The following is a 144,179-nucleotide window of genomic DNA, read 5'->3' as shown; positions in this document are numbered from 1 at the left end:
ACAAGACAGCAGTACCCCACCACTCAGATCCTGCTGACAAACACCGCCAGGGCAAACTGTAGTCAGAGCGGGGGTACTTCCCGAGCTCCCTTATCCAGTGGTTTTAGGGCACGATTGTGCCCAACTTAAAACCCTGTGGAGTCAGCTGATAGGCAGTCAAGCCAGATTAGAACAGTGGGTGCTTCACGAACCCTGGAGCAGTGTCCCAAATGACATGGGGAGGGAGAAACTTTAAACGAGTTAAGTAACCCCAGCATAGGGAGGGGATTGAAGAGACAAACAGGACTGTTCTTAGGTGTGAGGGCAAGCACTCAACCTAAGAAGTTTGAGCTGAGGGGGAGGATATGCGAAGGGGCATACACAACAGATCCAGAGATCTGGCCCGGTCCACCATAAGCCTTAGGTAACAGAATCCTGGTTTGGGTGGAGGCCCATGGGAAGGCCAGGAGAGAAGGAAGCCTAGAGAAAGAAGACACTACTGAACTGTAAATTGTGATATTGTGTTTTTTGTTGCTGAACTGCAATGAAGAAAGGGGGGGGGGGGGGGGGGGGAAAGGCTGATGTGCACGGAGCAGGAGCGAGACCTTGGGGTGATGGTGTCTAATGATATGAAGTGTGCGAAACAATGCGACAAGGCGATAGCAAAAGCCAGAAGAATGCTGGGCTGCATAGAGAGAGGAATATCGAGTAAGAAAAGGGAAGTGATTATCCCCTTGTACAGATCCTTGGTGAGGCCACACCTGGAGTACTGTGTTCAGTTCTGGAGACCATATTTCCGAAGGGACAGAGCCAGGATGAGGGCGGTCCAGAGAAGGGCGACCAGGAAGGTGGAGGGTCTTCATAGGATGACGTACGAGGAGAGATTGAAGAATCTAAATATGTACTCCCTGGAGGAAAGGAGGAGCAGGGGTGATATGATTCAGACTTTCAGATACTTGAAAAACTTTAATGATCCAAAGACAATGACAAACTTTTCCGTCAGAAAAAAATCAGCAGAACCAGAAGTCATGAGCTGAGGCTCCAGGGAGGAAGACTAAGAACCAATGTCAGGAAATATTTCTTCACGGAAAGGGTGGTGGATGCCTGGAATGCCCTTCCGGAGGAAGTGGTGAAGTCTAAAACTGTGAACGACTTCAAAGGGGCGTGGGATAAACACTGTGGATCCATCAAGTCTAGAGGGCGTGAATAAAGTGGAGGCAGCAAAACACTGCACGGAGCGGCAGTAGCCACAGAGGCATTCACGGAGCGGGATGCCAGTGGCCAGTAGTTGGTGTTCCACCTTCACGGAGCGGAAGGATGGAGGGCTGCTATTTCCAAAAAAAAATAAAACAAAACAAAAAATAAAAACAGGGGTGGGTAAGAGTATGGGGCAAGGGGATGGCCTGCTTGTTACAGCGGTTGCTACCCCTAATTGAGCTGAATGTCACTTGGATGCAGATACGGCGCTGCTCTCTAAATTGGGTGGAGGGGAATTAGGGTGGAGGGTACTGGAAGCAAATAGTAACAGGTGGGAGAGAGAAAAAGGGAAAAAAAAATGGATAAAGTGCGTAGCTTGCTGGGCAGACTTGATGGGCCGTTTGGTGGTCTTCTGCCGTCATTTCTATGTTTCTATGAGTAGAACTGCTTTTTTGTTTATATTTGTTACTAATAAAAGTGTTGATACAAAGAATTCTACCGGATTCCAGACTGAATCTGGCCTCTGGTTACTCAGAGACCACTGATGGTGCCACAGGGTGGAATACGTTGAAGTGAATTTCTTGAGTCCCCATACCCTAGATCAGCAGAACGGGCTCTCTTGGAAGAGAATTCACCCTAATTGTGACCAGCGGGGAAGCCCAGTCATGAACATTTTGGCTACAGAAAGGAACACCAGGGTCAACAGGTTCTTCAGCCACAGAAGAGAGATTGGTTCAGAGGGTCTGGATGCATTGATGCAGTTAGGACCAGCTTTAGCTATCTTGTATGGTTTTTCTTATATTGTTTCTTGGGAGATGAAAACCTTTAGATGATAACCGGAACGTGGTGATCAGGATGGAGCGGAATTGACTCGGGCACCCCTGGTTTGTGGGTCTGCTGAGAATCAAGATGCGAGAGTTCCCTGTATGTACCCAGATCAGTCCAAACTCCTGGGTTTATTCATCCCTGCCAGCAGATGGAGGCAGAGAAAAACCTTGCTGACACTGCTTGATAAGCTCTGGTGCCACCCGCAGTTGTTCAGTATTTCTCTGTCTCCAGCAGATGGCTGGCGCATAAACCTGCAGTTCTTCTTTTTCCCATTTTTTTCTAGCCTTTTCTTTTTTGGGGTGAGCTTTTCTCCCAGGGGACTGGTTCCTTTTGTGAGCCATTCTCTGTTCAGTTGAGGTGGACCATTTGAGGTCCAAATTGTTATGTAGGGTGTAAATCTGGTGGTCCAGATCCCTCCCCTTATGAGGCCGGTTTTGCGGCTTTCAGCCCTTTTTTCCTCTTCAGGGGTTTCTCTCCTTTTTGCTTAGTGGCTGATCTGAGCTGGACAGCTCCTTTCAGCTCTAGGAGAGAAACTTCCCTACTATTATTTTTTTGTTAAAGTTAAAAAAAAAAAGAAGAAGAAGAGGAAGAAGACAGGCTGAGCGGTAAGGCTTGGGGTCGACTCCCCCCTCCCATTGTTCGTGCCGGTTCATTTGCTTTTTCTTAGATTTTTTTTGTTGTTGTTGTTTTCTCTGCATGGTTTGCGGCTCGGCTTGCTGCGCATGTGGGGCAGTCCCGGCGTGTCTTGGTCGGGCCGGCCTCTGTTCTGGATGCGTTTCGGGGGGGGGGGGAGGGGGAAGAAGGGCAGGGCCCACCCTCCTCCCGGGAGTCTCTAAATATCGGTGCTTTCATAAGCACGTGGCTGCCGCGGTTGGGGCGATTTTAAATGCCCCAGCTGACTCCGGGTCTGCCGGCTCCCTCTTGGCGGGAGCAGTGGCCATTTTGGCGCTGGATTCGCGTGCGCCGCCATTTTTGGAGGGGGAGGGGGATCTTCCTCCACAGTTCGCCCCGGTCCATCCCGGCCCCCTCGAGGGGCAGGGGCTCTCCGGAGGCGCTAGTCAGCAGGTCCCTTTTCCTCAGGGGCCTGGGGGGGAGACCAGGTCCCGTTTTTACCTCCAGGTTCACGACCCTTCTCTCCTGACTTTATTCTCCTGGTTCACCAGGAGAATATCTGGCACAGCAGGAAGGTTTAGGGTGTCCACAGTTGCCCCTGGCACCTCAAGTCCGTGCCTGCAGCCTCCGGGGGCCGAGTCAGGGTCCACGCGGTCACGTGACTCGAGGGTCCCGCTTTTGCCCAGTCCAGGGGGGGGGCAATGGGGGGCTTAGAGGTTCCGGTCCTTCCGGCAGGGGCAGCAACAGTGTTGACAGCACACGAACTGCCATTCCCTGGACTTGGATCAAGGAGATGACCTTCTGTGGCAGAGGGTGATGATCCCAAGATTCTCCGTTTGTTCCAGAGGGAGGAGTTGGACCCCCTGCTTCCTCAAGTTCTTGAGAAGCTTGGTTTGAAAGCTCCTCCGGAGGTTCCGGAGATGGATGGGGCGGTCCCTGTCCTAGATAGCCTTAGGGCTCCTCCTTCCGCCTTTCCTTATCATAGGTCAGTGCGGCAGTTAGTTGAACGTGAGTGGGATTCCCCAGACTCAGGCTTGAGGGTGGGTAGAGCGATGTCCAAACTCTACCCCTTGCCAGAACAAACCTTGGAGCTTTTTGCGCTTCCGCAGGTGGATGCGGCAGTTTCCACGGTCACTAAGAAAACTACTATTCCGGTGGCAGGGGCCACGGCACTTAAGGATGTTCAGGATCGGAAGTTGGAGCTTCATCTCAAGAGGATATTTGAGGCGGCGGCTTTGGGGCTACAGGACGCTATTTGCTCCGGCTTTATGCAAAGAGCATGTTTGCGCTGGGTTCAGAATTTTCAGGATGGGCAAACGCTCCCGGGATCCGACACGTCTAATGCGGATCGCGTGGAGGCGATGGTCGCATATGTGGCTGATGCTCTTTATGATTTGGTGCGTTCGCTGTCTCGAGTTATGAGTTCTGTGGTGGCGGCCTGATGTTTGCTGTGGCTTCGTCACTGGTCTGCGGGTGTCTTCTAAGGCCCAGTTAGGCTCCTTGCCCTTTAAGGGTCATCTGTTTGGGGAACAGCTGGAGCAGCTGATAAAACAGTTGAGTGAAACGAAGGTACATAAGTTGCCGGAGGACAAGCTTAGGAATCGTCAGGCTTTTCAGTCCCAGTTGCGTTTTAGGGAAGGCAGACGATCTCGTCCTTCTAGGGGTCCCGAGGGGTTGCAATCCCAGACACCCTTTCAACCTCTGGTTTCGAATTGGGATCAGTCCTTTCGCGACGGCCGAAAACCTTTCAGGGCCCCCACAGCTGGGGGACCCGCTAGGGTCAAGTCTTCCCAATGAAGCGAGGCTGGTTCACTCCACCATTCCCTATATAGGGGCCATCTGGCAGAGTTTTACTGGGAGTGGACAAAGGTTACGCAGGATCAGTGGGTCCTCTTGGTGATCAGAGACGATTACATGTTAGAGTTTGCACGTCCCGTTCGCGACCTATTCTTAGTCTCCCCTTGCGGGTTCTCGGCGAAGCGTTGCGTGGTTCGGGAGACTTTGCGCAGGTTGCGCGAGTTGGGGGTGGTGATCCAGGTGCTGTCACACGATCGGGGCAGGGGTCGTTACTCCATCTACTTTGTGGTGCTGAAAAAGGAGGGTACATTTCGACCCATCCTGGACCTCAAGTTGGGCAACGCGTCCTTAAAGATACCGCACTTCCGAGTGGAGACTTTACATTCAGTGATTGTAGTGGTACGCTCTTGGGAGTTTTTGGCTTTCCTGGATCCTGACGGAGGCGTATCTACATATTCCCATTCGTCTGGATCATCAGCGGTTTCTGAGGTTCTCAGTGCTGGGTCAGCATTTCCAATTTCAGGCTCTCCCCTTCAGACTGGCCATGGATTCTCGCACATTCAACCAATGTAATAGTGGTGGGTGGCGGCAGCTCTTCGGTGCGAGGGGGTGTTGGTGCACCCTTATCTTGATGATTGGCTAATTCGGGAGAAATCGTTGGACGGATGCCGTTCTTCGGTTCAGAAAGTTATTCGTCTGCTAGAATCTCTCGGCTGGGTGGTGAATTGGGTGAAGAGTCATTTGGAGCCATCCCAGACATTAGACTATCTCGGGGCTCGTTTCGACACGAGGCAAGGCAGTGTTTCTCACAGAGGAGAGAATGATCAAGCTACAGTCACAAGTTCGCCGCTTATTGGTGTTGAAGCTGCCCCGAGCCTGGGATTTTTTGCAGGTTCTGGGATCGATGGCCTCAACACTGGAATTGGTGCCATGGGCCTTTGCGCATATGCGCCCACTTCAGAGGGCCCTGTTGGAGAGGTGGAATCCTCTGTTGCAGGCTTTTCATTTACCGGTCTTGCTGGATGCGTCGGCATGGAGCAGCCTCTTGTGGTGGCTACAGTCGTCCAGTCTGCAGCCTGGTGTCAGTCTCGAGGTTCCGGATTGGGTGGTTCTCACTACCGATGCCAGTCTCTCTGTTTGGGGGGCGGTCTGCGAGCAGCAGTCGGCCCAGGGCACTTGGTCGGCGGTAGAAGCCTCATGATCTTCGAGCCTTCCTCCCCCTCATTCACGGTCGTTCGGTCAGGGTTCTGTCGGACAATACCACGACGGTAGCTTACATCAATCGTCAGGGCAGCACCAAGAGCCAGGGGGTGGCCCTGGAAGCTCAGGAACTGTTTCTCTGGGTGGAACTGTACTTGGTTCAGTTAGCTGTGTCTCATATCGTGGGCGTCGACAACATCCAGGCCGATTTTCTCAGTCGTCAGAACTTAGATCCAGGCAAATGGGAATTGGCAGATTCTGCAATGCGGCTCATCCGGAAGAGGTGGGGTTGTCCTCACTTCGATTTGATGGCGACTCTGCTCAATGTGAAAGCTCCTCGGTTTTTTAGCCGAAGGAGGGGAGTACGGGACCGAATGGGGTTGACGCTCTGGTAGTGCCTTTTATCTCTGTGGCCTCTAGTGGGCAAGGTGTTGCGTCGCATAGAGAAACACCCCGGGAAGGTGATCCTAGTAGCTCCGGAATGGCCGCATCTACCGTGGTTCGCAGATCTCGTCAATCTAGCGGTGGATGGTCCACTGCGCCTCAGCCATCTTCTCTGTCAGGGTCCCGTATTTTCCGGCCAGGCAGATTGGTTTTGTCTAGCGGCTTGGCTTTTGAGAGGCGTCGCTTGAGGCGGAGAGGATATCCAGAGCCGATGATCACTACGCTTTTGCAGGCTAGGCGGTTAAAACAAGTGCTGTAGTGTACTGACCGAGGGATACAGGCAGTTTGTACCTCGATTTCTCACTTCTTATCTTTCCTACAAGAGGGTTTAGCTAAAGGCCTTGCTTTTAATTCCCTTAGGGTACAGGTAGCGGCTCTAGCCTGCTTGCAAGGGAAGATTGAGGGTTACTCTTTATCTTCTCATGTACAGAGGTTTCTTCGGGGGGTTAAGAATTTGCGTCCTCCGGTGCAGAAGGAACCTTAATCTAGTTCTGCGAGTATTTTGTGATGCTCCATTTGAGCCAATTTAGAGAGCGACCCTTAAGGATTTGACTCTCAAGATTGTGTTCTTGGTGGCCATCTGTTCCGCCTGGATAATTTCTGAATTGCAGGCCTTATCGTGCAGGGACCCCCGTTCCTTCAAATATCTGATTCTGGAGTCACGTTGCATACGGTTCCTTCCTTTGTCCCGAAGGTGGTCTCTGCCTTTCATGTTAGTCAGACTATCGAGCTCCCAGCGTTTACAGAGTTGGTTGATTCTATGCAGCATGCTCGGGAGGTTAAGCTGTTGGATGCCTGCAGGGCCTTGCTTCACTATCTCAAGGTTACGAATGATTTCAGGAGGTCTGATCATCTTTTTGTTTTATGGAGCGGATCAAAGAAGGGTACCCATGCCTCCAAAGCAACTATAACCAGGTGGCTTAAGGAGGCTATTGGGTCGGTGTATCCCTCAAGGGCCGTCCTGAGGGATTGCGAACCCTCTCGACCTGGGCTCAGGCTGCTTCATGGACGGAGGCTGAGTTGGTGTCTCCGCAGGAAATTTGCAGAGCGGCAACTTGGAAATCGCTGCATACCTTTGCAAGCATTACCGATTGGATTTGGGAATTTCTGAATCACGGTCTTTTGGTGAAGGTGTCTTGCGAGCGGGACTATCCAGGTCCCACCCTCTCTAGGAAGCTTTGGTACATCCCAGGAATCTGGACTGATCTGGGTACGTACAGGGAAAAGAAAATTGGTTCTTACCTGCTAATTTTCGTTCCGTAGTTCCAACGGATCAGTCCAGAACCCACCTGGGTTAGAGGGGGAGTGTCTTCCACTCTCTGTTCTTCGTTTGTTCATAACTTACCGAACGTTTACAAGTTTTTTGCATGTTTTTATTCAGTTTCTTGCACATAATGTTTTCAGCTTGGGTACAGATTAATACTGAACTACTGCATGTGGTACCAGGCCTTATCAAGCAGTGTCAGCAAGGCTTTTTTCTGTCTCCATCTGCTGGCAGGGATGAATAAACTCAGGAGTCGGGACTGATCCGTTGGTACTACAGGAACAAAAATTAGCAGGTAAGAACCAATTTTCTTTCCCTCAGGCTTCTTCAGAGCAGGAGTCTCCTAGTGGCTCAGTGGTATGTGAGGAGCTGGCTCTATTTTGTTTTATGGCTCCTCCTTTGAGAGGACATGTTTAATTAGGAAAAGTTTTTCCAACAAGGTGATTTTCATGCTTTTACGGGCCCACAAAGGTCCACCTCCCTAGCTTAAGCTTTTGGTGTGGAGGAATTTTGAGACATGGTAGTTCTATAGGAAAAGTTCCCTATGGAAGGCTTATGGTTTAGACATTTTTTTTTTAAATGGCCTTGAGGTTCAGGTTGTGGCTGTTGCCTACTTATAATGGTTGCCGTCACAATTCGCTTCTAGAGACTCATTCAGACATTTTGCACTTCTTTGAATAGGTGAAGCTTGTTCAGCCTCCGAATGGTTGCTTCGTGAAGTTGGTTCTAAAGATCTTGGTTGATGCTCTCTTTGAGCCTGTCAAAGAAGCGCTGCTAAGAGTTCAGACTTTGAAGAAGGTGTTTCTGGTAGGACTTTGTTTGGTGAGGTGAATTTTGAAACTGTAGGCTCCTTCCTGTAGGGGAGACCTTTCAGAAGTGCTTAAGGTCCTTTCTTTTGCCTAGGGCAGTTTCTCAGTTATCTAAACCAGACAGTTTTCCTTCCTGCTTTCAAGACGAGTTCCTTGGAAGGAGGATCTGAAATGTATCATCAGTTGGATGTCTGCAGGATTCTTCAGTTGTTCGTGACCAATTTCTTAAGCTGCGCATGCTCCGCAAGTTAAAAACTTTCTGGTTTTCACACAGTGCTGCAAGCATTGATTCTCACTGGCGTTGATTATTATAACATCATTTATATAGGAATTTCATCAAGTTTGCCTGCTTTATAGGTTATTCAAAATTCTACAGCACTTGTTTTAACCAGGACATCTCATTCTGACCACATTACATGCATTTGGTTCTTCATTGGTTCCCAGTTTAAGCGAGAATTTCTTACAAAGTGTTGTCATTGGCTCACCAGACAGTGAGCAGTGAGACCCCGCAGCCCATAAGCTCTTTGTTGAAAATTTGTAAGCAGCAAAGAGCTTTGTGTTCTGAGGGATATTGTTTATTAGAGATCCCTACAGTTCATCAGGTTCGGCTTGAGGACTCTCATAAAAAAGCTATTTGCCGTATTGGCTCCCATCAATTGAGGAAGATGTCCTGTATTAAAACTTTTTAAAAAAGGAATTAAAGACCTTCCTATTTAGGAGATCATTTTTTCAGTATGTGCCTTAACATCTAGGGAGTCTATTTTATTTTTTGGATTTTTTTTAAGTCTGTTTTATTGCATGTTGGATGTGAGTTGTCAGTGTGCTTTTATGAATGAACCTTTACAAATCTCTTAGAATTTTAGATAACATGGTATATAAATGAGACCTTTATACAGCCTCTTTTTGGGGAGATGGAGAAAGAGGGGGAGGCAGCCTTCGTAGCTTTGCTCAGTGGACCAAAGGTTATCAGCTTGGCGTACATTTCTAAAGGTCTGCTTCCCGGCGACCTTGGAAGTCCATTTGTTTAGGGCTGTGTTCCCTTCGTGGGCAGTGCTTCATCTAGTTTCGCCATTGAAGATATGAATGTAGGTTTCTTAGTCATCCTTTCATTCATTCATGAAGCATTAGCGTTTGGATGTGCGTGTCAGAGGATGTTGGGTTTGGCTTGAGAATGATGAGAGCAGACTTGGCAGTACCCCCACCCAGTCTGAGGGATGACTTTGGTGTGGCCCACTGGTTTAATGGGTCAATAAGGAAAGTGAAATTGGCTTGCTTCCTAATTTCCTTGCTTTGAGTCCTGCCAGACCAGTTCAGGACCTGCCTAGACTGCTGTTTGGTCCTTGCTCTCTCGCCTTTCTGTTGGTGGGATTGTAAGGTGCGACTGAAAGTGCCTGTGCCTATTTAATTATAGACTACAATTAAGAGGCCTTGTTGATTTTTAGTTTGCCTCTTCCCCAAGGTTTGGGGAGATCGCTGCTCAGTTGTTCTCATCTCTGCAAAGCCTCCTAGTTATAGGTGGAGTGTAGGAAGAAGTTATGTTAACTTATTACAGAAAATACTGGCAGACTAAGGTCAGCACGGATCCCTATATAGGGCAACATGATCAAACCAGTTGATCTCTGCCTCCACCTGCTGGTAGGGGAGCATGGAATGCCCTCCCGGAAGAGGTGGTGAAGACAAGAATGGTCATAGAATTCAAAAGGGTGTGGAGATAAACACAGAAGATCCCTAATGGCTAAAGGATGGAGATGAAGAAAAGGGGTAACCTGTGTTAACTGAAGTAATCTGCACCGAGCTGCAGTTACTACCTTAACAGAGGGTCCAGAGTAACCTGCACAGAGTGGCAGTTACTAGCATAAAACCATAAATCTTGCAGGGCATATTGGATGGACCACGGGTATTTTTCTGCTGTCAATTACTATATCTGGAGGTTATTTGTAAACCATTGGACTGTTGTAACCTCAGACAGCTAGGGCCTCTGGACCTTTTTGTTCCCTGATTAAAAACAGTAGCAGGATATTTTACGACTTTGGAGATTGAGTGTTAGAGGCCAGGTTAATGGATTAGGGTTAGAACTTGTATGACATGGGCTGTTCTCTCTGTCTGTGGTAGGTTTGACTATTATACTCCTTTGGTCATCTGTTTAAGTCTGAGAAGGTGATATATACATTTTCCTGTTCAAATCATTTTCTTTAATGAATATAGAAACATGGAAATACAAAAATACAATCCAGAACTTAAAAAAAAAAGCACAATGCAACCAATTTGAGACAACCCTTATATTTCAGGGGAAAACAAAATACACAAAAAAAGTAAAAAGGGAGAGGACCTGCTGTGAGTGCAATGACACAGATAGAATAATCACAGATTAGGCTAAGACTCTGATGGTCTCCACATAGCTATGCACATAGCAACTCTATTATACTTGGTTGCTGCTACTTTCTCATATTTGTAATATAAACAAACATAATTCCACCAAAAAGTGAGCATTCAATAAAGCACTGTTTTTCTAGTTAACCATAATAAGCTTAATAGCTACCAACAATAGGAAATCTAACAGCTGCTTACTTGGAGCAGGCAAATAAGAATGCAGTGTTGCAGATTTGAGAGTGACAGTATGATGTGAGAGTGGAATAGTGAAGTGCAGAATCTCTGAAATTCTGTCCCAAATATCAATCCAAAAATCATGAACATTAGAACAAAAAAAAAAAAAAAAAGCATATGAGGGTTGTTTTGCTTTTGGCACAGGACCAGCACTGATGAGAAGAGGATAACCCAGCTTTAAACAGTTTCCAAAGGGACCATACTGCCTGATGAGCCACAAAAAATCATAGATTGAGTAATTTTAGAGGTTAATGAAACCCTAACAGAAGTGAGCCAAAAATAGTCCCAAGAGATCGCTTTCTTAGAACATTGCAAATGAGATTCCCAACTTGTCTCTAAGCCCACACATTTAGGGGATTTGCAGATTTTAAGAAGCTTATAAAATCCAGATACCATGTGCCCACTTGAGTCCAAGGTAAGAAAACAAGAAAAAAAATACCTAGCTTGGACAACGCTTCAGCCATTGAGATCCAAAGAGATCTACAATAGTGAATCTGGGGTAGAGCGGAATTAGACATCAAATAAGCCAAAAGTAACAATTTAGCATCCTTAACCACTGATTAAAGGTCCAAATACTACACTGCTACCAAACTCTCCAGCTGATGCTATGTTTATCAAAGAGAGGGGATTATACCAGAAAGGTGATACTTCAGAATAACTTCGGTATATACATTTTTAAATAAAGGAAGGTTACAAATGATGCCTGTTGGGAATCCCTCCAAACTGCCTACCCAAAGGGCACTCTCGCTTACTACTAGGACCGGCTCAGGTTTTTACATCTCCATCTTGCAGGCCAGAGCAGTCTCACCATGAGTGAGTGAGTGAGGATTTTACTTCAGGTTTTTCTTGGTTCCCAGAAAGCTAGGAGGATTCTTGCCTGTCCTTGATCTGAATGCCTTGAAAAAGTTCAAGATGGTTATCTTAAGCTCTGTAATTCTTTTAAACAAAATAGATTGGCTGTGTTCTCTGGATCTTAAAGGGGCACACACTTACATCTCAGTCACAGGAAGTCTCTCAGTGTATCTGGGATTTGTAGTACGGAAACAGCTCCAGAACCATGAAGTGCCTTCTAGTCTCAGCCCTGTGGGTATTCACAAACAAGTACATTTTAAAAGGTGCATGCGTGCACCCATAAACACGGGTATTGGGCATGCAAGCAAAAGTATGCTCAATTTTATAGTGTGAGTGCCATTTAAAATGTCCCTACTATTGTTGGCGCATTTATGTGTGTACTCACAAATATATCCTACTTAAAAGGGGTATTTTAAACTCGGGGTGGGTTTTCGGGGGGTGGGCAGTGTTACAAGGTTCTATGGACCCTCGTGCCCTAGGCGGGCTGATTTTGCGTGAGCAACGCTTTGAAAATATACCTGAAAATGTTGTACAGTCATTGTGGCATTTCTATGCAAACTTGCTGTTCGTGTTTCCCTACTTGGATGATTGTCTGGTCAAGAACAAATCTCAAACAGGAGCAGACAAATCCATGTAGAGCATCATCCGGGGACTGCAGTCGCTAAGGCTTATCAACTGCTCCAAATCCAGTCTGAACCCAACACCTCAGTTGGAATGTATAGAAGCTGTGCTAATTAGGACCTAAGTCATGATCTATTTATTTATTTATTTTATTGTTTTTTGTATACCGTCATTCGGTGTAGCCATCACAACAGTTAACAAAGCATGAGAAAAGCAGTTTCTAACACACATAAGCATGGTAAAATAATAATAAAAAAAAGAGCAATATTATTCATGATAAGAACAGGTTACATTTAAACATTAAAAGAGAATAAATATTAAAAGCGCAATTAAAAGAAGTTAAAATGGTGGGATGCTTGTGAAGTATAGGCAGTGGAGGGTGAGTGGATTATTAAGAATCTTGGTATGCCTTTGTGAATAGCCATGTCTTTAAGTCCTTCTTGAATGTTTTTAGACTCGTTTGTAGTCGTAATTCAGTGGGGAGTGCATTCCATAATTTTGGGCTAGCAAGCGAGATTGCACGTTTGCGGACTTGCAAGAGTTGTGCAGATCGTACTGATGGGATTGTTAATAGACCTTTGTTAGCTGATCATAGGTTTTGTTGGGGAACGTGAAGTTTGATTGCTGCGTTTAACCAGTCTGTCTGTTCTTCATATATAATTTTATGTAAGATGGTAAGTACCTTATATCCAATTTGGAATTTTATTGGTAGCCAATGTAATGTTGTCAAAATTGGGGTGATGTGCTCGTACTTCTTGGTGCCAGTTAAGATTCTAGCTGCTGAGTTTTGAAGAATTTGTAAGGGAAGAATGGTAGAAAGAGGGTAGACCAAGCAAGTAAGAGTGAGTTACAATAGTCAAGACTGGCAAATATGAGAAATTGTAGTACAGTCCTGAAGTCATCTGGGTTTAGAAAGGGCTTTAGTCATCTTAGTGTTAGTAATTTATGATATCCGTCTTTTATTTTTGCAGCAATGTGTGTTTTGAAACATAATTCATTGTCTATGATAATTCAAGGTCACGTGCGTGTGTAACGGGTGATTTCAGATTTTTGGTCCTCAAGTTTTAAAGGAGATAGTGGTGTTGGGCTAGTTTTTCTCTTTAGGACTATGATTTCTGTTTTATCGATGTTTAGTATAAGTCTCTCTATAATCAAGTAACTGCTTGATTATAGAGAGATACATGGCAGTTTTCTTGTAGGTTGAGTCTAATGTGTTTAGGATTGAAATTAATATCTGTATGTCATCAGCGTAGAGATAGTGAGTCAGGCCGAGACCTGCAAGTAAATGACAGAGGGGGAGCAAATAGATGTTAAACAATATAGCGGATACGGATGAACCTTGGGGGACACCAGTTTTAAGTTGAATTTTGTTAGAAAGGGAATTATTAATTTTCACTTGATAGTTCCTATTTGATAGGTAGGATATGAGCCACTGATTTGTTTTCTCTGACTGCCCGATTTCTGTTAGACGATCGAGAAGTATGGAATGATTTACAGTGTTGAAGGCAGCTGATAGATCTAAGCAGGATTAGTAAATAGCAATGGCTATTGTCAAAGCCTCTTAAAACTGTATCATTAAGAGAGAAGAGAAGAGTTTCGGTACTGAGGTGTTTCCTAAAGCTGAACTGCGAGGGCCAGCAATGTAGGGACTATGGTGGAAGGAGTAATTCAGCATCGGCAAACATCAGAGTTGGGTCTTATGACTTCCATAGTTCTGTAATTCCCATAACATGTCTCCATATATGACCAGCCCAATGAGCCCTAAAGTTCCAATGGAACTAGGCCATGCAGGGATTGCAGGAAAGATCTGTGCTGCAAAGGAACTCTGAGACTTTCTGCCTGGGTGGTTCTCCCATTACAATTTCCAAATCCCTCCTCAGCAATGTCTTAACTATAGATGCTTCCAACCTGGGTAAGGGACCTCGCCTCCAAGGCTTCACACCCAGGTCCCCTGTTCTTTCCAGCACATCAATCTGCTGGAACAATGTGCAATTCTAAAGCATTTCAGAAATCAGTTGGCCGACAAAATTGCCTAGTCCAAATAGCCAGATTTTAATTTCTGTTGTAAACAAGCAGAAAGAAAAAAGCGCCACCCTCCTCTGTCAGGAAACTGTCAAGGTCTGGAACTAGGCCATCTAGGATTGTAGACACATTTCGGAGAAATTGAGATTTTTGCATTACATCCCCGTCAGCATGCAGAATGTGAGGGCCATCTACTCATGTTGCAGCTCGTCCATTTTTTGTTCACCTCTTTGAATGGCCTTTTGACCAGGAAAGTAGCACACAAATGTACTAAATAAATAAATAAATCTGTCACAAGACGACCCTAACAGCCATGTACCTGACAGGAAGAGACTACCTCACTTTGACATTCGTGTCTCCACAAGTGCTCCCTGGATCTCAGGATGTGCCAAACAGAATCCTCCTTGAATGGAGCACACCCAAGGTAGATCTGTTTGTGGCAATCCATAAAAGAAAGTTTTTTCAAATTGTCTGCTCCAGAGGTTTTCACACCCTTGAACCATTTTTTTCTCATTGTGTTGTGTCTGTGTGTCAGACTTGTATGCATTTAAATGAGGAGGGTTTTCCCATTCACCAGTTTGCCATACCGCACACTTTTCAAGGCCAAAAATGTTTTATTGGGGAGAAAAGCATATACATATCCAAAAAACAAAACTGAAATCTAATTGGTTACGTTTTCAGCCCCAAACCCTCCCTCCATCAAGTCAATACTTGGGGGAAGCACCTTTATCAGCAGTTACAGCTGTGAGTCTGTTGGGGTAAGTCTCCAGTAACTTTGCACATCTAGATTTGTCCATATTAGACCATTCTTTACAGAACTGTTCAAGCTCTGTCAAGTTCCCTTGGGGAGCCACAGATTTTCGATTGGGTTAAGGCCGGGGCTCTGACTGGGCCACTCCAGGATATTTACCTCCTCTGAGGAATAGTATGATGGCAGTCCTCTCACACAAGTGATGACATCAGATGGAGCCCAGCATGGAACTTTGACATCAAAGCTTCTGGAAGCTTGAGCATGCCCCACTGGGCCTGTGCAGTTCTAACCATGCCCCCTGCATACCATGCAAGACCCCTCACTCATTTTTCTTTTCCCCAAGGAACCTGCAAATTGTGGTTCATCTCTCTCTCTCCTACAGCTGCTGCAGTGAAAGTTTTCTGGAGTTGTAGGAGCTGTTTCTCACAGGGCTATATTTTTACCCTTTAGTCTTCTAGGTAGGTTTTTTCATCTGGTTTTAAGCCCCTTATTTTTCTGTCAGCCACATAGTACGCTGGGTTTGGTGCTCCAAGGTGGCATCGGTGGGCTTTTTGTACAATCATAGAGTAGTTACTCAACTTGCTTAAGTTTGTTTGATGCCTCGCCGGTCGATTAGGTAAGTGCCTCCTGTGCATTCAGGTTAGACCAGTCACACCTCATGACTGGTGGGTGCTTTACCTGAGGGCTGCTCCCTCGGTGAGGCTATAAACCTTAGAAGACCTTGTTCCCTGTGAGAGCTCCTAGAAGCTTTTCAGGAGACTTTAGCCGGCCAATGTGCATTGGAGGCATAAATATCAAGGGACTCGGGAGCAGCATCAGCCATTATCAGTTGGTTAAAGGCACCAGGATGTACTGAGGCATTGACACAGTGCCAGGAAAGGGATATGATGACTGCAGCATTGCATGAGGAGGAGATCTCGTCCTCCTGGTGCCCAGGAAGATGTGGTCTCCCCTCCTGCTTTCCAGTCTGTGCTGGCATTGGCAGTTTTTGCAGAAGAAGTGGGCAGTAAGCTTCAGGAGACCCTGGAGCACAGGAGCAGAAAGTCTGTGCATGGGCATCAACATTGTTGTTGATGCTGACTGATTTATTTTTTATTTATTCCATCTTATTTTCTGCTGTTTTCCACATTGTTCAACGCGGAGTATAGAACAACATTCATAATAAATACAATTAAAACATACACAAAATTAAGATTGGATAAATCAAAAGCTAACATTTCACTAGCAACACTGCTCCTAAATTACTGCTGTTTCACTTTACTTTTAATAATACTGCCTTAATCTTTTCCCTGAAATTCACAAGATCTGGTTCATTTCACAACTCCAATGGTAACAAGTTCCATAAGATTGGTGCTGCTGTAGAGTAGTTTTTCTCTCTGGTCTTATTTAAATAAAACATTGAAGGTGGAGGAACTTGGGAGGAGCTTCTGAGATTCTGACCTCAAAGCTCATGATGAACAATACCAATGTATTCTTTCTGATAGACAGAAATTATATAAATATACTGATTTATGTACCAAGATGAGTATTTTAAATACTATTCTCTGATGGACTGGCAGCCAGTGCAACTACTTCATATAAGATGAAGTACTCGTTCCCCAGCACAAACCACAAATAACTTTAACTGCCACATTCTGTGCTAATTGTAGCACCTTTATTAAATACTTGGATGCACCCAGGTACAAGGAGTTACAATAGTCCAGACTGCTGAGCACAATTGTCTGAACTACCATTCTAAAATCCTGAGGAGAGAGCAGCAGGCAAAGAGGTCTTAATAAATGTAACTTAAAAAATACCATTTTAGCTGCACTCTACCTGAGACTTAAGGGAAAACTCGGAATCAAGCCAAACGCCCAACTTCCGTGCTTCTGATTTCAGATCCACTAACAAAACATCCTATGTAGTCCCTTTAGGGATCAAAGGGGAGGGGTATTTTCCTTAACTTAAAGCACTGTGGTTTTATTAAAATTTAGAAATAGACCACTATTGGCCATCCACTTTTTAATGCCATTCATGATCTGACCGTATTCATCGGTAGGAAATTCCCCTGCCTTGGGACTAGATAATATGACCTGTCCCTTCTGGCAGCGCTGCCCTGGTGGGAATGGGCATTGGTTGCCCGTGCTTCAGTCTTTCCAGCAAAACGGCAGGGGAAGCTCCCCTCCCACTGCACAGATGTTCAGGCTGGCCCCTATAAGCAACAGAGGTCCTCTCTCTCGGGGCACTGCTAACCAGGCGAGATCCCGATTCATGCCCTGTCGTGCCCATGGGGGATCAGACAAGATAGTCCTGGGAACATGAAGAGAATGATTGAGTTGCAGGAGGAGGAGAATCCAGGACCAGTCTGTGGATCCCTCTGAGGATATCCCGGTAGTGCCAGGATCCTACAGGAGCAGCAGCTACCACATCATCTGCTCTCAAGAAGGCCAAGAGGTTCAGGATTCACTCTAGTACCCCTGGGCACTCGTGGGAGGAAAGTATGAGGGGAGCTAAGTTCAGTGCATGCGAAGTCACCTGTCAGTTCTCAGTATATGCCAGATCTGATACAAACCACGAAGTTGTCAAAGCAACTCCTTCAAAGACCCGTGACTCTCTAAAGTTACTAGTGGATGAGGTGCTGGAGTATGGGAAATGGATGGTCAGTTTGACCTTTGATGTTTTTAATGCCATGTAATGAAAAGAGCCTCTTTGGCAAATAGGGTCAAGGAAACTGTGATTCGGTGATAAGGCTGCTGTGTGCCCTCTCCACTGCCGCTCCAGGCCCACCATCCACAGCCAGGGGGCTCGCGAATGGGATGCTGAAGAGGGAGGAGATGCTTCCAACCACCCCCTCGCTCTCTTCAGCAGCAGTGCTCTCGCTCTTGCCCTAGGCCTAAAAGCTGCAGCCCAGCCACGACCTGGCCTTGGGGCTTTGCAAGGATCAGGGAGAGCATAACCAGATTCCATTGTTGGTATGTGAGAACCTTCTAGTCCGGGGGGGGGGGGGGGGGGGGGGGGGGGAGAGCTGAGGTTTTAAGTAAGCCTAGACGGGTTTTCAGAATAATCAGAAGAGAAGAGCACACCTATTGGATGTTCCTCCAAATCGCCCACCAAGAAGTGCTTGATCAGCCTCTCTGCATCAGAAAGTGCCACAAGGAGCTTTCCTTTCTTTTGGAGACCCATGGGATCAAACCCAGTTCACCAGGGGAATGAGCACAGGCTTCCACTACAGGTATTTCCTGATCCCCAGCAGTACAGAGGGACTTGGTCCCATCTTAGACCTGAAGATGTTAAACAAGTACCCGGTAAGGGAAACTCATAATGGCTTCCTTAAACACTCAATTTCCTTTTCCAGGAAAAGGGCCCTGGATATGCTCCTTAGACTTGAGGCATGCTTGCACCCACATAGAGATCTTTCCAGCTCTCAGAAAGTGTCTCACGTTGCAGTAGGGAATCATTGTTTCCAATATTGCATGCTGCCCTTCAGCTCTGTGACAGCACCTTATGTGTTTACAAAATGCTTTGCGGTGGTGCCTGCACCCCTGTTCAAATTAGGGCACAGTTGTGCTTATTTCAAGGAGGTGCTATAGAATTAATGAGAAAAACCATCTGGGTTTTTGGATTTCTAGAAATGTCAAGGTTATTGGTCCTTATGGCTTCGACTGTACAAATTACTGCTTTGGTGTCAGAGTCCAAATGACATGGCTTTAGTGGCCGTCATAGAGACATGGTACATGGAAGACTATAAGAACGTGCCATGCTGGGTCAGACCAAGGGTCCATCAAGCCCAGCATCCTGTTTCCAACAGAGGCCAAAACCAGGCCACAAGAACCTGGCAAGTACCCAAAAACTAAGTCTATCCCATGTTACTGTTGCTAGTAATAGCAGTGGCTATTTTCTAAGTCAACTTAATTAATAGCAGGTAATGGACTTCTCCTCCAAGAACTTATCCAATCCTTTTTTAAACACAGCTACACTAACTGCATTAACCACATCCTTTGGCAACAAATTCCAGAGCTTTATTGTGCGTTGAGTGAAAAAGAACTTTCTCCGATTCGTTTTAAATGTGCCACATGCTAACTTCATGGAGTGCCCCCTAGTCTTTCTACTATCCGAAAGAGTAAAAAAAAGATTCCCATCTACCCGTTCTAGACCTCTCATGATTTTAAACACCTCTATCATATCCCCCCTCAGCCGTCTCTTCTCCAAGCTGAGAACAGCCCTAACCTCTTTAGTCTTTCCTCATAGGGGAGATGTTCCATCCCCTTTATCAATTTGGTCGCCCTTCTCTGTACCTTCCCCATCATAACTATATCTGGGATATAGTCATACCAAGCTACAAAGGTAGGAAGGGAAATAGGAGGCTGTGGCATTATATGCATATACAAAATAATATTAAAGCAATGAAAGTGCAGGGCTTATGCGGTAAGGATGAATCACTGGGATAATCTAGAAAGAAGGAATGGAACATCTGTTTATATTGGTGTAATATACAGACCTCCATCACAGATAGAAGAAATGAATAGCGATGTAATGGCAAATATTCACAAAATTGCTATGAAAGGGAAGGTGCTAATTCTAAAGGGTTTCAATCTGCTAGATGTTGTTTGGGACATACTGGCTGCGGTGTCTTCTAGAAGCAGGGAGATCCTGGATTCTGTGCAAGGAGAACTGTTCTATCAACTGGTAATGGTACCCACACGGGCAGGGGCGATACTGGACCTTGTGCTTACCAATGGGGGTAGTGTTTCTGATGTCGTGGTGGACAATCATCTGGGATGCAATGATCACTGGGTGGTGTGGTTCATTATTAGTGCTGAAAGTTCATTCAAAGGCAAGGGTTCTAGATTTCAGGAAAACTTAACTTTTCTTAAAATGGGGGGACTACCTAAAGGAGTCATTAGCTGGCTGGAAAATCTAGGGGAAGCAGATGAGCTGCAAGCAAAACTAAAAGGTGATAAAAGGACAGCTAACCTTTTTGTTAGAAAAGTAAATAAAGGAAGGCGGAAATAGAGGCTGTTATGGTCTTCTAAAGACGTACCTGAAAAGGCAAGGGAGAAAAAAGATTAGCGTTCATAAACTACAACAGATGGCAGAAAGAGGAAGACAGGCGAAAACAGCTGAAAAAGCTAAGAGAAGCTGGGGAATATAAAATAGCAAATACGATAAAACGGAGATGACTTTTAGTTACGTTGGTGATAGAAGGAAGTTCAAAAGTGACATAGTGAGACAAGGTAAAGGGAAGAAATATGTAAGGGCCAATGAGGAGAAAGCAAAATTGCTTAACTAATATTTGTTTGGTGTTCACCGTGAAAAGGGTCAGGAGCAGGATCACATAAAACGAACATAACTAGGATTATAAGTGAGGTAAACCTCAATCGGTTTTCAGAAAATTGTGTTCATTAAGGCGCTAAGGAAACTAAAGCAGATAAACCCAGGGTATTAAGGGAGCAGGGAGGTTCTGGCAGCTCTGCTGGTTGACCTTCTCCATGCTGCTTTAGGGTTGGGAGTAGTTTCAGAGGACTTGGAGACAGGTGGATAAGGTTCCTATTCATAAAAGTGGAAGTGAGGAGGAGGCAGGGATCTCCAGACCAATTAGTCTGACCTCTGTGGTGAGCAAATTAATGGAATCACTGCTAAAACAAAGGATAGTGGAGTTTCTGGAATCCAATGGATTGCAAAATCTGAGGCAGCATGGTTTTTCCAGAGGGTAGGTCAAGTCAGATGAAGCTCATACATTTCTTTGTTGGTAAGACAGAGAATTGGTTTGGGGAGAGCACTAGATGTCGTGTACTTGGATTTCAGTAAGGCCTTTGACATGGTTCCACACAGGCAACTTATAAGTAAATTGAGCACCCTTGCTATGGGTCCTAGAGTGACTGACTTGGGTAGAAACTGGTTGAGAGGGAGGCAACAAAGGGTAGTGATAAATGGCGTTCACTGGGGGGAGGGGGGGTGTTCCAGTGATGTGCCTTAGGGATTGCTCCTTGGGCCGATTCCTTTCAATATTTTCCTGAGCAACATGCAGAAGGAATGTTGGGAAAGGTTTTTTGTTTTGCCAACGATACCAAAATCTGTAATAGGGTAGACAGGAAGTTGTGCAAAACAGGAGGGATCCAGCAAAGCTTGAGCAATGGTCTATGGTTTGGCAGCTAAGAGTACAGGGGCTCAAAAGCAGCTTTTGTCAACTGGATGATACCACACCGAGGTCCCATAGCAGGAGGCTGGATGGGAGGCTTCAACTAAATCAAGCCCCCATATAAAAAGGACAATTATATCCATCTGCATTATCTTCTTTGTAGTAGTGATAAGTATCAGTTGTGTTGAGGTGAACCAACTCTGGGTTGAAGCCTCCCATTCAGCCTCCTGCTATGTTATGGGACCTCAGTGTGGTATCATCCAGTTGACAAAGCTGCTTTTGAGCCTCTGCACTCTTTTGAGCAGAGGTACCTACCTGGAAGGTCATGTTTTTTGGGGCTGTCACTTCAGCACATGGAGTCAATGAGCTCCAAGCCCTAGTGATTTTATCCACCTTATACAAAGATTTTCACAGTATGGCTGTTCTATGTATGCATGCTAAGTCTCTGCTTACGGTTGTGTCAGAATCCACGAAAGTGAATGAACCTTGCAGTTTAGATTGCAAGGCAACCATAATTTTCTGTCTGGAACAAGCTGAAGCCCTCAGATAGGCACCTAGACTTTGGTTGACACTAATAAACCTGGAATTGCTATAGCCAAGCATTCTATTTCTATTTGGCTAGCAGACGACTACTGTTATGCATAGGCAGGTCTGGATCTGGTGAGGCATGTCAAGGTTCACAGTGTTAGAGCCCTGACAGGATCAGTAGCCCACCTGAGATCTGCCTTCATAGAGGAGATCTCTAAAGCTGCGACATGAGTTCTCTCAACGTATTCATATCTCACTACTGTTTCGATAGGGGATTCTGACATAATAGGAGTTTTGACCAGCCGGTTCTACAGAGTGTCTTTGAGATATTGAACTCTATTCCATCTAGCCGAAGATCCATTACTTTGATTGCAGACTAGTATAAGAAAAAGAAAACCCCAAAAATGTTAAAAAGGCCTGTCTCCACCAAAAGTAGACTTGCCCTTTGGCGCTCTTCTGAGAGTTGGATTTTCCCTTTTTTGCTCGTGGCAGCCAGTGACATGGGATTCCCCATGTGTGAGGATTGGCATTTTGCTTGTCCTCCAAGAAAGTGGCGCTACTTACCTGTAACGGGTTTTCTGAAGATAGCAGCATGTCAATCCTCACAAACCCCTCCTGCTTTCTCTTGGAGTTGGAGAAACAAAGTCTCAGCTTTATCATGGACTGAGGGTCTTGCATGGGATGTAGGGAAGTGGTCAGGGCTGCACATGCTCAGTAGGGCATGTTCAAAGCTTCTAGAAGCTTTGATGTCAGAATTCTATGCTGGGCTTCATCTGATGATGTCATCCATGTGTGTGAGGACTGACATCCTGGTTTGTAACTCCACTTTCTTGTTCCTTAGTCACTGAAGCATAGCTTGGGTTCTTTGCTTCAGGTCATCATGCTGAAAGGTGGACTTCCGTCCTAGGTTCAACTTTTTGCAGAGGGCAGGATGTTTTTCTCAATTACTTTTTTCTCTATTTCCTCTATTCCATTGTCCATTCTATCCTGACAAGTTCCTCACTTCCTGCCAATGAGAAACATCCCCATAATGAGATGCTGCCACCACCATGTTTCACATTAGGGATGGTGTTCTCTTAGTGATGTGCTATGTTGCCTGAATGTAAAGCCAAACTATGCTTTGCAATCAGAAAAAAAGTTCTGTTTTAGTTTCATCATATCACAAAACTCTACCACATGGCTTTGGTATCCTTTGAGTATTTCTTTTGCATACTTCAGCTGGGTTTCAAGGTGGGCTTTTTTGACTTATGGCTTCTTTCCATCCTAACATATAAACCAGATTTATGGCGTGCTTGGGATATAGTTGTCACATGCACACTTTAACAAGCCTTGTGCATGAAGCCTGTAGCGCTTTCAGAGTTGCCATTGGCCTCTTGTTTGCCTCCCTGATCAGTGCCCCTCCTTGCTTGGTCATCCAGTTTGGATGGATGGCCTGATTTAGACCGTTTTGGCAGTACCATTCACCTTCCACTTTTTAATAATTGTCTTGACTGCTCCAAATGATATTCAAGGACTTTGCGATTCTTTTATACCCATCCCCCAGATCTGTGCCTGTCTACAACCTTGTCCCTTTCACACCGGCTTCATGCTCATGATTGAGTCTTTGCATTCAGAGAGAGCAAGAGTAGCTGCTGAATTTATCCTGTCATGTAAATTTAACAGTGGTGGGACCAGTTCACTTGGTGTGTGCTTTTGAAGGTGATTAGTTACTCCAGAGCTTTAAGTATTCAAGGTTGCTACAGAAACGGGGATGGACACTTCTCCAGTCAAGCTAGTCCATGTTTTTATTTCTGCATCATTTTCTACGGTATTCTGGAATAGATTTATCATTCGACAGTCGTGAGGTAGGATGTGTGGATACATGGAACAAGCACTGATTTAAAGCATTAGGCAACAAAAGGTAAACATTTTGGGAGGGCACATAGACTTTTTCTGTAGCTACTGAATCCCCCTCTCCCTGCTTTTATTTAGATCCTTAAGTTTAATTTCTTATGGCTTTTGGGCAGACTCTGCACCATTTTGGTAGTCCTTTTCTGTACTGCCTCTACTCTGTCTCTATTCTTGTGGAGGTGCAGCCTCCAAATTGGACACAATACTCCAGATGAGGACTCGCCAAAAACTTATAAAGAGGCATTATATCACTTTTTCTGCTGGAAATGCCTCTCCATGTGCATCTTAGCCTTCCTCTGGTTGTCACCAGTGCCTTGTCCCACTGATTTGCAACCTCCAGATCATCAGATATGATCATCTCACGAGCACATTAGCTTCTCCCCCCATCGTGTACGTCTCTCTTAAGAGTTTTGTGCCCCAAATGCATGACCCTGCGCTTCTTTTGCATTAAAATTTGGTTGTCAAACATTTGATCACGCCTCATCTTTTCTATCCCATCTAGAGTAGTCAGCTTGTTGTGGATCTTAGCTTTGTCTTTTTTGCAGATGACACTTCTTACTAACCCCTCTGCAGTATCGCTTATGAAAACTTTGAAGAACCCTGGGGTCCCTGAGGGGCACTCCACTGATCACCTCCCTTCCTTAGAATGAACTGCATTTACCCCTACTCTCTGCTGGCTATCACTTCAGCCATTTTCTAACACATTTTACTACCTTAGTACCTACTCAAAGTCTCCTCTGCTTATTTTAGAGCCTTGCATGAGGAACAGTGTGAAGAGCCTTACTGAAATCTTATACCACGCCTAGTGTTCACCCTTCATCACCTGGTTAAAGAGATGGGTCAAGTTTGTTAGACATACTGTAACATTTGGCCGGCCGCCATGGTCCATACTTGTGTAATGTTTGGTGGTCCTGCGACCGGCCTCACTCACCCCGACACTGCCAAACACCACCCCTGGGTCTCCTTAGGCCAAGCGCTGTGCACCTGTTCTTAAAGGGCTCACAGCGGGAAAGCTACGCGGCTCCCTTGGACGATGACGTCAACTCCTGCCTATGTAAAGCCCAGTCAGGCTGCCCAGTGGGTCCTCCTGCGTTGCAGTGCATGTTGCTACTTTCTCTGTGCTGTTTGCCTTGTTTCGCCTTGTTGCTTTCTTGCCCTGCCCTTCCTCTCTTGTTACCTTGCCCTGTCCTTTCTAGCCTGTCTCTTGGTCCCCCTGTCTTCTCATGTCCGCCTGTCTCTGCCTGATTCCTGTTACTGACCTCTGCTATGGCCTCTGACTACTCTTCTGCCCCGACCTCAGCCTGGACCCCGGATACTGATAGCTTGCCGCCTGCCCCGACCTTGGCCTGGATGCGGATACCGTGGCTCACTGGCAGCCCTGACCTTTGCTCGAGTCTTGACTTCGCCTGACCGTTTCTTATGGGATTCTCGCCCTAAACCCTGCTGACCCCTGGAACCCAAGGGCGCAACCTGCGGGGAACGGAGCTGGTATAGGTGAAGCCCCAGCGCGGGTCCCAGTGTGAGAGCGAGTCCATAAATGTCGGCATGGGCCTCTGGTAGGTTCACCTGCTAGGCCGTGTCGAGCACTCCACAGCCCAAGGGCTCACGTCTGAGACACATGGTCTCTTAGTAGTAAAACCGTGCCGCCTTGGATCCTGTAACCCTCTGCCGTCCTTTAGTAGTGACTCCCACCGCAGGGGTGAAACAGCCTGGCCTGTGGTTAACAGCTTCCTTCCTAGTACTTTTATGAAGAGGGTCAATGGCCGCCCTTCTCTAGTCTCTGCAAACTGTTTTGTTGGCAAAAAGTCATTGAACAGAACTGTCAGTGGAGCTGCCAGAAAACCTCCCTGATCGCCTTTAATAACCTGGGATGTCTCCCGTTTGGGCCCCATTGTTCCTAGTTTTCTCAGAATGTTATTTTGTGTAAGTGGAGTGGTCTGTGGCTGTCTGTCCGTGGTCCTTCGCCAATCCCTTCTTCAGTTAACGGTGCGCAGCAGTATTTATTTAGCATTTCTGCTTTTTTCTGTCAACCCTGTACACGTGCCTCCGTTTTATCCGTCTTTCAGGCCCACTTCTGCACGCACTCCTTTTGCCGACATGCTTGATGAAGTTTTTTGGTTTTACCGTCAGGTGTTTTATCCTTCTTTTGCACCTACGCTAGCCTAACTTTCCTGTTTTCCCCTCAGGTTCTCCAGATATTCTTCCCTGGCTTCCTCTTTCTGGACCTGATGTGTGTAATGAGCTGCACTCAGCAGAGTGCACGGTTTCTGTGCGCTGAATTTACTACCGACGCATAAAACTGCGCGTTGCTTAGCGCCCTCGCGTGGAAATTCCATGCTAATAAAGGCAATGCAGAGAGGAGCGTAGACTTAATCCTTCTTTTGTTAATGCTCAAAATTTAATTCCCGATCAGAGGTGGAATAAAGTTCCTGAGACCAGTGTCAGTCTATGGGGTTTGTGGTGCAGGGATTTCTGAGCAGAGAAATGATGCTTTGTGCACAAATTGGGTCTTCGGCACATAAATCAGTGGAAGCCACAATGAAAGGCATACTCTGCACCTTCTGCAAAATCCGCTCCAATGTCTTGGCTGTCACTGTTGGGCTCAGCCCCCTTTCCTCCTTCTGCTTTCCAAGTAACATAGGAATTGCTCCTGGGAATTCTGCACAAAAAAATTTAAAATTCTGTGCACATGAATTTCAAATTCTGCAAAATTCTGCATAATCTATATTAGTTAAAATAACACAATACACATCAAAGTCTTTAATTTAAAATGCAATACAGAAAAGTTATTACTCAAAGATACAGAGTTTTAAATATTTTGAGCAGAATTCCCCTAGAAGTTCACTGTAAGAGTGTCCCTTCCATCTCTCTCCCTATTCCCCTGGCCAGACCTCTTTCACTCTGCCCATTTAGGTCCCAACTGCTCCGCTCTCCACTCTCTCACCCGTCCCCTTCCATGCTCAAGTCCTTCCATTCTATTTCCACCTCCCAGCCCTCTAATCCCACAGTTTGACCCCTTTCTCATTCAGGCCCTCACACAGGCTCCCTCTCTCTCACACACAAACACCCTATCACGCAGGCTCCTCTCTCCTGCACATACACGTGCCCTCTCTCTGTTGCATACACACACTCACACAGGCTCCCCCCCCCCCCCCCCCCCCCCCGCTATAGACCTACAATCCCTCGCTCACACATAAAGGATCCCAATCTCTCATTCACGCTTACATAGGCACCCTCACAAGCACACTGCCTCTATCAAACAGGCTCATGAGCTCTCTTGCCTTTTATGCTGGACCTTCTCTGCTGCTGGGCCTGCTGATCTTCGCCGCTTTGCTCGCGGCCAGCTGACCGTGTGGTGTGTGCTTTGCCATGAGCAGGGTGGACTCCGCTCACAGCAGGCTATGGACTGATGTTTGCCGCAGCGGGACGGGCTCCGATCGCAGCCAGCTGACCCTCTGGCCTTCACCGCAGCGGGATGGGCTCCTCTCACAGCCAGCTGATCCTCTGGCCTGATATCAGCCACAGTGGGACAGGCTCAGCTCGCAGCCAGCTGATCCTCTGGCCTGATAGCCACAGCGGGACGGGCTCTGCTTGCAGCCAGCTGTTCCTCTGGCATGATAGCCACAGCGGGACGGGCTCTGCTTGCAGCCAGCTGTTCCTCTGGCATGATAGCCACAGCGGGACGGGCTCCTCTCACAGCCAGCTGATCCTCTGGCATGATAGCCACAGCGGGATGGGCTCTGCTCGCAGCCAGCTGATCCTCTGGCATGATAGCCACAGCGGGACGGGCTCTGCTTGCAGCCAGCTGTTCCTCTGGCATGATAGCCACAGCGGGACGGGCTCTGCTTGCAGCCAGCTGATCCTCTGGCATGATAGCCACAGCGGGTCGGGCTCTGCTCACAGCCAGCTGATTCTCTGGCATGATAGCCACAGCGGGACGGGCTCTGCTCGCAGCCAGCTGATCCTCTGGCATGATAGCCACAGCGGGACGGGCTCTGCTCGCAGCCAGCTGATCCTCTGGCATGATAGCCACAGCGGGACGGGCTCTGCTCGCAGCCAGCTGATCCTCTGGCATGATAGCCACAGCGGGACGGGCTCTGCTCGCAGCCAGCTGATCCTCTGGCATGATAGCCACAGTGGGTCGGGCTCTGCTCGCAGCCAGCTGATTCTCTGCCTGATAGCCACAGCGGGACGGGCTCCTCTCACAGCCAGCTGATCTTCTGGCCTGATAGCCACAGCGGGACGGGCTCCTCTCACAGCCAGCTGATCCTCTGGCCTGATCTTCACTGCAGCGGGGCGGGCTCCTCTCACAGCCAGCTGACCCTCTGGCCTGATATTAACCACAGTGGGACGGGCTCTGCTCGCAGCCAACTACTGCCCCGGACCTGATCTTTGCCACAAGTGGGAAAGACTCCACCTGCTCACGGCCCACAAAGCCTTTCTCTTAAATTTTGTGCAAAAAACTGAATTCTGTGCAAATTCTGCACTCCACAGTAGCGCAGAATTCCCCCAGGGCTAAATAATGACAGTAGAAAGGGACCAGATGAGCCAGCCAGGCTGCCCAGCAAGCTTCTTATGGTAGTATCTGCTGCTCCGTGCAGGGTAGTCTCTAACATAAAGCCCCAAGACCTGCCGACTTAATTTACTACAACCCCCCACCCTCCTGACTCCCCCAAGACCTGCCGACTTAATTTACTACAACCCCCCACGCTCCTGACCCCCCCAAGACCTGCCGACTTAATTTACTGCAACCCCCCACCCTCCTGACTCCCCCAAGACCTGCCGACTTAATTTACTACAACCCCCCACCCTCCTGACTCCCCCAAGACCTGCCGACTTAATTTACTACAACCCCCCACACTCCTGACCCCCCAAGACCTGCCAACGTAATTTACTGCAACCCCCCACCCTCCTGACCCCCCCAAGACCTGCCGACTTAATTTACTGCAAACCCCCCCCTCCTGACCCCCCCCCCAAGACCTGCCAAACGTCCCTGGTGGTCCAGCGGGGGTCCAGGAGCGGTCCGGGAACGATCTCCTGGGTGTGGGCCGTCGGCTGCCAGTAATCAAAATGGCGCCGACGGCCCTTTGCCCTCACTATGTCACTGGGACCGACCGCTGCTATTGGTCAGTCTCAGTGACATAGTGAGGGCAAAGGGCCGTCGGCGCCATTTTGTTTACTGGCAGCCGACGGCCGAAGCCCAGGAGATCGTTCCCGGACCCCCGCTGGACCACCAGGGACGTTTGGCAGGTCTTGGGGGGTCAGGAGGGTGGGGGGTTGCAGTAAATTGTCGGCAGGTCTTGGGGGGGGTTGCAGTAAATTAAGTCGGCAGGTCTTGGGGGAGTCAGCAGGGGGGGGGGGTTTGTTAGATTTTGTTTGTTTTTTTTTTATATTCGCTCCATAAGACGCACATACATTTTCCCCCCACTTTTGGGGGAAAAAAGTGCGTCTTATGGAGCGAAAAACACTGTAAGTTCCACCACGGCTCACCGATCTTCATGCTGTGTGTCTCCGGCACACAGCCCAGCCCTGCGAAACTTCACTGCTCAGCCGCCAGTGGGATGAGGTCCACCGGCGGCTGCATTGGTTCCCACTTGCCGGTGTGTCACATGCACCGGGCTTGCGCGACACACCGGCACACCTCAGGCGACACAGTAAAGTGTCGCGACACACACTTTGGAAAGCTCTGCTCTAGGATATACATTATTAGATCTTTAAGTCGTCCCCCTATGTGTTAGAACAAAGACCATTGCTTATTTTAGTAGCCACCCTCTAGAGCAAATCCATCCGGTTTACATCCTTTTGAAGGTGGTTTTCAGAACTGTATACAATATTTCAAATGAGGTCTCACCAGGAACTTATACAGGGCCATTATCACCTCCTTTTTTTTTATGCTGACCATTCCTCTCCCTATGCACCCAAACATCTTTCTGGCATTTGCTGATGCCTTATCCACCTGTTTGGCCACCTTAGGATCATCACATATGAACACCCCCAGGTCCTGCTCTTCTGTGCAACAAGACTTTCATCTCTTTATACGGTACCATTTCTTTGGATTTTTACAGCCTCTTCAGGGACAAAATTAGGAAAATAGTTGCCCAAATTAAAAAAAAAAATTAAACAAAACTAGCATGCAACCATACTGACCCTCTCCACAGCTGCCAAGCAACCATCTGGTTTCAGACACCAATACTTCTCTTTCAGACATACCCTTTCTGATCTTTTCAGTGTTTTCAAGCCCTGACCCGCTTTATCACAACTACTACTCTCAGCATGAGGATGCCAAACGAAAGGTGGCAACCAAGCTCAAGCAAAGCTGATCCAGAATGTTTGATGGGCATCGACCTTTGCACTACAGCTCCAGTGGGGGAAGGGACAATTTGGCTATTCTTCAAGCAATAGAAGAAAGTCACCAAGGACTCCCAGGTCCTCAAAATTGTGGAATCTGGCTACCAATTGAGTTTTACCCATTCTCTAATATCTCCTTTATTTTTCAGCCTTCAATTCAGATGCAGCTCAGCTTCGTCTTGAAGTGGAGTCTCTTCTCAGTCAGCAGGTGATAGAGCCTGTTTCGGCTGAGGAATGTGGCAAGGGGTTCTAGTTTTGCCATTTCCTTATCCCCCAAAAAATCAAATGGTCAGATTTTAAAATCTGAACAGGAATCTACTACAGGAGAGGTTCAAGATCATTGCACTGTTCTCCTCTTTATCCAGCCAGGGGACTAGATGTGTGGTTTGGATTGAAAGAATGTATATGTTCATATTCCCATCCATCTTTTTCAATGAAAATTTCTCAAGTTCCCGGTGGATGATACACCTTCCAACACAAAGTCCTGTCTCCAAGCTTTGGTCCCAGGCCCCTTTGGGGCAAAGTTAGACCCCAGCTCGAGCCATCCTGATGGTTCTTGGCCATATGGCAGTGGTGGCAAACATTTATTTATGTATTTAAAATGTTTACACTGCAAATCATAATTGTGAAGCAGCTAACAACAAAAGCATTCATAAAATCTGTAATACAAATTGTAAATACCATAAACATAAAATAAAAATGACATGAACAGTAAGATATATATCAACAATTCAAGAACTCGAGAACTACTTTCTTTCTCAAATCATTGTCCCAACACCTTACGTTCTCATTATCCTTACATCATTCTATTTTCCACTGTAGTCTACTATAAGTTAGGATATGTTATCCTCTGATCTATTACCTTATTTATTCTTTTAGCCCACTAGGCAAAGAATTCCAAAGTTCTGGGCCTTGAACATAAAATAATCTCTCATGGGATTCATCCAATCTCATCAGTTTGAAAGATGGAACTTCAAAAAAATGTTGATTCGCGGATCTCAAAGGACTAACTGGGCGATAAAACTTTAATGCATCATTGAAGCTTGTTAGTACTAGACTATTCAATCCCTTGTAAACCGAAATTAAAATCTTAAGAGATTCTCCATTTAATGGGTAACCAATGACATTTCTTCAAAAAAGGAATAATATGCTCTTGGGTCGAAATCCCTGCTACAATACATACAGCAGAATTTTGGACGGATTGCAAAGCTTTAATAGATTTCTGCAGAAGACCAAAATAAAGTGCATTACAATAATCTAAGGATGTTAATACTAACAAGTGTCTCACAATTCTCAGATCAGACTCACTTACGTAAGGGCATAATCTCCTCAACATGTATAATTTAAAATGAGCCCCTTTTACCACCTTAGTGATATGTGACTTCAAGGATAGAGAGGCGTCCATAACCACCACAAGATGCATGGTGCCTGTGATCCATTTCAACATGAGATTCTTTCAGTGGAATCTTCATTTGCAGTGGGTCCAACTGACTCAGCCCTTGTGTCACTCTGACAGTCACCAGGGAAATAAAAGCTTCAATGGTGATTCAATCTTGCTGTCCTGAAAATTGGATCTCCCTTGTGAGCTTTGTCACATCACGTGACCTTGGTCACCAGTGTATTCTCCAAGGAGTGGGTGTGCGTAAAGGTCTCTCCAGACTGAAGGAACATGGACCCAGCAGTGTTATCTCTAAATCATCCTTCTAGAGCTGCGTGCCGTGTGGAACATGCTAAGAGTGCTTATCTACCTTCTTCAAGGGCTGAGAATTCTGATCCAAACCGACTATCAAGTCATTCTCTGTGAATGAAAGGAGGCATGGGATTCTGGACACTTTGCCAGGAATCTCAGAGGATTTGGAAATAGGTAATCAAGTACAGAAGCCTCACTGCGAGCAGTCTACCTGCCTGGAATCGCCAATGCATTAGCAGACTGCCTCAGCAGAATCTTCCTTCCTCACGAGTGGTCACTGAATCAAATAGTGGCAGATAGACTATTCGACTTCTGAGATCTTCTGTCCATCGATCTATTCACTTCGGGGAAAACAACAGGCAAGTCAAAGTGTTTTGTTCTGTGTTTCACAGTGAGTACAGGCTAGCGCTGGATGTAGATCTACTCTATGCGTTTACGCCATGAAATAGGATGCAGATCTACTTTGTATTTACGCCACTTCCGTTAGTGGTAAGGACTGTTCAGAAGTGCTCAAAGATAGGGCACATCTGATCCTCATTTCTCCAGCTTGGCCCAGACAAGTGTAGTTCTGATATCCACCCTCCAATTCCTCTGGGATTCGATCCACTACTCTTAAAGCAGAAAGGAAATCAGCCTATTACATCCGAACCTCTCCTCACTTTGCCTGACAGTGTGGGTGTTGAGCACTCAGTAGTTTCCTTACTAGCTGTCCAAACAGATTGAGGATATTGTGATCTCTGCTTAAAACCCATCTATCAAGAGGTTGTACGTGTTTAAATGGAAATGTTTTTCTCTTGATGTCAGACAGGATCCTTGGACCTGCTTGCCTATGGTCCTATAGATCTGCTTCAGTACTTGTACTGCGTGTCATCCTTGGGCCTCAGCAGTAAACGTGCATCTTGGTGCTATAGCGGCATATGGCCCTCAGGTGGAGGGTAAGTCTCCCTCAGCTCATTCCTTTGTATACAAGTTCACGAAAGGTTTGTGGCATATCAAACCTTGGGACCTGTGCCTTGGGACTTCGAGGTCACCTTGGTTCCAACTGAGGAAACCTCCTTACAAACTGTTGGAGTCAGTATCACTGAAGTTTCCTTTATGGAAAGTAATGCTTCTCCTGGCTATCACTTCAGCCAGGAGAGTCAACGAACTTCAGTGTTTTGGTCTTGTACTCGCCATTTCTTCGGTTCTTTCACAACAAAGTGGTGCTTCGCTCCCATCGAAATTTCTTCCCAAAGTGGTTTCTGCTTTTCATCTGAATCAAGCGATTGTTTTGCCCGCATTTTTTTTCCAAAATCTCATGTGCATAAATGAGAAAAATCCCTTCACGCTTTGGACTGTAAAAGAGCTCTGGCTTATTACTTGAAAAGAACTTGGGCTCATCGTCAGGCTTCTCGGCTTTTTGCTTCCTATGATCCCAACAGAATGGGTGTAGCAGTTATCAAACACACTCTATCAGAGTGGCTAGCGGACTGTAACGCACACTGTTATGTCATGGCTGGCTTGCGGATTACAGACTCTGTCGAGACTCATCAGGTCGGAGCCAGGCCTACTTCCGCTGCTTATGTGAGAGTTGCAACTTGGTTGTCAGTTCATACCATCCAGTCCCACTACTGTCTAGACAATCTTTCAAGACATGGCAGTAACTTTGGACAAGCAGTTTTTTGTGCAGTGTTCACCCAGTAGCCCACTCTCCACGGGGGAGCCAGGTTGCTTATTCAGAAAATGCTCCGTAGTGCAAACCTCAGTTTGGGACTCCTCACATGTTATGGATAATTCAGCCCTGCTTGTTGATGCTCTTCCTGCTAACACTAACATATCTTTAAAAAAAAAAAAAAAAAAGAAAGTCTCATCTCTCCCAAATTTTCCGCCAACCTCCTTTTTACCATATTAGTTATTTTTTTCTTCCATTTGCATATTCGCTTTCCTGACTACTTTTCCAGCTTATCTTAGCTTTTCCAGATATTGTTGCCTGTCTCTCCTCCTGCAGTCTTACTTTGAGTGCTAACCTTTTTAGCTGCTTCTTTAGAAAACCATAGCAGCCTCTTTTTTTTCTCTTACCGTTATTTACTTTCCTAACAAAAAATTTTAGTTGCCCTGAAAATATCGCTTTATTTTTTAGCTCTGCACTTCTGCTTCCCGTAGATGTTCCCATCCAGCTAGCAATTCCTTGGGGTACTCCTTCATTTTAACAGATAGTTTTTCTGAAATCTAGGACCCTTGCCTTTGAATAAACCTTCACCACCTGCACTGTAATACTGAGCCACACCATCCAATGATCATTGAATCCCAAAAGATCGTCCACTACAACATAGAAACACGGTCTCTGTTGGTGAGCACCAGGTCCAATGTCGCACCCACCCTTGCGGGTTCCGTTACCAGTTGACGGGACAGTTCTCCCTGCAGAGAATCCAGAATCTCCCTGCTTCTAGAAGACACCGCAGCCAGGATGTCTCAAACATCCAGCAGATTGAAATCCCTTAGCACTAGCACCGCCCCTTTCATAGCAATTTTGTGCATATTCTCCAATAAATTTCTCTCCATTTCTTCTTTCTGTGATGGAGATCTGTATTTTACACCATTCCCTTTTTCCAGATTAGCCCACCGTGCGCTCCTCCTTACCGTGTAAGTCCTGCAGCTCTGTCACATTAAGATATATATAGTGCTGCTGCTTCTCACTTTCTTTCTACCTTCTCCTTCCCGAATAGATTGTAGCCAGGTATAACTGTATCCCAATTGTGATTTTCCGTGTACCATGTCTCTGATAGACACTACATCCAAGTTCAGCCTCTTCCATGACTGCCTCTAGATCTGAGAGCTTTTCACGATTTAGAGGCATTTATATAGTTTTCTGGATATTGCCATTTTTTTTCTCATTTCTGTATAAGTGTTTAATGTTTATATTGCCTGAGGGCTATACTTATGTAAAGGCTTTTTTTCACCTATACCCAATGATCCTAGTTTAAAGCCTTCCTCAGTAGGTTTGCTAGTCTGATTTTTTTCATAGGTGGACACCATCTTCGCTCAGTAGTCATCGGAATGCCATCCCATGACCAAGGAAGCCGACATGTTCTCGTCAGCATCATATATGCAACCATTGGTTTGCCTCTAGAAACTGTGCTTTTCTACCTCTGCCTTTATCCTCAATTCCACCTGGGCACCTCTCTCTTTCATCCTCTCTCCCAAAGCCATGAATTCACCTTCGATATGTTCCAGGGGATATCTAGCAGTATCATTCTTGCCAACATGGCTAAGTAGCTTCAGATAATAGTTGGCTGGATGATTCTCAGCAGTCTCTCCCTAATGTCTCAGATTTTGACACCTGGCAGACAACACACTTCCCGGGACAGCTGTCTAGTCAGTAGATGGATGCCTCCATGCCCCTCAGAAGAGAGTTGCCAAGCACTACTACCCATTGTTTCCTAGACAGGGTGCTTGCTAATCCTGCAGCTTTGGGACTCAGTCATGGTTCTTCCTCATCAGGGCTGGTGGAAGCACTAGGCGCCCTAGGCCTGGGCCTAGCTCGCCTGACCATTAGGGGGAGCGAGCGGCGGCGGCAACAAAGAGGAGTGGGGATTTTTGAATGTCCACCCTTCTTTGCCGCTGCCATTCGCGAGAGGTAGGGGTCGGGGCTGTGACCGGGGTGGGGATGGAGGTCTGGTGCAAGGCTCGGGTGAAGGTGGAATCGGGCTGAGGATTCTGCTGTGGCTTTGGTAATCTGTGCCCAGGGAGCATTTTACGGTCCAGTTTCTCCCTCCCCCTGCCCACCTGCAGTTTTGCATCATAGAGGCTTCAAGAAGCATTTTGTCAATGTGTTTCTCTTTGTGGCGTCTGTTTCTAAGCCTCACCTCAGTTCAGAGAGGCAGAAGTAGAAACTGTGGTGAAACAGAATTGTCCTTTAGGGTGGGTCTCCACCTCTAAGCCTCCCTCCGCTACTGAGGGACTTTCTGTACTGCTAAGTGCTGTGAAGAAATTTATTTTTTTTTTAATTCTAAAAGATTTGTTACCTGCATATTCTTCCAAGTATAATGGCATCATTTAGGTGATGTGTCTCTGACATACTGTATAGCTGAATACCTCGTAATCCAACAACTCATTTTTGGAATCAAAGGGGGCAGGCTTTAGATATATGGGGTAGGCTTCTTTAATTTTGGTTAATTCTTCCATGAGCTCAGCTATCTCCATCCAGACAGTTGGGAAAAAAATTAGCTCAGCACTGCAGCCTCCAGAAGGTTTGGGACTCTAGGAACGAGACTTTTTTTTTGCTACTGTTTTTCCTGTCCTCTTTCTCCCCATATCTGGATATTGGGTGACCATGGCCCTACCACGGTGCCTAAGACATTTCCTTGGCCAGGGGTACTGCAGAAATTAGCCATTGCGTTCTGCAGCTCACAGCACCCGGTTCTTCCCCAGTGGTCTCCCATCTCGGTTCTAACCAAGCCTGATCTTACTTAACTTCTGAGGTCCTACTGCATTAGTGGACTAGAAACCTCTGAGCCAGCCACCCTCCCCTCCCCACAACACCGACCTCTCTGCTTCTTTCATTCTCTCTGGTTTTCCTCGCTTGTTTCTCACTGGTGCTTTCTGTCTCCCAGACATGCGAGGCCGCCTTTGCTACAAAGGACCGTCTGCGAGCCCATATGGTGCGCCACGAGGAGAAGGTGCCCTGCCATGTCTGTGGCAAACTGCTGAGCGCCGCCTACATCACTGACCACATGAAGGTGCATAGCCAGGGGCCCAACCACGTCTGTGAGCTGTGCAGCAAAGGTAGGTGGAATACTCCGGGGAACCATGCTGCACAGATAGCTGGCCAGGAATAGGTTTGGGGATACTCTAGGAGCCGGCGGGAGGGGTTAGGGAGTGGATGGGGGGGAACTGTGAAAGGCAGCACTGGGCATGAAGGAAATTATTCTGTGAAGTCTGATCTTTTCAATCTGGGAAATGCTGAGGCAGGAAACTGAATTAAAGTGAATGTTTCAGGCCAGCTTATAGATTAGAAGCTGGAGGGAATTACTTCAGGGAACCAGTTACCTTTTTTTGCCTGTTAAATTGGAAGCAGACTTTCCTTCTGCTCCTTCAGACTCACAACTCAATGGGAACTGGCCTCTCCTGGGGCAACAGCTCCTTGAGTCTTCATTCACAACTCCCCAGGGCTTTTCTCCACATTTTTAATCGCCACCTTTTTAGCCCAGTATAGGTATCACTGTTGTGCGATGGTGGGGGACAGTGAAATCTGCCTCCGCAGCATCCCCCGGCCCTGGCTGGCACAAGGAGCAACAGCTTGACTGGAGAATTGAATCAGGATCTCTCAAACAGCAGTGCTCACCACCACCACGGAGCCATTGAGCTGAGCCCTGGGAATGGTGGCCAGCTATGCCCCCTTTACCAATAACTTCTCCCTCTCCTGCCTGTCCTCTCTCCTTCCGCAGTTTCCTAAGTTAATATTTCCCTGGGTGCTGAGTACTGATCGTTTGAAAATGTACGATGGCATAGACCCACCCCCCTTTCCTGTTTCTGTTTTATGAAGCTTGATAATTAGCTAAGGAAGGGGAGCCCAGAATGACCCCCATTTCCGTATTTTAAAGAGTTCCACTGCGCTGTGCCTTTTTGGGGAGAGAGAGAGTCTTGCCTCTGTTTGTATGTAATCCTAGAGAACATTGCATTGTAGTCCTGTTTTGGGCACCCAAATAACCAAAATGCAGAGATTTATATAGGGAGAGAGCATTTTTAATTTGATTTACTTTGCTCCAATTGGTTAGTCTATGAGGTGCCACTCGACACCCGTCATTTTTTGCTACACCAGACTTAACACGGCTATCCCTCTGAAGGTTTGGTCCGTTTGATACATTCTGCCTATTGTCCCAGGGGACAGCTCTTGAAGGTGAGGCATGAGGCACCTTGATCTCACCAACACCTTTCCCCATATGAAGATATTCTTATTAAATCAGGATTGTCTGTGTGTGGGTGTGTGTCTGTCTGTCTGTCTCTCTCTTTCTCCCATATCTCTTCTTTCTGTCTCAGAGAGTGTCCTAAATAATGAATTCCTCTCTCTAGCAGCCTGCCATGGCAGCAGCTTTCTCCTCGCTGATCCTTGGTTCAGTTCTAAACTTTGATTGGTTTTGAGCCCAGAACCTTTTGTTGACTTGTGATTTTTCCCTCTGCTGGCTGAGGTGACAAGTGTCCCTCCAGAGCAGTGGGAAGCACAGGAGAAGGACGGCTTTGAGGCCTGCATGGATTACCACAGCTTAGCAAATGGTATTCCTACTAGAGCAGCCTTCTCCGTTAACCGTATCCCTCCGGATAAGCGGGCACGCTGGGCACCATCTCCTACCCTGTAAGGAATGCACTGATTAGGGAAGTGTGTCCCCCGTAAAGCCACACAGGCTGTTCACCGTATAGGCTGCAGCTGCATAGTATTGTCATGCATGCATGATCCAGTCGAGTCTTTCCCGCAGTCACAGGCTCCCTGCCAGTGATGCTATAGCTATGCAGTGTTGAATGTATCTTGGGGTGTATACTCCTTGTACCTCCGCAAGGTCCACAGTGTTACCGCGTTGATAGAACAGAAAGATGGGGTTCTTTGAGGTGGGGGGGGGGGTGTCGTCGTCGTCTTTTATTTTTTTTTGTGGGAAGGGCTGCTGTGCCAGAGCATTCACAGGTGCCTGGCAGGATGTTTTCATTTGCTGTAATTTTAAGAGCTGTTTGGGGAGTGGGCTATGCATGCTGCAGTCAAGGACTATGATTTTAGAAGGTTTTTGTGGTGAGGAGCCGGGGGTGGGGGGAGTTGGGAGGAGGTCAGCTTCAGGCAAAAGAGGGAAGGAGAGAATCCTTCACTGGGGGGAGATAGGAAGAAGGGCCCACAAGTTGATCTGCCATCTTAGCTTTCTTACCTAGTAATGGGAAAAAAATGTATTCATAAGTTTCATAAGTTGCTGCCAAAAAAAAAGTGAACAGTTTTAATGTGACTGCTGGCAGCAGGTTATCGACTGGCACCTGTACCCTACTGAATGCCAGCTGCAGGCTGCCGTGCCATAGCTCAGGGAAAGGCAGTGGGGAGTTGAGGGGGGGAGGGGGGTGTAAGTTGGGAGGGAGGGGGGGACAGTGAACATGCGTAGCTAAAGCCATCGCTGTTTCCCTCCCGCCCCCCTCCCCCCGTAGGGTTCACCACAGCGGCATACCTGCGCGCCCACGCGGTGAAGCACCATGGGCTGGCTGCCCCTCGTCCGGACCACTTCCTGTGCAGGCTGTGTGGCGTCCACTGCAAGACCCCAGCCCAGCTGAGCGGCCACATGCAGACCCACTGCGGCAGCGAGGTCAGGACCCCCAGCGCCGTCCCCGGAGGGGCCCCTGAGGCTGCACCGCTCAGGTGAAGCTCGACAAGGCAAGGCCCCCTCCCTCCCTCCCCCGCCCCCCCCTCCCACCCCCTTTTCCTCCCATTCACCTGGGGCAAGTTACTGGAAGGGAGATGGACACAGGGACAGAGAAAGGGCAATAAATTTGGACAGAAATGAAGTACTTCTATGGCCACATATATGGCTTACCCCATAACTAGGTGTGCCACTGTCCCCTCCCCCCCCCCCCTTCCTGTCAGGTTAAGCATCAGGATGAAGAACGATAGGCAGAGAACCATGGACTTGAAAAGCGATAACGCTTTTTCAGAGCCTTGTGTGTGCCGTTTTCCCCACACGCTAAACTGTTCCTGGGGTTTACCTTTCCTCCCCCCCCACCCATCCCCTCTCCCTCCCAAGAAAAGTGGCCGAGGCTAACAATGGTGTATCGAGTTCCAGGGATGTGGATTTCATTGCAGGCCCTGCTGCTTGATGGGGAACAAGGGGGGTGGGGAGGGGGGGGGGGGAGGGGAGTGCATGCCTGTTCCTAATACTGAGGTCAAAAGCTTAGGGGAATGTACATCCCCCCGAAAAATGTTTATAATTCTAAACAGAAAAATATTCCTATCTTAAAAAAAAAAAAAATGTCTCCCTGCGCTGCTGTTTGAGGTTATCCCTGTTGCAAAGACAGATGTTTAGATTTTGGGGAAGGGATGGCCACAGAGGCCACTTCAAAGTCTGAAATTCTGAGGTGTTTCGTACCCTTCCCCTAAATTAGGCTCTCTTACTACATAGCAAATTCCAGAATCTTCTTTTGTATTACTGGAGGAGACTGTGGGTGTGTAGGGGAGGGGGGGGTGTTAGGCTGTATGAGAAACTTTCTGCTGTGTGGAGGGGGGGGGGTTCTCTGAGGGGACCGCAAGAGAGCCAGGTGTACAAGAGGGCTCCTACATGAAGGCGGCTGCTCCTGCTGCTACTTCATGGGGGAGAATGGGGTGTATGGAGGGCTGCTGCCACTGTGTGGGGGGAGAGGAGGCTGCTATTGCTGTTATATGGGGTTAGAGAGCTGTGGTGGTGGTGGAGGGGAGGGGGCACTGTATGAGGGACTGTTTTTGATGTTGTATTGAGGGGGGAGAGAGATCTATGAGAAGCGTCTGCTGTGGGGGTGGGGGGTGGGCGTGATTTGGAGGGAGGGGGAGTGGGGACTGTATGAGGAAATACTTGTTTTGTAAAAAGGACCGTGACAGACGAGAATAACGGCAGTAGGGAAGGGTTCTCTCTAATGCTGTGGTTTTCTTCTCTTTTGTCTTCCAGGCACCGGTGAACTGTGTCCCCTGGCAGTTCCCGCCACCTCTGTGGCCGTGACAGTGGTCCCAATGGAGGGGGCCCCGGTGGTCACGCAGCCCCTCCCCTTGCCCTCGCAGCCTTGGTGATGACCTGCCACATCCCTGGGACGTGGAGAGAGAAAAAAAAAAAAAAGGAGGAGGGAAGTGATTAAAATATTCATCTACATTTGGTGCCCAATTAATGACTGCCGCGAGGAATCAAATCAAGGGGAGAGGCACACATTGATTTTGGCGAGGGGAGCGTGAGAGACCTCCCTTCTCCCCCACAAAAAAAAAAAACAAAAAAAACCCCACAAAAAAAGAAAACTAAAGCGACAAAAGTTATTTAAAATTAAAAAAAATATATATATAGTAAAATTCAGAAGAGAAAGAGGGGGGTGAAAAAAAGACACTGTTTCCTGAATAGTTTTGCAGTTTCTGGACTTTTTCTCCCCGTGGTTCTTGACAGCATCCCCTGCTTACAGAAGGGCCCCCACCATCGTCATCATCATCCCCTGCCCTGTCTTCCCTGGTGTGGCCATAGCACCAGCAGGAGGATGGGAGGAACCAGGGAAGGAGAGAGGAGGAGTGGGCTGCTGTATATTTAATAAGCAGGATGACAATTGTATTCTATATTTTTTTGTGAAAGGACTGTACAGAGCAGCAGGGGCTTAACCTTCCCCTTAGAACAGTGTTTCTCAAATATGGCTCACCAATGGATTTTTTTTGTGTGTGGGGGGGGGGCCACTGCAGATGAAGGAGTCGGCCAACGTTAACTGAGTATTTTAGGAAAAGTCGCCAATGTGGCCAGCAGCAGGATTTGATGGCCACGCTCTGAGGCCACCAGAAAATGTGTTGTGGGATCCCGTGCCGCACCCTCTCCCCCCTCCCCCCTCCCCCCCCCCCTTTCTTTATAATCTGTGTTGTAATATATCCTGAGGAGGAAGAGGGGAGCCTTCTTAGAAACGGTTGTCTGCTCCGGGAATGCTCAGCCCTTCTCCAGAGCCCCTTGCTCCTGTTTTATGGTAGCTGTGTTAGAGGAGCGCTGGACCCTTTTACACAGCCCCCGGCTGCTGTTTCACGGTAGATGTGTTAGCACTACATGACTGAGGTACATTGCTAGAGCTGAGAGCTGTGGGTGTGTGTGTGTGTGTGTGTGCGTGCGCGTGCTCGGGTCTCAGGACTGGAATAACTGCAGGACAAGGAGGCCCGAGAACGGGAACGTCTCCCTGGTAACCAGCAGGAGGCACTCTCGCCAGACTGAATGGTGGCACTGAAAACGCAGAGAAACAGGCGAGTCTTCTAGATACCAGGCTCGGGGGGGGGGGGGGGGGGCATGGACAGCACCGCGGAGGAGGAGTCCCCAGGACTCGAGAGAGAGAGAGAGCAGAAAATGAAACTATCTCCCTGGTACCAGCAGGAGGCACTCGGCCCCAGGCTTGGGAGCTGGGGAGAGTGGGAATGCCGGTGCAGAGGATGCAGATGGCACCCTGCTTTTTACCAACAGGAGGCAATCTCACCGGTCTCAGTTTTGAATTTATTTTCAGTCCTCATATCTTGGTAGTTTCAAAAGGTTTCCTTCCTTCAGGAAGAAAAAAAAAAAAAAGGAAAAAAATAATTAAAAATCTCACAAATGTTTTGTCTGATATTTTTCCTTTAGAGGTTTTTAAACCCTTTTTGTCTCCTGCTTTTAATTAAGTTTTGATATTCTTATTGTATTTTGTTCTCTGTAAATGTAATGGAAATGATAGTCTGAAACTTCCCCCTTCACTCCTCTCAGTCCTGTATAAAAAACAAAATAAAACCCTTCTATTGTACAGAAATATACATTTCTTCCAGGTCCTGTAGTTTGCATGAGTATAAATATGAAGAAAAAAAACAAACAAACCAGAAAAGCAAAGAATGTTGTTTTGGTATCCGTAAAAAGAGGAGATTTTTCCTCTGTCTTTCTGTCTTTTAACTTTCTCTCTCTCGTTTCTCTCTATTGACACTGTGTGACCCTCATGTCAGATTTTAGTAAAACTTTTAAACATAATGCTTTCCGTCTCTGGTTTTCATTGATTTCTGGTGAGGGGGGGAAAAAAAAAGCTGCTTAAGAAATGGGCTTTAACAGTAGCTCAGAACAGAGTTGCACCCTCAGTCTGGTATCCATGTGTGGAGCTGCCGGCAGGAATAGTTAATCCGCACATCTAATGTCCTACCAGTGGTAGCACTGCAGCTTTCCCTTGTGTGTGTGTGACATCACAGCAGGGAAACAGTCTTAATGAAGAACGATGATGTCACAGCATCGTTCCCAGAGCCTCCGCTTAACCGGGATTGATGGTCTTCAGGGTGAGAGAAGCAGAGCCATTGGCAATAACACAGTTCATGCCACATGTCATGAATCCAAGGTTACAGGCACTGAAACCCCCTTTCACAGCAGCAGCTGCAATCCAGTCTGTCCCTGTATCGTTCCAGATGTTGCAGGTGTTATTGCCAGCCATTAGCATCCATTTTCAGGTGTCGTGTTTATGCCTCTATAGTGCAATAAGAAATGTGGCCATTGTCAGAATTCTAGGAATGGCTATCATACTATTGCATTGTAACTCCAGATGCGCTATAATACACTTCTCGTATACATTCGTGTATGATTATCATATCCTTGCAATTAATCCACATGTTGCTATTGTATCCCTGGGTGTTGGGTGTATATGAAGAAACACTGTGTAATGCTAGCAGAAATTAAAAGCAAATAAATGTGGCAAGAGTAATAGTGGAAGATTTCAATTCCCCAGTATTGAATGGGTCAATATCTGATAGAAATATCACATAACCTGTGAGTAAACCGGGTGTCAGCAAGCCAAATTAAGGGTCCATAATGGACTTCTGTATCGATCACCCAAAAGAGTCATATTTTTTAGCAATTAAAAAAATAAAATAAAATAAAGTCCAAAGACGTAGTTTCTGTTAACTAACAAATGTCTCTCAAAGCAAAACCGTGAACCAACAGCACAATCGCCCAACATCAGCTGACGTTTCGTAGGTAACTACATCTTCAGGGGTAAGAGGTAAACTGAAATACTTAGCTCAGAGCGGAAACCACTTTCGGGTGAACAATAGAGAAGCTCAACGGGAACCCTTGCTGGTTTCACGAGTTTGGTTTACTCACAGGTTGTGTGATATTTCAGTGTAACATGGGATGCTCTTTTGTGACTTACCAAGTCTCGTAAGGACATGTTAAGAGAGGTTACATATCTAGGAGCCATAAATGACTGTTGTCCTAGAACCAACAAGAGGGGCGGCTACTTTAGATCTAGGCCTCATGGAACACACAGGCTATGGTGGGGCAGCTTAGCACTAGCAATTATAATACAATCAAATTTGACATAATCATTGGAGGGAGGACATTAAAAAAAAAAGAAACTACAGCAGCATATAACTTTGAAAAAGGAAACTATGATAGACTGAGGAAATTAAAAAAAAAAAAACCTAAAAGGAGCAGCTGCAAAGGTTACAAGTTTGCATGAGGCATGGACATTATTTAAAGATACCATCCTGAAAGCCCAGATAAAATATATTCCATAGGTTAAAAGAAGACCAAAGGCTGCCAGCATGGTTTATTTGTGAGTTGAAAAAGGTAGTTAAAATCAAAAGGGCATCTTTCAAAAAAAAAACCAGAAAGCAGACCCAAGTGAAGAAAATGGGCAAGAGCATAAGTACTGATAAGTTCCATCTTGTCCTGCTACACCAGTCCAGCCATGGCAAGTGGGTTTTTTGCCCCCCTACCAGCAGATGGCGTTAGACCACACTGATTTCTCCTGTGACATCACAGCCACTGCTTAGGAGGAGGCGGTGCTAGCAGTAAGAATCCAGTATTTTCTGCCTCCAGCAGATGGAATGGCTGGGTAGTGCAGCAGTTCGTCACTGGAACTAGGGATCAGACTCTGGGCCATGCCACTGGTTGCGACCAGCAGCGGCAAGCCCAGAAAATGTTTTCTCTCTCCTCTCCCCCGCAGTTCAACTAAGTCCCTGCAGGAACTGCAGGGGAGAGGAGAGAGAAAACATTTTCAAGCTTTGCTTTGAGAGGAAGGTTTGAGGGTAGGGTTGTCAACTGCACGCATTTTCTCCGAACTGTCCTGATTTAGGCTTTTGTGTCTGGAGGCCAGGAGAAATGCTGAAAAAAACCGGAAATTGTCCGGAATTTAATCCTCCTTGTTGTCCCGCGCTGACTGCAGCATGCGCTTTAACTAATCCCCATGTCTTTTTCTTCCCTCCTGGAATAGCACAGCCAATCACATTGCCACCACAACTATTGCTATGTGGGAAGCAGGGGGCAGATTGGACTAGGGGGATCAGGCATCCCCTGGTGGGCCGTTTGTACTGGTCAGGTGGTCTTCATCTCAGCTCCCGCTGAAAGGGGTTACTTTGAACAAGCTCTTTGGCAGTGTCATGACAGACCCCATCCCAACATGGCCTGAGACAGGTCTTGGTGGGGCCACGATGGAGGTCTTAGTGGGGTTGCAATAGAGCCCAACCCGTTGTGGACCAAGGGAGGTCTCAGCAGGGCCACAATAGAGCTCAACCCAATGCGGCCCGAGAGAGGTCTCTGTTGAACTGTAACAGAGCCCAGCCCAAATCGGCATGAGGGAGGTCTCAGCGGGGGCCGCAATGAAGCCCAACCCACCAGAGCCCAAAGAAAGGCCTATGGGGTCAGCAGAAGGTCGCAGTCGGTGTTTGCAGGGCTGCCTCCTCCCATTTCTAAATAAGGGGCGGTGCGGCCAAGGCCCAGAAGAAAGGAGGACAGTTTAGAGGTGCATGTGTGTATGAGAGTGTGAGAACCTGCATTTGTGTATGAAAGCACCTGCATTTGTTGAGAGCCACATATGTATATGAGAGAGTGAGAGCCTGCATGTCTATGAGAGTCTGCATGTGTGTTTGAAAGAGAGAGAGCTTGCATATATACGAGTGCCTGCATGTGTATGAGAGCCGCACACGTGCATGAGAGAAAGAACCTTTGGCTGTATTTGAGAGAGTGCCTGCATGTATGAGCCTGCATGTGTGTCTGAGAAACAGAATCTGAATGTGTGTGTAAAAACCTGCATGTGTATGAGAGAGAGAGGGTAAAGATTGTTGGTGCCCTTCCCCCAAATCCACAACAATCTCTGGGAAATCAGAAGATGCCAGGTACTTATTTATTTAATGGTATGGAGAGCTGGAGATTTTTTAATTATTATTTTAGATTTTGGGGTGTTATTTCATGTATGCTCTTTTGAAATATTTTATTGGTGTTTGGGAAATATTAGAACAAATGTATGTGACTTTTTAAATTATTAGGGACACAATATTGAAAGATGGCTGTTTAAGTAATTTGGCCGGATATAACTTATCTAGCTAAATTACATGGTACACTCAGCAGCACGGCTATGTCGCTGAATATATGTGTATATGTTCATAGTTAGCCGTATAAGTTATAACCCTCTAACTTGGCCAGTTAACTTATGTGGCCAAGACTGAATATTGCTATTTAGCTGCATAAGTTATGTTGCTAACGTTTTAGCCATATAAGGGACTGCTAAGCACATATTCAGCAGCCACTGCTTAACAGTGAACGTCTGTGAGAGAGCTCATGTGAGCCAGTGAGCATGTACGAGAGAGAATGTGTGATCTAGTGAGCATGTGTGTGAGAGAGAACATAAGGGAGTTTGTATGAGAATGAGCATGTGTGTTAGAGAGAGAATAAAGTTTGTGCAAATCTCCCACCCCTTATTAATCCATGACAATCTCAGGGTGACTGGAATCTATAGTTCCCAGGTACGGAGAGGAGGGGATTTATTTTAGCTTTAATTTTAATTATTGGGTGGTGTTTGCTGTGTCTGATATTTTGAAATATTTAATTGATTTTTGGGAAATGTTTAACGTTTTTATCCTTACTATTTATTAGATGCTCTATTAGTCATCCGTTTTGATGATGATTCTGTTTTTGCATTATTGCACTGCATATGAGTCTGTTGAGAACTGTGAGGGGACTGGGGAGCAAGATTGCTGAGGACTGGGAGGGGAGAGGAATCCCGGGAGCACAACTGCTGGGGACTGGGAGGGTAAGAGAGGGAGACTGCTACTGCTTCTTTTTCTCTGAGATAGAAAGTGGGAAGAATGTGTTTTTCTCTGTCATTTTTGGGAAGTGTGCCTCTGAATATTTCTATATATTTACAGTACAGGAAAACTGTTTTTATTTCTCTGGTGTTATACCGCAGGCAGAGTCTGGCTTTTTCAGGTTTCCAGGTCAGCTTTTATCTCCATGTTTCTCTTTCTGATTTCTGATCAGTTATTCCGTATGTGGTGAGAGGATATTTGTGTTTTATTAGTATGGTTAACTATTATGATGGAATTATATTTCTTGAATTCGCTGAACAGGAAACATTTTCCTCAGTTCTCAGCATGAGACTTCTGTATTTCTTTTAAATTAATCTTAGGCCTCAAGTAGCCTTTTGCAGCGGTTTCCTTAACCCAGGGCTTGATCCAGCTAAAGATGTCTACAGGTTCAGCGCTTTATTTGCATATATATAAAAAAAAAATGTTTAGGACCAATGCTTAAAATATGGACTAAAAGAAGGAAAAGAGAAAAATTATCTTTAGCCATTGAGACATGACAAATAAGCCCTAACGTATGATAGGTCCAAAAATAGTTCAGCATATCTGCATATTTAGTTATTTTTTTGTGGCAAGGCTATATATGAGATATTGTATGTCACAGAAGATTTTATTGACAGTCTTCGTCATGCCAAACTGTTTCCTCTTTACAACGGTGAACCTAACGAAGCCACAAAGGATATTCAAATACTTTTGAGGTTTTCTTTTAGGCAGCAGAATGGGAAAAATAGACAAGGCTGTGCAGACTTTTGTAAATAAATTTTGTAAAAACTTTATTTTCTTCAGAAGATGTTATGTATTTGCACACAGTTTAGAAGTTCAATAAATAGCGAGAGAACACCCATCCATACCGAAGAACATTTTTAAAAAATCGCTACGTTTACACTGAGTTGTTATAAAATGTGTGACCTGATAAATAACTTAATATTTTTTATTCCCCTTAAAAAAAAAAAAATGCATGCTTTCCAAAATGGGGGGCACGGAGAGAATAATAGTCATTTGAGGACGTGGAAGAACGCCATCGTTGAAAATTTTACTCTGCGCGTCCATGTGTTCAGAATTTTCAGGATTGAAGGTTGGCAACCCTACTTGATGGCGATGTCCTCCTCCCACTCCTCTCTCCACCCCTCCCTTCTGTGCTTGCGAGTACAGAGAAAAAAAGAAAAAGATGATGAAAGAAACAGCAGTGATTTGTTTAGGTGCCCTTCTCTCCTCAGCAAGTCAGAGGAGCTGTTCCCCTAAGGCCTCTCGGGGCCGCGTGGTGAGTAACAATTGGCCCTAGAGAAGGGCAGGATTCTGCAATCAGGTGTGTCACATGCAGGTAGGCCGATGAAAAAATCAGAGCATGCTCATTGCTGCAGTTCCTGTCGAGTCCGTGGCGGGGCTGCTCCGGCCTGCATGCGTATGGGGAAGGGGCCGAGCGAGGGCATCTTCATCACTGTAGCTGATGCAGGGGCCCTCCTCTACCATTCGTGAACAGCGGCAGTCACAGGTCGGGCCGGAGGACTTACCATGTGGTCTGGTACAGGCCCTGCGGCTCTGGCAGCCATTTTGCAGTTTCTGCATCGGCAGACTCGTGTGTGGGACTGGATCAGCGGTGGTGTGCAGAGAGGCCTCAGTGCCTTCGATCCTGGTTCTGCTGATGGTTCCCACAAGGGCCTCGATGTTTTCCCTTCCCCCTGGGGAGTTAGGAGACCTTTTGCCAGAGTTCTGTCAATTATTGCATCAGACCTCCTGTGTATTTAAGAGGCCATCGGATAGTGCAGCAGCAGAGGCCTGTGAGGTTCCTGAGCCCTGGCCCTTAATTTGGCACTGCAGGTGTCGCCCGAGAGTGCATATGCAGCCATGGGAGGTCCAGGCGCGCTCAGGGGAGTTACGGAGATGAGGCAAGGTCAGTCTCCTTGGAGGAAAGAGAAGTTCCTTCAGGCCAGAGGCTATTACATCATCCACCTGTTCCATCACATTAGAGTTTTGATAGAGCAGTTGGCTTCCTGCTTGCATATTGAAAACGTGAAGTCTCAGGACACCAATGTGGATCCAATTATTAGGGGAAGTGGAACTCCATTAGGGCTTTTCCCCTGAACGCCAAGGTACAAGAGATGAAACTGGCTGAGGGGGAGTTCCCGGAGTCAGCACTCGGGGTAAAACTGAGGTTGTACCCTCTCTGGCCACCTTGCAGAAATTTTTCCAGGTCCTGACAGTAGACACTTTAGCCACAGTGGTATGGTGGAAGGGGGTACGTTTTTGGTGGAAGGGGGTACATTTTTGAAAGATCCCCTCAGGATTGTAAGTGGGAGTCTCTGCTGAGGACTGGTGTAGCAGAGCTAGTAGAAAGAAAATTTGCAGGTTAAAAAAAAAATTCTCCATCCATCCTTTCAGCCCTGGTGGTCCGAGCCCTTTTGCGATGGAGCCAACAGCTTCCAGAGAGCGAAGACGTGACCAGGATGGAGTCCTCTGCCTCCTTTTTGGAGGACACTCTATATGAAGTTTTACAGAGTTCTTCTCGGTCAGTGGCTTAGTCAGTCATGGTGCATTGGCTCCTGTGGCTGCACATTGGGCGGCTGACTCTTGGTCCAAAATGTGCCTAGGGAAATGGACAACAGCCTCCCCTTAAAAGGCAAAGGCGGATCTAGACTAGTTGGTCAAGACCCTGGAAGATCTTAAGCCTCCGCATTTGCCGGAGGACAAGGGCCACTCTTTTGATAAGTCCAACAGAGGTCAGGGGCATTTTCAAGCCTTGAGGCAGTAGCAGTTGGGGAAGCAGTTCTTTTGTGCCTCTTCTGCTGCCTTTCCAGTCTGAGAGGCTGGGGGACAGTCCTTTCATGGGAGAAGAAGACAGAGGGCTGACACCAGTTCCTCAATGAGGACCTGCAGGTTCACTCTCTCTTGACACCTGTCGGGGGACACTTACAAGACTTCTTCAGGGAGTGGATCCACATAATATTTGATCAGTGGATGTTGGAAATGGTTCACTCAAGTTGCGTTCTGGACCTGCATTGTCCCATATGAGATGGATTTAAGGTTTCTCCCTGTTCTACTCTGGCCAAGTGGCAGGCTGTCCGTAAAACTTTGCTGAAACTGCATCTGTTGTGGGCAGTAGTACCTGTGCCTCCATTATGATGGGGCCATGACCATTAGTCCATTTATGTTGTAGTCCCAAGAAGGACAGTTCCTTTTGTCCAATTCTGGATCTCAAGGACATGAACCACAGTTGGCGGGTGCCACATTTTCGCAGGGAGATGCTGCAGGCTGTGCTCTCCACTGTCCATCAGGGAGCGTACCATGAAGCTTATCTGCATTTGTGTGCTGCAGGAACATTTCCCATTCTGGGTGTTACCATTCGGTTTGGTGACAGTACCAAGTGTATTTACTGATGGTTGAGGTACAGTGTGAAGGAATCACAGTCCACCCTTATCTCGACAATTGGTTAATATGGGTGCCATCTCACAATGAGGCGGAGTGCACGACTCGTTGAGTAGTTCATCCATTAGAATGCTTGAGCTGGTAGTCAATGTTTGCCAAAAGTATGCTACAGCCTACATAGTCCCTGGAGTAGCTGGGGGCTTGGTTTGACACAAGGGTGAGAAAATTTTTTTTCTTTTTTTGTAATTTGCTTTTTATTCGACATTATACAATAGAAACAGCAGCCGGAACTTTAGAACAATACAGTAATTGTATCCTCATCCATTTGACTGACATTAACAGAATATGTGCAATACAGTGAACTGAAAGAAATAAAATAAAATATTTTGCAGGTAACGTGGAGTTGTTTATGATTCATTGACATTTATCTTACGCTGTTAAGTCTTGTTTTTTACTTTACCCTCAAACACCTCCCCCACAGAATATTCCTCCCCCCAGAACCCCCCATTCCTCCATTCCCCTAGTGGCTCAATACTCCTAATGGATTACAACCCTAATTGAAATCATCCTTCACGTCTTTTGGCGCCATGTTGTATAGGGTTGCCACATCTTCTCAAATTTTGACAGTAGTTTCCGTTTGATGGCTGTACGCCTGTTCAGATAATAAATACGAGCTAAGCGCTGAGTGACTTTATGCATGGAGGGGACGAAAGGAGTCTTCCAATAGCAGGCCACCTCACATCGTGCCGCTATTATCACTTGCAAAGCTAAGGTAGTCCCTAAAGAGGCTTCCTCCATCATATTTAATAGGAAAACAGAGGGTCTTTGCTTATGTCTTCCCCCACTATTTCTTTCAGCAAAACTACTATTCCATCCCAAAATTGTGATATTATTGGGCAAAGCCACCAAATATGTAAAAATGTACCACTCTGACCACAATTCCTCCAACAGCCATCATGTATAAAGGGGTAGAACCTGTGCAGTCTAGCTGGCATCAGATACCAATGATAGAGCATTTTGTAACTGTTCTCTATTATGGGGGTTGAAATGGCACACCCTTTGAACACCGTGAAACATTGATCCCAGCATTTATCTTCCAGCTTACTTCCAAGGTCTTTTTCCCACTTCTGTATATGTGGGGATGGGGAGACAAGATCTTTGTTAAGCATGCGGTATATTCTTGAAATCCCTTTAGTGACGGAGCCTGCAATATTGCAAAACCCTTCAAAAAGGGACTTCCCCTGTTGCAGACCATTCTTCAGAGCATTTTGGGATATGAAATGACTAATCTGAAAGTAAAGATAGTAGTCAGAATGTTCAATCTGGAATGTATCTTGTAGTTCTGGAAAGGCTCTAATTTGCGTCCCATTCCAAAGATGTTCCAACCTACTACACCCTTTCTCTTCCCATCTGCTCATCCTATAGGCCAAGCATCCTGATGTGAATTCTCTGTTCATAAATATTGGTGATCTATAAAAATATTTCCGGTCCCCCACCAGCTGCGATTTCTACTTATCCCAGATTTTCAAAGTCAAGGTGACCAAAGGGGATAGCGGCAATTGGGTATATCTAGCATTATTGGGTAGCCACACTAGTTTGTCCGGTGGTATTCCTTTCAAGAGGTCCCTTTCCAGTCCAACCCAACACTTCCCCTCCTTCACTCCATGCTAGTCCAGTATAATTTTCAATCGTGCGGCTGCATAGTACCATGCCAGACAGGGCACTCCCAGCCCTCCTCTCTCTTTGGGTAAATATAGTACTCAACTGCTTACCCTTGAGGGGCATTTTTTTCTAATAAAATGAAAAGTTTCCTTTGCTAAAAGGAAAGTTGGGTATCAGGAATTTCAATGGGTAGAGATTGAAATAGATAGAGGAGTCTCTCCCATTTAAGCAAATCCGCAGTGATTTTTCTCCATACCCCACATGGGAAAAGTTAGCCTGTTCATTCCGTGCTAAGTTTTGGTCACGATGAACATGAGCCTCTCGGGTTGGGGGGGCCTAGGGGAAATGGTCTCTGGAGGTCTCCTGGTCCATCAATAGGTCGAAAACCAGGTCTGTTTGCCAGGTGCTTCTCCAGTTCCTTCCTCTGTTTCAGGGGAGGGCTGTTCAAGTCCTCTTGGACAACGCCATCGCAGTAGCATATAGTTGTGCTTATAAGGATACATACCCCTGGCAGAATTTGTAAGAAGTATTGCATTTTAAGAAAACAAGAGTGATCAGACAAGACACCTGTTACTTTTAATGTTTCAGATTAAACTATTATACATCACAGAACAGCACAATCATTAAACAAACCATAACAATAAAGGAAATGATAAAATGGTCCTGTTCAAACGTTTGCATCCCCTTAGTTCTTAATATTGTGTATTGCCCCCTTTTGTATCAATGATGACTTGCAGTTTTTTGTGATAGTTGTGAATGAGGCCCTTTATTTTCTCATGTGATAAAGCTGCCATTCCTCTTGCAAAAAGCCTCCAGCTCCTGTAAATTCTTTGGTTGTCTAGCATGAACTGCACGTTTGAGTTCTCCCCAAAGTGGCTCAATGATATTGAGAGCAGGAGACTGTGATGGCCACTCCAGAACCTTCACTTTCTTCTGCTGAAGGGTCTTCTTGGCCTTCTGTTTTGAATCATTCTCATGTTGGAAAGTCCAAGTGTGCCCCATGTGCAGCTTCCTGGCTGTTGAATGAAATTCTCCAATATTTTCTGATAAGATGCTGCATTCATTCTGCCATCAATTTTGATTAAATTCCCTGTGCCACTATAGCTCACAAACCCCCAAAAGAGTGGAGCTCCACCTCCATGCTTCATGGTACTAATGGTGTGCTTCTCTTCATAGGCCTTGTTGACTCCTCTCCAAATCTAGGGTTTATGGTTGTGACCATAAAGTTCAGTTTTGGTTTCATAACTCCAAATGATTTTGTTCCAGAAGTTTTGAGGCTTCTCTAGATGCAGTTTGGCGTATTGCAAGCGGGTTATTTTGTGGCATTGGTGCAGCAATGGTTTTTGTTTGGCAACTGTACCAGGCAGCCCATTTTTGTTCCAGTATCTCCTTTTTCCGCACGCTGAAACACCCACACTATTTTGTTTCAGAGAAGTCTGTATTGCAGTAGAAGTTGCTTGTGGGTTTTTCTTTGCATCCTGACAAATTTTCCTGGCAGTTGTCTGAAATCTTTCTTGACCATGGCTTGGTATTAACAGAACCCATAATTTTCACTTCTTGATCAGAGTTTGAACATTGCTGATTGGCATTTTCAAATCTTTGTATATCTTTGTATATCCTTTTCCTGATTTATAAAGTTGAGCTACTTTTGCTCACAGATCCTTTAACAGTTTTTTTGCTTTCCCCATGCTTCCATAATAACCAAAGTCAGTGCAGCCCTGGATAAAAGGCACAAGGGTTTCTCAAGCTAAGAAACTCATTGACTATTTATACACATACTAATTATAATAAAACAAGGCACAAATGTGGATTCCTACCCTTCAATGCCATCTCAACATATGTGTGTCAACTTGAGTGTATATTATCAGCCCAGACATTCAAGGGTATGTAAACTTTTGAACAGGGCGCAAAAGAGGCAGTGTAAACAGCACACACATAAATTGAGTATAGAACAGAGAGATAATGTGTGGCAAACAATTTACTGGTAAATATAATTTATAATGGACTTTTTACAAGTGCATACAATCACAGATGTGTCACAAGGTATTACATTAGATATACGGTACATTCATAAAGAAATGGTACACACAATGACCCCGACACGGCCGTGTTTTGCCTCAGGGGCTGCGTCAGGGGGCCCACAACTTCTAAGAGTCTATGAAAGCAAAAATCAATCAGATATTGAGCAGGTAGGTGAACACAGTCAAAGAACATCAAATATCATTTCAACACAGGGAAGACCAGGGGGGAAAATTACAGAAGGAAAAAGGACAGAAGGGGGGAAGAGGGAGGGGAGGGGGAGAAAGGTTAGTGAGAAAGTCAAATAAAAGATTTAAGAATAATAACCTGGAAATTAAGGGCAGTTCAGTACGAGAAATCGTGGATTGATTGTATGCAGTCTGAGAAAAAATAAATGAACAACGGTAAACATACTAAATTGGTAATGGGACAGAAAAGAAAAAGAACCGATTGTACAGGCAACTGGATAACTTACTGAGAACAAGACCATTTTATTATTTCCCTTATTGCTATAGTTTGTTTAATGATTGTGCTATTCTGTGAGGCATAATTGAAATATTAAAAACACCAGACATGTTTTGTCTGATCACCGTGTGTTTTCTTAAAATGCTGCACATCTTACAAATTCTGCCAGGGGTATAAAAAACTTATGAACACAACTGTAAGTGAGTTGACCGGGGAGAACCAGGAGTCGCAGGGTTTCAGCAGAGACATCGTTATGGTTCCCATGGGCGGAAAAGAACCTCTGGCTTCATTCAGTGGATCACATAGCCATCCAAGACAATATACATGTTAATTTGCTAAGTTGACATCTGCTAGATCCCAGAGAATAGGAGCTGAGCTTGGAGGCCTTTCATAAGATTTGTTGCAGGTGGGTTGTCCCCAGGTGGATTTGATGCCAACCCAACAGAATGCGAAGGCAGACTGTTTCTTCAGTCGTCAACAGGAGCAAGGGTCAGTGGAAATCAACGCCCTAGTACTGCCCTGGCTGGAGGTGGCACTCCTGTTCGTCTTTCCTCCGTGGGTATGCATAGGAAGACTGCTATGATGTGTAGAGCTGGAGAGCAACCAAATCGTTCTGGTTACGCTAGACTAGCTATGCATACCTTGGTATACTGATCTACTGCGGCTTCAAGAGGTCTGGTCCTAGTGACTTCCAAATGTATGGAGTCTCTTAGCCCAGGTGCCCATAGTCATGGAGGATCCAGCTCCATTCTGTTTTATAGCCTGGCTCTTGAGCGGAATTGACTCCATAAGAAAGGATATTTTTAGGTGGTAATTACTACACCGTTGAAGTCTCAGAAATGGTCCACTTCTGTGCTTATATTCAATTCTGGCACCTGTTCAAGCAGCTTTGCCATTCCAGGTCAGTGTCTCCCTGGCGGGCTCATATTTTGTGTATGTTGGCTTTTCTTCAGGGCGGTCTGGATAAAGGGCTGGCCCTGAATTCCTTAAAGATGCAAGTGGCAGCTATTTCTTGCCCATAGTGGGTGTCTCTACAGTGGCTCACTCTGATGTGTCATGCTTCCTGAGGGGCGTAAAATGGTTATGGCCACCTTTCCAGCTCATTGTTCCTCCATAGGACCTCTGTCAGGTGCTGAGATCCCTTATGAGGGCTGCTTTTGAGCCTTTGAAATAGTTCTTTGAAGGGTTTGTCACTGAAGACAGCTTTTCCGGTTGCAGTGTGTTCTGCATGGGGGGGGGGGGGGGGGTGTCTCAGAGCTTTGAGCCTTATCTTGCTGGGATCCCTTCCTAGAGATTTCAGCAGAAGTGGTGGTTTTTCAGCCAGTGACATCCTTTCTCCTGCAGGTGAATTTCACCTTTCATATTAATCAGCCTATTTCACATCCATCCTTCTCTCGGGAAGAAAGTGGACTGGAGTATCGATCCATCAGATATTTGGACATGCAGAAGATTATCTTACAGTACTTGGAGGTCACTAATGCCTTCCACAAATTGGACAGGTTGCTGGTCTTTCATTTATTTTTTTGGGAAGGTTCTCATAAAGGCCATTCTGGCTCACTGAGTAAATGAGTTGATTGATTCTGCTTATTTGCTGAAGAGCAAGAAGCCTCCAGAATTGGTGCATGCGCACTCCACCAGGGCCCAATCCATGTTTTGGGTGGAAGTGCATGCATTTGTGCTGGCCAATATTTGCAAGGCGGCCACTTTTGTGAGGCATTATCAGGTGAACGTGCCGGTGCAAGAGGATGCGGTTTATGGCGTGGGGTCCTTCGGGTGGCTCTCGCTTCCACCCACCCAGGTAGTGAAGCTTTGGTACTTCCCACTTGTTATGGCTAGACTGATCTAGCAAGACAAGATGGAAGGAGACATTTCCTTATCTGTTAATTTCTTTTCCATTAGTCTCAGAGTTTTCTGGCCAGCTTGATTTCATCTCAAAGAGTGAGTTCATAGGAGCCAGAACAGACTCACTTCAGGAGAATGGCATTTCTCCCTGTCAAAACAGTTGCATTGCTGATGGGCCTAGAAAGGTCTTTTCTGTTGCGGGATCAAGCATCAGCAAGATTGGTCCTGGTTTTTCTCAGGCACATAGACACAGCAGTACATATAGTCCCTCTGACTCATCTGCACATATGGAACCTTAAGTGGGCCCTCTGAAGCTCTATCAATCATTATCCCACCACATTTCTGTAACCAAGATGGACCCATAGGTTCTAAAGATGGGTCTCTATCGGAGCATCCCAGCATATCAAGTGACCTTGTCTACCAATGCCTTTATCATGGAATGGGAGACACATGCCGGTGCAGTGTGGACCCAAGTATTGTGGTCCCCAGTGGAAAGTCATCTACAAATCAATCATCTGGAGCTGCAAGCCATCTGTTGTGCTCTAAGGTCTTTTTCTCATTTTCTTTCAGGAAGGATAGTCTTGATCCATATGAACAACCAAGTGGCCATGTTCTATTTAAACAAACAGGGGGCACAGGCTCATAGCCATTTGTAAGGAGGCCCTCAGAATCTGATTGTAAGCCAACCTTCACAATGCACATCTCCAAGTGTCACACTTTCCAGAAATCCAGAATACATTTGTCTACCACTTCAGCAGAGTGCTGGTTCTGCAGGAGTGGTCCTTGTATCAAGGAGTCATGGATGATTTCTTCAGTGTCTGGGGAATGCCAGTGATCAACCTGTTCATCTCGGAGGACAACAGAAAGGTTAAGACGTTCTGCTCCATACATCTGATCAGCTACAGACTGAAGCATCTGTATATTCTACATGCTTGCCAATTCCTCTCATTGACAGCACTTTCAGATAATAGAAGGACTAGGGGCCATTCCATGAAGTTAGCAAGTAGCACATTTAAGACTAATTGGAGAAAATTATTTTTCACACAACGCAAAATCAAGCTTTGGAATTTGTTGCCAGAGGATGTGGTTAGTGCAGTTAGTGTAGCTGGGTTCAAAAAAGGTTTGGATAAGTTCTTGGAGGAGAAGTCCATTAACTGCTATTAATCAAGTTTATTTAGGGAATAGCCACTGCCATTAATTGCATCAGTAGCATGGGATCTTCTTGGTGTTTGGGTACTTGCCAGGTTCTTGGGTCCTGGTTTGGCCTCTGTTGGAAACAGGATGCTGGGCTTGATGGACCCTTGTTCTGATCCAGCATGGCAATTTCTTATGTTCTTATTTTCTTATAACTGCCCAGAAGGTCCTTCAGGACAAGGTGGGGGTAATCTTCATAGCACCAGCCTAGCCACAACAAGTGTGGTATCCATATCTCATCTGTCTGTCAAGTCAATTTCTGATTCTATTGGGGATGTCTCCGACTGTTAACATCTAGGAGGATAGCAGGCCCACCATCGAGACCTACCATCGCTGGCCCTCACTGCATGGACATTAATCACGCAGTAGTCTTCTCCTTATCCCTTACAAAGAAGCAAGAGGATGTGCTGATTTGAGATGGAAAGCCTTCAACCAGAAGATCCTACCTTGACAAGTGGAAGAGGGGTTTTTTTTGTAATTACATTTTATTAGTAGGTCAAACACCGTAACAGGATAACAATCAGCAACATAGTGCAGTCTGCTGTACATATTTGTGGAAGAGTTTTTTGACATGGTGTGGGTACAGCCAGTTGAATACCTTCTCCTGTGGCTTGAGATGTGCTTTGATACCTATTCTTCCTCTCATCCTTAGCCTTTAGCACTTCTTCAATCATGGTCATTTTAATGCCATTGTGACTTTTATCACAAGCAGGTGAAAGGGGTTCCCATTTCTCCTCACCCTTTAATCTCAAAATTCTTGAAAAGTTTGTGGCTTCCAAGCTTCTTTCAGTAAACCTCCAGTGCTTTGGGACTTCAGCGAGGACCCGGCTCAGTGTTTAAAACCTCCCTTTGAACTGTTCAAGCTATGAACTTGAGGTTTCTCCCCTGGAAAGTGTTATTTTTTGTACTGTTACTTCAGCTTAGAGAGTAATGGCTCTGTATCAGTGAAACCGCACCTTGAATACTGTATGCGATGTAATGTAATACTGGTTGCCGCATCTCAAAAAAAATATAATTGCACTGGAGAAATCAGAGAAAATTCTTTTTCACTCAATGCACAATTAAGCTCTGCCATTTATTGCCCGTTGATGTGGTTAAGGCAGCTAGTGTTGCTAGGTTTAAAAAAGGTTTGGATAAGTTCCTGAAGGAGAAGTCCATAAACTGCTATTAATCAATAGAGCCACTGGTTGTTGCAGGCAGTCGTAGCTTGGGATCTTTTTAATGTTTGGGTACTTGCCAGGAACTTGTGACTTGGATTGCCACTATTGGAAATAGGATACTGAGTTTGATTGACCCTTGGTCTGACCCAGTATGGCAATTCTTATGTTCTTATGAACTACAGGCTCTGGTTTCATATTCACCATACCTGCAATTTTTTAACAGGGTGGTTCTGCAAAGTCATCCCAAGTTCCTTCTTAAAGTGGTATCTGTATTTCCTATTAATCAAACTATTGTAACTTAGTAACATAATGATGGCAGAAAAGGACCAAATGGTCTATCCAGTCTGCCCAGCAAGCTTCTTATGGTAGTGTCTGCCTCACCATGCAGGTTACCCCATGATTCTCTTAAGGGTAGCAACTGCTGCTCTGTGTAGTTATTCCCAAGCCTTATGATAACCTATAAACAATTTACTGCTATCAACATTTTTACTGGGTGATGAGCCTTCTTGAAAATTCAGAAAATGCTGCTTGATATACTTTGATTATGGATTTGGCCTTAGAAGCAGTGCTGTGTTTTTTCACTTATATCTGCGTATCAGTACCCCAGACCATAAAAGTCAGGAACCGTGTTGGTTGTCGTCTGAACTCAATTCCTCTTCTAACCCACCACCAATAAAGTGTAGAGTGATGTTGAGGTTGCGTCAAAGGCATCAAGGCTTATTAGTTAAGGATAGTAATCCCCTGCCTTCTGTTAAGGGTAGTAATTGTTGCTCCGTGTAGGTTACCCCCGTGCTTATTTCTCCAGACTGTAAAGGTCTGGGCCCTGTTTGGTTGTTGTCTGAATCCAGCTCCCCTTTTCCCCCTGTCATTGAAGTGGAGAGCAATGTTGCTGCCAACCTTTCCAAGATCACATGCACTTAAAGAAAACCAGGCTCTCCACTCATGAGACTGCAAGTGATCCCTGGCATACTATCTAAAGAGGACTCATCCTTGCCGTCAAGTTTGAGTCCCTTGATTCCAAGAGATTGGGAAGGGTGCTTGGCTAATGAACTCTGTCTACTTGGCTAGCGGACTGTAAGGAGCACTCTTATATGTTGTCTGATTTACAGATTACAGACTCAATCAAGGCTCATCAAGTGAGCGCCATGGGGATTGCAGTAGTTCTGAGGATCAGTTCCATTGAAGACGTATGCAAAGTTTCTATTTGGTCATCAATTCACACCTTTGTGTACTATTTCTTTTTAAACAGCATGTGCTGAAGGGATAGTAACTTTGCATAAGCAGTTCTGCACATCAGGTTCACACAACAGTCCAATCCCCATGGGTAAGGTCAGTGTAGTATTTGTTCTTTTGCAACCCTTAGCTTGGGACTGCCCATGAGTTATTGTTGATTCTTTCCTGCATGTCAATGGAGAAAGGAAATTTTCTTACCTGTAAACAGGGTTCTTGTAGCCAGCAGGATGAATGGGCCATACTTAACACCTGCCTGCCTCCCTGACGCGTCGACCAGGTCACTAAGGTTTAAGGTCTGGGTGAAACTGAGGGGCTCATGAAGCCTTCACTAAGCTCTGAGAGCTGGCTCCATGTCAACGCCATCAGATGATGTCACCTACGCGTTATGGCTGATTCATCCTGCTATCTTTGGAGAACCCTGTTTATAGGTAAGCAAATGTGCTGTCTTGCCTTACAAATTTAATGGTTTGTTTTGTATTTTTTGAAGGTGTAAAACATTAGATAAAGGTGAGCCAGTTGATAATGTGCATGTGGAATTTCAGAAGGCACGTGACCTAAGAAATTCCTCAGGAAATTAAAATGTCATGAGATAGGAGGCAGGGTCCTATTGTGGACTGTAACTGGTTAAAAGGCAGGAAACAGAGGCTAGCACCAAATGGTTTTCAAAATAGAAAAAGGCCATTAGTGAAGTTCCGCAAGCATCTGGTACCGGGAACTGTGCTGTTTAACATATTCATAAATTATCTGAAAAAAGGGAACAGTGAATGATTTGCAGATGACGCACTCAAAAACGATTCAAAGTTGTTAAAACAGCAGTAGATTGTGAGGAACTGAAGAAGGACCTTACAGTACTCCGAGACTGAGCATCCGAACGGCAAGTGAAATTTAATGTGGAAAGTACAGAGTGATGTACATAAGGAAAAGTCATCCCAAGAACAGGTACCCAGTGCTGGGTACTGCATTAGGAGTCAGCATCCAGGAAAAGGACCTTGAAGTCCTTGTGGTTAATACATGAAATCTTCAGTCCAGTGGTCAGAGGTGGTCAACAAAAAGCAAACTGAAAAGGACTAGACCATAAAATGGAAAATATCATAATTGCCTCTGTATTGATCCGTGGTGTAACCATCCCTTGAGGACTGTGTGCAGTTCTGGTTGCTCCATTCAAAAAAAGAAAAAAAAAAGACATAGTGAAACTAAAAAAGATAGAGAGGACGGCAAGAAAAATGATAAAGGGGATGGAATAGCTCGCCTGTGATAAGAGACTATATAGGTTAAGGCTCTTCAGTTTGGAAAAGAGACAGCTGAGAGGGGGACATGATAGAAGCTCATAAAATCACAAGTGGCGTGGTCTGAATAAACAGGCCCAGCACTACTGGGTGTGCAAACCGGGCAATTGCACAGATGGGCCACACTGCGGAGGGCGGCAGACAGAGCCCACCAAGAGCAGCAAAAAACCCATGCAACCATTGGTGGCGGAAGAAGACAGAGACCCTTGCTGCCGCCGGTGGACTCCATTCCACCGGTGGCAGAAGAAGAGAGAGATCTGCCCGCCGGCTGAAGAAGAGGGTCCTCATTTTGTGGCTCCTCCTTGTGTGCCAGCCGGCTGGCTCTGCGGTAAACCCTCGCAGAGCTAGCACTTCCCATATGCTCATCTCGTACATCGCGAGATGAGCATACGGGAAGTTCTAATATCACAAGGGCTGAGTACTGTAGAACCAGCTTTCACATGAGGAGGAGCTGCAGGAAGGACTTCACCAGCAGGACAAGCAATCTTATCCTCTCCCAAGAAGTAAGGCATGGGTGGCAGCAGCAGCAGCAGAAAAGGAATAAGAGACCTGTGGACCCTGCCTGCATAGAGATTGCTTGTATGTGGGAATGGGAGCTTGGGGGGGATGAATGTGTGTGTGGACAGGAGCTTGCCTGGGGGGGGGGGGGGGGATGAGTGTGTGTGTGAATGGAAGCCTGTCTGGTGGGGAGATAGGTGTGTTTGTGGGAATGGGAGCCTTCTTGGGGGGGTGGGGTGGATGTGTATGTGTGAATGGGAGCCTGCCTGGGGGGGATGGGTGTGTATGTGTATGTGTGTGTGTGTGTGTGTGTGTGAATGAATGAATGAATGAATGAATGGGAGTCTATTTGGGGAGGGAGGGATGTGGGTGTGGGTGTGTGTGTGAATGGAAGCCTGCCTGCCTGCCTGGGATGGGAGTGGATGTGTGTGTAAATGAATGGGAGCCTAGCAGGGATGGGTGTTGTGTATGTGTGTGTGAATGGAAGCCTGCCTGAGGAGATGGGTGTGTGTGAAAAAAAATGTATGCCTTCCCCACCAATCCACTACAAGCTCAGGATGACTGAAAATCAAACGTTTGCAGGTTTGCGAAATGGGGGATTTTTCCCTTCTTGTTTTAATTATTGGGTGTTTGATGTGTCTGCTATTTTGAAATATTTTATTACGGTTTGGAAGATTTTAAAACTTTTTTTTATATGAGTTCTTAATTGTTAGGTGTTATTCTGTTTGGCAATATTCTTTTTTTATTAGTATGGTTTATTATGATCAATTTATATTTCTTGATTTTATTGTTTGATGATTTATGAGGACTGATGATGTTTCATGATGTTTTTCCATTACTTCATTGCATACAGAATCTGGCTTGTTGCACTTTCCAGTTCGGTTTCTATCTACACATTTTATTTATACTTTATGGTCTATTTTATATTTGGAGAGGTCAATCTATGCTCGTCATGTGTAAGCAAGGTGAGGTATTCTGCTAGCATGTAGTTTCTATGTAGGAATTTAGAGCAGACTGGTTTGTTCTGCTTTCCTAATAGGAAGGGTTTTAGGGCCTGGTGTAATATTTATCTTTTCATTGATAGGGATTTTTCTTTTTGAGTGCTTGCAGTTAGTACTGTTGTGTTATGGGAATTTTACGATATCGCTGTCATTCAGTTTGTTGCGTTTGGCAGTCCACAGGCTGCTCCCGTGAACCGCCCCACTCACCTCCCCTGGCCAGGCCCGCCTTGTGGCTCCTCAGCGTGGCGGAAAGCCGCCAGCTGCCTTCACAGCAGGACACTGCCAGCCCCGACTCCATCTCGTGGCTCCTCAATGCCACCAGCTACCTATGGCAGGAAAAGCCCCACGGCGCCTCTTGATGACCTCACAGGCTCTGCCCTATATAAAGGGCCCTATCTGTCTTCCCCTCACTGCCTCAGCAACAGATCCAGCTACTCCTTAGTGGTGCGTGTTGCTTCCCAGCATTCAGTCTTCATCCAGCTTGTCTTCTGCCTTCTTCCAGCTTGTCTTCAGTCTGGTCCATCCTCCACTGCCTGCCAGCTCAACTGTTCCTCTCCCTCTCCTTTGGACAGATACCTGGTTTGACCCCTGCCTGGACTTCGGATACTCCTGACAGCCGCCTGCCTCTGACCCCTGCCTAGAGTTCGGATATGCTTGCTTGCCGCCAGCCTACAACCCTAGTTGGCTTCGTACCTTCCCATCTTTCAGCAGCAGAAAGAGACCCCACCTAAGTCCTGCTGGCCCCGGCATTCAAAGGCTCAACGTTAGGTCCTGACTGTTCTCTGCCTCGCCTGGGTCCTAGGGTTGCCAAATGGCTCCAGAATTTTTGGGAGAGGCTGATCCAGTCCTGGTTTTACCCCATCGCATGCAGGGACTTGTAGTTTTGCTTTTCTAAGGAGCATCCACAGGGAAGTCAGAACTACAAGTCCCTGCATGCAATGGGATTAAATTAGGACCAGATCAACCTGTCCTGAAAATCTGGAGCCAGTTGGCAACCCTACTGCGTTCGCCTGCTGGCGTTGAGAACCTGCAGGGCTCCTCCCTGCAGCTAGCCCCAATTTCTCCTCGGCCTAAGGGTCCACAGACACAACACAGTTTACTCAAGGTTGTCTAAAACGCATTACAAAAAGCCTAATACTATATAGGTAACAAGTGCCATTTTTTGCAGGGTTTTCTGGGAGGCACCACATCAGTGCATGTTTTTTTGTCCAACAAAGTGGTGCCAGCTACAGGGCCCAGCCGATACCAACTTAATGTACAGGTACATGGGGCAGGAGCACCTGGGGATCATTCCTGCACAATATAGAAATTTCGGACCTGTAGATGAGGTAAAATAGGTTCATGGGAGTGTGTCAATTTTGACAGTTTGGCTTTTCGGAGGGAGTAGGGCTTTTTTTCAGCAGCGACAGAGGGTCTAGGACAGAGCGTGAGACTGACAGTTTCTATAAGGTGTTGGTTATGGGGGAAGACAGCAAACATTTTGTGTTTAAAAAGAAAAAAAACAAAACAAAAACAGAACCGGAGTGGGGGAGGGGACAGCACAGCACTTTCGCACAGGATATCAAACATGTTAGCAGCGGCCCTGTGAATAAATGATGGTTATTTACCCTTTCAAATACTACTACAGCCAGCAGATTCAAAACAGATCGTGGATAGCATCTTTTTCACTCGGCAACCAGTCGAGCTGTGGAATCTGTGGCTCGACAGAAGATGTGGTGCAAGCAGTTAGGGTAGCTGGGTTTAAAAAGGGTTTTAAACTTGTTCCTGGAGGAAAAGTCCATAAGCCATCATTAGTCATGTACACTGTCCCTGGTCATGAGCAAGGAGGACTGGATTTATTCTCTGGGGATCCTACCAGGTACTTGTGACCTGGATTGACCACCGTCAAAGACCGCATGCTGGGTTTGCTGGACCTTTGGTCTGACCTGGTATGGCATTGCTTATGTTCTTACATTGAAAAGGATAAATATCTATTCCCTATTTGCCTGTTCCATCCCACTCATGATTTTATAAACCTCTGTTATGGCCCCTCTCAGTTGTCTCTCCTCCAAGCTGTGGAATCTGTTGCTGGAGGATGTGGTGACTAGAGTTAAGGTGGCGTTTAAAAGGGATTTGGACAAGTTGCTGCAGGAAAAGTCAATAAACCATTAGCTAGGTAGACTACAGGAAGCCATTGATCTACTGTTTGGAATCTGACAGGTACTTGTGACCCAGACTGGCTACTGCCAGAGACAGGATGTGGACTCGATGGACCTTGGTCTGACCCAGCATGGCATTTCTTACGTTCTCGTGTAATTCCCGATATGGCTATCATACTCAACACTGCCACTCTCAGAGCAGACTAGAGTAGTGCTGCAGGATCTCCAGGGTTAATATCCATTTTTTTTTGCCTCTGCAGCCAGTAGCTTGGCTAGTGTTAAATAATGAATGAGACAGGGATAGGGAGAAATCTATTTACATTATGTACCACTGGGAGGGGGAGGCCTGGCTGGGATGGTAGATTTGTCTGAATGGAGAAGGAATCCTTCAGCCTTCACTGAGTGAGCGCTCCGTGGCAAACACGATAACCCTTATGTTTCTCTCTTGGTGCTGCAGCACAGGATTTGGGTGTGTGGGCAGAGCTCTGTCTGTGTGGATCTCAGTACTGGGAGTGCTAGAGAGCGATGTAGGTGAGGGTCTCACTTCTGGAATAAGAGAGTGTGCTGTAGGGCAGGATCGAAGTGCCATTGGGAAAAAGTTGCGCCCGAGGGTCTCAGAGTATTGGAGTGGTAGAGGGGGCAGCAGGGTTGAGGTGTGCTGGCAGAGATGCTGTTTGGGGTCTCAGCACTGGAATAGCAGGGGGTGCTTCTCCTCCCCCTTTCTTTACTCCTGCCAGAGTGCTGTTGACTGATGCTAGCCTGGCCAGTCTGCAGCAGCTATATCTCCATGTGACACTGGGAGAGATTCCCTGGGCTGTGGGGAGGGAGGGGGGACGGAGGTGGTCCCTCGCTCTGGGTGGGTTGGAGAGGGAGGAAAGGCAGACGGAGATAGCTACACATAATTGCAAGGCATCCTTACAAGGTCTGGAGCTGCCGCTGCTTCAGTTCTTATCTAGTTTATCATCCTTTTCTTTTGAGCAGGGGGTATATTTGGTGGTTGTCTTGCATAAAAGGGAAGGGAGTGCAGGATTGCTGGAGAAAGGGAAAAGGTGGGGTTTATTCCCATCTATTCAGGAGTGAGCATTTCTGGACCTGTCACCTTCCCCCCCACTCTACCCCCCCTCCCCCCTGAAAAAAAGGCAGAACTGAAAGAGGTAAGTGCATGAAAATCTTTGGAATACAATTCTTCTAGGGGAGATGAGGGAGGAAATTGGCACAGCAGGGAGGGAGGAGGGAGTCAAGTGCACTAGGGAGGGGAAGAGAGTAGCAGCGAGGGGGGCATTTGCTGCACTCCCATTTATGCGAATTTAGGATAAGTCATAACATTGGTCACCTCGACGGGACGTTTGTGGGGGAGGGGGTGTCTAAAATAAGGCGTCTCCTAAAGGATGGCTCTTTCCCTTCTCTGCATCCATCCTGCCCTTTTTTTTTTTTTTGCTGGGGGGGGAGTACTACAGTGAGTTTGGGTGGGGGGGGGAGGGGGGAGAGGAGGGTTATTGAAGGGTTCCTCCTCCCCAAAAAATTCTCGCTCAGGGTCTTTTACAGAAGCGGTGCTGTGCTATCTCCCCCCACCTTAACGAGAGATACTCTGGTCCCCTCCCCCTTATTCTTTGTTTTCAGATTTTGAGGTCTCAGATAGCCTTGTGCAAAGCTCCTTTTCTTTGCCTTTTTTTTTTCTTTCCCTTCTGCCCATTGCCACTGCTCCATCCTCAGAGCAGACTGCACCCGCCACCCCCTCCCGCAGGGGTGAATTTCAGCGCCTGGTGCATTGCTTTGCTGGGTTCTTTAAAAGATATCCCAAACCTAACATGTCCGTTTTCTCCCCAAACAAATACGGCTGCTAGAACTGCACTATTGCATTGGAAAGGCGAGAAATCCTCAGGGTCGGACTCGGAGGGAGGGAGAATAGCTGCTGGAACTTAGGGGGCGCAGGCTTCCTTTTCTAGGCGGGTCAGAAGGTCCTGCACACCCCTAGTGCAAAAACAAAAAAAAATTGCTCCAAAGTCCCCTGAGCGGTAGGGAGAGAGAGAGGGGCGTTAAAAGAGGAGTTTTGGAGGCAGTAGCAGCCCCTGCAGGCTTTGCAGTTGGTTACTTCTTGGCAGAGTCGACGTGAGAGCAGAGCTGTGCGTGCAAACTGGGGCTGAATTTCTATGCATAGTGTATTACTACTACTACTACTATTTATCATTTCGAGAGGCTGCTAGACACAGTACCCATGCATGTGCCTGTTGTATGACTGCCTATGGGCGGCGTGCCATAGTGTGTGTGTACATACTGTGTGTGTGTGCCTGGACAGTACAGTACGTACTGGACAGTACAGTACGTGGGTCGGAGAAACGGAATAACACGCCTTCAGATGTAACTTTCCCCCTTGCTGCTTACTAGCACAAGAAGAAGGGTTTTTTTATCCCCTCAGCCAAACAAAAATGTAGCTTTCTTCTGTAACTAAAGGATCACTTCCTTTATATATAGACCTGGGAATTAAGGCTTCTTCTTGATAGAAGAATCTGAAATAAAGGACTCATGTCCAAAAGATTTAGCAGTCTCTGGTAGCCTTACAGGTCCTGCGGAAAACTGGAGCCTTTATAGATTGTGATGCCTTCTATTGCTCAACATAATGATAATTCTTACGCTGTTTCAATGCAAGGTACCAAAGCCTATAAAGAAGACAGTCACCTGGGATAAAGAATTCATCTCCCTATAAGGTTTATCTCAAGATAACTAGAACCATCTATAGAATAAAGGATTCATCTCCTGGTAGAAAAAATCTCTGGGGAGCAGCCTGGTGGCTCAATGGCAGTCGTTTGTGCTGCCGTGAAAGAAAGCAGGGGTTCCATTCCCAGGCCTTGCCTCCGCTCCCCGAGTTAGCCAGGGCCGGGGATACTATGGGGATAGCACTCACAGCACCCGGCGGGGGTCTCAGGTACTGTGGCCAGACTCAGGGCACATGTGTCCTGGCTTCCAGCATGGAGGGAGCTGCAATTTCTGGCTTCTGGTCAATGGCTATCACTGAAATGGCGAACTGGGCGGAGATTATAAAATAGGATAAAATACTCCAGGTTAGGGTGACCAGCTGCCCGGCTTTTGACCGGTCAGCCCGGTTGTGCAGCCTGTTGCGCAGTGTCCGGTTACAAGGGTATCCGGACTCTGTAAAATCCGGTCAGGCGAGGCCAAGGGCCAATCAGCGGTGGCAGCCTGGCACCTGCCTGTTTTCGGGGCTCGGTTTGACTCTCCTCCTCCTCCTCCTCTCCCACAGCTGTGCCGCACTTGTTGGTGCTTCCCACTGTCCTCCTGGGAGTCGCAGAGGAAAAGGAGAGTCGAACCCAAGCCTCAAAGACAGGAAGGCAGAATCTGCCTAAGAAAAAAAAAAAAAATCAATCCTCGATTTGAAGGGGGGGGGGGGGGGACTGCCGCCCCCAACCCCACGTGTCCGGTCCTGCTCCATGGAAAAGTTGGCAGCCCTACTCCAGATAGTTGCAAATGAAGACTCATGGCCCAACAGTAGCCCATTCAAATTGAACTGAAAGCCCAAAGGACCATTAGGAAACTGTCAGGTCAAAACAAAAATTACACTCTCTGATCCAAGGGATTCATCTCCATATAGAATTCATCTCCTCACGGATGCAGCTTATTTTCTCCCCCTTACAACTGGTTATTCATTTTTTTTTTGTTCCTCTGCTCTCAGTTTCAGGACTCACAGTTGGATCCTTCTCCCTTCATCCCTGCCGTTCCTCTCTTTCCCGTTGCCCTGTGAGCTGCCTTCCTCTACCTTGTGGGTGCCATGGCGATCAATGCAGGAGTGGAGTTTGAGGAGGAGGTACAGGATCAGGGTCCTTCCCCCCTGGCGGCCCCCGAGACTGAAGGACCACCTGGAACAGCCACCACAACTACAATCACCGTTGAAGAAGAGCCAAAGCAGCAGCAGCAGCAGCAGAATGGCGACCCCATCCTCCCTAAGTCTGGCTCTACTGACAGCCTTCCAGCGACCCCCATCACGAAGCCCACCTCCCCGAAGGGCCACGCCACCGCCAACGGGGGGCCTCGGTCTCCCAGCCTGGCAGGATCCCTAGGGCACCTGCCCCCAGTCACTCACAATTCCCCCAGGCCCAGCCTGTGCCGGCAGCCGTCCACAGCCACAGCAGAGGGCCACGTGCCAGAGAAGCCCAAGGACTACCTGCTGCTGGCCATCCTGTCCTGTTTTTGCCCTATGTGGCCCGTGAACATCGTGGGATTCGTGTACTCGGTGATGGCAAGTACCAAACGTCTCTGTGGGTGCTCTGCGGGTAGGATAAGGGGGACTAGCGTTGCCAGGAGGACGAGCCCTCGGTCGCAGGCAGTCTGCCGCTTTTACAGGAGACGAGCGACGGAGAAGGCGCTGCGAGGAGACAGACAAGACATTGCAGATAGGCAGCACTGCAGAGACAGGGAGAGGTGGCTGAAATATAAAGTGTGCCGTTGTGAGGAAGGGAGTGAGAGCAGAGCGCTGGCAGTGAAGGAGGGAGGCGTTTGCTGCAGTAATTAGAAAGCGCTCGCTCCGAAGGCTGTGCCTGCTGCTTCCAGTGTGTGTCAGGCTGGCGGGAGCAGGAAGCGCCGGGGCCCCCCAGCCTCAGCGGTGGCAGGTGCTGTTGCACTGGGATGCGCTGTTTTAACAGTAATTAGAGCAAGATGTGGGATGTTCTGTGTGCCTCTTCTAGAGAAACCTGCAGTGCAGTCAGGATGGTAGAGGGGTCCTATGGTAAGGGGCTCCCATACTGTATGTATACAGTTTTCTATCTATCTACACTGTCTCTTTCTAACATAGCAGCAGGGTTAATGATGCCAGAAAAAGGCCAATTGGCCCATTCAGTACTAACTTGTATCCTGTATCTCTCTCCCTACAGTTTCTGTTATGTATCTACTACAGTGATTATTCTTCCACATTATTTATATCAATCGTCCTATCTTATGAATTCAGCTTTGCTTCTAAATGTTAATTCCAGTTCACAGGTGGCAGCCAAGTGTAGTCTAAGCTGAATGCGTACTGTATAATCTGTCTTTGTATCTTGCTGCAGCAGTTCTCAGATTCTGTGCTTGTGTAAGTGGGACAGTGGGATGTGCAGGACTTGACCAGGGCCAGCAACTGGGGTGGGGTGGGCAGCCAGGGAAACTGCACAGGACCCCCAACCATAAGGTGCTCTACCAGGCTGCCACTACCAGCCACAGCTGAACGAAGCATGATCCTGGTGGAAGCCTTCTGGCAGCAGCAATAAGAGAAAAAAAAAAAAAAAATCAGTGCAAGGCCTGCGAGTCAGCAAGCGCTCACAGGCCCTGCAACAACCTCAGTCCTCACATAGGTTCCTTGATAACACGAAGCCTAAGTGGGGCAAGGGATCAGGGCCTGTAAATGCATGCCAGCTCCCCCACCCCACCCCCACGCTGATTATCCTTTTTCTTGTCCTCATCTCCATCACTTGAAGACTCTACTAAGCCAGGACCAGCCACATGAGGGTAGGAGGGAGAAGGACCTGGGAAGGAGCCATGGGAGTGGGGAAGGAAAGAGAGAATCCAGGAAATGGGCCATGGGGGTAACAGAAGGGAAAGGACACAGGAAGGGGCCTGGACGGGAGAGGCAAGAGGGCAACAACTCATAAAAGTCCCACCAGTGGGAAAGGGGCTTCACAAACTGTAAATGGATTGTTATATCAGTGGCTGGAGGTCAAGTGGGAGGGTAGAAGGGAGAGGATCCAGGAAGGCGGAGGAGTGGTTCAAGAGCTGGAAATGGGTGGACTATGAGTTGAAGGAAGGGGGGGAGAGTAGGAAGAAGAAAAGGACTCAAGATAGGGTGTAGCAGTGGGAAAAAAAACAAGGGAGCAGGGGAAAGGGGGATGGGTGAGCATGGACCCAGAATTGAGGGCTCACCGTGCCACATTGTGTCTAACATCCGTACCTGGGAACCTTTGAGTTGTGGTCACTCTGAGATTCAATGTGGATTAGCGGGGGCGAGGATGTGCGCCAACTTTCTCTCTTCCACTCAATCCTTCACCTCTCCAACATCCTCTCACACACATTCTCTCCACACTCTCTCTCTCACATACACACACATTATCTATCTTTCCTTCCCCTCCAAGGATGATATGGGTGCTCTCCCCTTTCTAGACATGAGCAGCATACAGAGCTCATGGCTGACTCTATTGACCAGTGCCCTGAATCTCACTCAATGAAGAATAACCCTTTTCTTCATGCTCCAGTCTCTGTCTTCCCAGGCAGTGTGCAGAGAGGGAAGGGTGTCAGGCTGGAGCAGACAGAACAGAGGAGAGAAGAGCCATTTTGCTCCTTAATCAAGCCCCTCCCCTTCTCCTCCTACAGGGAACAGTGAGGGAAAGGGGTAAGGTTGGAGTAGAAAGAACAGAGCAAAGAAATGCCACTCTGCTCTCTAATCAGGCCTTCCCCTCCTGGGAAGCCTGCAAGAAACAGGATGGAAGGGGCTGGCTCTCAGAAATTTTCCAGGTGACATAGAAGATTTCATTTGAAATCCCAGAGTGTTCAGGTGAAATTCAGAGAGTTCCCACGAATGCTAACGTCGGCCCTGGGTCAGGGGTTCCTAAATTAGCCTCTCCTCATTCATTCTGGGAAATGACATAATTTGGTGACGAGGGTGGGGGTTTATCTCGACAGATCTGAAAAATAAGATTATGAAGTAAGTGGCTTACTGTCTGCAAAGTGCTTTAACCTTGCTAAAATCACTGTGGAATTGGCTGGGATTTTCACAATAGAAAAGTAGTCTTTCTTTCCTTTTTGTTCACAAATAAAATAACCCCCCCCCCCCCAAAGGCACAAAATATTACAAAAAAAAACAGACAAGGAATATGCTTAGCCCAGATAAAAATAAGCAAATACTTTCAGATAGCTTGTACCTGCCTCTCACAGGAAGAACTGCAGACTATAGCTAATGTCTGCTCCGCCATGCTGGTCTCTAGACCAATGAAATCTACAAAGAGCCCCTCCTCCTAGACACACGGCTCAAACTTATGAAACAGGGTTTGTGTTTTTTTCTTTTTCAGCCCCAATACACAGTTTAGGACTTTTGTTCTTGAATAAATTGATGGTTTCAGAGTTTCAATGGCAACACTGGGCCATATGGAAGAGTTTGATCCATCAAACACGGCATTGTGTGGTACATGTATGTCAAGTGTCTTCCAATAGCAGCGTATAATGTCTCTTTCTCATGTAAAACATGAGAGGATGCTGTTCTGACTGATGTGAGATCGGCTGCGTATGCTTTGTGTGTCTCTGACATCACCCACAGTCCCACACATAGGGGGTCATTTTCAAAGGAGTTACGCATGTAAATGTGACATACTATCGTAGCAATTTTCAAAAGCTATTTACTCGCGTAAAGTGCACTTACTTGAGTAAATCCTATGGACAATTCAATGGCATATATTGTAGCAATTTTGAAAAGCCCACTTACTTGAGTAAAGTGTATTTACTCGAGCAAAAACCAGTTTTGCTCGAGTAAATGCTTTTGAAAATCTACCCCATAGGTTTTATGATGATGATATTATGGCTGTACCGAAAGCACATTTCTCACTTCTGAAATAGTTCAGAGATTTCGATTCCTCAAAAGGAAGCACTGTCTCTGTGAAAGTATAGAAGCTTTCATTGTTGAGCTCCGTTGACTGGCAAAACACTGCAACTTTTGCAAAGATCTAGAAGTTAAGCTGCGAGATCATTGCGTATAGAGCTCATCATGAAATTCTGCAATGTTGCTTTCTGGACGAAATATTTGCAGTTACTCAAGAAAAGGTCATCACTGAGGTACAGCACATGAATTAAATCCATTGGATCATATCAACAGCAATAACCACTGACCAAGCCATTGTGAACTCTAAAAACACAGGAGACGTCAAAAACCATGCTATCATGTTTCTGCTATGGTGGAAATTATATATAGAGTTTATGCCAATTCAAAAAAATCAGTTATCCTTTTTTTTAATGCATTTCAGAAAATATACAATGAGTCAATCATAAATCATTCTCCCCATAACATAGCAAGGAACCAAGTATTCTTTTTAAGAAGAAAAGAAACATCATGTGTTTCTGCCATATGAAGTCCAAGACATCAAGGAAGAAAGAGGATTCTTCCAATGATTTTATAGAGTCAGCAGAATTATTCATGCCTGTCATTTACCACAGACAGTAAATGAATGATAGCATTATATTAAAACACGCAGAACAGCCAACCACAGTCATCCTTACTGGCACACCATGCGAGATCACAATGAACTCAGCAGCTGCTTTCACCATCATCTCATTAGAGATGTACTGAATGCTCTATAGTCTCAATATTATGAGGCTACAATTGTCAGCAGTCTTGCTAGTGACTACCAGAAAATAGCATGAGCAGTGCATGATCTTGTCCAGTAGGGCACATACTTAGGTTCACTGCTACTACAGGCCTCATATAAAGAGGCCTGTAGTAGCAGCAAGATAAAGAGGGTATTATTGGAATTTAGGAAAGTTCTGGAAGCTCTGTTGCCTGATCTTTTAGAGTCCAGAGTGGTTCCAAAGGATTGAAGACAGTCAGAGGTGGTTCTACTACACAAAAATGAAAGTAACGAGGAGTCCAAAAACTACAGGCCAGTGAGTTTGACCTCGGTGATGAATAAATTAAAGGAATTGCTGATAAAACAGAGAATGGTGCAGTTTCTGGAATCCAATGAATTTACCAGAGGCTGGTTTTGTCAGGCGAATCTGATCAGTTTCTTTGACTGGGTGACTAGAGATTTAGCTTAAGGGAAAGCACTAGATGTAATGTTCTTGGATTTCACTAAGGCCTTTAAAACGGTTCTGCATAGGCGACATATAAACAAACTGAGTACCCTTGGTATGGGCTCTGAAGTGACCGACTGGATTAGAAACTGGTTGAATGGGAGGCAACAAAGGGTAGTGGTAAATGGATTTCACTCAGATAAAAGGAGTTTACCGGTTGTGTGCCACAGGGATCAGTCCTTGGTCTGGTTCTGTGCATAATTTTTTGTGATATTGCAGAAGGCCTATGGGGAAAGGTTTGGCTTCTCTCAGATGGTGTCTAAATCTGAAACAGGGTAGACACCTTGAAAGTCGTGTAAATCATGAAAAGCGATCTAGTGAAGCTTGAAGAGTGGTCTAGAGTCTGGCAGGTAATATTTAATGCTAAAAAATTAAGGGTTATGAATTTAGGTTGCAAAAAACCCAAGGAGGCAGAATAGCATAGAGATTGAAGTTCTGTGCACAGGGACGGTAACTTTCAAACCGGCACACATTTGTGCAAATATGTCGGCCTGCACCCAGGGACATGGCCGTTTTGTAATATACATGCGCATATGCACGTATGTTATAAAATAGTCTGGGCACGCGCACACGTGCATGCAATTCCTGCTTCTATTGCATAAATTGAAAGATTTTAAAAGGGGCGTTCGCCAACGCCATTCCCAGTTTTCCCAGTTAATCCCTCCTTAGTTTGGTAGTTTTCATTCCCTCCAAGTTAGACCCAACCCTTAAAACCCTGCAGATCTGCCCAGTTTTCTTTAAATTTGAACTTACATGGCATCAATAGCAGAAGTAAAGATATGCAGCAGGGGACTTTGGCTCGCGCTGGGTTGCTTAAGTATTTACACACATGTCTCGGGTTCACGCTCTGAAACGCCCATGCCCTGCCCAGACTATGCCCTTTCTCCGTCCCTTTTTGAAAACCTTTGAGATGTGTGCACTGCAGGAGATACGCTCGTATCTATGTGACTTTTAAAATCTGCTCGAGGCACATGAGCCCAACTTCTTTGCATATCCCCTAATTAATGCACTCCTCGGGCTTTTAAAATTCACCTCTTAATGTGGACAAATATTATATGACAATGGCTTGGTCCATTTAGTTGATTTTCACACTTATGATAGAGAACATTCGCTGGATATATTGCAGTCTTTTGAGAGAAAAGAGTTGAATTTGTTCCCTAAAACATAGGACAGTTCTTTGGACTAATCATTTTGTCGTGTTTCTTTCTTTCTATGTTGATTTTCTGGATTTAACTATAAAATCACAACTGGCAATCCAGCTAAAAAGCAGACTAGAAGCAAGATAGATGAGGTTCTCAGTGAACCTGGAAGATGTACTAAGGGAAATTGACAAACTAAAGAGTAGCAAATCACCTGGACCAAATGGTATACATCCCAGAGTGCTGAAAGAAATGAGAAATGAAATTGTTGAGCTACTGTTAGTAATCTGTAAACTATCATCAAAATCAGGGACAGTACCTGAAGTTTGGAGAATGGCCAATGTAATGCTGCTTTTTGAAAAGGGTTCTAGGGGTGAACTAGACTGGTGAGCCTGACATCAGTGCTGGGAAAAATGGTTCAAACTATTCTAAAAAACAAAATTACTGAACATATAGATAGACATAGTTTAATGGGACAAAGCCAACACAGATCTGACCATTGAAGACCCAACCTGGGAATGTTTCAACCTCATTATAACATCTGACACCGCTAAGATTATCAATAACCTGAAACCATTGTCTAATCCACATAACCCGTGCCATACTACACTACTTAAACTGATTAAAGTGGATATTGCTCCGTTTATTACCAAATTATTTAATTCGTCACTACAACAAGGCGTCTTCCCTGACCTACTAAAACAAGCTTCAGTCCCGCCCATAATTAAAAAAACATTCAGTTGATACTACCATCATCTCCAACTACTGCCCCATCTTCTCCCTATCTTTCATGGCCAAAGGATTAGAAACAGCAGTTCTTCACCATCTCTGCAACTTCATTGACTCTTAATAATATCCTCAACCAATATCAGTTCACGTTCAGGAAGCACCACATCACCAAATTACTGCTGCTCTGCAGCTTTGACATGGTGATAGGGGGTTTCGATCAAGGCTCAGTGTTCCTTCTCTGACTACTTAACATCTACACTGCATTTGACACTATTAATCATTCCATCCTACTCTCAAGATTGCACTCTATTGGTATAACCAGCTCTGTTCTGACCTGGTTCTCTTCATACCTCAACAACAGGACCCAAAAAGTCCAAATCGATTCTTTTACTTCCTCCATGATGCCTCTGAGCTCCGGGATTCCCCAAGGTTCTACTCTCTTTGCTGCCCTACTCAACCTTTACCTCACTCATTTATGTCGCACCCTTGCTGACCTTGGAGTTCACTATAAAATTTATGCCGATGACATTCAATCCTTTTATCTTCTGTAAGAAACATGGGCCCTTACTGAATCTTTCCTTACCCACTATCTTACAACCATCCAAAAATGGCTCCTCAGCAATAAATTAGCCCTCAACAATCTCTAAAACAGAAATCATTATTTTATCACACTATCCTGTTGATAACACACCCAACAATTTCTCTTTTAACTCCCATTCCATTACCATCTCTCAAAGTGTACAAAATCTGGGAGTCACAATTGACCCCTCTCTCTCCACGCACAACTATATAAGAACTAGTACCAACTCTACCTTCTACAAACTACGACTACTCCGTCACCTTAAGCCCCTTCTTGAACACTCTGATTTCAGGTCTGACCTTCAATCCCTGCTAATCTCTGGTATAGACTACTGTGATTTGCCTTCTGCAGATTATACAAAACTCAGCAGCAAGACTCCTTACTAGCATGTCCATGCGCAAACTTATCACTCCTGTACTTAAATCACTACACTGGCTCTCAATATCTTACTGTTTACAATATAAGCTCGCCATGATTATACACGACTCAATTCACAACCTAAACTCCCCATGGATCTCCTCAACAATAAAAATCCACACTCCTTCCCGACCCTTCAGATCGTCTAACCTAATGCTATTTGATGTCCCATCTCCTAACCTTACTCGGCTTGAAGAAACCAGAGAACGCACTTTCTTCTCCGCAAGACCACTTCTGTGGAACAGCCAACCTAGGGAAGTCAGATGTCTCCAAGAAAGAATATTTTTTTTAAAAGCCCTAAAAACTTTCCTCTTCAAAAAAGCGTTCCCAAACCTAAACGATAGTGGACTACCCCCAATATGCCCCTCTGTTCACTTTCTGGCCTCTCGATAGAATGAATTCCCTTGGTGACTATATGTTGCTCCTCCCATTCTAAAGAATTATGTTACTCCCCCCTTCCTGATGTAATGTCCTGTTCTCTCCTGTTCACTTGACTGTTTATGTTCATATTGTACCTTGCTCTGAATGTTTGAAGGCGGATAATAAATGTTTTAAAATAAATAAATAGATTTAGCCAAGGGAAATCTTGTCTCACAAATTTACCTCATTTTTTGAGGGTGTAAATAAACATGGATAAAGGTATCTGGTTCCAGAAACATTTGACAAAGTTCCTTATGAGAGATTCTTAAGGAAATTAAACAATTATGGGATAGGAGGCAATGTTCTATTGTGGATTGAGAAATGATTAAAAGAAAACAGAAAGTAGGACTAAATGGTCAGTTTTCTCAATGGAGAAAGGTAAATAGTGGAGTGCCCCAGGTATCTGTGCTAGTTCTGCTACTTTTTAACATATTTTAAAATGACCTAAAGATGGTAACAAGTGAGGTGATCAAATTTCTGATAATACAAAATTATTCAAAGTTGTTAAATCACAAGAGGATTGTGAAAAATTGCAAAAGGACCTTGAAAACTGGGAGATTGGGCATCCAAATGGCAGATGATATATATATATATATATATATATATTTTTTTTTTTTTTCATTATCTTTATTGGGGCATGAAAAGTAAGACATATCAAACCAACAATTGAACTTACCAATAGTAACACACCTCCAGATTTTCCATTAATGTATATATCCCCAACCACCACCCCCCATCCCCTCCCCCTCCTCCCCCTTACAGAGAACCTCAGTTATATAACCATCAGGTGATTTCAATCACATATCATCATCACAGAAAAATGGTGAACATGCCAAGCCACGCTATTATGTAGCTGATCCAGTGTCAAAAAATAATGCCTATTTCGTTTCACTTGTTCACTGACTCTTCCATTGGCGTCAGATCTTGAGTGTTTGAGGAAGAGCTCAATAATAGCACTTCCAAATGTCATGGAAAAGATGTTTCTTACAAGGGGAAAAATGTTTGTACATGGATCCGTATTCTAATTGAAACAGTTCCGTCATTAAGGTGGACGATCGTCTATCCATCTAAGCAGTATACACTTTTTAGCAATCAAACATGCTTTCGACATCAACCCCACATTATCAACATTAAGACTAGAGTCTCCAGTATCGTTGTTCAGGATACAAAAGGAGCACGACCACTGAAGATCAGTACGAAAAAGGTCTGATAACTTGCAACGAACACTGTCCCAGAAAGATGCAATAACCGGGCACTCCCAAAGACAGTGAATTAACGATGCTGAGGCCTGAGCACATTTAAGACAGGAGGCCAAGGAAATTATCCCCATCTGATAGGCCCATGCAGGAGAGTAGACAATGCGATGGACTATCCCTTGTTGCAGTTCGCATAGACCTACATTGTTTGTAATCTGATTTATGGAGAGATAACTGGACTTAAGCATGTGCTCTTCCAGTTCCTCCCCGCAGACCCGAGACCATTTCGGAAGTAAGTCCGTAAAAACAGAAAACACTGTTACAGAATTATAGAATGCATACAAGCATGACAAAGAGCCCTTCTTGGCTTTAAAACATTCAAGTAGAGCAGTGTGAGTGGAGTTATTGATATTCCCCTCTGCCCCTTTCAGCACAGTATTAACAGAAGCCTTCAAGTGACCATATAATAGAAAGTGATGTGGTCGCATGCCCAATTTCTCCTGACACTGGGCGAAAGTATATATCTGTCCAGTGGAGTCATCCAAAAGCTCCTGTAAGGGCCAATTAGGCGCTATCTTGAAACTATGGTGTTCCGGGAGCACCAGTAACGACTCTGATACGAAATATGCGAGGGTAAACCCAGAAGTTTACGAGTAAGACCCCAAAATTTCCTAATTGTTTTCACTAAACTAAAAGGCATTGACAGCTTCTGAAATGTCTGGGCGGAGACATGTAGAATAAAACCAGGGCTTAAATCAGCTGGGGATCCGTGTACTCTGAGGTGCCCAAGAGCCAATCCCCCATAAAATGCAAATTGGCTGCCCAAGAGTAAACCTGAAAGTTTGGGAGACCATATCCCCCTTGATGCCTTGGGGTAGACATAGTGGAATATGCAAGTCGGGCCTTTTTTTCCCTCCAGAGGAATTGCCACACCACTTTTTGAATACTGCGATTATCTTTAGTGAGAAGTATGAAGGGAAGCATGGATAATTTATATAACAATTGTGGTGCAATAACCATTTTAATCACTGCAATGTGTCCCTGTAAAGATAAGGGAAGAGATCGCCAACCCGCCAATTTTTTTGTCGCTTTGTCAATCGCAGGGGGCACATTGATGGTATACCACTTCTGGGGTCAGAGTGAATCATAATGCCCAAATATTTAATAGTGGAATCTGCCCATTTCACAGGAAATTCCTTCCAGGTCCCCCTCAGGGACCCACCGATGTCCAAGACCTCTGTTTTGTCTAAGTTCAATTTAAACGCAGACAGAGTCTGATATGATTAGAAAATAGTTAAAGCCTGTGGGATGGCCTTGCGAGCATGAGATAGCAGAAGCAGGATATCATCTGCGAACAACAGGGTCAGATAGTTGTGAGTGCCCACAGGGATACCCGTGACTGCTGGAGTGGCCTTTAGTTTGCTCACTAGGGGCTCTACTGTCAAAATGAACATGCTCCTATTTCTCTGCCTTAATCCCTTTCGTTAAACAGGAAGATACCTCCAAGGAAATCAGCTAAAAAAAAACATGTCAACAAAGAGTCTTTCATTAAAGAAAACAGTGTTGTCAAAGAGAAAAAAACAATTCTCCCGGGGTTTTGAAAACGATGTACTCAGGGTGACGATGACTGAGCAGAGCTTGTGAGGCCCTGTAGGAATGCACTGGCTTCAGACGCCGAGATAAAAAATTTAAGTTGGCCCTGATGAGAAATTCTTAACCTCGCTGGGAACGTTAGGGCAAAACGAATCTTCTTGTTGAAAAGGTCAGAGCAGACACCATTGCAAACTTTTCTTTGAATGGTCATTCGGGGCGAAAAATCCTGGAAAACCATAATGCGATGAGATTCATAAGAAAATTCTCACGTCTTCCGATAGTGCTGAAGGACTAAAGATTTATGGCAAAGTGCAAAAATCGGGTAATAACCACTCTCGGTCTGCACTCCATTTCGCCCTCATTTTTACAGCCCACTCGGTGCGCTCTCTCCAACAGGCCCCCAGATGGAGAAGCGAGAGATGGAACAAAGCTGAGCAACCAAGCCTCTAATAGACGTTGGAGTTCCAGATCAGGCAAGGATTCCGGAATCCCAACGAATCGCACGTTATTGTGGCGTGAGCGATTCTCGAGATCATCAACTTTCTCCTCGCTCGTTTTCACCTGCTTTTCCAGCTCTGCGACGCAGTGTTCAAGCGCACCAATATCATCTTCAGCGAGTGTGACGTGCCCTTCGACCCACTCTACCCAGCCATCAAAGTCTGCGAGGCAGGCTCTAACCTCTGCGATCTGCTCTGAAATTTGATGCAGACGCATATCCAGGGCCGTCACCACAGCGTGTGATATCTTATCCTCTAAGGATTCTCCCACCTGAGGTTCCACTGCAGCGTGTATGGCGGCCATTTTAGGATCAGGGGCCTTCATCTTCTCTTTTTCTTTTCTGATCGTGCGAGAAGCCATGTGAAGCCCAATATTCTGGCGCTCGGGTGTCTGTGCAGTCCCAGGTATTACAGGAGAAACTCGGGTGTGTAAAGTCCACAGGGTAAGCGTGATGGTAAAGGATTTGGCTGGGGTGGTAGCCGGAGCTCGGGTGGCTGCAACCTACCGAGCCCACCACATCACGTGATCTCCACAGATGATATTTAATGTTGGCAAGTGCAAAGTGATGTATATAAGTAAGAGCAACCCAAATTATAGCTACACAATGCAAGGTTTCACATTGGGAGTCACCACCCAGGAAAAGGATCTAGGCATCACTGCGGATAATACGTTGAAATCCTCTGCTCAGTGTGCAGCACCAGCAGCCAAGAAAGCAAATAGAATGCTAGGAATTATTAGGAAAGGAATGGAGAATAAAACAGAGAATATCATAATGTCTGTATCGCTCCATGGTGCGAGCGCACTTTGAGTATTGTGCGCAGTTCTGGTCACTGCATCTCAAGAAAAGATATAGCAGAATTAGAAAATGTACAGAGAAGGGCGACCAAAATAATAAAGGGTTGGAACAATTCCATTATGAGGAAAGGCTAAAGAGATTTGAGCTCTTCAGTTTGGAGAAGGACTGGCTGAGGGGAGATATGATAGAGGTGAATAAAATAAGGAGTGGAGTGGAACAGGTAAATGTGAATCAGTTTTATACTCTTAAAAAGTACAAAGACTAGAGGACATTCAGTGAAGTTACTAGATGATGCATTTAAGACCAATAGGAGAAAATATTTTTTACTCAATGCATAATTAAACTCTGAAATTCGTTGCTGGAAGATGTCCAGGTTTGGACAAGTTCCTGGAAGAAAAGTCCATAAATCATTATTAAGGTAGATGTGGGGAAATCCATTGCTTTTCCCTGGGAAAGCAACATAGAGTCTATTGATCATTTCGGATCCTGCCAAGTACTTGTGACCTGGCTTGGCCACTGTTGAAAACAGGATACTGGGCTTGATGGACCTTTGGTCTGACCTAATATGGCAATGAAGAGCAATTAGCATGCTTTGATGGGACAGTGGATGGTCTAGTAGACTCTCTGGTTGATAACTGGTAAAGTACTGTTAATGGAGTTTGGGATGAGATCTCCTCTTGGCATTTGGCCAAGGGGGGAGCTTAGCTAACTATCCGGCTCTCGGAAGAGCTTCATACTTTGAAAAAATGAATTATAGCTCTGGAAAAGAAGTGGGTGAGCTATCGGGATCCAGTCATTAAGAGACAGTGATGGAGCTAAGCTAATTAATATCACTGAGAAATATTGAAAGCAAAAGTAAATGTTTTACCCAGACTATTGGAAGAGCAGAAAATCTCCCTATACAATTGTTTTCTGTAGTAAATAAATTGTTAGGGAAGAATCTAATAAAGGATAAGGAAGATCTGACAATACTTAACAGTGACAATTTTTCTCACTTTTCTCTTGTAAGGTCAATAATTTATAGAATGAGCTGGTTATACAGAGGTCTTCGTTAGGATTAATGGTATTTGACCAATGAAAGATAGAGTCAGAAAATACCCGTGATGGACAGCATCTTTTTTGAAATTCAAAAAGATCTTGGCATCTCAAAAATCATATAACAAAACTAGAAAATGTACAGAGAAGGGCGAGAAAAGGTTAGGGCTCCTCAGCTTGAACAAGAGACAGCTGAGGGGAGATATGACAGAGGCAGCGCTTAATTTATGGACAAACAAAGAAGTGGAACTGTTGAGGAGGGATGATATAAGCTCAGCCAAAGCCAGGTGTGAACTTTCTGTCTCACACACACACCCTCCGAACACATTCCTCACACTCTTAAGATGCTCAGTGAGCACTGGTAGGGAAAGGATGGCTGGGGGTTGGGGACGCAGGATCACTGGGGTAAGGAGGAGAAGGCAGTTGGAGAGAATGGGTCTCTTTCTCTAACCCCCTCCTCCTCTCTGACTTGGTGGAACCTGATCCTCCATCCCCAGCCTCTCCCAAATTCCCCAGTGGTCCTAAGGGCCCTAAATCCAACCCCCTATCCTCGGTGATCCTCAAGCCCCTCCTCGCCCTGGAAAATCATCCTCTCCAGCAGCTCTCCTCCTCCTCTCCCTTCTTGGCCAGTAAAGTACAGGCCTCCTCTTCAAGCCAGAATAAGTTGGCTCATCTCTGCCCTGGTTGGGGTGGGGGGGGGGGGAGCAGACTGGTGTGCACTGTCTGCTGTCCTCAGTCTCCTTGGACAGGGGTATGGGGCCTGGAATTGAAAAGCATGGCCTGCTCTTTGCCTCCTTGGGGACAGAAAAAAAAGAGCAACTCCACATGCTCTCCTCACTCACTCTCTTCTCTCTCTCTCCCCCTACCACATGCAATCCTATCTCCTCCCCTCTTTCACTCTTTGTCCATCGCTCTCCCATTCTGATCATCTTATATCTCATCGTCCCTCCTATCCCCTCACTTGTACCCCTCAGCACCTTTGATCCCCTGATTTACTCTTTCCCCTTCTCCTCTACAAAACTCACAGCCTCTCCGATCCCTCCATTCACTCTTTTACCCTCCCACATCCCACATCCCACATCCCATCACCCAATCTCCTTCCCTCTTCCTCTAATCCCTTCACTCCCCCCCCCCCCTCCTCCCTGACATCCTTTCATTCACTCTCTTGGCCTTTCACTCTCACCATTGTGGTCACCAGCAGCAGAGGCGGCAGGGCCTGGGGTGACAGCGTGATAAGTAGAAAGCTAACACGCTGAAGAGTGGCACAAGCATTCACCCCGTATCTTGTTTTCCATCAGCTGTTGTCCTCACAGCCTCTTAAACTGTGCTGGGAAATTGCACAAAAATCAAAGCTACATGTCTGCCCTTGTCTCAGAGTAAACAGTTGCAATGCTCTCTGCTTTTCTCTGCTTCCTCCAAGAGCTGGGGGGTGGGGGGCATAAATAATCCATGCAACTGCTGGTTTTGTTGTATTTCCTCAGGGGAGCCAGAACTGTTGTACACTGCCAGCTCTGCTCTGCTTTCTCAGGTCCTAGAAAAAACGTGGCAGAATACTGTTCTGGATGGACCCAGATGAAGCAGAGACCCAGCGGGACCTTTACCTATACCAGCCCTTGTTCACGACAGGTTGAGCCTTTGGGTGCCGGGGCTGGCAGAACTTAGGTGGGGTCACTGTTGGTGGCAGAAGAGGAGGTCTGTGGAAGTTAGGGTCATAGGGATGCGGTGGTCATGCGCGTCTAAGGTCCAGACATAGGTCAAAGGCAGGCAATGGTCAGGCGCATCTGAGATCAGGCAGTAGTTGGAGGCAGGCATCGGTTAGGTGCATCCGAGATCAGGCTGAGGTCAAACTAGGTATCCAACCGAGAGGAGAGGAGGGACAGATAGGCAGGGCAGCCAGGCAAGGAGAACAGGCGGGCAATGCAGAAGAAGATGAAGACAGAAGGTAAGGCGGGTATTGAAGACAAGGCTGGAATTGAAGACAATACGCTGTAAGCGACACCCTGTACTCAGGAGTAGGTGGATCTGTTGCTAAGGCAGTGAAGGGGAGTCAGTAAGGGCCTTTTATAGGCCTTGGCATATGATGTCATCTAAGGGCACTGTGGGGCTTTTCCCACCACAGACTCTTTAAAGCCAGTGACGTCGGGCACGCAGGCACCTAAGGAGGGGTGAAGACCATTGTGGTTGGTCGTGTCCAGCCGTGTGGGGTCCTAGCGGCATGTCACCATGTTGGAGAGGCATTCCACCATGAGAAAGGCTGGAGAGGCTCAGCTATGTTGGGAATTGGCAGGGACCAAGCCACAAGTGTAAGTGAGGCGGTTCATGGGAGCAGCCCGCGAACTGTCAAACTTATTTATTTATTTAACAATTTTAATATACCGACATTTGTAGAGCACATCACGCCGGTTTACAATTAACTAAAAGAGAGGAAAAACTACATTGAACAAGGAGGGGGGAGAGGGGAGCAGGCAAGAAAAGAGGGAGAAGAGCGGGCAGGGGGCGAGTAAAGACTAAGAAGAGATATAGGAAAGAAGGTAAGAAAAGAGAGTGGAGAGTAACCATAAAAACCATAATAACTTAATGCAATATCACATTATGGGGAAGGAATACATACTGAGTCTGGGTTAGCCGCGCACAAATATACTGGGTTCTAAGGGGCTGGGGGAGACACTGTCTAGGTTTGATTAGCATACGGGTAGGCTTGCTTGAAAAGCCATGTCTTGATACCTTTTTTGAATTTGTGTAAGGAAGGTTCAAGACAGAGATCAGTGGGTAGGGAGTTCCAGAGGGTAGGGCTGGCAATGGAGAAGGCTCTTTCTCGAATGAGGGAAAGGTGTGCAGTTTTGAGGGATGGGATGTGAAGGGTACCTGCTAGGGAAGTTCTGGTTGGACGGTTAGAGGAACGGAAACGAGGCATTTCCTCGAGCCAGGCGGGACTATTATTGTAAAGCATATTGTGTAGGTTGGTAAGTGTTTTGTATTGAATGCGGAAGGGGATGGGTAGCCAGTGTAGATCCTTTTATGGGTGATATGGTCCCTTTTACGGGTGCTGGATATGATTCTCGCCGTGGCGTTCTGCAGGATTTGAAGGGGTTTAATGGTGGAAGACTGGAGGCCTAGGAGGAGGGAGTTGCAGTAGTCCAGTTTCGATAAAATGGTCGTCTGCAGAACTAAGCGGAAGTCCGGGGCGTGGAGGAGTGGTTTAAGTTTTTTAAGGATGTGGAGTTTGTAGAAGCCTCCTTTTAGCAGGGACTTAATGTGGGGTTTGAAGTTTAGGAGTTGATCTAGAAAGATGCCTAGGTCTCTTACAGAATGCAGGGGGGTATGGGCTAAGGTAGAGTTGTGAGAGGTGGACTGTGATGTATATGCTTGTTGATTAGAGATGATGAGGATTTCAGTTTTTGATGCATTTAGTGCAAGGTGGAGGTTGGATAGTAGGGAATTGATAGATACAAGACAAGATTCCCAAAATTACAGGGATTCTTGGAGGGTTTTTTGAATGGGGATAAGGATCTGCACATCATCAGCATACAGGAAAAACGTCAGGCCTAGGTCAGAGAGTAGGTGGCAGAGTGGCAAGAGATAAATATTGAAGAGGGTAGAGGATAGGGAGGATCCTTGGGGGTACACCTTGTGTGAGGGGAATGTGCGAGGATTCAAACTTATCAATTTTTACTAAGAATTCTCTGTGGGTGAGAAAAGAGGAGAACCATGAGAGCGCTGTGTCGGAGATACCCATCTTTGCCAGACGTGTCATGAGGATTTGGTGGTTGACAGTATCAAAGGCTGCCGAGATGTCTAAGAGTACAAGTAGATACGATTTACCTTGATCCATGCCTTTGAGGATGGTGTCTGTAATTGCCAGTAAAAGATTTTCAGTATTGCGACCTTTACGGAAACCGAATTGAGATGGATGTAAGATACTATGATCTTCGAGGAAGTCAGAGAGTTGAGTGTTCACTACTTTTTCAAGGATTTTAGAGATGAAGGGCAGGTTGGAGATAGGCCGGTAGTTTGATGGGTCAGCGGGGTCGAGGGAGGGTTTTTTAAGGAGGGGTTTGACGACAGCAAGTTTGAGAGAATCAGGGACTTTACCAAAAGTAAGGGAGCAATTAATTATGTCAGCTATGGGTTTTGCAATGGTAGTGGGGACAGAGAGGAGGGTTTTTGAGGGGATAATGTCTGAGATATGGGTGGCTGGTTTCATCTTTTTCAAGATGGTACCAATCTCCAAGGTTGTTGTAAGGTTGAGGGAGCCAAAGTTGATTCCGTTGTCATTAGGGAGCGGAGAAGTGGGTGAAGGCTTGGTGGGGAAGCGAAGGAGGATGTTGGAGATTTTGTTTTGGAAGTACTTTGCTAGTTCTTCGCATTTATCAGTGGTGTTTTCTTCGTGGGAGGTCGGGGAGTGGACTTTGTGAGCTCTGCAACATAGGAGAATAGGGCATTTGAATTGAATTGGCAATCATGAATTTTAGATGAATAGAAATCTTGTTTGGCTTGAATAGTGGCTTGTCGGTAAGTGTGCAGTATATATTTGTAGGTTGCTTTGTGTGCTGGGGAAGGTTGTCTGCGCCAGGTGCGTTCTTTAGTTCTGAGGTCTTGTTTTATCTTTTTCATTTCAGAAGGCGTTTGACAAAGTTCCTCATGAGAGGCTTCTAGGAAAAGTAAAACGTCATGGGATAGGTGGCGATGTCCTTTCATGGATTGCAAACTGGCTAAAAGACAGGAAACAGAGAGTAGGATTAAATGGACAATTTTCTCAGTGGAAGGGAGTGGACAGTGGAGTGCCTCAGGGATCTTTATTGGGACCCTTACTTTTCAATATATTTATAAATGATCTGGAAAGAAATACGATGAGTGAGATAATCAAATTTACAGATGACACAAAATTGTTCAGAGTAGTTAAATCACAAGCAGATTGTGATAAATTGCAGGAAGACCTTGTGAGACTGGAAAATTGGGCATCCAAATGGCAGATGAAATTTAATGTGGATAAGTGCAAGGTGATGCATATAGGGAAAAATAACCCATGCTATAATTACACAATGTTAGGTTCCATATTAGGTGCTACAACCCAAGAAAGAGATCTAGATGTCATAGTGGATAACACATTGAAATCGTCGGTTCAGTGTGCTGCGGCAGTCAAAAAAGCAAACAGAATGTTGGGAATTATTAGAAAGGGAATGGTGAATAAAACGGAAAATGTCATAATGCCTCTGTATCGCTCCATGGTGAGACCGCACCTTGAATACTGTGTACAATTCTGGTCACCGCATCTCAAAAAAGATATAATTGCGATGGAGAAGGTACAGAGAAGGGCTACGAAAATGATAAGGGGAATTGAACAACTCCCCTATGAGGAAAGACTAAAGAGGTTAGGACTTTTCAGCTTGGAGAAGAGACGACTGAGGGGGGATATGATAGAGGTGTTTAAAATCATGAGAGGTCTAGAACGGGTAGATGTGAATCGGTTATTTACTCTTTCGGATAGTAGAAAGACTAGGGGGCACTCCATGAAGTTAGCATGGGGCACATTTAAAACTAATCGGAGAAAGTTCTTTTTTACTCTACGCACAATTAAACTCTGGAATTTGTTGCCAGAGGATGTGGTTAGTGCAGTTAGTATAGCTGTGTTTAAAAAAGGATTGGATAAGTTCTTGGAGGAGAAGTCCATTACCTGCTATTAAGTTCACTTAGAGAATAGCCACTGCCATTAGCAATGGTAACATGGAATAGACTTAGTTTTTGGGTACTTGCCAGGTTCTTATGGCCTGGATTGGCCACTGTTGGAAACAGGATGCTGGGCTTGATGGACCCTTGGTCTGACCCAGTATGGCATTTTCTTATGTTCTTATGTAATGGTGTACCAAGGTTTTCTTTCTGTTCGTGAGAGGGGTATTTCTTTATGGACTATGGGGCAGATTTCCTCGGCTACAGTGGTGGTGAGATTATTCCAGGAGTGTAGGGCAGCATCCAGATTGGTAAGGTCAATGTTCTTGGCTACTCTGTCAAACGCTAGCGTAAGGTCCTTTGAGGAACAAGGCTTACGGAAAGAGATTGTCTTGCTATGTGTTGGTGAAGCCGGAGAGGGGATATTGGTGGTAAGGTGGGCATTGATAAGGAAATGGTCGGACCATGAGATGGGGGTGGCTACAGGGGAGTTAGATGCCGTAATGTGTGAGTTAACGAAGAGGAGGTCAAGTGTGTGACCTGCTTTATGTGTTGGCACAGAGATAAGTTGTCTGAAGCCCAGAGCCTTGAAGGTGTCCAGAAGTGTTTCGCAGGCAGTTATAGTAGGGTGGGCATCCACGTGGAGATTGCAGTCTCCGAGTATAACTGCAGGGGTGTCTGTCTTAAGATTGTCTGCAATATATTCAATGATAGGTGAAGGGTCATTTTCGAGTAGGCCTGGGGGGGCATAAATGAGGCAGACCTGCAGCGTGTTAGATTTAAATAGCCGAGGTTCTTTTTCTTTTTTTTTTTTTTCTCTTTATTAATTTTATCATAATCACAAGCATTAATGCATGCCATAAATTTCAGATAGTACTTTACAATAAAGCAGTAGAAATTTTTAACAAGAAATATATATTCCACAAAACCAATTATTTAAATACTATCCATAAAGCTTCAATCTAAACTATATATTCAAAGCAATTTCCTCTCTTACTATCTGAACGTACTTTGCAATTTGGGAGAGCAAAAGGTGACATTAAAGGAGCAGAATTACCAATGAAATTAAATTCTGAAACAGAGAGTGGTGGGTTTATTTAAACTATTCCAGTACTACTAACAGGAGCTGGTAGGGATTCACTTCTTGAGTTAAGGAAAATCTTTAATTGGTCTGGCTTCATTAACTCGTACCTATTATTTCCAATACTCAAGGAACATTTACAAGGAAATTTTATCATTATTTTGGCGCCCAACTGCCGTGCTCTAGGACAAAGTGAAAGAAATTTCTTTCTACGCATTTGCGTTGTTTTCATAATGTCTGGGAAAACCCAGCTTTTCCCTCCTAAATAGAGCTTGCTTCTGTTTCTATAGAAAGTCTTTAATATCATGTCTCTTTCCTCAGAATTGGCAAATTTTACTAAAAGCATTCCTCTTTCCTCAATTTGCTCTTCTTGAGTTGTCTCAAGAAATCCCGTCAGATCTTCTAATGGTGAAGAAGTCTCTGGGGGCCTACTCCGGTCTTCATTGTCCCCTGTTCCTCCACCATTTTTCTTTTCTGAGGCCCAGTTATAAAATAAATAGCCCAATTTCTAATTTGGAGTGGGGGGTGAGCAGTTTGAAGTTTGAGGTTAAGGGTTTTTTCTGGCAGCCAAGAGTAACCCTCCACCTCTTTTTTTTAGGTCGTGGGATAGAGAAAATGTCGTAGGTCTGTGTAGGAAGCTGGTTAATGAAGACAAGATCTGATTCCTTAAGCCATGACTCAGTGATAGCACAGATATCAGGGTTGGAGTCCGTGAGGAGGTCATGGAGGATGGGGGTTTTTTTTTTAGGATGGATTGTGCTTTGAATAAGGAGATGGTTAGTGTAGCTAGGCCTAGAAATTGGGTGAGGGGTGAAATTATAATGGGTACTAACGATTTACGTATGCTGGGAGAGTTTTGCGCAGGGAGGGGTGGTGCCAAATAGGTATAGGTATAGTCAGGCGACACATTTCCGGTCAGATGGAGCTGGGAGTAGGGGGAGGGGAAAGGCCCAAGAAAAAACTGTGGGGGATGCGAGGTAGCGATTAAATAGGCAAGTAACAAAGGCAACAGAGCAAACTGAAATACAGATAGCTAGGCTATAATGAGCAAACGAATATGCAATAAGACTACAACTAACTAAGCAGATAACAAACTAACTAGACTAAAAGGCAGAAGTTGGGAATTAAAACAAGTGGACTGTAACATAGAAGTAAATGGTGTCTGTTGTAAATTAATTCTTATAATATGGAATTACCAAAAAGCAAGGGGGGGTTGATGAATGGTATCTTGTGAGCAGATAGACATAGTTGAGAGTATTGTGATTTAGGGCTTCGGAGAGGAAGGTCCTTTTATTTTATTTATACATGCCTTTTTTTTTTTTTAGGAGTTAGGGTGGGTAGCGTTTACAAAGGACCGCGTTAAGGGGCGCGCCAAGGGGCTTGCTCCTTGGAGGGAACGGGGAACGGGAGGGAACGGGGGAAGGCAGCGTGGCTTGGAGCACCCCCTTGCGCGCACCGACCCCAGATTTTATAACATGCGCGTGCCTGGATAATAATGGCAGTTTTGTATTGTATATGATAGTGAACTGGTAACCAATATAGTAATTTGAGGACAGGTGTGATATGATCTCTAATATGTATTCTTGTGAGTAAACGAGCTGCACAATTTCGAATTATTTGGAGGGGACGTATAGTTGATAGGGGTAGACCAGAACAGAGCGAATTGCAGTAATCGATTCCAGACAGAACTAAGGCTTGGAGAATGGCATGAAAACTGCCAGGTTCAAGAAGGTGCTTGAGGTGGCAAAATATCTTTAAGCAACGAGCTCTGTACAACTGATTGTACTGATAAACTGGGATCTATGTTTATTCCCAAGTCACGTACCTTACTAGAAAAGGCAAGTGGAGCCCCATCATGAACAAAAATCGAAGGGATGGAATATGGGGGGAGGTGGCCTAGTGTGACGATTCAGTCTTTTTAACACTGAGTACCAAGTCTCTTTTACAAGCCAGTTTTGAATGGAAGTCCGGCTCAGAGAAAGAAACTGGCTGGTATCAGACCTAGTCCACAGCCCAGGGAATGAAAACTGGATGTCATCTGCAAAACGTTTCTATGACGATCCTAGTTGCCCCAATATGCGGCACAGGGGAGTCAAGTAAATGTTAAAGAGTGCTGCAGAGAGAGGTGAATCCTAGGCTGCACAACATTTTATTGGAGGAGCAGAATGAGTTGATTTTTTTCTGTTGTGTCTGACCAGAGAAGTATGATGAGAGGAAGGTACACTGATAATGGAGGACAGATTTTTGTACAAGAGGACAGGGGGGTAAACATTTGGGTTAAGGGTGGGGTGCTATTGGAGGGGGGGTGATGGGAGAGATATTTTGAGGATTAATATAAGGGAGGGAAGGTGGGTTAATGGAATGTTGTCTTTGGTAAGAGATAGTGTAAAACGACCGAGAATGTTGTTTGCATGCGCTTAAGAGGTACCATGTCCAGATTGCAAAGTTAAAGGAAACACACCTCAGTGATTCAGAGCATTTAAAATAAAATTTAAATCTACCCTTTTATCTGACCTGTCTGATATTGTCTCATCTACCCCAAGGAATGTATTTTCCAGTTCTGATTTCAATTTAATTAAACCAGATGAATTACCATGGACTCCTTGTGGTCGGCCATAATGGGAATGGGCAGATCTCTATCAGGGAAAATTGATTCTATATTATTAACATATGAAGATCTTCATGAATAATCTGCCTCTCATGAACAAAATCCTAAGGTATACGATGAGAAAATTAATCAGCTGATAACTCAATGTAAAGATCTGAATCAGTGTCTCCTATCTTTAGTTAGAGATAAGGAGTGGTCTACACGTCAATTTGAAAAGTTGGATAATTACTCAAGGAGACAACCTGAGATATTTGAATTTTCCTAAGGAGGACTTGATTATTCCTCTCGATATGTTAAAAAGATTCTATCTGGCAATATTAAAAATTCCTGTAGAGGTTTTTCCACCTATTTCTAGAGTTTTTTTTATCTCCCAGAAAGAATCAAATACCAAGAAGGTATTAGGGTAATGTTTCTATTTCTGATGATCCTGATAGAGATATAGATTTAACTGCTCTTTTGCAAAACTCGCAGCTGGAAGGGAAGACTCATGCCACCTTGTTAGTGGTTTTTGTTTTAGAACCTGATAAGCATTGGACACTTAAAATGTATTTTCCTACTGAATCTTGTTTCTTTTCAGGTTGTAAAATATCGATTTTTCCTGATGCTGTCAGATTCACACAGCAACGACGTAGATTGCTTCTTATGAAGCGGCATTCGTTTTTCTTTGCGTTTTCCTTGTAAATGTTATGTTAAACTGGGAGGCAACAAATATGTTTTTTATGATCTGACTCAACTTGAAGGATTCTTAGCTAACCGGGAGGCACCAATAGCTGTTAGTTGAGTCCATTATAGTTTAGGTATGTCAGTATTATACAAATATTATTGGGTGCATATTTTTCTTTAAGCTTGTTTCTTCTTAATCCCCCAATGATTGTGGTCCAAAGAATCCATTTATTTGTTCTTAATATGCAAATGTATGTATTGCTTGTTTTTCCTTCAGGGAATTTTGCTTTATCGGTCTAGATTTTTCTGACATGTAAAATTTAAACTTTAATAAAGAAAGAATTTAAAAAAAATTGGTGTTAAAGATATCAAACAATACTATCTCTGGTTTCATAGATATCTGAATTCCCACAACTAATGACAGAAAGCTAGTAATTTCCTTCCAGTACTTCTGAATCTAAATACAATCCCAGCATAAGTGACTCAAAGTACCTAGTGCCTGATTACACTTATACAAGTATCTTATTGTACTATTTTGGCTAAATATGCTCCTCTATGAAAATAATATACTCTCCACCCAGGTATTACTGCATTTTTCTAAAGTACCGCAGGCCTGCGATACTTTAGAAAATGAGGCCCTAAGTGAGGTTGGAATAGAATTCCATAACAGAGGAACTGCTACATAGAAAGCGCATTTCCTGGTGATCTTCAATCTAGCTGTTTTTATCGTAGGGACTTCAAGTAGGTTTTTGTCAATTGATCTTAGATGGCAGCGTGACTGATAAAGGCGAAGGGAGCTACATAACCAGATGGATGATAGGTTATGGATTAAATTAAAAATTATTAGTAAGATTTTGTATTGAATACGATGTTTAATAGGTAACCAGTGTAGATCCAGGAGAATTGGGGAAATGTGTTCTTTTATTTTGGTGCCTGTAAGAAAGCATGCTGCAAAGTTTTGTATAAGTTGTAGTGAGTGAATCATTTAGTCAGGAAGACCAATGTATAATGAGTTGCAGTAATCTAGACCAGATAGGATGAGTGCCTAAAGTACAGTTCTAAAATCTACTGGGAAAAGAAAAAGTTTTAGTCATTTTAATAGATTTAGTTTATAGAATGACATTTTTACAAGTCTGGATATGTTTTCAGTCATGGAAAGTTTGGAGTCAACAATAATACCTAAATTTCGGGTGTGTGTTACTATTGGTATATTGTAATTATCAAATAACAGGTATGAGGGCAGGCTACATGAGGAATTGGGGATAGTTGAAAGATGGATTAATTCGGTCTTGTTATGTTTTTGTAAGAATGTGAACCCTGGTTCAAGCTCCCAGGTATAATCCCAGTAATTGTTTGTGTGTTTACATTGGGTAAATTCTCAAGGCAGACCTGTGTGCTTGCCCCTCAGGTAATCGTCAGTGTAGACCCCAGTGTGATTAGCCCCCAGGCAGAATGGGTTCAGCAGACATGACAATGACAATAACTTGTTAATGACGTGTTATTTCAGTTCATGATAGTACCTCCAATTTTCACCAGCAAGTTGATATTACATTATCAGTTTCTAGCACTGCAGTGTCGTGAACAGGGATGATGGCACACAGGTTTGTTATTTTTGTCAGCAAAAAAATTGGCAGTTCACAAAGATCTGATAATGAACCGGCTGGAGTGTAGCTATTATTTTTGGATGATGGGTCAACAAGATATTAAGATAATGGCCAAGGTGTTGGCAGAGAAAGTGTCACATTTTAGTCTTCTTTTTGGCGGGTGATAAATAGGATTTGTCAAAGAAAGGTGCGAGTGCGTGCATCCATGTGTGCACTTCCTGGCGTGCACACATGGAGGTGCAGATTTTATAACACGCGTGCACTGACGCGCACATATTATAAAATCTGGGGGCTGCATGCATATGCTCGCCAGATTTTATAATCCACATATAATCCTGGGGTGTTTGCTGTGGTCTAGGAGGTGTCCGAGCTTCTGGACTCAGGGAGATAAGAGTCTCCACTAACGGCGGAACCATGGGTGCCAAGCTGAGCTGCTGGAAGATGTTGAGCACTCATGGGCAGCATAAATTTATAAATAGGAGGCTGGGAGGTAAGAGGAGGAACACTGGAGCCAGATGAGGAAGGCCTCAAAGCTCCCTTCCTCTTTTTCCCCATGAAGCCACCAATAGAAATTGAAGTGAAAGTAGGAGATTTACAGTTGCAGAAGCTCTAGATGTTTAACAGCAAAGCTTCCTGTAGGGGACACACGCCGGTGGCTGCGCACCACAGGGCCCGATCTTTATTGGCACTACCTGATGCAGCCCAATGACATCAGTTAGCGGCGTCTCGGTGGAGGGAAAAGAGCTCCCGCAGGTGCAGATGGAATTGGTCTCCTCTCTTGCAACAACCCCCCTCCCTTAACACCAATTTTGAAGGGGATAGGTTTGTGAAAACATTTTTGCGAAAATCCTTTTTAATAGGGAAAAGATGTATTCTAATGTTATGGTGTGAGATGGTTAGACCTACCTATGAGCAATGGAGAAATACTATGCACTATAACAGATAATAAATTCCATAATAAGAAAGTGTTTTTGCAAGTGTGGGGATTTTATTATCAATTTCTGCCTCCAAAAGCACACAGTTTATTTGTGAATTGATACCAGGGTATTGCCTCCCTTACACTTAATGTGACTATGTGATCAGTAGATGCTTAGTTGGTCTGTCATAGTGGTGGGCTGGGGAGAGGGGAGGGCTTTGGGTCTAACTGCATAATCTTTTTGTTGGCAGTGTATTAGTGTAACAGAAACAATTACATACATAGCTGCTTGTATTTGTTAGTTCTAATAAAAAGATTTAAATATAATATATGTTTCAGTGTCACCTTATAATTCATGGCAGATTTATACCCCTGGCTGCCTTTAGGCATGTGGACAGCCTGCTGCTCTCGCCACTGGATGGTACAATGCTGCAGCAGATGATATAAAACAAATGATTCACACAGCAAGGCAGCTGCACACAGGCACTTCCCTGCTCTGCCTATTGGTAAATATGCTCCTGCTTACGGGTCCTCTAATGCAGAGCATGCCTTAGGTGGTCCATAGCTTATACACACTGAATAGTCACTAAGAAGCCATCAGTGTGTCACTTAGTGAAAATGAGAACCAGAAATTATTCTATTAGCTATGATAATAGTTGTTAGTTATATCCTGGCTAAAGCAGCGTGGTTGAATGTACAAAATTAAAAGTCAGCAAAAAATTGTGTGATACCATTTTAATAGAGTAACTTAATATATTTCTTGGCCATTTTTCAGGCGTTACACTGCTTTCGTCATGTCATATGGCTCTCCAAAGAGATGGCTGAAAAAGTAAGGGTGAAAAGACCAGCATTCAAAAAATGCAAAGAATCTTAAAAAGAATGCATGGAAGAATATCTGGCAAAGCTGAAAGAGAAAAGGAAGAAAATTAGAATGATAGAAGCACAAGTGGAAGAAGAGATAGCTAAAGAGATCCAGGAATGTGACAAAACTTTTATTGGGTGTGTTAGTGAAAGGAGGAAGGCCAGAGGTGGAATTGTAAGACTCAAAGTTGACAAGGAGTAATGGGGAGAGAGAGATGAGGAAAAAACAGACTGCTAAACCAATGTATCCGTTTGGCATTCACTGAAGAAGAGCTTGGAGAAGGGCCTTTGATTGCTGGGGAGTGGAGTAGATTTATTTATTTATTTTAAAACTTTTATATACCGATGTTCATAGGCATATCACATCGGTTTACAGATAACAAGGGGATAAGATATATATCGCAACTGAAGGGAAGCATAAAGTTACATGTAACAGGGGTCTGCGAAACTTGGAGGGGTGGAAGGAAATGGTCAGGTGACCTAGGCAAGGTTTAAAGATAAAAAACTTTGAAAAAATAACATTAACACTATGTACAAAAATACTTGAGTTAAATTAGAGGAGCGTATACGGGAAAGCTGGGTGGAGTCTCTAACTAATATACCTGAAGTAATTAAGCAGTCATGAGTATCTAGCTAATATACCTGAAGTGATTAAGCAGTCATGAGTATCTAGCTAATATACCTGAAGTGATTAAGCAGTCATGAGTCTCTAACTAATATACCTGAAGTGATTAGGCAGTCATGAGGAGATGAGGATCAAGTCAGTAGTGCATGGGTACGAGATTGGGGCAAGTATACAAGGGAGAGGAGTTACAAAACGGTTGTACAATGGATGCAATTAAGGATCAAACACAAAATCTAGTCGGGATCTAGGGGGAGGGATGGGTAGGGTAGTGCGTAGGGGTGCGGTGGAACAAGGAAGTACAGGATACAATTAAGGATAAAACACAATCTGCTCGGGATCTGGGGGGAGGGATGGGTAGGGTAGTGAGTAGGGGTGCGGTGGAACACGGAAGTACAGGATAGCGTAGCTGTCTAGGTTTGATTAGCGTCAGGGTACGCCTGCTTGAAGAGCCAAGCCTTGAGTCCTTTTTTAAACTTGTGTGAAACCAGTCACAGAAGAGAGTGTTTGTGCGGACCTAGCAAAACTGAAAGTAGGCAAAGCCATGGGGCCAGAAGAGATGCATTCTAGGATGCTAAGGAAACGCAAAGAGGTTCTGGCACGTCCAGTGAAGGACCCGTTTAACAGATCTTTGGAGACAGGAGTTATTACATGGGACTAGAGAAGGGAGGATGTGGTAAACAGCGAAGAGGCTGGAAAGTATAGACTAATTAGTCTTACTTTTGTGGTAGGAATATTAAAAGATACTCTACTGAAGTTAGGGATAGTGAATGATCCATAATCCAGTGGGTTGCAGGATCCAAGACAGCATGGCTTTTTATTATAGCAAGATCGTGTCACACAAATCTGATTTTCTCAATTGGATGACAGAGAATTAGATCAAGGGTGGGCGCTGGATGTGGTTTACTTGGATTTCAGTGAAACATTTGATATTGTTCTATATAGGAAGCTCATCGATAAACTGGATTAGACTGGATTAGAAATTGGTTGAGTGATAGACAATAGAGAACAGTCATAAATGGACAATTAGTTGTGCTTATCAGAGATCAGTCATGGGGACCAGTTATATTTATTATCTTTGTGTATGTACTGTGGATGTATAAGAAGGAAGAGTTTACCTTTTTGCAGAAGACACTAACCTGAGAAGCCATCTAAGAAAGCTTGAGGAGTGGTCAAATGCTTTGCAGTTAAGATTCAATGCAAAAAAGAGTCATGCATTTGAGCTGCAGATGTCTCGGGGAGTAGTACATGAATGGGATGAAAATCTTATTTGCACCAATGAGGAGAGAGACCTCGTGGTAGAATGTGTGATGATCTTAAGCTAGAAAAACAGTGCGATAGGGTGACCAGAACCAGAGAGATATTATGATGTATAGGGAGAGTTATTATTACTGTAGTGCATTATCTAATAATTTCAGGTGATAGCTGTGTGTTACAGAAGAAGCTGGAATGGTATAGACCTAGTTGTAATTTACGATCAGTAAACAAGGGATTGTTATGGGTACTGGAAAATAAAGCTTTCTGTTTACAAAAAACAAAAGCAAAGGGCTTTTTCATATGTGACCACTGTTATGCGGAATATACTTCCTGATCAACTTAGATCTCAAACCGATGTAAAGGATTTCAGACAATAGTTAAAGTCAATACTGTTCAGGGAAGCAAAAGAGTAATGGCCATGTTTTTACGATTGTGTGTGTATTTTTAGAAATTGTAATTTTATTTTCTTGTTTAAAATGAAATTGTTGTAATCCACACTGAATGCTCTATGGAGGGGAGGGCACAGAATATAAGCCTTTGAATAAATAAATAAAATAAATATAAGAAGTAGAAAAAAGGAGGCAAAAATGTTTCGGTACAGATCAGCTTAAACTCTGTGTTCAGTTCTGGAAGTCATTTCTCAGAAAGGATTGGGATAGGCTAAAGGCAATCCAGAGAAAGACAACCAAAATAATCTGAGGTCTCCATGAAAAGCCATATGAGATGAGACTTAACAACCTAAATACGTATACCTTAGAAGAGAGGAGAGACAGGGAGAATATGATAGTGACATTTAAATACCTGAAATGTATTAACAATGCACAAGAAGCAAACCTTTCTCAGTGAATAGGAAGCTGTAGAACTAGGAGTCATGACATGAAGCTCCAAGGGACTCAGGAACAATAACAGTAAATATTTGTTACATGAAGTGTGGTGCATACCTGGAATGCAATTCTGAAGGAAGCAGTGAAAACAAAAACAGTAACGGATTAAAACAGTGTGGGAAAAACACAGAGGATCCATAGTGGCCAGAGATGGTAATGAAGCACTGGGGCAATCTCTAAAAAATGGCAGTTTGGTCCAAAACAGCAGTGGTACGACTGCATTGTACTTCCAAGAATTCATTGTGGTTTGATTGCATTGGGTTTCCTAGAGAACTGGGATGGCCTGCATGGAGGGACTATGGTTAGAACCCAAATTTAACTGTGCATGAGGCAGCCATATATTTTATAACAGCATCACTAACCTTGGTGACTGAGGAGATTATAAATCAAAAACTTGATAATAAGATAAAGAAGACTGTCTGCTGGCAAGTATTGGTCTTATAAGAAGTAAAGAAGACGGAAAGGCTTGAAATGGCCTAGTAGTGGAGGTGGTGGAAGTGGCAGAATTAATGGAGGCCATCATTGTAACAAATTTTGGATATGCTTGGGATAGGTAAGGACGATGGTGGTTGGAAGAAAGTTGAGAGGTCAGGTAGATGGGGGATGGGGGTGGGAGGGGGGTGTTGGGTTGCTTATGGGAATTTAGATGCACATCCACCCAAGGTGCTCATATCTTAATGGGGAAGACTGGACAGCCATTTTGGTCTTAACCTGCTGTCATACTATGCAAAATAAAATAAGCAGATCAAGAAAAAGGATGATGTCATCTGAATATACAAGTGAATCACAGATTACATTACAGTGGTGGTCTGAAGAGGAAGGGGAAAAGGAAAAGGCAGGTGATGTGTTGTTGACAGAAAGAGACAGAATTATTTCTGGTAGTGAGTTAAAAAGCCAAAGTCTCTATTAAGTTCTTTTATATTTGTTATAATGTGTCTGATCATATTAATTTTAAATGTTTTACTTTCTTGCACAGTTCCGAATTTCCCTTTTTGTATCCTTATCATAAAGTTATTGATGCAGTGGCCTGATCCCGAAAAAATGTTTCCCCATTAAGGGGTAGATTTTCAGACTTACGCACGGGCGTACATGTGCGCACGCTACCCGGCACGCACACATGTACGCCCGATTTTATAACATGCGCGCGCAGGCGTGCGCATGTTATAAAATTGGGAATCGGCACACGCAAGGGGGTGTACAATTGTGCACCTTGCGTGTGCCAAGCCCGCGCCGAGCTGCGATTCCTTCCCCCATTCCCTCCCCCCTACACCATCCCCTTCCCTTCCCCTACCTCCCCCGCCCTTTCCCCCCTACCTTTTTCTTCTTTTTTTCTTTTGTTTTAAAACGGACTTCAGCCCTGGCCAACTGCCGGCGCGCGATCCCTGGCACAGCGGCAAATGGCCGCTGTGCTGGGAGCCTCTGACCCCCCGCCCAACCTGCCCCCGGTCCACCCCGCCCCTTTTTGCAAGCCCCGGGACTTACACACGTCCTGGGGCTTTATGTGTCGCTGGGCCTTTTTTAAATAGGCCCGGCGCGCGTAAATTTTTCAAAATCTGCCCCTAAGGTATTATCATGGGCGTAGCGTCCATCGTGCACAGTGGTGCATGGGCAGCACCAACTTTAAAATGGGGTGTGCCATGCACCACCAACTTGGAAAGCAATTGCGTCTTTCCTGGCTCCCCCCCCCAAGAATAACACTGCTGCTGACCACCACCACTAATGTTCCCTCTCTAAGCTGCACATTCGCTGTTGTGTACAAGTTTTTCTGCGGGCGGGTGTGTATGTATATGCAAGAAGCCTGGATGGGCCATGGCAGACCCCACCCCATGACAGCCCGAAGCGAACAGGAGGCCGGCGGGGCCATGGCAGACCCCATCCCATCACGGGTGAAGTGAAGAGGAGGCCAGCCAGGCCATGAGTGGTAGGGAGACCGTGTATGTTGGTGTGTGTATGTCTGTGTGAGAGCTTGTATGTCTGTGTGAGTGCCTGTGGGTTTGTGTATATGTCTGTGAGAGCCTGTAAAACAAAACGGAAGACAGTCGAGCATAGCCACAAGCAAACAAAAACAGGACAAGACTGTATGCCTTGGAAAGAAGTTCTTTTATGAAAATCAATTAAGAAAATTGCCCAACTCTGGCCAAGTTTCGCCTAATCAGCTGCATCAGGGGCTGTAAAACAACAATTATAGTTTCAATTAATCTGATAAATAATTTAAAAACTAAAAATTAAAAAATTATAATCCTTATTTTTAAAGAACTGATAAATATTTAAAATCAAAGTTAGACATCATAAGAGGACATAAAATACCACAATTAAGTAAAACAGGGGTGATAAAATGAATATCAACACAAACAATTACTGATAATAAATATAAGAGATTCTTATCCACAAAACAGGAAACATAAAATGAACGATTATTACCTTAGTTTTCTTGATAAAATATTAGAGATGTATAATTATTCGTATGCATATCAATATTGCAGTAAAGACTGGAAGGAAATTAAATATATAAACAAAATCATTTTATGAGTTACAATAGCAATACAGAAGTAACATTGATGGAAAATTACCAATTAGGATTATGTGTGAAAGACTAAGCCAAACAGTAGCATAGATGTTATATTCCTATGGACAACTTATTTATATATATGAAAAATGAAATTAATTTCTAATAGATTATCTATTAATTTGGCAATTCGATTATTTATTTATTTATTTATTTATTTATTTGTTATCCACATAGTTCTATATTTATGGCTCATAAGTCCCCTATAATCTATAAATTGTTAATTAGATACTCATACACCAAGGAGCAGCTAAAATGAATTATATTGTAGTCATCTTAAATGTCTCATTTTATAAAGTATAATCAAGGAGAATCTAGCAATCAAGACTACAGATTGACAGTGTTAACAGAGCTTTGTCAGTAATATCATATTTAGTGCAGGAGAGTTGAAGGAAAATAAAGAAATAGAATTAATTAGCTACAAGTGGCAAATAATATTATTATTCCATTGAACACTTTTTTCTTTAGGCAGTTTCTTCAAAATGCCAGAGTTTCCTTTATGTAATGAGAAAATATAGCAATATATAAATAACTGGCTTAGTAATACCGCTTTTAAAACAACTGCTTTTTTAATATTTATTTTTATTTTTATTTATTTATTTAGTTTCTTTTACTATACCGATGCTCAAGACTAGGTCTTATCGTACCGGTTTACAATGTAACTGAGGGGAAACCAATTAACATCAAGGTAGAAAGTAAAGTTACATTAAACAGGGAGCATAAAACCTGGGCAATGGAAGACAGTACAGAGTTTAAACTAAGAAACGATTAGAGAGAGATAAATATATAAATCAACAAAAACTATAAGATACATAAACATAGGTTTATCCTAGGCAGTTATTAGCATGGCCTGTTTTGTCATCGCGATAATCACTCATCTATATTTGTTGTCGATTTCTTAAATGCAAGTATATATGGGGCGGATTTTAAGAGCCCTGCTCGCCTAAATCCGCCTAAATCCGGGCGGATTTAGGCGAGCAGGGCCCTGCGCGCCGGTGTGCCTATTTTACATAGGCCTACCGGCGCGCGCAGAGCCCCGGGACTCGCGTAAGTCCTGGGGTTTTCAGAGGGGGGCGTGTCAGGGGCGGGCCCGATCCGCACGGCGTTTTCGGGGCGTGTCGGGAGTGTTTCGGGGGCGGGCCCGGGGGCGTGGTTACGGCCCGGGGCGGTCCGGGGGCGTGGCCGCGCCCTCCGGACCCGCCCCCAGGTTGCGTCCCGGCGCGATAGCGGCCCACTGGCGCGCGGGGATTTACGTCTCCCTCCGGGAGGCGTAAATCCCCCGACAAAGGTAAGGGTGGGGTTTAGACAGGGCCGGGCGGGTGGGTTAGGTAGGGGAAGGGAGGGGAAGGTGAGGGGAGGGCAAAAGAAAGTTCCCTCCGAGGCCGCTCCGATTTCGGAGCGGCCTCGGAGGGAACGGAGGTAGGCTGCGCGGCTCGGCACGCGCCGGCTATACGGAATCGATAGCTTTGCGCTCGCCGATCCCGGATTTTAAGCGGCTACCGCGTATCTACTAAAATCCAGCGTACTTTTGTTTGGCCGCTGATGCGCCAACAAAAGTACGCCAAATCCGCGCTAATTTGAAAATCTACCCCAATATGTGTGCGTATGTATATATATATAGTATATAGTATATATATCTGTATGTGTGTGTCTATATATGTGTGTGGTGTGTATATCTATCTCTCTCGGTTGTGTGTCGGTGTATCTCTCCCTATCTGTGTGTCTCTACTCTGTGTCTGTGTGTGTCTGTCTCTGTGTGTGTCTCTCTCTCTATCTGTTTGTGTGTTTCTTCTCTGTGTGTTGTGTCTCTCTCTCTCTCATTGTGTGTCGCTCATCTCTGTTTGTGTGTGTGTCTCTCTCTCTCTCTGTGTGTGTGTGTCATGTCTCTCTCTGTTTGTGTGTCTCTCTCTCTGTTTGTGTGTGTCTCTCATCTGTGTGTGTGTGTACTGTCTCTCTGGTGTGTGTGTGTGTCTCCTCCTTGTTTTGTGTGTCCCTGTCTCTGTGATCTCTCCTCTCTCTCTCGTGTGTGTGTGTGTGTGTCTCCTGTGTGTGTGTGTGTCTCTCTTGTGTCTGTGTCTCTCTCTCATCTCTCTTCTCTGTTTGTGTGTGTCTCTCTCTGTGTGTGTGTGTCTATGTTTGTGTGTGTGTGTTGTGGTGTGTCTCTCTGTGTGTGTGCTCTCTCTCTGTGTGTCTGTCTCTCTCTGTGTGTGTGTATGTGTCTCTCTCTCTGTGTGTGTCTGTATCTCTATCTTGTGTCTATATCTCTGTGTGCATGTGTGTGTGTGTATATATATATATGTGTGTGTGTATGTGTGTATATATCTGTGTGTATGTGTGTGTCTCTATCTCTGTGGTGTGTGTTATCTGTATCTATCTGTGTGTATATATGTGTGTGTGTGTGTGTCTATATTTTGGTTTTTTTGTCAATTTTTCTCTCTCATTCCCTCAGGGCATAGCTCTGCTTAAGAACTTTTTGAAACAATTGAAAGATCTTCTTTTTGCTCAGGCTTTCGGGCAGCAGGGTCATCCTATGATTGCACTTGTGGCTCTTAAGAGAATCTGAGGACAAGTTGGAATTGAGATCTGAATGTGTTTTACCTCTGACAGTTTGATTGGTTAGTTTGTCACCTAAGGTAGTATCATTGTTTTTTGTCTTTTAGTTTATGTGTTATTTGCTTAAGGTGTTTTATGAATGTTTCATTCTGTTCCATGCGCAGAACATTGGATGTAGTGGTTACACATCTATATAAATAAAAATGTAAATGTTCGTTTGTTCAAAATCTTAACTCTCCGAAAATTCTTCACCGATTGCTTTGAAATTTTGACACAACATTGCATTCGAATACGCGCGTGTTTTTATATACCTATATTATATAGATGTCACACCTGTGACAGGTAAAAACATGCTTTTTTGGAAAAACAACTCCATCTGTTGGATGTAAAAGCAACACACGCTATCTACAATATAAATGGGCTCTGACCGACGGACCGCAAATGCGCAGTAGAGAGCTGCTCTACCGCGCATGTGCGGACCATAGAGCTCTGTCCTACATGCTGGGTGTCACAGAGGGGAGGAGGAAAGGGCAGACGAGTCGCCGCTCTGAGAAACTGCTCAGCCCGTTCCTCTGCCGCTGGGGAAAGGGGGGAGGGAATAGGGACTGCTGGACAGTTACACACAGGAGGAGGAAAGGGTAGAAGAGTCGCCGAGCTAGTCCGTCCACCGCCGGGGAAGGAGGGGAGGGAGTTGGGACGGCCGGAGCAGAGCAAATACAGTAGAAAGTGGCTGTGAAGAGATCACAAGCAGCTGCAGCCTGCAGCAGCCAAAGCGCAAAGAGCTGAACAGAGAACAGCTCGCTTAAACATATTAGAAACGTGTGATTTCTCTTTTCTTTCTTTTCCATTTAACCAGACTGAGCCACAGCAACGCTGGCCGGGTACAGCTAGTTTTAAAATAAATAAATATCTTGGTTTGATGTCTTTACCTTCAATTTTTGCAAAGCTTGTGCTCCAATTTCAGTGAATTATGGCTTCTAATGTTAAGATGGTTGGATGAACAAAGATGATCCCAGACAACATTCTAAGTGTTTTCCATAGACTCCCTGCAGAAGCAATCAACTTTCCAGTTGCTAGGGCCAGTGCAAGGGTATTAAATGTCCTAGACATAACTTCAGCCATGTGCCTCCCTCCAAACTCAATTCTCGAGTCTCCACTCTCTCCTTTCCAATCATCTTTCTTACCTCATCCCATGGCCCAGCCCTTACATTCCACCTCCCTCCAATCCCCATATTCCTGCTTTCCTTCTCAGTTCCTCAGTTCCAATTTCTGCCCCTACCTCCAATCCAAATCTCTGTTCTCCCAACCTTAGGCATCTCTCCCACCAGTCTCCATTCTTCGCTCCCCATCTGTGGCCTATTTTTCTCCTTCCTTCTCTTTCCATCAATCCCTTAGTCCCCAAAGATCCCCCTCACCAAGTTTGAGTCCCTGCTCTTCCCCTCAATCCTCAAATGTCTATTCTCCCTCATATCCCTCAGTCCCCAGTCAACATACCCCCCTCCCCAACTCCAGCTATTCCGTGAGCCCTCAATACTCTGCATCTCTTTCCCCTTTCCATCTCATCTTCCCCTATAATTCCTTCCCTCTCCACTCTGAGCTACTCTCTCTAGCTGGATCCAGTTCCCTCCCTAGTCCCTACTTCTGAGCCGAGGTCCCCATAAAAAGCAGGTGAGACTACTAGGGAGGCTCCACACTGCAGGGAGACAAGTGCGATTGCGAGACCTAGCAGCAGAGTACACTCTGATCCACAGCAAGCCAGGCCATTAGCTCAGCCAAAATTCTATTTTTTAAGTAGGTAGGGAACAGAGGCAGCAGCCTGGTTTGGAGTCCTCCTTGGTGCCATGCCCAGCAGTGTCATAACAAGGAAGAAGGAAGATGTAGAACTGCCAAAGATGGGGCCAGTGAGGCTACTCTCCACACTGAGTGTGCCAGCCTCGTATGGATGGCCCAGACAGCAAAGCAGACTTGGTCCTTCCCATGCTGCCATGTTCCTACAGCCATCAACTCCTGCCATCCCCAAGTACACACACAGCACTTGCACACTCCATGACCTTCACTCCTCCAGGCGCACAGGTGTAACATTGGAGTGGGGGTGGGGGCAGAAATAAGTACCCAGCCCCATTGGCTCACACATCCCTCTCACCCATTGCTCCTCTAACTGGCATTTGTGTTGTGTGCCCGACCCGCGGGGGTCCGCGGGCCGGTTCCCCACCTACCCCGGGACGCCTTGCAGCGGCAGCGGCGTCCGTGAGGCCTGTTCAGGCCCGGCTGGCTTCTCTGTGTGGCATTCCCTCTACGAGGGAGACGCTGCCGACGTCGGTCGCTAGCTCCGCCCCTCTAGGTGCATGCGCTGGGGCACGGAGTTTAAAAGGACCAGCGTGGGAAACTGGAACTCTGCCTCCGAAGGACGTCAGATGCCGGCAGTGATTTAAGCCCTGCGGCCTGCCTGATTCTTTGCCTTGCAACGAGGTTCTCTCTGCTTCCCAGCGGTTGCTAGTTGCTGTTCTTCGTGTTCCTGGCTTCTGACTTTGGCTCCATCCCTGGCTTCTGACTTCGGCTCCATCCCTGGCTTCTGACTTCAGCTTTTGTTCCTGGTCCGTGACTTCAACTTGATCTCGGTGTCCTGTTCCGCTACGTCCAGGAGGTCCCACCTAAGTCCAAGCGGCTCGGGTCCTCACGGGCTCCTCCTGGGGGGAACTCGGGCTTCCAGTGGTGAAGATTCAACCGGTCTCCTGCCCTGTGCCGCCTCCCGTCTTCGTCCTCCACTGTGGTTCCTCACACAGTGCGCTATCACCTGTCCTAGCTGGCTCTAGGGGCCACGAAACTCAACAGTTGCCTCTCATCTCTTGGGCTGCAAGGGTAAGCAAACTCAGCAAGGCTAGCTGATAGCCAGCTCAATTCATTGATGGCCAAGTTTTGCTGCTGCAACCCAGAGCTATGGCAATCTAGGCAGTTGCCTAGGCTTCCTAGTGCTTTCAGTGACCCTGCCACTTGCTTGCTTCATAGATATTTGGAATAAAAAATGTCTCAGACACAATTAATTCTGTAGCTCCTTTAAAGATCACTTGCTTAAAGCCATCATTCTATCCCTTGGTTTAGACCTGGGATGGTAGAGCTATCGGACACAAATTAGAATGACAAAGACAAGGCCACCTTAGAGTTAGATAAAGCTCCCTGTTTGGTTCACAGGTGGACATACAATAAGGCACTTGCAGAGGCCAAAGATATCTGTTTCTCCTGATTAGTGCTGAAAGCTGAAAATTCTCATAGGGAGCTGTTTTTTGTATTATTAATGGCTTATTGCTGTAGTTATAGATCTGCACTGCTCCTTGTTGCACTGTCACCTTCTTGTTTCTTCTTCTAAGTAGCATGCCTTAGGTTTTGGCATACCTTATGTTCTTGGGCCGCTAAGTAGGTAACAGCATCTTATAGGCTTATCTCGGCATTGTGAATATTTGTGAAACACACCTCATATTCCTGTGACCAGTATCATTTCCCAAACCATTCCCAGCAGACAAACAATACCATTAGCCACTGCTATTAACTGCATCAGTAGCATGGGTTCTTCTTAGTATTTGGGTAATTGCCAGGTTCTTGTGGCCTGGTTTTGGCCTCTGTTGGAAACAGGATGCTGGGCTTTATGGACCCTTGGTCTGACACAGCATGGCAATTCTTATGTTCTTATTAGTTACTCAGCTGTGCTTAGGATATATTTATTTGTTGTATGCTGGTTCTAGTTGAGATCTAGCTTTCTTGCAAGATAAGATAGAAGTACATTGACAGACAATCTGCTCACTCATTGTTTCATGTTATAAAGGTATTCTTTACTGCTCTTCTCAGCACAAGGGATTTTTTTTTTTACTTGTTTCTTCTTCTTTCTCCATTCCCATATCTCCTTGTCTGAGTTCATCTTGTCTGATCTGTTAAGATGGCGGCTACATAGCCTAATTAGCTGTTCAGCTGCTTAGCTTTTACCAAGCTTATCATGAACCTAGATAACAAGAGTTTACGCTTCCATCTTGTGTCTCAGTAATATATGCATCTGTTACAAAACTGTGAATATTGTAAGATGTAAATTCACAGCCATAGCAACTGTTTATGGAACATACATGAACAAACAATCCTGAGTTTAGAACATTCTCAGGGACTAAGATAAATGTGTCACAGTGACCAGAGACATTGCGGTGCCATCCAACAAGTAAGATATCTTGTTTACATTTTGCTGAAGGTTTTTGGCCTGTCAGCATTGTTTAGCCTGGATTCCACCTCTGCATTACAATTTCAGTGAGTTTTCACTTATAACTGCAGTTAATCCTCTCAGACCTCTGCCAGATAGTGAACCTAGAGTCACTGATATAGTGACAGTGAGACAGTGTAATGAGTTTGCACATTTCTTTGCCGAAAAAATGGGATGTGCTTAGGGGAGTTTAATGATAATAGACAGTGCAGAAGTTGAAGAATTGACATTGTCACCCATTATAAACCAGTTTTGCTCTTTTTCTCCAGTAGAGCTGAATGAAGCTGAGCTCCTGCAATATCTTAGAGCCACAAATTGTATTATGGAGTCACGCTGTCATGGCTTGTGAAAGCAGCTGGTACTGGCTTAGTGTTCCCTCTTAGGCAGATAATTAATGCATCTCTAGTGGAAGGTTATTCTGATACCGTAAGCGGTCTTTGGCTTATCAAAGGACAGATTCAGTCTAGACTGGCTATCCTGTGTCAGTTTTTATTAATTGCAATCAGAAATTAACAAAACACCAGCCTGCTTGCCTTAGCAGTGCTGGAAACGGAAATGCAGCAGTTTATCCACATAAGTTGTTTAGTAAAGGTCCTGCTTTCTCCTGGTCTCGTCTGGGGTCTCCTACCCTCTCTTAACCCTCTCCCCAGGGAAAACGTCCTGCAACCAGGACGTTCCTTTTTATTTAGGAAGGCATTTGACCTTGAACAGCCGGCATAACTAATATTAGGCTGTGCACAGCTTTAACTTCCTATCTTAAGGAGTGGTTGTTGTATTTTTGTCGTTGTCCCCTAGGGTCAATTTGATCTTTTTTTTTAACTGTTGATTGTTTTGAGTCTTTTGTATAAGTTTTATGACTTGGGCACTTTCCTATGGTATCCGCCTTGTAATATTGCTGTGGAAGTGCAGGACGATAAATGTTTTATACATACAAATACAAATTAAGGTGGCCCAGCCTAAATGCCTGGGGCCTGGGATATTTAAGGAGGGTCTAACATGGACTCTTTTAGATACTCTTCCCCTCAGCTCTACCTTGTCAGATTGAGCATCTACCTCTACCCAGATTAACTCCCTGGAAAGTAAATCACCATTCCTATATTTTTCCTACTCTGAACTGGGATTGGCATTTCTTTTGCTAGCAGAGGGTAGGGTCAGTACGGGGCCCCTTAGGCCAGAGTGTACCCTCCCTTTCCCACATCTGTTCAGGCCTCTGGCCAAACTCAAGGAACCTATTTTCGGGGGTAGTTTGCTTAACTTCTCCAAGATCACTCTCTCCCAGCTCTTTTGGGGAATCAGTTAAGGATTCCCAGAAGACCCATGTTTCCCTCTGAAACAGTAAAGTCCCTGGCAGTCTTTAGATACTAGGGGCTCTCAGATTTTCTTTCCTTTTTGTAAAGTAAAGTGTATTAATCACCACAGGGAAATACAAAACAAATGACTACAAACAATATCCAAAGTCATATGATAATAGCCGTAAACTTAGCAATAAAGGAAAAATGAAATCATGGTCCTGTGTGTGAGTTTTCTTATTATACCTCCCCCCCCATACCACCTGCCAGTTATCTGAACAGAGTGCTCTATGCGATTAAGAGTGCTACCAATAGGACAGTGATGTCTTGCAGGGGGAATCAATCGGCATTTGGGTTGACATAAAGGGCCCAACTGGGACTAAGCCCCCCAGGACCAAAAGTGTGGATAACAATCGGGGGATAGCTGAGGAGATACAATATGATGGGAGTAGACCAAAAGAGGATAGCATTAAATCTAAAATCTGAAAAATGATCAATGGCCCCTTCATAGATGTGTACCATTCACATAGATGGAAACTGTCACCAAGGTTAGAGTATTACCTAGATTTCCAACATAAGTAAGGTTGCCAGATCTTTTCATGGTATCTTAATCTGTCATTGCGTAAGGCCGTAAGTTTACTCATGTAATATATCCTATTGATCCGATACTGTACCACGTTGCTAGAGGGGACCTCAGGCTTACGCCACCATAGAGCAATTTCACATTTAGTGGCAAATACTACTTGCTCCCATTCACTATCCTCTAGTGTTACACCAATATCTCATTCCCACGCTATTTGGAAGGTTGTCTTCCTTCGAGGAGCCCCTTTAATGGGAGCAATAATCTTGGAGATGGGTTTATTTTATCTGCATGGAAGCAATAATTTTCAAAGAGAGATTTGCCCTGCTTTAGTGCTACCCCAATTTGTGTTGTAGAAAAGAAATGACGGATCTATGATAAGCGAACAAATCCTTACTGGATAATTGGTGTATACATTGTAAATCGGCAAAGGGTATGAGTTTTTGGCCATCCCATAATTGTTCCCATTTATAGAGGCCTTTCTCTCTCCAGTGCTTGACCATCCTGGGAACCAATCCTGGAGAGAATAATTTATCAAACAAAAATGACGTTAGATAGAAAGTACTCTTAGCACCAGTCAACTGGGGTCTCCATTTCCCCCACACATTCAAGATCAACCGAGAGTAAGGAGATAATTCTGTGTGGTCCATCCTCCCCCTTTGCCAAGTTCTTACATGTAATGTTGGGTCACCCGCTCCTATAGAGACTATGCGAATCCAGGGTTTTTGGACTCCCTGGATATACCAGTGCACTAAGCTGTGATTTACCAAAATACCATGCTACATCTGGTACCTGAAGACCACCCTTGACCCTATCCAAATATAAGGTTGATCGAGCCACCCTGGGGGGGGGGGGGTCTACGCCTCCAGATAAACCTGAATAGCTTCCTCTACCATAGAGATAGTGTGGAGTTAGGAACTGGTACAAGTAAAGTCTGAAAGAAAAATACATAAACGGGGCAGGTCATTCATTTTAACTGTAGCGATCCTCCCAAACCAAGAGAAATCCCCCCGTCCCAGCGTTCTAGATCTTTTTGAATGTTAAGAATAGGGGACCATAATTCAATCAGAACAACTCGGAACCCTCTGGGTCTATCTTCACTCCCAGGTATTATACCCAGTCTATTGCTATATGGAATGAGAGTGTGATCCTAGTAGATTCAAAACAGTTCATTGCCATAGAAATAGTTAACAGCTCTGACTTATCTTCGTTTACTTTAAAGCCAGAGACTTTGCCAAAGGCTCGCATCTCTTGCAGCAAGTTCTAGAGTGAGTGGGCAGGTTCAGTCACGATGAAAAGAAGGTCATGTGTGAACATGGAGAGTTTATAAGAAGAGGGCCCCACCTACAAACCATTGATTATCCTCCTTCCACCATGTCTCTGAGATGCCAATTAAGTCTATGTCATCATTCACTGCCATACATTCTAACTCTCCCACCTTACTTCTTAGACTTCTGGCATTAGCATTCAAACATTTCAAAGTTTGTTTTTTGTTTGTATTTTCATTCTGCTTTTTGATTGATAGAGATAAATTAGAATTTTTTAGCTCAGATGAGTTTTTAGTTACAGGCGCTTGGTCTACTTTTCTTATTATTGGAACCTCACTGTCATACAGCGCTCTTGCAACTGATGGCTTATATGTGAAAAAGCCTTTACAAGCGCTGGGGCTTAATAATCATTGGTCACTTCTTATTGTGCTCTATAAACTCTTGTATTCTGCGGGGTTTTTTTTGGGATACTACTAATTCTAATGCGTCATTAGTATCTTTTGAAGATACCTCCCTCTGAGCCATGCGCTGCTGTCGGCTTTCCCCTTTGTTCTAGTTTAAAAGCTGCTCTATCTCCTTTTTAAAGTTTAGCGCCAGCAGTCTGGTTCCACCCTGGTTAAGGTGGAGCCCATCCCTTTGGAAGAGACTCCCCCTTCCCCAAAAGGTTCCCCAGTTCCTTACAAAACTGAATCCCTCTTCCTTGCACCATCCTCTCATCCACGCATTGAGACTCCAGAGATCTGCCTGCCTTGGGGGACCTGCAGTTAGAACAGGAAGCATTTCAGAGAATGCTACCCTGGAGGTTCTGGATTTAAGCTTTCTACCTAAGAGCCTAAATTTGGCTTCCAGAACCTCCTTCCCACATTTTCTTATGTCGTTGGTGCCCACATGTACCATGACAGCTGGCTCCTCCCCAGCACAGTCTAAAATCCTATCTAGGTGACGCGTGAGGTCCGCCACCTTCGCACCAGGTAGGCATGTTACCAGGCGATCCTCACGCCCACCAGCCACCCGGCTGCCTACATTCCTAATAATCGAATCACCAACTATAACAGCTGACCTAACCTTTCCCTCCTGGGAAGTAGCCCTTGGAGACACAACCTCAGTGCGAAAGGACAATGCATCACCTGGAGAGCAGGTCCTTGCTACAGGATCCTTTCCTGCTGCACCAGGTTGATGCTTTCCCATCATGAGACTTTCTTCCTCCAAGGCAGCACCAGGGCTGCCAGTCTTAAGTTGGGACTTGGCTACTATGTCCCTGAAGGTCTCATCTATATTCCTTTCTGTCTGCCTCATCTCCTCCAGGTCTGTCACGCTAACCTCCAGAGATCGGACTCGTTCTCTGAGAGACAGGAGCTCTTTGCATCGCATGCACACATACAACTTCTCACCGGCGGATAAAAAATCATACATGTGACACTCGATGCAAAAGACTGGGAAGCCCCCCTCTTGCTGCTGGACTGCTGCCGTCATCTCAAGTTTGTTCAGTTCCTAGTTAAGTTTTTGGTTGCTATGGGAGTAGGAATGTGTCTAATTAGCGTCCTTTAAATGTATTAGTGAATTCACTATATGTCTGGTAGTGGCCTACAGGGGAATGATCAAACTCTCAATAAGGTGTGGGGAATTCGTGAAGTGAAGTTAAAAGGCTGTTTGTTTGTTTTTTAGTGTGAAAGTGGCACCTGCCTATAAATTAAAAGATGAGCTAGGGGTGGGTGGGTAAGGGGTGGGAAGGTTGGGAAATACAAACAGTCTTTCTGTTTATTCACTGGATTGGTTGGGTAACTATGTAATTATTTAATGGCTACCATTAAGTTTGTTTTGTTGAATGTTAAAGTTTTAAATTCTCTTACAAAAAGAATGCTCTGTTTAAAGAATTGCTCTCCCTGAAAGCTACGATTGCATTTATACAGGAAACACATTTACGTAAAAGAGATGAGAGATTATTATTCTCCCCACAGTATAATCAAATAATTCTTGCAGCTAATTCTCCATCTCATAAATACACCGGAGATGGGATTCTCATCGCTAAAGACCTGAGGACTCAGGTGGAATCGGTGTACCGTGATGAGAAGGGACTTTTTTGATTGTGCATCTTCTCATACAACAGGAGTTATGTGTCTTGGTTAATATTTACTGCCCAAAAGTGTTTCAGAGAGAGCTTTTCCAAGAGCTAGATAAGATATTATTGCAATCTAAATGTGGAAAGGTAGTAATGGGGGGCAATTATAATATAGTTTGCAACCCCCTCTGTGGACTGCTCTACAGGGGGTGTACATCACTCCACAAAAGTCAGGAAAGCCCTCCACAGTTTTATGTCCAGGTAGAACTTAATTGATGTATGGAGGGATAAGCATTACGCAGAGCGGGATTATACTTTCTATTCGATACTCCATGATACATATACTTGAATTCATTTTTTCCTGGTCAATAGAACCCTAGTGTTGGTTACCAAGGAGACCATGTTCAGGTGTGGTGGGAAATGAAGGGAACCCCTTTAGATAATAGAAAGAGATTTTGTATCTTCCTGGTAAAGGACCGAGATACAGAACTACAAATTAAGGCAGCAATCCTAGAGTACCTCCAATTCAATAAAACACCGGATGTGAACCTAGTTGTATTATGGGACTGCTTAAAAGCTGTGCTTAGGGGGAGATTGATTTCTTTAGCCTCCTATAAAAAGAAAGAAAAAGGGCGGCTACGATAACTACTGATTGCCCAATTGAAAAAAACGGAATAGACGCATAAAAGGCATCCCTCTCCCAGACTGCTGCAAGAGCTAAGGGATATTTGTTACAAATTGCAGGCTTTAGAGATGGAGGATTTAGTATTTAAAATGGATGTGCTGAAGCAAACTCATTATGAGCATGGTAATAAAGCTGGTAAGCTACTAGCTCATGCACTAAAGACCAAAATCTCCCAGTCCCAAATAATAAAAATAAAAGATAGCAAAGGGACAATGATAATAGATGAAGACAAAATAAGAGAGTGATTCAACCAGTTCCATGCTGAATTATATGCTAGAGACCCTAATATTATTGATTCAAACATTGACGCCTTTCTGTCTGGTGTTAGACTTCCATGTTTAAACCAGGAAGTGGCAAAGAATTTGGGGGGCCCGATTACCTCTGCTGAGGTACTTGAGGCCATTGCAGAATTAAAAGCTGGAAAAGCCCCGGGCCTTGATGGCTTTACCCCTTTATTCTATAAGAAGTTCAAAGAGGTAGTAGTTGGTCCATTGGTTGAGATGTTTAACTATCTATTACTAGCTATAAAATATCTATTACTATCTATAAAACTATCTATTACTAGCTATAAAAATATAAAATAAATATTACTAGCTATAAAAATAGCTATAACTAGCTATTTTTGCCCTGATTATGCCCTGTATATAAGTTCACCACTGCATATAGCTGTTTTTGTTAATGTTTACTGCCACTGTTATTTGCACTTTCTGTACTTCTGTATCTCTTTAATTACTTACTCCCCCCTCCCCTACCCCTGTTCTTTGTATTTTCAATCTTTCAGTTGTAATGTAAACCGGTATGATGTTTGCACACTAATGCCGGTATATAAAAGGTTTAAATAAATAAATAAATAAATAAATAAATCTTAGGATAGAAGGATTTTGATACCTTCTTATAATGTGGCGGGAATAACCATAATCCCCAAACCTGGGAAAGATGCGATGCTTTGCAGCGTCTCGCTTATAAATGTAGATTTGAAACTATTAGCTAGGATTCTGGCCAAATGATTGAGTCTTGTTATCTCCTTATTGATACATGAAGTCCACAGGGGCTTTATGCCCGGACGTTTGGCGGGAGCTAATGTCAGGAAGATTATCAATCTTACCCATCATGCCAAGTGAATCAAAACTCCCTTAGTTTTGGATGGGGTAGATGCTGAAAAAGCGTTCAACCGAGTACACTGGTCCTTCTTATTCCAGGTGATGGGGAAAATGGGGATCGATGGTCATTTTCTTAATTGGGTCAAAGTACTATATAGAAATCCTACAGCCTGTATAAAAATTAATGGTGGGTACTCAAGGAATTTTGAGGTGCAACGGGGAACAAGGCAGGGATGTCCATTGTAACCATTATTATTTGCAATCTGTGTGGAACCACTAACCAAAAGGATCAGGCAAAACTCAGCCATTAAGGGCATTCAAATTGGGGAAAATCAATATAAAATATCCCTATATGCAGATGATATATTGTTCACCCTAATGGACCCTGAAATATCCCTGCACTACATAGTGAAGGAGTTAGATGAGTATGGGAAGGTAACAGGTTTTAAAATCAATATTGAGAAATCAGAGTTGTTACCCATCTATCTGCAGGGGGGATTGCTTCAGAGACTCAAAGGGCTATTTTCTTTTCAATGGGCACAAGTAGCCGTGAAATATCTAGGGGTAATGATTAGGTTGGAATACTCTGAGTTATTTCACTTAAATTATCTACCATTGTTTAAAAAGTTTGGGAAAGATTTAGAATTGTGGGAGTGGTTAACTATATCATGGCTGGATAGGATTGCAATGGTGAAAATGTCTCTCTTGCCAAAAGTAGGTTATTTTTTTCAAACGCTGCCATGTAGGGTGCCGATGGGATATCTTAAAGTACTTCAACAGAAGATCTTTTCCTTTATATGGAAAAGAAGGCCACCACGAATCTCAAGATCTGTATTATTTCAACCTAAAATGAGTGGGGGTCTGGGAGTCCCTAATATTACCAAATATTATGTAGCATCCCAGATGAAGGCTGTTGTCGAATTTCATAATTGGGCTCGACCTAAACAACAGGTGGTAATAGAAGAAGAAATGCTGGTGGATTGGAATATTGGGGATAGATTCTGAATGCCAGGCAAAATCTTATATAATTTTACTGAGATATCCCCATGCACGGCATGCACAATGCTCGTCTGGAGAACATGGCGTCTCCACCTTGTGGGCAAATGACAATACACTTTTTCAACAGCAATTAGGCAATGTAAAGCTTTCCCTGCGGGGAGAGAGGGCAAACCGTTTCGTAAGTGGGCAGACAAAGGGTTAACTACCATAGGGCAAGTATGGCAGGGGCAGACCATAACACCCTTTGAAGTGCTTAAAGATAGGTTTCATTTATCACACCTGGACTATTTTGCCTACTTACAGTTGAGACATTTTCTGTTCACTAAGAAAGTACAGGAGGATTTATGCAAGGGGAAATCATTGTTTGAAGGCATCTGAGATAATGCCCATACGATGAAATGAAAGGGATGATATCGAAACTATATGTATTATTAAACAAGGTTAGTGGACAAAAAGCTAGATACATGCTTGCTTGGGAACGAGATTTGGCGATAGTATTCACTGAGGAAAACTGGGACCTTTGTTTTTTGCAGGCTCGCCGTAGTTCCATCTCCTCTTCTCTGTTGGAAAACAGTTATAAAGTGTTATTTAGGTGGTATTACAATGCCAGCTAGGTTAAATAAGGTGTTTTCTAATGATAGCAACATGTGTTGGAGGAAATGTGGCATAATAGATTTCTTACACATGTGGTGGTCCTGTCCGGTTTTGCAACCACTTTGGTCACAGGTGGAGGGTTGGTTGAAAGATTTATTAACATTACCCCCAACACTGTCCCTTAGGATTACTCTTTTAAAATATCCCAATTGATAATGCTTCGACACAGCAGCGTCTCTTTATCCAGGCTGCAATTCACGCTGTGTGAGGAACAATAGCGAAGGCGTGGAAGAATGTTAAGGCTCCCACCGTTGATAGTGTACTTCTCAGCCTGAAGTGGATTTATTATATGGAAAAACTGACCACTTTGAAGAAGGACAAAATGCATAGATCTGAGGAATCCTGGCAATGCTACTGGCAATGGCAGTTGGAACCCTACTTAAGCTTTGGAGCCCATTGGGGTTCCTTTATCTGACCGTGCTTTCTTAAACAGTCTCTTTAGTCCTAGGTGTTTGTTGTTTATGTTGGGAACTTTGCTGTGTTTTTTAGTATCCCCCTGGTAGTTCATCTTTGTGAATCTCTCTTGCAAAGAAATATGTGGCATGTACTTGTTGTGAACCTGCCCGCGCTCCCTACCTCTTCGCGGCCAGTCAGGCTGCTGATGCTGCTCCCCCGAACGCAGCAGTCTGCTGCTCTCTCTACCCAGGTAGAGAGTCCATCAAGCTAGGTTGAGAGAACCTTGCCCAAATCTCATCTTGGAGTGAGTTTCCTCTCTCCGAAGGTCAGCAAATCTTTACAAGAGACCACTGTTCTGTTCGTAGGTGTCATGTAGAATGTCAAAGTGGCCCCTAACCCCCTACACTCTTTCCTAAACTCCACCTCGAGTTACTACCGTGTTTCCCCGAAAGTAAGACAGCGTCTTACTTTCTTTTTACCCCCAAAAGTCCCACTATGTCTTACTTTCAGGGTATGTCTTATATTGGAAAAAACCTGTAAGACATCCCCCGAAAGTAAGACGTAGTGTTAAAAAAAAAATAAAATTTTTTAAATACCTGTCGGAGGGCCGCATGGGTCCAGGCGGCCGTCGGCGGGAGCCGGGTGGTCGCGTGTTAAATCTAGGCTGCGGGCGGGTGGGCGCTTGTTCCCGGGGGGGGGGGGGGGGCGGGTGGACGCGCGTTAGTTCGAGATGGCCGGCGGGCGGCGGGTGGTCGCGTGTTACATCTAGGCCGGGTCGCACAGGCGCGCATTCATTCACTGCTGGTGGGGGCTGCCTCGGCAGCCCCCACCGGCAGTGAATGAATGCGCGCACAGGCCCACAGCGCCTGTGCGACCCCTGCGATTCGGCGCTGGGGGCTGCCGGTGGGGGCTGCTTTCGGCGCTCAAGGCAGTCACATGCCGAGGCAGCCCCCACCGGCAGTGAATGAATGCGCGCCTGTGCGACCCGGCCTAGATGTAACACGCGACCACCCGCCGCCCGCCGGCCGTCTCGAACTAATGCGCGTCCACCCGCCCCCCCCCCCCCCCCCCCGGGAACAAGCGCCCACCCGCCCGCGGCCTAGATTTAACACGCGACCACCCGGCTCCCGCCGCCGGCCGCCTGGACCCACGCGGCCCTCCGACAGGTATTTAAAAATAATTTTTTTTTGAACACTACGTCTTACTTTCGGGGATGTCTTACATTAGCCGATCCCCCTAAAATTCCCACTACGTCTTACTATCAGGGGTGTCTTACTATCGGGGAAACACGGTAGGTGGGCCTACCATAGGGATACCAATACCTACCTATGAGCCATGATATCATGGCCAGTCTCTCTCTCTCTCTCTCTCCCCTGAAACAGGCCTGTCAGGAGACATCATGAACCGCAAACCACGTTAACTGCTGTTAGCACAGTTTGCGGAATTATCGCACACGGTAACTCCTTGGAAAATGAGGCCCAATGTGAGAAAGGTAAACAATGTATTATCAATTAAAGCTTTTAGAGCAATATATCTGTCCTCGGCATCATGCTGGATGTCTTTTACGTCTATCACTAAACAGCGAGAAATCAGAATTCCCACGCCACAATACTTCCGATGAGTGGAAGCGGAGGCTAGAAATTGTTGAGGAAAGAATCTGTCCCAGAGCACATGTTCCGCCCGTTTTAATAGTGGGTCTCATGGCAGAAAATAATATTTGCTCGCCCTCTTTTCGCCTCCTGAAATAATAATTTCCTCTTATTTGGAGAGTTGAGTCCCTTAACATTGATAGAAATTATACGCAGCCCAGCCATCTATTGGTCAGTAAAGAGCATAAAAGCGCTTCCACCCGCGGGCCACCACTTAAGTGTGTGCCATAAGACATTATATATAAATGCAAGGATGTCCAGCTAGCAATACACCGTAAAGCACTTGTGATAACCAGGCCCCACCCTTGTAAGTCTAGAACCCTCCTCCTATATTTCCCATGCGATAGGTCCATATCCCTCCTATGTGGATCTTCTCCTCCTGGAGGATAGAAGTCATCGTCATTCCCGGCTACCGCCTTCACCATCACCCACCCCAACCTTAATTCTACATATGGACAACATAAAAAGATAGAGAAAGCTTTCCCCAGTCAGTGGCTATTAACAAAGACTTACCATGTACAGACTATTACCACACTGGGAGCACCACTCGTATAGCATTCAAAAACAAAACTTATAAAAAGAGTTAAGAGTCGTACAAGTTAGTCCTGATGATCTCTGGACTGCAAAGAGCCGCTGGAATGCCTGCGCAGTCACCTGCCTCCCTTTTCCACCCATTGCCATCTGGGAGTGTCATTGCGGGGTCTGCAGTTTTTGCCGGTCCCTGAGGGATCATCTGTTGTCATGAAGGGCAGACCTGCAGCTTGCAAGATGTCAGCTGCTTCCTCTGTAGTGGATACCCGGGAAGTCACTCCAGCAATGGTGAAACATAATCCGAAGGGGAACGTCCATCGGTATTTAATGTTGTTGTTACTCAGAGTGGCGGTGACATCCTGGAAATTTCTCCGTCTACGAATGGTAGTTGGTGCTAAATCCTGGTAAATCTCGAACTTTACAATTCTGCCACTACACCGTGTCAGTCTTGCGAGACAACACCACTATATCTTCTTTTTGTGAAAAACTATGAAAACAGGCTACAATGTCTCGGGCCTGTTGCTGCGGATGGGTCCCAGCTCGCAATGGGCTCTTTCCAACTTAATAGCTGACGCCTCCACTGATGGAGCTGCAGAGCTCAGAATCTGGGCACAAATGCTGGTCACCACTTGCTTGCAATTGACAAAGTCAGGGTATTCTGGTATTCCCCTAAACCTTAAATTGGCTCTTCTGGACCTGTTTTCCAGGTCTTCAATTCTGTTCATTAAATCATTATTGACTTGTAAGAGTTTATTTTGAGCCAGCTTGCAGCTAGAAAGCTCTGAGGCCTGGTCCTCCAGGCGGTTTTCTGTTTCCTCCACCCTGTTTCCTAGGGCTGCCACGTCTCTCTTGAGCTCGGACAGAGCGCTGTGTATTTCCGTTTTTAGGCTGGCCATGCCTTCATATAGCGCCCCAAACCAGCTAACAAATTCAGCGCGACTCTGCACTGTGTCTCCGGCCCTGACGTTGCTATTGCTGCTCACCTCTGCAGCCGCATGTGCAGTCTGTAGCTCACCATCTGGGTCCGACTCTAGCTGCGCCACAGTGGCGGCGAAGGAAAACTTCTTCAGATCTGTTTTTTTTTCCACTAGGCAGCCATTATCACACTGCGGACAGCCAACAATGATAGCTGTGCATTCAAGTCTGTACTACAGCGGCAGATGGGGAAGGATTAATCGCGGTTGGGTTGGGAGCCCTGGACTCGGGCAGCTATTGCTGATGGTGACGTCACTTCCTTACGCTCTCAGATTTTCTTTTCTGGCGCTGGTTCTGTGGTATAAACATCTTTGACTCTGTGCGATATATGACTTCAACATTGCATGGAGAGGCTTCCAGAAGTGATGTCTCCATGCGGTCTGGGATGGACCTACTGGCCATAAGCTGGCCCCACATAGTCTAAAACTGGGGATAATCGCATCCCAGAACAATGGGGTATGGAAGCTCAGGAAGTATTCCCACTTCTATATAAGCTTGCCCGATTGAGGTCAGTAGGACCTGATTGGTTGGGTGCTGTTACTAGTTACCATGTGCGCAGGTAAGTGTCACCTTTTTCCTGTAATTAATATACATCCCCTAGGCTAGCTCCTTACTAATAAGAGTCTTTCTGCATCCTGAGTCTACCAGAGCTTGGATAGGGACCTCATCCAGTTCAAATGGGATCAGAAAGTCCCGAAATGAAAATATCAATGAAGTTACAACTATGGAGCTTCATTAGATTGCACTTCCACTCTAGATCCTCAAGCCATGGAAAATCCTCGACAAAATGGTCTTTCACCACACAATGGAAGAACACCTGCAGGCCTGTTCCTCTTTAACTTCAATGCTTCCTATAAAAGGTTTTTCACTTTCTTTTTAATCATAGGGGGAAAACTCTTCCTCATGTCCATTCTCTGCACAAAGTAAGAAAAAGGAGAAAATACTTGTTATGAACCCTCCTGTAGCGGTGCTACGGGAGGCTCCTTACCTCTTCCTGGAGGCCGCTCTGAAGCCGAGGGCTCACCTACAAACTATCCAGGATTTGCTCCAGGGCCTGGGAGGCCTCTATGTTCTTGGGACCTGCCTGAGGCTGCTTGTGTTTGCATGGGCTTCCTGGTTTGAGCCACGCCCTTCTCCCTAGGGGCCAGCCCGCAGCACTCCTCTGTAGTTATAGGGCCAGCTAGGTGTGGGCCATCCAAACTCCTTCCAGGGAGTCGCCGGTCTGCAGCTCTATAAAAGGACTTCAACTTCCAGTCAGCTTGGCCTTGCATCGGAGTTACTTCACTCTGGAGGTTCCTGCCTGCCAGAGCTCCATCAGGTCTTTTATTTTCTCCATGGAGTTCCTTGTCTCATCTGTTCCTCATCATGCTATGCCTTCGTGCCTGAGGTCCTCGTCCAGGTGTCCTGATGTCTTGTCTTGATCCTCCGTTTCCTGATGTTCCTGTTCCCTTGGTGGCTTGCTCCTGTGTCTTCAGCGCTCCTGAGCCTTCTGTTCTGCCGGCCGTAGATCTCCTGGTGATGCAGCTTCGTCATGGGAGATGCTGGCAGTGGACTGGTGTCCTGTGCTCCTGAGCCGTCATGTCCTGCCAGCCTTTGTGGTGCTTCGGGCGACATCTGGCTTCGTCGTCGGAGTCCCACTTCGACTGGATTCTTTCCTGCGCTCATCCCGTTCTCAGCGTGGTCCGTGACCAGCCTCCTCGGGCTGTGTAGGGCGCGCAGTGGGACAGGGTGGTCCGTGACCAGCCCATTGGGTCCGCCCGTGAAGGTGGGCTGTGTAGGGCGCCCTGAGAGACAGTGCCAATGTCTTTCTTCCCAGCTTCTCGTCTCATCTGGGGTTCGTCAAGTTCCTCGTCTCTGATGCCGTTGCATCAGCCCTGATGTTATGTCTTCGCTTTAACACTCGTCTGTGATGCCGTCCGCATCAGCCTTGCTGTCATGTCTTCGTCTGCGATGCCATAGCATTGACCTTGCTGTCATGTCTTCGTGTCAAGGCCCGTCTGCCCTCGACCTCAGGCCAGGCCTGCTGCTCCATGCCGATCCAAGCGGCAGGTCCGAAAGGGCTCGGAATGGTCGGAGGACCATTCACTTTCCAACATCATCATGTTGTTGGCCTTGGGAGCTTGCAGGCCTGGCAGAGGGTAAGACCATCAGCCATGCTGGAACACGCCGTCAACCCTCGGTTCGGTCCTGGATCCGTTTGGGGTCGGGCTGAGGCCCAAGGGCACACTAAACCCCCCTATGTAACAATACTTTCCCCTTTGCTTCTTTTTTTTGTGTCAGTACCTCCTTTTCCCTTCAGCCCAAGTGGTCATTGCCCCTCCAGAGGTTTTCCTTTGCCAGTATGAGCTTTAGTGCTGGCAGGTCACTAGGTTAGGTTCACTCCCTGTCGTCCACACAGTTAAAACAAGCTGGTGGGCCTGGGCTCTGTGGCTGGAGTATGGAACCAGAGTTGTCCTGTTCTGAGGACCCACGTTGAGATCTTGCACTCTTACTACCATGCCTTGGAACTTGTGTGTGTTGCCTTCCTAGCTTCCATACTAGTTCTGGCATTAACTGAACCTGAGGGAATTCCATCTGTCACTTCCAATACTTTCTTCAGTGTGAGCCCTGGGTGTCAACACACCCAATTCCATATGGATCAGTCTTGTCTGTCCAGGAACTACTCTAGAAGGACCTGGTTGGCTATTTCAAGGCCTGTTTTCAGCTCTGGCTGTAGCCACTTCCAGGTGGCATTTTTTATATGATGTAAAAGGCTCTGGGGGTCATTTTCAAAGGAGTTACGCATGTAAATGTGACATACTATCGTAGCAATTTTTAAAAGCTATTTACTCGAGTAAAGTGCACTTACTTGAGTAAATCCTATGGACAATTCAATGGCATATATTGTAGCAATTTTGAAAAGCCCACTTACTTGAGTAAAATGTATTTACTCGAGCAAAAACCAGTTTGCTCGAGTAAATGCTTTTTAAAATCTACCCCTCTGTGAAATTTCCCTGGGCCATAGAGTACTACGCAAGCATGCAAAAGGGGCGGAGTTGAGAGCACACACATTTAGGTAAATCACAGCAGAATAATGTGCGGCAATAAGTTAAACTGGACAATAGCACTATAAACGAAGCATAAAGTATGCACTTTTGTTGTGTGCACTCATTAAACTATTTATGCTTCGTTTATAGTGCTATTGTCCAGTTTAACTTATTGCCGCACATTATTCTGCTGTGCCATAGAGTACTACACCAGAACTGTTGCTGGTAAGTTTCTGTTGTGTAATCTGCCCTTTCCATGATTATTATTTTAACTTCTATAGCTGATTCTTCCATCTGGGTTGGCAAATTCATCCAGGTGGCTTCGGGCCAACCAGCCATGCAGACAGTTCTCTCAAAACCTTTCAAAGAACAAATCTGGGTCTTCTGTCTTCATTTTAAACAAGACCAGAGGCAATGGGGCTGCCATGCTGGGGCAGCTTGCATTGCTTGGGCTGTCATTGCCCTCTGTTACTTTGTCAGCACTTCCTGTTGCTGGTTAAATTGTTTATGTAGAATTTGAACCATTTTCTGGAGTGGCTGCTGCCCTTCAGCAAAGGTCTGTACTAATCACTCCATGTTAGTTAATAAGCCTTGATATTAGAGATTCTGCTGCAGTCCTTTCTGTATTAAAAAGAAAACAAAATCCTAACTTGTCTGGCTCTGACTGACTTTTTTTTCCTGTCTATTCAGGCAGGGCTACCTCCTTGGTCTGCGGTATTTTACCTCACGGCTGCAACTGCAGTCAGGCCCCAGAAAAAATGTTTTCTCTTTCTTTTTTTTACTTTTATGTGTGCTTCCCAGGCCTGTGCTGCTGCTTAGGCCAGAATTCCTTAGCAGGAGTTCCTAGTTTCCTGCTTTCTCCTAGTCTCATCTGGGGCCTCCTACCCTCTTAACCCTCTCCCCAAGGGAATGCCCTGTGACAATGATTCCCTTGTGGGCTGCCTTAAGGTGGACCAGGCTAAATGCCTGATCCTTGATTTTTAAGGAACCTGTACTCCTTTACAGTTGTATTCCGGTACATTTGAAAAAAAGGTCTTGATTTTATAGCTATGACTCAGAAAAAGATCAGCATTAAAAAATGCTGAACTATCTACAGTCCAGTGAGTTGTAGGCTCCAAGACACTATGGGGTAGATTTTAAAAGGGTTACGTGCATAAGTTATGCGCGTAACCCTTTTAAAAAAAACCCTGCGCACGCCCCGGGACGCGTGTAAGTCCCGGAGCTTCGCTAGGGGGCGTGTCGGTGGGTGTGCCGGGGGCGGAGCGACGTTCGGGGCATTCCGGGGGGCGTGTTGGGGGGCGTGGTGCCGGCCTGGGGGCATTCCGGGGGCGCGGCCGAGGCCTCCGGAACAGCACCCGGGTCGGGTGATGGCGCGCCAGCAGCCTGCTGGCGCGTGCGAGTTACGCCTGCCTCTGGCAGGTGTAACTTTGTCAACAAAGGTAGGAGGGGTGTAGATAGGGCTGGGGGGGTGGGTTAGGTAGGGGAAGGGAAGGGAGGGGAAGGTGGGAGGAGGCTGAAGGAAAGTTCCCTCCGAGGCTGCTCCGATTTCGGAGCGGCCTCGGAGGGAATGGGCTAGCGCGTGCAGGGCTCAGCGCGCGCAAATGTGCACCCCCTTGCGCGCACCGACCCCGGATTTTATAAGATACGCGCGGCTATGCACGTATCTTATAAAATCCATCGTACTTTTGTGTGCGCTTGGTGCACGAACAAAAGTACGCGCGGGCCCACTTTTAGAAAATCTACCCCTATGGTTTTACCAGAGGAAGGTCATGTCACATGAATCAGATTGATTTATTTGATTGGGTGACTAGAAATGATCTGGGAAAGGGAACAAGTGAGGATCAAATTTGCAGAAGACACAAAATAATTCCAAGTTGTTAAATCACAAGCCATTTATGAGAAATTGCAGAACTTTGTGAAATTGGGTATACAAATGTAGATGAAATTTAATGAGGACACGTGCAAAGTGATGTACATAGGGAAAAAAAAATCCAAACAGTAGTTACATGATGTTAGATTTCAAATTAGGAGTCACCACTTAAGAAAAGAATCTATACATCATCATTCACAATATGTTGAAATCATTAGCTCAGTATGTGGCGGTGGTTAAAATAGCAAACAGAAAGTTAGGAATTATTAGGAAAGGACTGGAGAATAAAATGGAAAAATATCATAATACTACTATATCGCCCCGTGGTGCAACCTTACCTAGAGTACTGTGTGAAATTCTGGTCACTGCATCTCAAAAAAAGATATAGCAGAACTTGAAAAGGTACAGAGAAGGGAGACCACAATGATAAAGGGGATGGAACAGCTAAAGAGGAAAGGCTAAAGAGGCTAAAGAGGCTAAAGAGGCTAAAGAGGCTAAAGAGGTTAGGGCTGTTCAGCTTGGAGAAGAGACGGCTGAGGGGGGATATGATAGAGGTCTACAAAATCATGAGTAGCATGGAACAGGTAAATGGAAATTTCTTGTTTACTCTTTCAAAACATAAAGGGGTAGATATTCAAATGCTAGCTGTTTTTGGAATTGATATTGAGTGGCACAGTTAAGCCTGAATATAGCTACTTAGCTGCATAAGTTATGCGGTTAACTTGCTCCGCCTTGATATGTCCGCTACACGCCCACAACTTATATGGCTTACGTGGCAGCCGCTTAATGTAGGTGCATATTCAGTGGTTGCTACTTAACCGCATAAGCTATACTTATGCAGCTGAAGAGCACTTGAACACCTTTTGAATTTTGACCTCCAAAAGACTAGGAGATACTCCATGAAGTTACTAAGAAGCACATTTAAAACAAATCAAAGGAAAAAAATGTTCACTCAGTGCACAATTATGCTCTGGAACTCATTGCCAGATGATATGCTAAAGGCACAGATCGTACACAGAGATACACGCGTGGCTGGGACCCTTTAAAAATCCCCACGGGGTGCGCGCAGCCCGGCCACGCACATATCTTCATGTTTTCACGCATGCTGACGTTTTAAAATCTAGCCGTATGTAGAGAGGCGATGATAAATACATTTTATTGGCGGGGGGAAAAAAACCTAAGATTGCTTTAAGTAAGTTAATAAGGAAATGGGATCGGGTCTCTCCAACTTGTGATTCTATAACCTGGCCTGCAGTTCGCCCCACCTTGGAGACTGGCTGATGAATTCTTCATTCTACACTCCTCGAGAAATAGAGAGAGAATTAGTGGCACCATGGGATCTGTGCTTTATACCACACACCAACAAAGCAGTATCCCCGCTCCATGCAAGAGGCAGTAACATAATTGTACCTCTTTGAAAAACTTGGAGATGGTTCTGTTCCAAATTTGGTCTCAACTGGAGAACTTCCCATTACCTCCCAATAGGGGGGAAACAGAGAATTCACTCCAGGGTTTCGGTGTCCAGTCTTTAGGCATTGGGGTGATAAAGGGAAAAGAATTTTAGCACATCTTTTAAGCGAGGATGCTGAAGTTCTTTCCTTTCAGTAGCTTTAAAACACTTAAGAGTTAGATAACAAGCATTTTTTTTTTTGGCGTATCTCCAAATTCGCCACTCTGTGACGACTATGGATCTACAGGAACTGGCCCATGCATACCATGCAGAGTTATCTGAGCTTCTTGACTGGGAGGACCCGTTTGGACATACTATTTCTTATTTTTAATAAAAAAATGTTGAAGAAGGAGCTTCCCCATAGCATATGATGGCATAGTACAGGGTTGGACTCAAGAGTTAGGGATAACTTTTTCTTGTCTCAATTGTGCTAAACTTCTCACCAGGGCCCGCTCAGTTACCACTAATATAAGTCTCCGTGAAGTCCAACATAAGTTTCCAATGCGGGCTTACATATCAACTGCACGTGCACACAAAATGAAAATCACGCAGTCAGGTAGGTGCCTTAAGTGCACGTTATATTCAGGAGGTGACAGGGATTGTAATCCCATTAGAAGTTAGCCTCTTTTTTGTTTGATTTGCAAACTGTTATTAATGCAAATGCATATCTTAAATTATGGGTGCAGAAAACAATTATTTTTTTTTTTTAGCAAAGAAAGTCATCTTGCAACAATGGCTGCTGCCAGAAGCTCTCACACTTACTCAGCTGAGGATAGCTTTACATCATCTATGAGCTATGGACTATCACATTGAAAAAATTGATTTGACTCTTGAGCATAAGTCTTTTCTGAAAATATGTGAAATGTATTTACAGACACTGCCTCACAGAACCCATAGTTTCTGTTTGAATGTTCTTTGGTGAAGGCTGCCTGACTCTGCTGGATTGATTTGATGCATGGTATATGTATTGTTCGGATCACCAGTACTGAAATGGCAGGATGTAGGGGGGAAAGGGGGAATTTAATGGGGGAGGGGTTTTGTTAATTGTTTGTGTATGATCTTGAACATTCTGTGAGTGCCTGAGGGTGAGCAGATACAACATCCTCAGACAAATCTCTCAATTGCTATGGTAGACTTTGCTTATTCTGAAATTAATAAACAGACCCAAAACATAAAAAAGATTTGGACAAGATCCTGGAGAAGTCCAGAAACCATTATTAACCAGGTAGACTTGTGGAAAGCCACGGGAATCTATTTTCTGTTTAGGATCCTGCCAAGTATTTGTGACCTGGATCAGCTGCTGTTGGAAACAGGATAGTGCTCTTGATGGACCCTTGGTCTGATCCAATATGGCAGTTCTTATGTTGAGAATTAAATCAAGGGCAGGCACTTGATGTGGTTTATTTGGATTTCAGAAAAAGCTTTTGATATAGTCCCATATAGGAGGCGCTGAATAAAAAGAACAGCCTGGAAGTGGGTCCCACGGTGGAGGAATGCATTAGAAACTGGTCAGCTGACAAAGGGCAGCATGGAATTCACTCTGAGGCGTCAACAGTGATGACTGGAATGCTTCAGGGATTGGTTCTGGAGCCAGTTCTGTTCAATATCTTTGTGAGAGATATTGAACAGAGAGGGATTAAAATGAAAAGCTTGTCTTTTTGTGGATGACACTAAGATCTGCAATAGAGTAAACACCCCTGAAGGAGTAGAGAGAATGAGACGTGATCTAAGAATGCTAGACATTTGGCAGCTAAGATTAAATGCCAAGAAGTGCAGAGTCATATATTTGGGAAACAGAAATGCACATGAGCTGTACTTGACGAGAGGTGAGAGAATGATGTGCACGGGCTGGGCGAAGGACCTTGGGGTGATCGTGTCCGATGATCTGAAGGTAACCAAGCAATGTGACAAGGCAATGACTAACGCCAGAGGGATGCTGGGCTGCAGAGAGAGAGGCATAACCAGCAGGAAAAAGGAGGCGGTGATGCCCTTGTACAGATCCTTGGTGAGGCCTCACCTGGTGCACTGGGTTCAGTTCTGGAGACTGTATCTCAAAAGGGATAGAGACAGGATGGAAGCAGTCCAGAGAAAGGCAACCAAAATGGTGAGGGTTCTGACCCAAAAGACTTCTGAGATGAGACTTGATACCTTAGAGGAGAGGAGAGATGGAGGAGATATGATACAGACTTTTAAATACCAGAAAAGTGATAATAATGCACAGGAATCAAATCTTTTTCAATAGCAAGGAATCTGTAGACCAGGGGTCATGATATGAAGCTCCAAGGCAGTAGACTCAGGAACAATGTTGCCAATGTAATAAGCCATGCTGAGCCTACCACAGGCTTTTACTTATGTTTTAGCATGGGTTTTTCAGCTTTAACCTTACTCAAGTATATAATATGGATTTTAGGTGAACAGACCCACGCTAAGAAACCCATAGTATGCTTAGCGCAGGCACATGCAAATCCCATGTAAGAAAAGGCATTAGCTGTTCCCCAGCAATGCAGGGAGCTGCGTTAAAGGGCAGACAGCTTAAAGCACATTTTCTTAACGCTGGAAATTTAACTTCTGGATCAGAGCAACTTAACACACATTTCTGGTAGCCATGTTATTCTATTGCTGTGCCCAGTGTGGTGGGGTCTAGCGGCTTCTACCAGTCTGCACACAGCAATAGAATAGCATTGGCCACTAGAAATGTGAGTTTACTCCACCTCAAACCTGGGAGTTTAATTTCCAGTGAGCTCTCTGGGTGGGCACCTATAGCCGGTTCCATTCATCCCTTTGTTTAGCTATCTGCAGTTGCTCACTCCAGGGTGCAAATTCTTGCATCCAAGGCCATTTTGGCTCTCTGGGGTGGGCACCAACAGCTAACTTGACCAAGCATAAAACTCTCTGCAAAGGGCACCTGCAGCTGAATAGGATGCCAAAGTTGGATGCACAGTGCCAGAATGCATACTGGTCAGCTGAAAGTGCCTGCCCCAGAGAGCTTTGATTTTACTTGCTATTCTGTGCCAAAATGGCATTACATATGAGATTAGTGCTGTGCATCTCAACTTGTGGGCACATTTTCAAATTCAAATCCATTTTGACAAGGAATGGCAAGTAAAACAGAAGAATAAGCTCCCTGGTGAAGGCGCCTACAGCTAGATGGGCAAAGCATAGGCTGTCTGGATGGGCACCAACAGCTGAACAGTGCATACTTTTAGCATTGTGTACGTATTGTCCAGCTGTTCAGCATAACAAAGAAAACCCATGACTGGTGCCTGCTCAAGAGCCTACATTGGAAATTTAACTCCTGGATCTGAGGTGGAGTAAACTCACATTTCTGGTGGCCAATGGTGTCTATTGTTGTGCCAGTGTGCTAATCCACTTCAGACCCAGGAAGGACTGAAATTTCCAATGTAAGTTCTCTGGGGAAGGAAGCACTGCTGATCAATGTGTAAGCTCTCTGGGGCGGGCACTTATAGTTGAACAGAATGCCACAATTGGGATGCATATCAGTAAAGTGTATACTATTCAGCTGAAGGTGCCTGCCCTAGAGAGCTTATGTTTTGTTCAGCTGTAGGTGAAAGCCCCAGAGAGCTTACACTAGAAATGTCTGAGGTGGAGTAAACTCACATTTCTGGTGGCCAAAGTTATTCTGTTGCTGCACTCAGTAGAAAGTCTCTACCGCATGGGCACAGCAATAGAATATCATGGCCTCCAGAAATGTGAGTTAACTTTCATTCTACCTCAAAACAGGAGTAAGGAGGTAAGTGCTTGAAGTCGGAAGGGTTGTGACCAAAATGGCCTTGCATGCAAGATTGGTACCAGGCATCCCAACTTGGGCACAATCTCACATGCAAGACCATTTGGGCAAGGCCAAGTGGAATCAAAGGGTAAGCTCTCTGGGATGGGCAACTACAGCCATTAGGGATGCAAAGAACCAAAGTGCATACTCTTCTGCCGTAGGTGTCCTCCCTAGAGAGCTTACCTTCTGATTTCACTTGGCATAACTTGTCCAAAAGGCCTTGCAGGTGAGATTGTCCCCGAGTTGGGATGTCTAATGCCAATGTTGCAAACATGGTGATTTTAGTTGCACTCCTTCAAACTTGAAGCACCTACCTCCTTACTCCTGTTTTAAAGCTCTTTTCTGCATTAATGTGGATTTTTCAGGTTAACTCACATTTTAGCTTGCTTTTTTTTTTTTCATTTTTCATGCTTATTTTTTACTCCTGTTTGATTTGCATCCCATTAACTTACTGCATCCTGAAGGGTCCCCTGTTTTTAACCTGCACGTTAAGAAAAACCCATGCTAAAATGTAACTCCAGTTTTGGTGCAGGTTTTATTACATCGGCCCCCTATGTCAGGAAATAACTTTTCACAGAAAGGGTGGTGGATGCCTGAAATGCCCTCTCAGAAGAGGTGGTGGGAACAACAGAATTCAAAAGGGCGTAGGATAAACACGGGACCCCTCATGGAGAGAGGAAGGAAATGAAGACCGAAGGTAATGAGTAGTAGTTTTGGTGTAACTTTTCTGCATGGGGTGACCTGCACAGAGTGGCAGTTACACCCCTAAACACCTTGCTGAGCAGACGGGGTGGACCATTTAGTTCTTTAGCTGTCATCGTTTACTGTGCTATTGTGTGTGTATGTGCCTGCTCCTGCAATGGTGCATTCACTCTGCAACTAGCCATCTTTTAAATATTCTTCCACTTTCTGTGGATAACATGGGTCATCTTCCCAACCTCGTCAGCCCGTAATGTAGGAAATTGACTCCTCTCTCTCTTTCTCTACAGTATCCCAAACTCTGCTAAAACGTGCCATTTCTTTCTCTATAACATCAACAAAATCCATCCCTGCCTTTCTAAACACTACCAGGACTTTATCTATTCTCTCATCTTCTCCTGCTTAGACTATTGCAACATGCTCCTCACAGGTCTCCCAGCAAACCGCCTCTCTCCACTCTGTCCTAAATTCAGCTGCACGACTTATCTTTCACCAAAGTCACTACACCCATATAACCCCTCTTCTCAAGTCACTGCATTGACTCCCTATTCATTCCTGCATACAGTTCAAGCTCCTCTTACTTGCCTACAAATGCCTCCACTCTACAGCTCCTCACTACTTCTCCTCTCTTATCTCTCCCTACACCCTTCCTTGTGCACTCTGCTTATCAGGCAAGTCACTTCTATCTATGCCCTTCTCCTCTACCACCAATTCAGAGCTCTGTGCTTTCCACCTGGCTGCCCCATGTGCTGGGAACAGACTTCCTGAGCTGGTGCGTCATGCTCCGTTCTCGCCCTGTTTAAATCCCATCTAAAGTCCCACCTTTTTTTGGCTGCTTTTAAATCTTAAACCTAATGGTCCTCCTTCAGTCTCGTTAATTAATTTTAACAATTGTCTCTTGACCTGTATGTTTGTCTTGATTAGACTGTAAGCTCTATTGAGCAGGGACTATCTCTTATGTGTTGTTTGTACAGTGCTGTGTATGTTGAGTAGTGCTATAGAAATGTTAAGTAGTAGTAGTAAGTTGTAGTAAGGACAAGAGAGAGCGTCTTTTCTTGAACAGTTCCTATTTTGTAGAGCTTATTACCAAAAGAAATCCATCAAATTGATGATTATTGAGCATTTGGGAAAAGGATAAATTCAAGTTTTTAATTTAGCTTTTAAAGAATGTAATTGGTTCTGTTTTGTTCCATTTTTTATGATTAGTGATGCTTTCTTAGCCCTGTTATGGTATTTTGGACTAGTCTACCTGTTTTAATTAATATTTATTGTGTCTTGCTGTTTCGATTTTGTTGTATTGAATTAAAATGCTCATTTTGTTGTATTATCTGTTTTCAGTTTTCATGGATTTATACAGAATTCATTGTATTATATGATTATGGCTTTTAATGAGATCTTTATTGTATTTAGCATGTATGATTGTATCTCATTTTGAGCATTGTACGATGGATTAGATTGGGTATTCTAAGTGAAGTTGCAGTTTTCCTGGAGATGATTTTAAGCATTTTGTTTGAAGGATTCAGTCAGGACTTTGGGATATTTGCCTGTCTTTTGAGTCAGAGCACATAAAGTGACCCCAAAGGATAGTTATACCCTTAAAGAATCAGTCCAGAGCAATGTTTATTATTAGAACACTAGTTAATTATATCCAGAAAGTGTCTATGGTAACAGTAGGTAGTGTTACCCTGGAATGTCAGCCTGAAGTGGTCTTATATGGGAAGAGTTATTGATATCTGCCATTAGTTCTCTCCAGGAAGTGCGAGTTCAGATTAGTGTTTATCCTAAAGTTAATCTGCTGTGGTCAAGTAACCTCTCTTTCTCTTCTCCTGTGTCCCCTGCAGTCTCGGAACAGCTACCAGCAGGGAGACGTGGATGGGGCTCGAAGGCTGGGTCGTGTGGCCAAGCTGCTCAGCATTGTAGCCTTAGTGGGAGGTGTCATCATCATTGTGGCCTCCTGTGTCATCAACTTTGGCTGTAAGTACATTTTTAGAAGCTAATCTTCCACCTTGTGTCCCCTCTTTCCCTAATATATACATTTATGTCTATCTAAATAAGATTTATGTATATCTGTACTGTATATATTACATGCACACACACACACATATTTCTTGCCTGCTTTCTTTCTCTTTGTCTCTCTCACCTCCTCCCTCTCGCTCTCTCTGAAATTAATCATATAATAAATGGCAGTGCTAGGTCCCTGTCAATGCCCTCACCTAAATCACATCACGCATCACTACGCCCTTGCCCCAGACAGAGCCTGTGTGGTTAATGGGCCATGTCTGCACCTGACAGCGGCCGGGTGATGTGTGTGCTGTGAACTCCAGATCCCAGTGCCCCGTGGGCCCAGCGCCTTGCCCTTCTGACAGTTCAGCATCTTTCTCATGCTGCAAAAGAAGTTGAGAAGGGTATCCTTCAGAAATTAAGGTTTCATCTACTAGCATCTGAGGTAGAACCTCTGGTTAAGAAAGAACTTGTTTACCATTGGCTACCCCTGCCAAACAGGGCCCGTCCTTTATTGTATAGTTGGAACTGGTACTTGGAATATTTGTGGGGAGGAATTTGACTGGACATAAAAGTGCTCTTCTACCATCAGATCAAACTGGAACCTCCGGTTAATAAAGGTCTCAACTCCCATGGGGAATAAACTGGAGCCTCTGGTACTCAAGATCTTATCTTGTAATAGATTATATCTGGCTCAGATGGGGAGGGGGAGAGAGAGAAATATAGAAAGGATTAATCTCTCGACAGGTCGGGCTTGCTTGGCCCGCTGGCTCACGGTCAGTGCCACACTCTGCAATGTGGGGGTGGGGGGGGGGGAGGAAAAGGGACTGGGGATGCTGCAGAGGAAGTGCTCATAGCCCTGGTCCCAGCCATTGCACAGTGGTAGCACCTGGAGGCTGGACTCGGAGCTCACTGTTGCAGGGGTTTCCAGAGGATGCCCTGGTGCGTGGGCCCCAGCCCCGGGCAGTCACAATGACTGAGCCAAGCGAGTGGAGAGGGGATGGAAAATAAGGGCAAAATCCCGGGGAAGCTGTGAAATGTGGGATCCAGCCCCAGTTACGAATCAGCTGAAATCCCAAAAGAGCAGGAAAAAGCTACCAAACCAAAAAAAAAACAAAAACCTTTTACCAGATTATATGAGATTCTGTGACTAAAGGCTTCATCGGGATGTAGGACTGTTATCCCAATATCTTCAACAGCTCCTTGAGTTCATTAAAGACTTACTCTATCTTCCAATAGAGTAGCCTGCAAGGAGCACGGGGGTATGAGAAGACCCGTTAGGAGGTTTTTGCGCATTCCTTGGAATCAGCTCTGGGTACAACCCCCGGGGGAGAAGAATTGGAGTTAGATGTATGTGAATGGACTCTGGGCGTTGTCCCTCATAAAGGAGGAGCAGACCAACGCTGCTGGGGGTGGGGGAGGGAAGAGCAAAAGGATCTGCAGTTGAAATGCTTTCCTCCTTCTGCCATGCACAGAGATTTAAGTCCAGGACACTGCCACACTGTGCTGTTCATCGAGGAGGGGATGTGCGGTATCACTGAGACGGCAGATTGTGATAGTGACTGCGCCGCTCATAATCCGCAGTCAGGGCGCTTTTAATTGACAGAATAAATCATATTTCCCTGGGGAGGGGGGAAGACTAGCAGTGACTGGAGAGCCATCCGCAGAGGTCCGGCACAGGGCTTGAAGAATGCAGGAAAGGAGTGGAAGCCGTGCTTTAATGCTGTGGTTATTGCATTAGCACAAAGATGCATCCTGCAGCTGCCATCCCTTGGGGGGATGGCGGGGAAGGCTCTGGGCCTGAGCCCTGCCTCCTCTCTGCAGTGGTCCAGGATTATTGGGGGGGGGGGGGGGGGGGGGGGGGGGGGGGGGAGAAGTTCTGACAGAGCTTGGATCGGGCAAGGAAGGGACTGTGGAATGGGAGAGAAGGGCAAGCTGAGAAAGCTGCAGCAGGCCATAAGGGAGAGGCGACGGAAAGAGGGAGTGCCTGGAGAGACTGCAGAAGAGAAAAGATGTGAAAGAGAGACAGAGAAAAGAAATTAAAAAGAAAAGGAGGGGGAGGGAGGGGAGGTCAGAAAGAAGTAATACAGATGTGGAGAGAGAGAGAAATCCATCTCTTGATCCTGGTCTCACAGTCCCTTAGTAGAGTTCTCCAGTTACTCCAGCTGCTAGTGGAAGACTTCAGTCCAGTCCTATATTTCTTTCTTTCTTTCTTTTTGATACTCCCACCTTCTTCCTGTCCCAATACATCCCAGTAGGCCAATTCCTAATAGAAACAACAGAGAAGATGCAGAGCCCAATGTACCGCCAGCCCAGAGCCGGCCTGCAGTCTCCCTCCAGAACGGGGAGGGCACGTGACCACGCCGAGCGCTCCCCCCCCCCCTCCTTTCCTTAGCTTTGCACTGTACTCCGTGCGCGCATGCGTCTCTGCTCCTGCGCGCGCCGCAGATGCCCCCCCCCCCCCTCACTCTCACCGCCTCTCTCTCTCTCTCCCCCCCTCTAGTCTTGTGAGGACCGGGCATCGTGCGGTTGGCGCCGGGAGGGGGTCCGACGCGACGAAGCTGAACCATGCACATCCGTTAAAACGACATTCCGCGGCTGCCGCAGCCACCCAAACTCACACAAGGAGGAAGAGGAGGAGGAGGAAGAGCAAGCAATTCATTCCTAGCGAACCAACACTTCCCTTTCAACCTCAGCTGCCTCAAGAAATGCCAAAACCCCATGCCCCCTCCCGCAAAAAAATAATAATAATAATCCAACTGTATTTTTTGTACCACTCCCGCAACCTGAGTATTGTTGGGTTGTTGGGGTATTTTTTTTTTCTTTTTAACACTAACGTTTTTCAGCACATACTGTTCTTAATGAGGAGGGGAAGGGGGAAAGAGGATGAGAAAAAATGTACCGACTTCTATGCCAAGACACTTCATCCACTCTCCCTTTCTCATATAAATATATTATTCCATCTTGCCCCCTTGCCATATAATTAGCATGAAAATGGAACTAATTTAAAAGACACATACTATATACACATAGTCTGTTTACAAGATGGCAGGAAGAGTCGTGTTTACAAGTTTCAACATATTTTTCTTCCTCCGAGTCCAAGTTCTTTTTCCTGCAAGAAAAATTCAACCAACTACAAAAAAGGAAAAAAGGTCATTTTAAGGGGTTTATTTTTTCCTGAAGGGAAAATTCAAACAAATGTGAACTTTTTTTTTTTTGTATTCAGAATTGTTGTCTCTTCAGCGATTTAAACTCCTTCATGTACCCTTTTATCCATTATTCCGGGCAATAGAGACTGAAACCCCCCCACAGTTTCATCTGTCCTTCTGGAAGCGGAGTGGCTTTATAACAAGAACATTTTTTGTCTTTTTTAAAGACTATTACAAGCATGAATTCTGTTAGGGCTGAGCCTGTTTTTATGTGGGTGTCTTTAGAAGAGTTTGGGGGCAAGGTCATCCCTCAAGCTTTAGGTGGGTTTTTTTTTTTTTTTACATTTCTTTGTCTCCCTTGCAGTCTTCTGCTTCTTCCTCTCCCCAGATGGCATTCCTGGACAGCCAACCCAGGGACCGGATGATGCCTCCACCAGGGTGCACCCTCAACTCTGCTTTTTGGTCAGCAGGGACCGTCTCAACATCAGCAGCTATCTTCCCTCCTTCCCTGGACCTGAGCACACGTGGACCAGGGGAGAGCGCTACAGCCTGAGCCATAGGTTGTGTGTGTGTTAATGTTTTTCAGCAGGTCAACGCCCACATCGATTCCCCAACTTCTCTCTCTTTTGTAAACTAATACCTATCTCTAATTTTGCCCAGCTTTGAATCCTTTCTTTCCAGCTAAGGATGTGGCCTAAGCCAGTCATCCTGAAACACTTGTGTTTTCTCCAAAAAAAAGGGCAAACCCAGGATGTAGAAACAGGATGTGATTTTTTTTTCAGCCCCCAAATCACTTTCTGTCTAGGGGAAAGGAGACCAGTGTCACCAAGTGCTCTGGGTGGGGGGCATAATAGGGTGGGTATTGGAGGGAGAGGTGGCAGCAATAATGGTTTGCAGTTGACCCCCAGGTCAACCAAGCAGGCTGATTTAGTTCTGGCTTTGCCCCACTGCATGCATGGATTTGTAGTTCCGATTGTCCCACTGATGTCCCTGAGAAAATCAGAAGTACACGTTCATGCATGCCAGGGAATATAAGCAGGACTGGATCCGCCTGGTCAGTCGACTTGGCAACCCCAGGCTGCACACACTTTTTTGGCTCTTCCTTGTGGGGAAACGTGTCTTTGTCAGACACTCATTCCAAATGTAAGGAATACAAGATCCAACTTGAGCAGGAGAGAGAACATGACAAAGCAGGTGCTAGTAACCCACTGACTCCGTGTCACCTGGAAAGAGAAGCAGCAGATCCCCTGGCATATCTGAAAAGGAGGTGTATTTGTTTTCCTTCCCAGATAAAAGAAGCTGCTGTTTTGGTGTTAGCCAGGGCCCGTGATATTTTTCCTTCGAGTTGGGCCAACAATAGGAGGAAGAAAAGAGAGGCTGAAGAAGAGCGGTCAGAGAGCCAAGGAATCTAAGTGAAGGGGGAGATCCTGGGTACAAATGTTCTGTCTTTGCTGTAGCAGTTCTCCTGATGACAGTCCTTTTCTAGGACCAAAATATTGTTTTGTTTATTTCTATCTGGGAATGTGAGCAAATTACTTTTCGAATCCACTAGGGTGCCTGCTGCTTCTATGTGCAGTTCAGTGTAAATTTAAGGTCAGTATACCCTTTTCTTTTTTGCTTGCTGTATGGAACTTTTTTTTTTTTTTTATAATGGCAGATTTTGTTTTTTCCCCTAAGCCCTTTGCGTGTCACGTGGGGCAGGTTGATTTCAGTCCTGGTTTTACCCCCAGTGAATTTGGGAGTATGAATCTCACAGATGGAGTACCATGTAAAATTAAGACTAACTTACTCTAGCAAAAATGGAGCCACCTGACACCCGTGGGAGGAGTTTCCAAACTGGCCAATTTCAGCTTTTTTAATTGGCAGAAAGGATGGGCCATCTTGGTTTTTCCAAGTTTCTTTTGCTATAATGCCTCCCCCCCTCTGGGAAAAATAGGACCACAGGGGCCAGGTTACATAGCAGAGGGCAGAGCATTAGAAAAATCAGGACTGGAATCTGATCTTGGGCAGAGGCGGAATTAAAAAATCTAGGACCAGGCTTTAATTTCTGGTGGATGTGGAATTGGGTCGAGAAATACATAGCTGGGGTATTTGTTCTCCTCTTAGATCACTGGGGACGGCTCCGAACTGGAAAAGAAAAAATACTGAAAGACACATACAACACACACCCAAACCTATATATTTTAAAATTGTAAAGAAAATTGAAGCAGCGAGGAGTGGAGAGGATGGAATTCGGGAAGAGACTGATTTATTTTTTTTAAGTTTTTGGGGTGGGGTTGGGAGGGGGGACGGGACTGCAGGCAGGAGGGAAACAGCAGCTTGTTTTTCTTTGTAAATGTATCTATCTCTGCATAAACGAGGGGGGGGGGGGCTGGTGGCACCATAAGACTATAGACTAACAGGTTTATTGAGGCATAAACATTGGAGGACAAGAGTCCACATTATCAGATGCATCTTTCAGCATGTTTTCACTCCCAGAGAGGAAAGTTAAATTCCACAGCCTGCCCTCTGTCCCAGGGCGGCTTCTGCAGAAAAGTCTGAGCAGTGAACATAAGTCTTATTTGCTGAAAAAAGACTGCTGACTGTTAATCCATTGGTTTCCAGGGCTGGATTTTGGATTTGGGCGCCCAGAGGCAGGGTTGGAGAGTGGGGGGGTGGGAGACCCCAAATAGTGCCCCACTCTCCTCCAGAGTGACATGGGAGTGCCCCTCTGAAGTGAATTGCTAGAGCAGGGTCATTCTTGGCACAGTTGCACTTCCCTTTGGCCTGTATATTTGGTGTCTTCAAAATGTGGTGCCCTAGGCAAGTAAGTGCCTGTGTTGCCTATTCCTAATTCTGGGCCTGTGTGTTTTCTTTTTAGTGTTGAAATTTACACAGACACATTCATATACACACACAAGCAAATACACATACACACACACACAACCATTTTTTAATTTGGCTGTGAATTAAAAGTGTGTGCCAGTGTATGTTTATTTTTTTGTTTGTCCTTCTATTCCATGCTTTCCAGACAAAATCACACACACACACACACACATCTTATACGAATATTTCTGTTCTGTTCTGTATGTTTGAATCACGTTTGGAAGCAATAATGTGCACTGCAGAGTTCAGGATTAGATCCCCTGATCTATTATTGTGCCCTGTATGAGCTTAAACCAGCCACTGAACATTTCTACAAGCAACAGCACTTGCAAAAGAAAAATTATTTTTCTTTCTTTACCTTATTCAGGTACCCATTAAGACCAACAAAACATTACAATTCCACCTTTTGTTTTCCTCCCGTTCTGAGTTTTGTTTCATTTGTCGAGGAGATATTTTAACATTTATAAAAGTATTGTATAAGCTCCTTCTGCTTAGCAGCTTCCTGATTCCTGACAAGAGACTTTACAGCCAGTCCTGGAATTTCCAACACTCACCTCCTGGTGCATGCTGGAATCTAGGGTAATGATTTTTTCCCCAAATGTAAGAAGTTGGGACTACAAATCCCACAAAGCACCGGGGTCATGAGGTTTCAGTACTAGGACTGGCCTGCTGTGTCCCTACGGAAGCCAGAGGTCACGTCTGATGATTACAGGGGAGAGATTAGGACACGTATAGCCACCAGTCCATTTATAAATCAGCAATATTGCCACCTCACCCCATCTTTTACAACAGGCAAAGAACAAGAAAGAAAGAAAGAACGAGTATGTATGTCTCTGTGTCTTTTAATGTTTTCAGTGGGTGACCCCCCCCCCCCACCTTGATTCCTCAGCCTCTCTCTCTTATCAAAAGTGGCTTCCACCCCCACCGACTCCAGGTCAGAGGAAGCCTGCAATTTCAGCTCTGAGAGTTTCTCTGGTAAAAGGATCTTGGGGGACTCTGGGAAGTCAATCGCCATACTTGACAAACAAACGGGGCAAATACAAGAGCAGGAAGGAAAGCCATTTCTGGGGTTGTTTCACAACCAGACATCTCTGGAGATGAACTGGAGTGGAGAGTTAGGCCCAGATCACCTGGAGCCGGGAGGGGTTTACTGTGCTGCAGCTGGGAGAGGGGGGTGGGGGGGGTCACCCTTTGACTGCCTCCAGCCCCCACCAGAAGGGGAGCTTGCGTTCATGTGCTGTATTTTATAAATATACTCTAAAAAATGGTATGTGTGTACAATATATAATTCCAGCTGCTGGGTCACCTTCCAGATCTTGCATGCAAGTGACGACGATGACAATTATGCACTTTGTACTATTCGGAGAAGAGCAAAAAGTACTTTTTATTGTCTGTACTATTGAATATGCCTTGCAACTGAGTCTTTATAATACACGTGTGTGAGAGAGAGAGAGGGCCAGGGCATTAGGTGTCTTAGGCGAAGCTTTAGCCTTGCGAGCTCCAGCACAGTGCTACTGCCACAGCACTCCTTTCCCTGATGGTGCTGGTAGTAGTTCTGGCACAGCATCTCCCTCTCGCTCCTGCTGTCTAGCACCACACCCCTTTTATCACCCCTACCCCCCCCCCCCCCCTTATCTAGCATGTTCTTGCTCTAGCTCTCTCCCCCCAGCCTCTACCCAGCCCAGCCCCGCTCGGTGGCAGATCCATCACTTAGGCCACGATGCAATTTTTCAGTTTGCCCTCCCCACCTAACACAACCATACAACCCCCGCGTGCTCAAACTACTCTCCACCCCACCCCCAGCCGGTGCTCTCACCTCACTCCCCACTCTGTCCAGAGTTCTCATCCTACACCATCCTGAGCTAGCGCCCTCAACCCATACTCTCACGCCCCTGCCCGGTGGCCAGTAGAAGTGTGCTTGGGGAGGAGAGCACTGGATGGAAGTCAAGCAAGTCTTCCCAACACAATGCTCCCACATGGAGCCTTCCCCTTCCTCTCACCTCCTGCAGCGGATTGTTTCTTGCCAGGCAAGCTGCAGGAGATGGGGGCAGCGGCTCTGCAGGCCTTCCCACTGCTCCCCAGTCTGGCGGGGGATGGGAATGTTTTTATTACTGCTCTTCCTGCTGGAGGCCCTGCGCATCAGCTGGAGGTGGGGGCCCCTCTCCCTCCTCGGTACCTCCGCTCCTGGCACCGCGCCATCGTCGTGCATATGGCTTTTCCCCGTTTTGTGCTGCTTCTACCACAGGATCGTCGGTGCCACCACCAAGGATGCAGACGCTCTCGTTCTCCCTGGTTCTGTCCTTCTATCAGCTTCCATGGCTCCCCTTCACTGCTGTCTCTTCATACTCCTTCCTAGCTTTTATCACATCGATCAGCCCTCCAGCCTACCTCCCCGCTCCTTTCTCCTCTCTCCCACCCTTTAGTTCCTTTTCGTCTCCCAGCCCCTACACCCTCCTCATCCACACCATTCATCCATATAATGCCTCCTCTCCTGATCTTGCCCCTCGCAGCCACCAACCCTCCATTTCTTTCTTCATCAGCTGCCCTCCTGCCTCTTTCCCCCTCTTCCCCAACATTTACCTTCCTGACATCTTCCCCCTTCCCCAACAGCTGTCCCCTGCCTTTTTATCCAGCATCCACCCCCGCCTCATTCCCCCTCCCCCCACATCCATCCCCCCTGCCTCTCCCTCTACCCCAGTACTTGCCCCCCCCCTAGCTTCCCCCATGTTCCCCATCCCTCTCGGGAGATCAACAGCAGGAAGTGGCAGCCCCTGAGCGTTGAACGTGCTTACTATCAGGTCGATACAGTAAAGTGTGCTCCGTCGGAGCGCACTGTCAGCCTGCTCTGGACGCGTGTTTTCCCTTACCCCTTATTCAGTAAGGGGAGGAAAACACGCGGCCCACCCGCGGCACCTAATAGCGCCCTCAACATGCAAATGCATGTTGAGGGCCCTATTAGGTATGCGCGCGGGATCCAGTAAGTAAAATGTGCAGCCAAGCCGCACATTTTACTCTAAGAAATTAGCGCCGACCCAAAGGTCGGCGCTAATTTCTTTCTGTGACCCTCCGACTTAATATCATAGCGATATTAAGTCGGAGGTCCCCAAAAGTAAAAAAAAGTTTAAAAAAAAAAAAAAATTTGAATTCGGCCCGCGGCTGTCGGGCCGAAAACCGGACGCTCAATTTTGCCGGCGTCCGGTTTCCGAGCCCGTGGCTGTCAGCGGGCTCGAGAACCGACGCCGGCAAAATTGAGCGTCGGCTGTCAAACCCGCTGACAGCCGCTGCTCCTGACAAAAAGGAGGTGCTAGGGACGCGCTAGTGTCCCTAGCGCCTCTTTTTCCCCGTTTTTCCCGCGTCACCTCATTTAAATACTGAATCGCCCGCACCGGCGAAGGGCTGGTGCGCGCGCCGGGAGAGCGGGCGTTTGTCCGCTCTCCCGCGGTCTTACAGTATCGACCTGAGTGTTGGTACAGGCAAAGCAGAGCAGTAGGGAGTGGGCAATACAGGCTCCTGCATTTCCCTGGCTAGTGATGCCTGATGATCCCCACCAGCTCTGCAGTTCCACCCCTCTTCCGTTACCTCAGATGGCGGGGCCTGGGGATCCCCACCACACACACTGCTGCAGCCGGCTCCTCCTCCTCCGTTTCGTCAGCTGGTGGGGTCTGGGGCTCCCTATCAGCCATGCTCCTCTGGTCCAGCTCCCCCTTCTTCTCTTGGCTGGCAGGGCCCTGGTGCAGGTTTTGTTTGGTTTTTTTTTTTGCTGCTTCCATAACTTTTAGCGCTCTTGGCAACCGCCTAATTTACCTAATGGTTAAACTGGCCCTGAGAGAGAGAGAGAGAGAGAGAGAGAGATAACAAGAGGTAGAGGGAACAAAGGTCAGACACAGAGAGATCTGCATGATATTGTCCCAGCTTCGAAGCATGGCAAAGCTGCGTTGTTATGATGTCATCAAGTGTTGTCCCAACCTCTGAGCATGGCACAGCTGAATTTTTATATCACTTGAGAACAATTACAGCAGAAATATACAGCCAAGTCAGCTTTGGATTGACAAGAGAGGCTCCTTCAGAGAGGTAAACCAGAGGACAACCAACAGGAGTTGCCTCATATACAGTCGAATGATTTTTTTTTTTAGTCTCATGTGCTATATGCAGGCAACAATGACTGCGTGGGATTGGGCAGTTTTATCCAAGGCTACAGTTACTCCTTGGGAGCTCTCCTTGAACCCCCGGAGAGGGGGCATGTGTATGACAGAAGTCACCAGCAGCCTGACCCCCTTGGTTCACCCTCTGTCTCTCTCTGTGTCTGTTCACGCCAAGCACAATGTGATGTCCTCACGCTGCACCACAGGACGAGCAGGCCCTTTCCCTGGCAGGGGCTGGGCCCCTCCTGGGCGCTGTCACTACCTGTGGTGAGAGGAATTCCCATGTTACTCTGTCTGCTTTCTTCGGCGTTTTCCTCTGTTCCACTGTCATGTTTTAGGATAGTACTTTCCTGCTTAAACATCTCTGTTTAATGCTCCTGCCTGACCCTTTTTCCTTCACCTGGCATTAATATGTCAGTGTATTACTCCTATTTTCCCCCACCCGTCTCTCTCTCGATTGCGCCTCGTTCTCTCCTCTGTGCCTCTCTCTCTCTCCGCGTCTGTCTCTTTTCTCTCTCTCTCTCACCCTGTTTTTCCAAATGCCTGTTCTTTAAATATAAGCATTTTTCTTTACAAAAAGAAAACGTTTTGCCATTTCTTTATCTGCCAGCATTTCTAAGCATGTGAATGCCAAAAAAAAAAAAAATTGAAATTAAATGTTTTACATGTTAACATGTTTGAAATAAATAATATACACGATATATATGCTTACATTTTTTGTATAAAGAAAGCATGAGAGAAAAAAAAAATAAATTCTGATATTTCTGCATGAAGTTTTTTTAGTGTCTCTGGTGTCATTCGGGCTCCACTGCACCCCACGGATCCGCAGGCCTGCATAGTACTTGTACACATACGGGAAAGTGGGAACAAGGAGGAGGCAGGCAATTACAGTCCTGTCGGTTTAACGTCAGTAATTTCCCCTGGCGCCTCCTTTTTAACGCAGCGGCTCATCTGCCTACTGCATCGCGCGGCCCGGGAGAGGTGGCTGAGCGTCCGTTTTTCCCGTGTGGTTATTTGCGTCGGACTTAGAGACCATGATTGCAGGGGTTCTGGCGGCAGCACTCGTGCATGGCCCCCTCCTGGCTAAAGACTGCTGCCGCAATGACCGGGGGTGGATTTAGGATTTTGTCTTTTTACAGGGTAGCAGAGGGCTGTTGTTCTCTGCTGAATGGAAGGCAGCAAATATTAGCCAGCCGGCTGACCCTAAATGTAGTCCACCCTGGACGCATGCGTAATGGCTGCCAATTGACCAGTCCAGGGCTGGCAATGACTGGACGGAAGTAGCCTGGGAGGGACTGTAAGTGTAAGCCCCTCTTTCTTTGATAGACTGAATAAGGGGCCACACGAGTCCCAGGGTCCCTTATCTTTCGCTCATCAGACTGCCAGCGCTGGTGCCGGGGATCCATCGGCAGGGAGGAGGTTTAACCTACGGGGCTGTAGGTGCCATGGTGGGGTTCACAATTCAGTCAGTCGCTCTCAAACACACTTCCTGTCTCGGGTCAGGGGGGCACTCGCACAGGAAAAAGGTCTCAGTGAGCTGAATCGCTTGGAGAAACACAGCCAGCAATCCAGTGGTGGTGTGCAACAAAAAAAAAAAAAACATGCCAAAATGGAAAACATCATTGACAAACAGCAAAATCACTCCTGGGGGGGGGGGGGGGGCTGCAGTTTCTTTGTCCGTTAATCTTCCTCCTCTTAACTCTTCTCCTCTGATCGGAATCAATGTCCAATACGCCCTCCCCTTGAAGGCTGGAAAAATTCTCCTCTCTCAAAATCATAAGCAGGAGGTAAAAATGGACAGGCCCCTCCTTTCCTCAAAACTGGATGTGAACATTTCTTCCAAGCCAGTAGTTTCCGTCTCCACAGTTAACTGCTCGGAGCAAAGTAACTGGAAATTCAGCCCCTCCAGCAAGAGGGTACTGGCCTTCCTGTTGGGAACTGGTCAAGGTCACTAAAAAAACAAAATCCTAATCTATCCCCAAAGTTTTCAGTTGGTGAGCAGTGAGGCACACCAGGAGCTCCGCTTTAAAAAAAAAACCCAACCCTTCCTTAGCTCTAGCACGCCTCCTCCCTTC

The 144,179-nt window shown here is 45.5% G+C and overlaps 2 protein-coding genes across 7 annotated transcripts in view; both read left to right on the top strand.

Annotated features, from left to right (window-relative positions):
* MAZ (MYC associated zinc finger protein) overlaps positions 1-42,239 on the top strand; it is a 54,640-nt gene extending 12,401 nt beyond the window's left edge. For 2 of the 5 annotated variants that reach the window (XM_029606983.1, XM_029606982.1), the window contains 3 exons: positions 36,147-36,318; positions 38,710-38,917; positions 40,194-42,239. In XM_029606983.1, the coding sequence (XP_029462843.1) occupies positions 36,147-36,318; positions 38,710-38,917; positions 40,194-40,203 (390 nt within the window). In that variant the 3' untranslated portion in view covers positions 40,204-42,239. Of the gene's footprint in view, positions 1-36,146; positions 36,319-38,709; positions 38,933-40,193 lie in introns of all 5 variants that reach the window. The other 3 variants (XM_029606985.1, XM_029606984.1, XM_029606987.1) reach the window with 3 other exon arrangements.
* A 22,874-nt stretch (positions 42,240-65,113) lies between these two features.
* On the top strand, positions 65,114-137,336 carry PRRT2 (proline rich transmembrane protein 2). 2 transcript variants are annotated; one of them, XM_029604940.1, is made up of 4 exons: positions 65,114-65,348; positions 67,880-68,443; positions 131,789-131,921; positions 135,462-137,336. In XM_029604940.1, exons 2-4 carry the CDS (start codon positions 67,976-67,978, stop codon positions 135,671-135,673), a joined length of 813 nt encoding a protein of 270 aa, XP_029460800.1. In that variant the 5' UTR covers positions 65,114-65,348; positions 67,880-67,975; the 3' UTR covers positions 135,674-137,336. The 2 variants fall into 2 exon arrangements, 1 of the variants encoding a protein (XP_029460800.1); XR_003857263.1 differs by lacking the exons at positions 65,114-65,348; positions 67,880-68,443; positions 135,462-137,336 and adding an exon at positions 134,452-135,417 and having other exon boundaries at positions 131,788-131,921.
* The last annotated feature ends 6,843 nt before the right edge of the window (positions 137,337-144,179 follow it).

This window comes from Rhinatrema bivittatum, chromosome 6 (assembly GCF_901001135.1).
Source record: "Rhinatrema bivittatum chromosome 6, aRhiBiv1.1, whole genome shotgun sequence".
In the NCBI taxonomy this organism is placed as follows: Eukaryota; Metazoa; Chordata; class Amphibia; order Gymnophiona; family Rhinatrematidae; genus Rhinatrema; species Rhinatrema bivittatum.
Note: the sequence above shows the minus strand (reverse complement) of the source record. Positions and strands in the feature narration are given on the sequence as shown.

Excerpts from the sequence above, each read along its gene's own strand:
- PRRT2 (XM_029604940.1), top strand. The coding sequence starts at position 67,976 with ATGGCGATCAATGCAGGAGTGGAGTTTGAGGAGGAGGTACAGGATCAG. Across the intron at positions 68,444-131,788 it reads GATTCGTGTACTCGGTGATG|TCTCGGAACAGCTACCAGCA; the intron begins GCAAGTACCAAA and ends TGTCCCCTGCAG. Across the intron at positions 131,922-135,461 it reads CTGTGTCATCAACTTTGGCT|TCTTCTGCTTCTTCCTCTCC; the intron begins GTAAGTACATTT and ends TCTCCCTTGCAG.